At 38.7% G+C, this 138,590-nt stretch overlaps 13 protein-coding genes and 1 pseudogene across 18 annotated transcripts; 11 read left to right on the top strand and 3 right to left on the bottom strand.

Annotated features, from left to right (window-relative positions):
* Positions 1-11,396: 11,396 nt before the first annotated feature.
* LOC145895695 (laccase-like) lies at positions 11,397-19,756 on the bottom strand. Its single transcript, XM_082984485.1, has 14 exons — positions 19,648-19,756; positions 19,129-19,313; positions 18,171-18,272; positions 17,688-17,819; positions 16,884-17,083; positions 16,663-16,803; positions 16,149-16,353; positions 15,605-15,858; positions 15,374-15,470; positions 15,155-15,266; positions 14,786-14,937; positions 14,391-14,496; positions 13,871-14,000; positions 11,397-11,733 (listed from the first exon to the last, which is right to left on the bottom strand). The coding sequence occupies exons 1-14, from the start codon at positions 19,754-19,756 to the stop codon at positions 11,397-11,399; spliced, it is 2,262 nt and encodes a 753-aa protein (XP_082840611.1).
* An 8,068-nt stretch (positions 19,757-27,824) lies between these two features.
* Positions 27,825-38,310, top strand: LOC145894493 (gap junction beta-2 protein-like). 3 transcript variants are annotated; one of them, XM_082983103.1, is made up of 10 exons: positions 27,825-27,958; positions 28,236-28,326; positions 31,400-31,512; positions 31,768-31,902; positions 32,373-32,465; positions 33,538-33,645; positions 34,569-34,760; positions 35,394-35,515; positions 35,850-35,989; positions 37,912-38,310. In XM_082983103.1, the coding sequence occupies exons 1-10, from the start codon at positions 27,926-27,928 to the stop codon at positions 38,031-38,033; spliced, it is 1,149 nt and encodes a 382-aa protein (XP_082839229.1). In that variant the 5' UTR covers positions 27,825-27,925; the 3' UTR covers positions 38,034-38,310. The 3 variants fall into 3 exon arrangements, with proteins under 3 accessions (XP_082839229.1, XP_082839228.1, XP_082839230.1); XM_082983102.1 differs by lacking the exon at positions 27,825-27,958 and adding an exon at positions 28,063-28,152; XM_082983104.1 differs by lacking the exon at positions 27,825-27,958 and adding an exon at positions 28,063-28,152 and having other exon boundaries at positions 35,850-35,993.
* Positions 38,311-40,619: 2,309 nt separating this feature from the next.
* On the top strand, positions 40,620-41,162 carry LOC145894349 (large ribosomal subunit protein bL17m-like). The gene has a single exon (XM_082982906.1). It carries the CDS (start codon positions 40,660-40,662, stop codon positions 41,158-41,160), a length of 501 nt encoding a protein of 166 aa, XP_082839032.1. The 5' UTR covers positions 40,620-40,659; the 3' UTR covers positions 41,161-41,162.
* A 129-nt stretch (positions 41,163-41,291) lies between these two features.
* Positions 41,292-44,130, top strand: LOC145894347 (nonsense-mediated mRNA decay factor SMG8-like). Its single transcript, XM_082982903.1, has one exon. It carries the CDS (start codon positions 41,292-41,294, stop codon positions 44,112-44,114), a length of 2,823 nt encoding a protein of 940 aa, XP_082839029.1. The 3' UTR covers positions 44,115-44,130.
* Positions 44,131-44,526: 396 nt separating this feature from the next.
* Positions 44,527-47,717, top strand: LOC145894348 (nucleoporin Nup43-like). The gene is made up of 6 exons (XM_082982905.1): positions 44,527-44,750; positions 44,816-44,939; positions 45,004-45,101; positions 45,167-45,317; positions 45,542-45,829; positions 46,126-47,717. The coding sequence occupies exons 1-6, from the start codon at positions 44,637-44,639 to the stop codon at positions 46,377-46,379; spliced, it is 1,029 nt and encodes a 342-aa protein (XP_082839031.1). The 5' UTR covers positions 44,527-44,636; the 3' UTR covers positions 46,380-47,717.
* Positions 47,718-51,404: 3,687 nt separating this feature from the next.
* On the top strand, positions 51,405-57,513 carry LOC145894270 (uncharacterized). The gene is made up of 12 exons (XM_082982801.1): positions 51,405-51,533; positions 51,686-51,744; positions 52,471-52,600; positions 52,666-52,778; positions 52,933-53,003; positions 53,063-53,139; positions 53,388-53,444; positions 53,993-54,067; positions 54,278-55,482; positions 55,719-55,971; positions 56,051-56,256; positions 56,792-57,513. The coding sequence occupies exons 1-12, from the start codon at positions 51,505-51,507 to the stop codon at positions 57,100-57,102; spliced, it is 2,586 nt and encodes an 861-aa protein (XP_082838927.1). The 5' UTR covers positions 51,405-51,504; the 3' UTR covers positions 57,103-57,513.
* A 3,237-nt stretch (positions 57,514-60,750) lies between these two features.
* LOC145893968 (SR-related and CTD-associated factor 8-like) lies at positions 60,751-70,503 on the top strand. Of its 3 annotated transcripts, none has more exons than XM_082982389.1 (29): positions 60,751-60,901; positions 61,283-61,329; positions 61,398-61,526; positions 61,819-61,980; positions 62,045-62,191; positions 62,359-62,520; positions 62,595-62,639; positions 62,812-62,856; positions 63,036-63,113; positions 63,286-63,404; positions 63,679-63,831; positions 64,002-64,073; positions 64,187-64,371; positions 64,565-64,665; positions 64,809-64,907; positions 64,967-65,138; positions 65,329-65,526; positions 65,749-65,958; positions 66,024-66,114; positions 66,194-66,323; positions 66,578-66,735; positions 67,155-67,493; positions 67,906-68,042; positions 68,411-68,617; positions 68,711-68,733; positions 68,910-68,947; positions 69,218-69,312; positions 69,416-69,627; positions 69,927-70,503. In XM_082982389.1, exons 2-29 carry the CDS (start codon positions 61,300-61,302, stop codon positions 69,951-69,953), a joined length of 3,564 nt encoding a protein of 1,187 aa, XP_082838515.1. In that variant the 5' UTR covers positions 60,751-60,901; positions 61,283-61,299; the 3' UTR covers positions 69,954-70,503. The 3 variants fall into 3 exon arrangements, with proteins under 3 accessions (XP_082838515.1, XP_082838514.1, XP_082838513.1); XM_082982388.1 differs by having other exon boundaries at positions 69,416-69,693; XM_082982387.1 differs by lacking the exon at positions 69,927-70,503 and having other exon boundaries at positions 69,416-69,846.
* A 690-nt stretch (positions 70,504-71,193) lies between these two features.
* On the top strand, positions 71,194-74,077 carry LOC145895315 (insulin-like growth factor 2 mRNA-binding protein 1). The gene has a single exon (XM_082984103.1). It carries the CDS (start codon positions 71,284-71,286, stop codon positions 73,078-73,080), a length of 1,797 nt encoding a protein of 598 aa, XP_082840229.1. The 5' UTR covers positions 71,194-71,283; the 3' UTR covers positions 73,081-74,077.
* Positions 74,076-80,874, top strand: LOC145895312 (endoplasmic reticulum aminopeptidase 1-like). Its single transcript, XM_082984100.1, has 18 exons — positions 74,076-74,168; positions 74,552-74,714; positions 75,283-75,437; positions 75,622-75,715; positions 76,045-76,489; positions 76,860-77,057; positions 77,218-77,368; positions 77,507-77,686; positions 77,801-77,995; positions 78,052-78,209; positions 78,542-78,613; positions 78,694-78,900; positions 79,074-79,309; positions 79,673-79,825; positions 80,051-80,157; positions 80,225-80,397; positions 80,477-80,624; positions 80,680-80,874. The coding sequence occupies exons 2-18, from the start codon at positions 74,566-74,568 to the stop codon at positions 80,868-80,870; spliced, it is 3,012 nt and encodes a 1,003-aa protein (XP_082840226.1). The 5' UTR covers positions 74,076-74,168; positions 74,552-74,565; the 3' UTR covers positions 80,871-80,874.
* A 978-nt stretch (positions 80,875-81,852) lies between these two features.
* LOC145895314 (F-box/LRR-repeat protein 4-like) lies at positions 81,853-85,194 on the bottom strand. 2 transcript variants are annotated; one of them, XM_082984101.1, is made up of 9 exons: positions 84,874-85,194; positions 84,524-84,676; positions 83,995-84,239; positions 83,865-83,909; positions 82,782-83,515; positions 82,617-82,711; positions 82,412-82,546; positions 82,120-82,263; positions 81,853-82,040 (listed from the first exon to the last, which is right to left on the bottom strand). In XM_082984101.1, exons 1-9 carry the CDS (start codon positions 85,101-85,103, stop codon positions 81,860-81,862), a joined length of 1,962 nt encoding a protein of 653 aa, XP_082840227.1. In that variant the 5' UTR covers positions 85,104-85,194; the 3' UTR covers positions 81,853-81,859. The 2 variants fall into 2 exon arrangements, with proteins under 2 accessions (XP_082840227.1, XP_082840228.1); XM_082984102.1 differs by lacking the exon at positions 83,865-83,909.
* Positions 85,195-86,576: 1,382 nt separating this feature from the next.
* Positions 86,577-90,338, top strand: LOC145894063 (transmembrane protein 135-like). Its single transcript, XM_082982502.1, has 13 exons — positions 86,577-86,813; positions 86,905-87,044; positions 87,288-87,377; positions 87,619-87,652; positions 87,859-87,924; positions 88,430-88,476; positions 88,562-88,675; positions 88,796-88,865; positions 88,974-89,126; positions 89,200-89,343; positions 89,445-89,543; positions 89,749-89,816; positions 89,876-90,338. Exons 1-13 carry the CDS (start codon positions 86,643-86,645, stop codon positions 90,039-90,041), a joined length of 1,362 nt encoding a protein of 453 aa, XP_082838628.1. The 5' UTR covers positions 86,577-86,642; the 3' UTR covers positions 90,042-90,338.
* On the bottom strand, positions 90,117-95,596 carry LOC145894062 (uncharacterized). Its single transcript, XM_082982501.1, has 18 exons — positions 95,450-95,596; positions 95,293-95,332; positions 95,142-95,235; positions 94,901-95,058; positions 94,633-94,770; positions 94,524-94,574; positions 94,377-94,470; positions 93,335-93,474; positions 93,166-93,264; positions 92,736-92,888; positions 92,170-92,386; positions 91,985-92,113; positions 91,739-91,786; positions 91,339-91,578; positions 91,152-91,286; positions 91,020-91,082; positions 90,643-90,876; positions 90,117-90,577 (listed from the first exon to the last, which is right to left on the bottom strand). Exons 1-18 carry the CDS (start codon positions 95,476-95,478, stop codon positions 90,402-90,404), a joined length of 2,238 nt encoding a protein of 745 aa, XP_082838627.1. The 5' UTR covers positions 95,479-95,596; the 3' UTR covers positions 90,117-90,401.
* A 1,081-nt stretch (positions 95,597-96,677) lies between these two features.
* Positions 96,678-101,818, top strand: LOC145893845 (uncharacterized). Its single transcript, XM_082982210.1, has 19 exons — positions 96,678-96,817; positions 96,892-96,952; positions 97,255-97,348; positions 97,730-97,905; positions 97,996-98,139; positions 98,197-98,256; positions 98,315-98,408; positions 98,635-98,768; positions 98,822-98,923; positions 98,984-99,133; positions 99,303-99,519; positions 99,626-99,760; positions 99,838-99,879; positions 100,033-100,062; positions 100,210-100,446; positions 100,523-100,660; positions 100,730-100,789; positions 101,266-101,322; positions 101,388-101,818. The coding sequence occupies exons 1-19, from the start codon at positions 96,759-96,761 to the stop codon at positions 101,552-101,554; spliced, it is 2,157 nt and encodes a 718-aa protein (XP_082838336.1). The 5' UTR covers positions 96,678-96,758; the 3' UTR covers positions 101,555-101,818.
* A 35,448-nt stretch (positions 101,819-137,266) lies between these two features.
* Positions 137,267-138,030, top strand: LOC145895694 (uncharacterized; annotated as a pseudogene).
* The last annotated feature ends 560 nt before the right edge of the window (positions 138,031-138,590 follow it).

The raw sequence follows: 138,590 nt of genomic DNA, 5'->3' as shown, positions 1-138,590 counted from the left end.
AACCAATCTTTTGCAGTAGGAGGGCGCAAAACTATTGGAACCAAACATTCCCAATAGCGCCGAACAGCACTCCCTGATAATCTTGCCTACTGTAGTGTGACCTATATGTAGCTGAGATGCACCTGTTGCAAGGTATCATAAAGTCAAAGTCAGGCGACGCTGTGGTGAAATTGTTTTCTCCAAGGAGTGTCCAGTTTTCGTATTTTGGGCTCAATAGTCTCAGTACTGAATAGAATTTCTCTTTACTCATTCTAAAATATTGGTGACATTTGTCTGGGTCTGAAGTCTTTGCCGTCGGTTCTCCAACAAAAGCAGGTTTCTATGGATAGGCGCTGAGCCGGTGTACTGTGTTTGGATGTGCTAATGGTGAAGAAGGGACGTTTTGTCATTCTTACCGATATCGCTTGTCGGCCCGGTGTTGCGTCCAACGGGTAGAAAATTTGTTTATGTCTGACCGACATATTCTTCTTCACATGTGTGGCGCGTTGCTACGTATACACCAAAATTGGTGCAAATTAGATGTTATGTCAACTGACGATGCTTCTGGTAACTTACATAAGCGAAATCGATTTTTCAAAATAAAATCTGCTGACGTAAATCAGAGGCTTATTGCTTCTCTATATACACCAACTAAAGTAATTTGCTGACGCAACTAACCGAGGGCTAGATCCCTCTACAGCTATTAAGCAAGTCCATAACTGCAATATTTTATAGTCCTAAAACAAAAAAATCGACTATGTTATCCGTTAACCATCTAACGGTATCATCCACATCGGTGCTTCCCAACCCCACTTTGAATGCAAGTTTTATTGTGCGACCCACAATGAGATACGACCAAACGAATGAGACAAGAAACGATGTATACACATGCAATTTTTGTGATCTAATAGAAAACTAACATTTAGAAATGCTTCGCGAACCACTGGTTGGGAAGCACTGATCTATATAATACTTAGCCACACATCCTAACGGAATGCGTTCAAAACAGTCTTGATGAATAAAAACTAATGTCGTTTTGTTTTCTCTTCTTGTTGTACGTTGCTCTGTTTCTGTATTATTTACTTTCGAAGATTTCACCCTTTTCCAAAGGAGTCAGCAAAGTGCAGCTGTAGCCGCACAAATCAATGCCGAAAAGAGGGTTGCGTAAAATGCATAGCACCCTGTTGCATCCGGAAGAAACCCCTAATTCGCCCTCCAATTCGGACGCTGTAAAATGTGGCGTGGTTCAGTCCCATTAAGCTAATATTATGTTGCCAATTTTGCCAGTAAAGGTGCAACGGTCAGATTCCGATAATTGGGTGATTGTTAACGCGTTTCTTGATCCGGGTAGCACATCTACGTTTTGTGGCAAGAACCTTATGTGTGAACTCAAGGCAAACGGCCCAAAAGTTAAGATAAACGAAAATTCGTGTTAGGAGAAGTTTATGCTGGTGGAAAATTGCCGGTTTCTCAGTCGGATATTGCGCGTTCAGAGGACCTCGATAAGTGGCCTTCATCTTCATAATGTGCAGTTAGAAGATGTCTATGCTCCCGTTGAGTTGCTGATAGGCCTTGATAATCCAGAACTGTTACAGCCATTACGCGTTACTGAAAGCTGTAATGGTGGTCCTTATGCGTTTAAAACCAAACTTGGATGGACTGTTTGTGGCCCTAGGACTAACAACAGGAGTGAAACAGTCCCAAAAGCAATGTCTTATTTTATAAAACAAAACGATTTTAACATTTGTGAAATCTGCAAGGATGATGTAGAAACCGATGGAAGCAATAGAAAGGCTTTGTCGCCAGATCAGCAACTGTTTAAAAATGTGTCGATAATTCTATCAAGCAATTTGACACCGGACATTATAAGATCGCACTGCCTAAACGGGAAACACAGTTGACTATGCCAATAAATTTAAAGCAAGCTGAAAACCGTATCAAACAATTGAAATCTAAGTTCAAGAGAAACCCTAAGTTTTACGAGCATTATCGTTCTTTTATTGATCAAATGCTTATTGAAGATGATGCTCGCAAGGTTCCACGTGTATTGCTACAGCGCAATGATGGAAATGTGTGGTACCTGCCTCACCACGGTGTATATCACCCTAAAAAGCCAAACAAGTTAAGGGTTGTATTTGATTGTTCAGAGGAGTTTAACGGGTTTTCACTAAACAAATGCCTGTTGCAGGGGCCGGATTTAACCAGCTCGCTCTTTGGTGTACTGTGTAGATTTAGACAAGACAAAATTGCTGTAATGGGAGAAATAAGAAGTATGTTTCACCAAGTTCGCGTCCCCGAAGAAGACCGAGATTTATTGCGTTTTTTTGTGGTGGCAAGATGGTGATATAAAAAAGGAAATAGTGACTTATCAAATGAACGTTTATTTGTTTGGAACGGTCTGTTCTCCAAGTTGTGCCAATTTTGCGCTACGTCAAGCGGCAATTAATCATGGCGATACATTTTCACCAGAGACTGTAAACACAGTAATGAACAACTTTTACGTTGATGATTGCTTAAAATCATTAGATGATGAAAGAAAAACAGTAACAATGATTCACGAACTAACTTCTCTTCTAAAACGTGGCGGGTTTCATATCACGAAATGGACATCTAACAGTTGCGAAGTCTTGCAATCAATTCCGTCCGGTGATCATGCCATCGCAATAAAAGATCTTGATCTCAGTCGTAACTCCTTACCTTCTGAGAGAGCATTAGGTATTAACTGGAGAGTAGATGCTGATACCCTAGATTTTCAAATTCGCATACCAAATCGCCCTGTAACCCGAATGGGAATTTCGTCAATGGTTAGCTCGGTTTAGCGGCACCGGTGTTGCATACATCATAAGTGTTGTTGCAAAACATGTGCAGAAGTAACTTAACGTGGGATCAATCCGTTGAAAAGGTCTTCAGTGACACTTGGCAACGCTGGGCAAATGAATTGTCAGCATTAGAAAATTTGACGATACCTCGCTGTTTCAAATAAGAGTTGAAATTCATACCTTTTGTGACGCATCCTTTACTACGTTTCCATGGCCACTTTTCAGGCGCAGTACTCGGCCAGAAGGCCGAAAAACGGAAGTGACGAAATAAAACGAGGCGCTTTATTGCGCCTGAACTGGCGATCGGTCTAGAAGGGGTTGTCTGACCGAATTGAGGCGGAGTATACTCGGCCCGACGGATTTCGGTTTTGTTCACGTTGTAACTGTGTAGTCGTGGTGGCGATAAAAATTAGTTCTACGAATGGTAGTAACAATTTATCCTTGCAGGGAGACAAAAATGTGACTAGCCACCGCAAAAGTGCTATGAACCGGATTGTGGTAGACTCACTGTACAGCAGGTTGCTGATGAAATTAGAAAGGTCACAGCTTCACCATTTATGACTAATTATTTGCAATTTAATTCTTTTTGTAGCTACTGGCTTGAAAGTTCTGAATTCAAGTTGAATTTGAAGGAACTTCCCATTCTACAAGGTTCACCATATGCTTCCCTTGTTAGCACATACAATTTGATGACCTGTTATCACATACAAATGTGTTGTAAACAATGCATTAGGTTGTTAATGCAGTAAACATGTAAAGCTCATGCAGACATATGAAGATGGTCAGTCATTGAAACTTCACATGAGCTTGATCATGGTGCACAGTATTATGTGTGCATGGACCTAATCATTGAAAGAAGATGGATCTTGTGAATCCTTACCTATGAATGAATTTGTGTACCATGTTTTGTTTTAATTCAATAAATAAAATCACAAAGTTTTGTGTTTCAGAGGCAAACACAAAAGGAGGATAATGTGAGTATATATTGTCTTATACTAATCCAACGTTGTGTATCAGTTTTAATTTAATATGTTTTGTTCCTGTTTCAGAGGCAAATACAAAAGGAGGATAATGCGAGTATATATTGTCTTACACTAATCTAACATAGTAATCCGTTTCTTTTTGTTTGTAGAAAGAAGTTAAAATACATGTTGTAAGTATAAAATCTCAGTACATGTACACTGTAACTAAGCTTTGCATCCAATAACAATACTCTTCAAATATACTAAAATGTGTTAATGTTGTAGAAAATTAGCCAAGGATTTCTGCGAAATATGCAGAAGTATGTCAAATTGATTTAGCAAATAATTTCGCAGACTCATTTTGTAGGAGGATGATCAGACCGTTGTAAGTACAACAAATATCCTGCGACTAGATGCACACACTGTTGCTGAAGTAATTTCATATTTTCACAGAAAAATGGAGAAAAGTAATAAAAAAATTTAATGCACTTAAGTTGTGAGTGTTAGTCAGTCTATGTTTGCACAGGATTTCCAACCACGGCTGAGGGAGCCATCCTGCATGTGGTCGTTGGTGATTTTTGATAACCCAGAAGCCTCGCCAATAGCCATATCAAACTGGGTCTTTCATAAACTGTTTGTAGCAAGGTTCGGGCTCAGCAAGTTAAGGTTAACCACACTTTTGCAAGCGTTCAGACAACTTCTGAAGAGTCGTCACCTTTATCTTTGCATGATTTGCACACATCCTTGTTTGTTGTATTAGTAAGGCATTTGCCAGCAATCAAGTTTAAGAATTGCACTCTGTATCCTTCAACAGAACCAAATTGTTGTAAGCATTGTCCTGATGCTAGCCGTTTTGCATACATGCAGTCAGTCAGTTTATTTTGACTATAGGACACAAAAATCCTTTATCAACCGCCAGCACCACTGATTTCTAGGAAGCAGATATTACGCTAGTTTCAAAAAGAAAACAAACACAATAATTCCAAAATGAGGCACAGAAAAAAAGTACAAGAAATAATTGCAAAAAATAAAGAAAGCATCATAATTGCTGAATAAAGCACAGTAATTTAGAAAAAAACAAAGCACAAATAATTGCATTGGCGAATCGTTGTGAAAACTCACTTTGCGAAAAAGAAATCATCAGTTTAAATTACAGCCTGAAGCGAAATGCAAATCATAACTCCACAACTGGATCCATCTGGCTGCTGTTTTCTTTCTGGAGTCACCACGGAGGAAATTTTCCAACCAAACTTGACAGCTAATAGATAATTAACCATCTTTCGTGCGGTGGAAACATAATGGTCTGTTTCCTTGCAGGGCATAGAGCAGTGTTTTTCTTTCAATATCAACAACTAAAAGTACCCAATGACAACCAGAAGGGTTCCAAGGTATAAAAAACAGCCGTTTTTGCTGTACATTAAAACCCTTCCAAATGTTTGTAATTGACACTCTTCTTTGTAATGCTTGAGCTACAGTTTAACATGCATATATGGTGTGTTCAAACATGCAAGTTAATTGCCATAGGTAGCGGTTAATGATTTCATCATAAAGCCAACCAATATGAAATTGGCTGTCATGCTTTTGCAAAACACAAACTTCATCTGCAGGCAATTTGTCATCAAGTGATTTCAATTCCCAAAACGAGCTTGAATGAGGTCCAGTTTGCAGCTTTTTTATGGGATTATAAATTTTAATGAAGCCAGTTATGCCCGATTTCTGCTGGTTTCAGAACACTAAGGCTCCTTCATGATACGTGCATTGCAAAAAAAAGACTTACTTTTAAAACTTTTAGTTGTTTGTTTTTGCATTTTATCCTGTTTACACATCGGAAAGAGTGTGGTAACTTGGTGCAACGGTTGCATCATATTTGCATACTTTCCAACACGAAAGGCAAAAGGATTTGGTTTGAGCCGCTTACGCGGTAGGAGAAGACGGGGTAATAGAGATAAATTTTTTTTATTTCTGCGAAAAATTTGCTTTAGTAAAGGATTATAACATTTTTGGCCCCAAGTGTTTCAGTACCTTTTACACCTACTTCAAAAAGGTTGCTTCATGATCTCTGATACCCCACAGTATGGGGTAATAAAGATCACGAATTTTATTTTTAAAAATCACTGTTTTTATACATATTTCCAATTTGTATTTGAAAGCACAGTCACATAGGGCTTTCATAGAACGCACATTGGTTAGGATCTTGATAATAAACTAAATGAAACCATGCATCGCACGCTTCACAGCCCAACCAGGCATCATTTTCTACATTTACGCTGCTCGATGTTGGTGCATCCCAATGGCCACAAATGCAGCACAATACTTCAGCATCAACATCACTTTTATGTTCAGACATGACGTTACTTTTGTGCATTTTGCTTTCTGGTCATTTTCTCACCACAATGTGTGAGAAACACTATCACGTAGAATAACCTTGTTAACCGATCTGTAATGCCCCCAATTTATTATTTGACACACTTAACTTCAAATTGTCACCAAGGTATTTCAGTGCACATTAAGCTGAAGATTTTATAGCACAACAATGAAACAGTCTAGTTTTAATTAACTCACTATAAAATTTACATATTTTTTCAACATTCCAATGTTTACTGCAAAAGTTTTACACATTATCTTTTCTCTGACAAAAATTTAAGCCCCAACTTAAAGGCAATCATACACAAAGTTATATGTTATTTATTTTGTAAAATTAGTATTAATATAAATAATACAGCTCCTTTTATCAAGAGGGCAAACATAGTGAAGGTTTGCATCCAAAGATTTGCACAGACAGGGCCAAAGATAGTGTCTTTAACTTGTGATGGTCCATCATGTCATCTGGCAATGCTCACTGAATTAGGCTTGCCTAGATCCAACATCAATTACCCCATGATTTACTCACCCATGCAATTAAAAAACATGTGTTTTCTTGATGAAGCAAAAGTGCGATTTCCAAGGATTTTTCACCACCTATTTGATGTCCTAAACTCCCGCAATCCTTCAGCAAAAGGATGTAAGTCTATTCTGCGTGTAGGCAACAAAAATGCATGGGACCAGTTTCTCAATGAATGTTACAATTACATTAGTGGTTTACGAACAACTAATAGGTTACCATTGAGCAGATCAAACAGAAAGATAAGATTTTTCTTGTCTGCATAAAAAGCATCAAAGGTGTATTTACTGATTTTGTTGAAAAAAATGACGCACCTTTCAAGTACTTGCTAACGTCTAAATCCAGTCAGGCCCATTTGGAGTTGTTCTTCAGTGCGATACGCTCCGCAGGATGGTGCAACAACAATCCAACTGTACAACAGTTTACTGCAGCATACAAACGACTCCTATTAAGAAGGAGTGTTAGAGGTAACAATGGTAACTGCACAAAGCAGGACTCCACAGATATCTTACATTTCATGAGTAACACAGGTCTCGTTAAACAAAAAGAAGTGACAATTTCAGAAGCGGCTACTTGCAGAAAGTACGATTTAAAGGAGAGGCAGCCAGCTGCAATAAATCATTACTATAGCGGCATCCCAAAAGTATCAAACTTGTCAGAATTTAAAAAGGCTGCAATATCTTACATTGGTGGCTATGTTTAAAAGATGGTTAATAAAATTACAAAATGTCTAATCTGCAGCAAATCAGTTGGATCTACAAAACTACCAAGTAAAAGCAACTTCCCAGCAATCAAGGACAGAGGAGGACGGTTTAAACCCACTCTTTAGCGCTATTAAAGTGTGCCGTGAAACAGAAAAGCATTTTTAAATCCAAAGGTTGCTAATTTCAACCAATGGAAAACTATTACCATAGACACTGCTGTGTTGGATGGTTTAGTTTGTGCTGTAGTTTTTCAAGAATTGAACAATCATGTTTTTGACTGCTGAGTTTTTGATAAAAAAGGTATCAGAATGCTACAGCAAATACCATGTCATCCGAAGTAGCATCTGGTAAATTAAGTAAACTTATCTGTGTTAAGTTACCCATTATTATATCCGTATGTATGTCTGAAAATTGTATAAACTCAATATATAAAGAATATATTTGAACTCACTGAAGAGAACCAAAAACAGTAGTTTAGTCAAAGCTGTAAGATGCAAATTGTAGAACACATCATTTTCTCAGAAAAAAACAACTATTATTGTTGCTATTCTTTTGCAACATAACTAATCCACAACCAAGTAAAATTCAAAAATAAGGCGATTACGTATAATTTTTTTTTTGGCAGTGTGTATCTGTCAGGGCTTACAAACTTTAACTTATTTGTTTTAACTCCTGTTCTCTATACTTTGGCAGTAATCCGGTTGTTCAACAGGAATTGGATTAATCCAAAATGGTTTCCAAAGTTTATTTTCCTGTAAACTGATGTGATTTTAATTACTATTAATATGGTTTATTTTTCACACATATTATCATCATATTAAACAACCACATTAGGCCTGTTTACATGATCGGGAAATTCGTCGGGACTCCAGACAGAAAGTGGCGTAGTTTAAGTCGAGGTACCGGGACTTTTGAAAGTCCTGGCGCGAAACCAACACGAGACTTTAGAAAAATATTTTTTTGCAAAAAAAAAAATATATAATAGGCCGGACACCATACCTGTTGCTATGGACTTATTTACATTTTTAAACTTGTCTATTGGATTAAATTGAAATCACAAATCACTTTATTCCAAGTGGAGGTTGAGATAAGCATTGGAAAAAATTTCGAGAGTTTTATTGCTGTGTTTGTTGGTGATAACCATTTTGTGTCGCTGTGCCAAAAAAAGAGCTTTGGTGTTGCGCTATTTAGCAAGAAAAAAAATCAAGAAGCATATGGATAAAGCCAAGGTATATTTAATTTACTATTGGGGTAATTTTTAGGTAAAACGTGAATATTTATTAAAAGATCGAACGAATGGTGGAAAAAAATGTTAGTGATATTTACTGACGACAAGTGGATCGAACACTTTCGTGTCACTCGGAGCAACGTTCCGATATCTAGTATAGCTGCTCGGAGACGATTTGGAACCAGGTTCTTGTTTTATCATTAAGATCTTCTGGCATAACTAATACAGGTCCAAACAATTTTTTATCCTATGGCAGTGCGTCCAGCCCTTTCAGTAGAGAAACAGGTGGCTGTTGCACTCTTTAAATTGGCATCCAATGCGTAGTACCGCATTGTTGGGGAAATGTTTGCGATCCATAAAGCCTCTGTGCACAATTGTTTGTATAGGTACCTACAGCACTGTAAGATTCGTCCCAAGTGACCAATTTTTGCAACGCCATGTGCAAAAAGACAAACGGCTTCATTATTCTGCCCAACGAAGAAGAGGCAAAAACAATTGCTAGTAGATTTGAGGCCAGATACCACTTTCCTTGGGTGTTAGGAGCAATCGATGGGTGTCACATTCCCATAACTGCACCACAAAACGGTTACCGCAATCGGAAGGGTTGGCCGTCAATTGTTCTGCAAGCTGTGGTCGACCAGAATTTCATGTAATAACTTTAAATTAACTTCAGTCGGTACGTTGCGTTACGGATATATATTTAAGTTTCAGAAACATCAACGTGGGAATGCCAGGTTGTGCTCACGATGCTGCTGTTTTACGGGAGTCCGGAATTTACAAGCAGTCTGGTTCTTTGCCACAGGTACAATGTCCTTTTTGGTTATATGTATGTTAACCTATGTTTTTCATAAAGTGTTACAAGATGTACGACGGAGTGCCTATTCCGCTCGTTATTCTTGGAGACCCGGCATATCCTCTCATGGACTGGCTGTTAACACCTTACAGCAGATCTGCCCTTCCACCTGCTCAAGAATCATTTAATTGTTACTTGAGTAGTGCCCGCATTGTTGTAGAAAATCCATTTGGGAAACTTCAGGCACGGTGGAGAATATGCGCCAAAAAAATTGAAGTCGACCACTGATTGCCTTTGTGTTTGTTTTTTTAATTTGAGTGCATTACCACAGATTTGCCCCGAAGATCATAACTACGTGTTGCATCAAAGAAAGCAGTTTGCTGTAGGGAAGACACGACATAGTTGGTCCTACAACCACAAGAAATGCGTGGCTGCTAACTTCCTGCTCCGCAAAAGCTTTACATAAGTTATACAAGCGTGATGACCTGCACTTTGATCTCAAGGAAGGGCCTCAGGATAAATGCAGCTTAGCGCAGCAGGACAGATCGGACTTAGTTGTCCGAGGGAAAAGGCTAGATTTGAAAAAAATAAATTAATGACAAAAATTCGCAAATGTGGTGGTTCAATGTATTTTGAGGAGTAATAATCTTTTGACTCGAGCTTCAACAAAAAACAATATACAAGTAAATTAAATAAAAAGTATACATATTTAGATGTAAATACAACAAAGAAATATAGTGAAACAAGTTAAAAAATGATTTATGAAAATAATAAGCTAACAAACGACTTTCCTCAACATTGTTTCGGTAATTAACTACACCTTCTATTCTTGGCCGTCCATTGTGAAAATTTTGTTGCTAGCCAACGATGCCAAGGTGGAAACATTCATGCACAAGATTCTTGAAACCTTTCATGACAACTAAAGGTATGCTGGCTATACATGTTTTAGACTGGATAATGTCAGAATCATCACTTTCAAATGAAATTGTAGAAACAGAAAAGGAATACCAGCTACCACAGTGCCACATCAACAGCTGTACTGATGAGACCTGTCGAAACAGTGCGTGTATACACCCTGTCTGCGGCTCTGATTGATTATTATGGCTCTTTTGCGCATAGAAAAGGAATGTTTTGTTTAAAGCTGCTACGAAATCATTCATGTCACCAGGTAATTTGTCCTGTTATGTGAATTCATCGAGTTCATCAACCACAACATTTCTTTGGCCTGACATGGCTTTTTTTGTGGCTCTAGGTATGTTGGTGGTGAATGGAATTAAACTTTTAGTTTTACAATAAATAATATAAACAAACTTAGCACCAACTTCCAAAAGCTCAACAGGGAGCTCAATTTACACCAGTGGTTGCCAAAGTGGGCGCCAGCGCAATCAATCATTTGCAATCATACGGGGGGGCGCTTGGTGACATGGCAAATTTTCTCTTATAGCGGAAGTCTGTGTTTTCCAAACGTCACCCATCGCAACAAATAAATTCCTTGTGTCTTTTTTTGTCTGTTTTGTTAGGCGTTGGTAAATGACTAAGGTGCTTGGTGGGGCGGTACAGAAAAAAAATTTGAGAAACACTGATTTACACAAACACAACTTTTTGACGTTACTGGACGTGTCTCGCAAACGCTAACTAACTCAAAATAAGCGAAAATTTAATACATTTCCACGTTTCACACGCATTACCCGAGCAATAACACACGAAAAACTGTCCACAAGTCTCACACGACCGCAGAAACCAGTTGAAACACATCCGCCTCCAGTTTTAAAACAAGCGCGACCGGTGTCCAGGCCTGTGATAGAAGGCGCTATGTTTACCCACCAACAAAGAGCCTACACGCCAGAAAAATCATGATCCAGTAAAACTAATTACTTGGCGTTACTCTGCTTAAATTTAAAATGTGATCAAAATTACTTGTAGTTAGCCTCCCTTTTCTTATAATTTCTCATAAGATGCCAGACAGGACGCTAATTTCTAGTTTTTTAAGTAAACAGTGGACCTTATGTAGAGCGAAACTCTGACAGATATCATATTTTCAGCTGTGTGAACAGGCAGCTTCTTTGTTGGTTGTGGATTTGGAGAAAGCAACCATGCCCGTAAATTGCCCATACTACTTCAGCAGTTGACTGGAGCCACAGTTTGCTCTCAGAAGTTGAAGGCGTCGAGTGCATCTCTTCAACAAACTTTGCCATAGTTGGAGCTTTGGGTTTTTTCCACTTATTCCACATCAGTGTTGCTAAGGTTGTGAATTGCATATATATTGAGCATAGCAGCATGACTGCATATAAACTGTCGTCTTGGGCATTCACAATCTGTACACAATATTGCCTTATCAGAGGTGTTGCCCTGGAAAGTATAGCAGTCCTAAATTATGATTAGTTGGTTACTTGAGTAAAAAGTCCAGTATTATACGCTGTTATTTTTTCAAAGTAATACCGTATTTTACGGACCATAAGGCGCAATGTAAATCCTTTTTTTTCCTGATAAATTGATCGTGCGCCTTATAAGCCGGTGCGCCTAATGTATGGATCAAGTAGTTTTTATTGCCTACCGGTACACTCAAAACCAGTACCGATACTATTATTATATAAATAAACCACCTTCTTACACAATAAACTACGGTAAAAGCAACTAGCAACTGTGATATTCATACTATTGTGACTTGCTTACATTTATTACGTAACAAGTTTTTGTTTAATGAGCTTTATACGGTAACCCATACTCCTTAAAATACGTTGCGTTCTATAGCCCGGTGCGCCTTATGTATGAACAAAAAACTAATCAAAGCAATTTATTGACAGTGCGTCTTATGGTCCGTAAAATACGGTAATGTGACAAGATTGCTAGGCACCCTGAAGTAATAACTTTAGTAGTCTATTGTCAGAAAGTGCTGTAATTTATAAATAATAGTAAGAAAAATAGCAATCAAATTTTACTTTTTATGTGTATTTGCACTTTCAAACCACTTTGTCGATTCTTCTAACCTGCAATATATCAAAAACGCAATAAGTTCGTGCAGCGTTTATACAGTTCAACAGGCGGGAATTTCTGCAAAGGCGTTGCGGTTTCTACACACACAAGCGTAAAATTAGCGACCAAAACAAAGAAATTAAATACACAAATTCTTAAATTTGCTTTAAATTGTCCGTATTTAAATAGAACATAAACTAGTTTCATTCAGCAGTGCACAACTAACTAAGGCAAAACTCCGACAAAAATACTGACAGGCACCAGGGTTCTACAGGGACAACGCTTTGTGTGACGTCAAACTGCCAAATAATCACCCAATATATCTTTAAACGGCATTAAAAAGTAGTGATGTGACAGTTATCGTTTTATCAGAACAGATCAAAGTAATAATACTGTTACGCCGCACATGAGGACAGGGCTTGAAATCTGCCAGTATTCGTGACAGGAAGTTTATTTTTGTTCAGAGTCGAAATACGCGAGTCCTTCAAACGCGGTTTTCTGCAACGAAAACTGAAGCATAACACAATGTACAACGCCACGCAAACTAACAAAACAAAACTTACCGAACTGTGACGCAGGCAAGCCTTTAATGTGCTTAACATAAGCAAACAGTCCAATGGGCATTAATTTTCAATAATTTACTGCCTCCTAATAAACGATACATGCAGCACAGCTGGACACAAGAACTAAACTAAAACCATTCCATCAGACCAAGACAATAACACGCATTATTACGCAAATAAGGACTGTGCTCCCAGCACCCGTATCAGTAATGGCGGCGAAAATCTACAAATCTAAATTATACTGGATCTATACTTTGCTACCCTGGTAGGCTGTCGATCGATAACCGTATCAGGAGTTTCTGTGTACAGGCTGCAAATATCAATCAAAACAAACAGCTTTGTGTGTATTTGTCAGATACAAAACATCAACAAAGAGTTACGATTTTGTAGTCGTAATTACAAAAATGCATTCTGACTATAGTCTGGACTAGTTTAACGAATATTCAACGTTTATAACATCAAAAGTTAAGTAGGCTTTCAAAAATATTGTGCGGTTGTGGACACAACGCGGCATACGTAACTTCGTCCCGCGGCACTTTAGTTAATTTTGCATTATGAATTACCAGATTCACTTCGTATGTAGCCTTTTGCTTTTATTAGTGAAATGAATCAATGGCCGGAGGTTGTGCATACTTTGTTCCGTAATGTGGCATTTACAATTGAACATATACACTGAAAATGATAAGGTAGGCCTACATTTTAAGGACCCGCTTAAAATCTTTGCAGCACAAAAAAATAAGGTCATACTGATGATTGATCTAAACATCGCTATGTCACAAATATATGTTGATACCAAGAACGATTATAGGTCAATGTCCACTTTACGAAGTCCAAATCGCCCAAATAACGAGAAGACATAAAAGGACGAAACTAAAAGAAAAAGGACAAAATGTGCTAACAATAAAAAATATCTATGCAACATATTTGAATTTATACATCGCGTTGCCAACGTCCAACCATGTAATTACCTGTAATCCGGCCTTGTAGATGCAGAACTGCTGTTGCAACGCGATGGGGCGTTGAAAGGATAAGGATCGCATTTATGGCAAGCACCTGGGTAAGCACCATCAGCTGCCACAGCTGCCGTAAGGTCTTCTCCTGCATGAATTACTTTTTAAGTCAATCTTGCACAGTCTGTGTGTATTGATTTTTTGTTGTAGTTTGTGAGAAGTGTTTACATTGTACTAAAACTCTCCACGACGCACTTGTACTCAGCAACTGGTTTCTGCAATATCATCCCACCCAGCAACAAATAGGCAGGTTGTTTCTGTAGTGATTACTGTTGTACTCCAGATGAGATAATTCTAATGCATTTATGGGGGCCTACGTTATTTCATTATATTGTTTGTTTATGTCGTATCGTTAGTTACACGAAGCAAAATGATTCAATTTGACTTGTTGGTTTACAATAGTTTCGATGCCCTACTGTCGATGTCTAAATCCGTCCATAGTAAAACACTTATATTGACAAGAGTGTGAGTAAGTTACCTGAATTAACAACGTCCACAGTGATAGCCATGCCTTCATCAGCGTGTGCTAGCATATGACAATGGACCAAAACTATTCCAGTAAGTTCATTTGGCAAAAACCTAATCTGCAAAATGAATTTCAATGTTGAGCACATATAACTGGGCAATGAGGCCAATCTAGATAAAAATCCAGTAGACCTCAAGTAATTTTGCTGATGGTTTAACATTTCTTGGATAATAGGCTTCAAAAAAACATTTGCTTTCGAAATAGATATTGCCTCCCATATTTTAACATGAGAAGGCTGTATTTAAAAAAAAAAAATTTTCTTGTTTGAACAATACATAAAGGACAAGACACGAAGTTAACCGCATTTACCAAAGCAAGAATATAAATTTATATGCCCGGCTACTTACTGTTAAATTTGAAAGAGGTGGGACCCACACAGTATCCATAAAATCACCCGAAACTGGATAAGAGAGAGATCCATTTCCTCCTCGAAGCCAACGTTTGTAATGATCAGAGTAGATTAAAGGCCCAGAAAAAGGTGGAATCTCTGCAGACGCTTCTGAATGAGGTAAATAAACAAAATGTTAAACTTGTGTGTGTTTCAATTTTTCAGACAGCAAACTCGGCAGAAAGTCTTTTAATGCCGTCTTTAGTTTTACGTTTTCAAAGAAATACTGTATAGAAAGAAACACACAACATTTCATTGCTTTCAGGAGATTACGAACTTCTATACACTGCCTTGGTTTGAATGAAAGCTCATGAAATTTGAGGCTTACTGTTGTATCCTGGGTGTTGATAGAAACAAGTTTCGCTGTTTTGGTCATAAAGTTTCCAATCCAAGCCTTTGAAAACCCCTATTGGCCCGGTGTATGGTTGAAAATGAATGATCTGAAAATGCGTAATCTCGACGTGTGTTGGCACATACGTAAATGTTTGAATTTAAAGCAACGAGTAACGGTTAATTGGAAGGCAAAACTAAGGTGGAATGCAGTTACCTGAAAGTGATTAACGTGCATATGCATCGCATGACTGAGTATGGGCGAGGTGTTGATAAAATGCCATTCCTGTAGTTTATTTACCTCCATTTTGTATCTTTGAAAAAGTGTTTGAGTTTTAGTGAATTTGTACGTGATAAATTAGATTTATGATCTCTACATATTCCTATACACTGTAAGAAAGCATAACGACACAGACCTACTCCCTCTAAAATATAAATTCAAAACTACCTGAAGTTATGTTTGTACTGGAAAACTTCCCTATTCAAGGTGAAACGTGGACCGAGTTGAACAACAAAACGACCGTGAACATCTTCTTGGGGTACATCTCGAAAATCTTTTAGATAGGATGGCCTCTGTGGCAAAGTCGTGTTAATCTCTGTAGTTGTAACATCACCGTTGACAAGAATTGTGAATAAATCTCCTTTCCATCTGTCTTCATCACCGACTGATAGCCCATCTTCAACTGCCGGGTTTGATCTTACCTATGAAGTATTGATTGATCGGATCTACACTGATTCAATTAAAATTATTTAAGGTGCCAGATCATTTTTTAAAAATATATTAGACATTTGTATCATCTTCTTTGGTAGTTTAACGTCTTTACGTGTAGGACCTGACAACGTCCTTACAAACCATATATGTAACTACTTATGTTTTTCGCTATAAGCTGTCTTGCGTCGATTTTTTATTTTATATTTTAATTACGTTTTCTTGACTATATTATTTAAACATATCTAACCTTTGGAAAAATATTAAAGATGATTTAACTTACCGTGTAGTTTCCTGGTTGATTGCAAACCACCAGCCAATCTATCCTGGTGGCTGGCATAAAAAAGGATTTACCGAGTCTTGGTCTTCTCGCTTCGTTCAAGTATATTCCATCCAAGGCGATTTCATAAACTTCACACGCGTTTCCCCCACCGGAAGTGTCGACAATTTCAAGTTCTATAGTGGAAGCTCCTCCAGCGTTGACCATTCTGAACACCAAATGCTATTCTTATCATGTACTGTGTTACCTCGAGATATTATTTTATATTTAAGCAACCAAAATTTATGATTCATACCAAACCGTTATAAAAGTTCTTTCTAATTTAAAAAAAGAATATTTTGTGTGTGTTGTAAAAGTTCGACAAACAGGGATTCGTAGGTAGATTGTATTTTTTTGTTTAAAAAAATTTGATTATAATTTCAATACAGCAGACGTATTTGAAATAGAGTGAAATATGTACAAACTAGCTGATAGCATGTGGTACGTTAAGAAGAATATACTTTTCCCGACTTATCACCTGAAACGTTTAATTTGTCCCGTTTGTATTTCCAGTACTGGCTGAAGTTTCCCATTGGTTGTAAAGTAGTTTATACCGTTGCTTTTATTCCTCGCCCATTCTTCGAAGGTTCCGCCACTTGAAACTTGGTACTGCCGTAAACTTTAAGTAAACACGTATCTATTAAATTGGTAGTATAGATATGTTTTTTTTTGGTTGATCACATTTAACAATCAACTCACTTCTGTACTTGATCCCCGATCTTCTTCTGCTCCGGAATGAAACCAGAGAACCGCGTATCGTCCGACAGCAGAAGAATGGGTTGAAATAAAAGTTGGATGTCGTTTTCGCAGTTGAACGGGCAAGACACTGACCTCAGCAGTTCGCTCAACGACGATTCGTTATCTTCGACAATTATAATTCCAGCCAAACCGCTGAGGACCTGCAAAGTTTAAAATATGTATGTGGCTTGCAATACACATAATTCTAGTGTGACAGGCCTTGCACTATCCTATAGTTATATATTTAAGCAGTGTAAATCAACTCATCTCTACAGAGCAAATGTATTTATATTTGTAAAAGAGAAAGTGTGAACCGAAATTTCAATGATATAAACAAGTAAATGTTTTCTTCATTAACAGGAATTGTTCTTCTAGAACTTAAGTTTCGAAAGTGTTTATTGAAACCAACGTTTCATCCACCCTCCAGTGAGATTTTCTCAGGGTTATGACGCAACGATAATGCATGAAGTGCATGAACGCGCATCTTCACGTGACTAGGTGAGTAACGGAGCGTAACAATTACAACAAATTGTTGTTAACCGTTGGAAAGGAATGACTATGTTTTTGTCCTCTCATTGTTGTACTTTTCTGGGACATTTACTAAAGGAGATATTTAATAATACACAATTTCACTAAAAGTCATATGCCGAACGGGACTAAGCTTTCTTTTAATAAACTCGAATAACACTGGAGAATGTGACCATGAAAAGCTGTTTTTTGAAACTGTTTTCATGGAAGACAAACAACTATTTTCTATTTCCGAACCTGGAGCAGGGACGATCCGTGTACGTGAGGGTGATACCAAAATGTTCCAGGTGATTGTTCAGCATGTATGTGGTACGTGTAGGTGAACTGCTCTCCAGGGTAGACACGCACGAACGGGTCGTCACTGGGTGTCTGTTACGTAAGTTCGTGATGTAACGATTACACGTTTACATATGTAATGGAATCATAGCCTTTCCACATAAATGTTCGCCTTTTGTGGTTCGGTGAACGGTATAATGCCACGCAATCAGGCCTGCGGAACACGAATAAAGTGTACTTCATCTCATTGTATGTTTTCCACAAGTTTCTTGCGCGTATATATGATAAATAAATATATCAGTAGGCCTACATCTTACAATATATTTTTATTTTGCAACCCTATTTGTTTCAGCAAAAATAGTAACTTGAACAGTAACATAGGTATTTCACAAAGTTGGGGAAAACACATTTTAAAATTATTAACTATACACAACACAAACATACCTTGCTGCTAACATGCAAGCCGTGGACGTGCAAATTTGTTGTGTTCGGAAACCTTGGTACGTTCGGTTTGAACTCCGGGTTTGGGTAAGTCAACTTGTTGATCTGTAACATAATTTAACGAGTTCCAACGCCCATTCGATGACGTTCATTCACAAAATTACATTTGTTTGACGAGAAAAAAGGTAGCGAACCCCAGTATATAATTCCCAATACGCCATTCTGCCACTTCGACTCGTACACAACGTTTGGATTTGGTGCAGATTTGCGTGAGTTGTGTTTAATTTGGAAATGAAAACCAAAGCTAAAGTGGTGCTGTCAATCAAAATTATCATACAGATATTTCGACAAACCTATGTATTTTAGAATTACTAAATTCCATCAACGCCTTTAAGTTTCACGTTTCACGAGTTTCGAAAAGTATTTTTTTCGGCAAAAAGCAAAAAAACACGGTTTAGATACATACATAAGACTCGCAACTTGCATTTGCAAAACGACCCGTGTAATTTGTTTGCGTGCTGCTGGACTGTTAAAAAACTATTTAATCATTGTTTTAAATAAGGCGAAGCGATGTAACTATAGAGCAGTGATTCTCAAAAATTTTACACTCTTACGTCGACCACTTAGTAAAATATCTTCAATTCTGATTACATAAAATTTACCTGTAGCTCAAATGACGAACCAAGTTGTAAATGAGCAAATAGATGTGATGTAATGGGCAGGAAAGATTGGGCAGGAAAAAAAGAAATAGGCAGAAAAGGTTGTAAACCATCAAAATGCACGAAAAATAACTAACAGCGAGTATCAGAAAAATCACACCTTTGCGAAACCCTTGTGCTGGTTTGCGAACGCTATAGCGGGGAGCAGCTAAACTAGATTGGTCTTCAGAGGCGGTAATATCTGTGAATTGTCTGACCGCTTAACGGAAACGGCGGAGTCACACTCATAGACTTCTACTTACCAAGGTAACTTGGACTCTGTCTCCTCTTTTCACATTCCACGTTGGTGCGGCAACGGACCCGTTGTACATTCGTCTTCTTAACGTGAGCCACCCTGCAGTATAGTCACCGACATCCACCACCAGTGTTATATTGAGTACGCCGTCGGACGATCGTAATTGTCGCGGTTCGGTCATTGTTCCTCCACCTTCGGCTTTTACGATATATGTAAACTATGTAACGTGCAAGAGAAATTTGGGAAACACATCTGAGTAATGAAGATTTTAACATTTCGTACCCAACTAATTTTTCAACAAGAAACAAAAAACTGTAAAATGTGTAAGACACGACCGAAAGAATGTAAACAATATGAAGTGCCCTTAAAATATTGGAACAAAATTAAAGAACGAAATATATTCGTTTAAGGGAGTAACAAGTGCGAAAATATTTCACATAAATATCTCTTTACATCTCCTACTCTGGCAACATGCAAAATAATTGCCGACAAGTTGGTCGAGAATTAAAAAATTTCACGCACTTACCTTCCAAGCCACACGGATGAGTAAAATTGCAGGACTGCTGACCATTACCGTATGACGTCATGAACAAGCGGGCTGTCACAGCGAAAAACACGAGATAGTTTATAGCCATATCTAAGTTCAATTCCCTGAAGAAAATTTAGATCAGTTACGTTTGTGTGAAATGTGTACGACTCCCCATGTAGACATGGTTGTGCAATGCAAAACTGCAGTCATGCAGTTAAAAGCGTATTACACCAGACACATCGCGAAGGCATGGCCTTATTTTTAAATTCGTGAATGACAAACGTTAGTAAAATACGTGATTTCCTACTATCCACCTTGTCGTGGACGCAGCGAAGGAAAGCTTGTCTCGCTAGTTTGACAAATTAATTTGTATTTCAAAGAAAAATTGCGTGTTTGATATCCTTGCGTTTAGTGGAACCGGGGTCAATCATAAAATACAGAACAGTAACCAAAAGCATTTTCTGCTTTGCATTAGCCAAAAGAAAGCTAAAACGAACAACAGTTTTTGTGAACAAAAATTATTAAAATTCTATCAACTATCAATTACTACGATGACAGGAAACATCAATAAAAGTTCTGAATTGTATCCGAAGCACTTTTAAAATTGTTTGTGTAATAAACGTATTGGACTTTACTCTTTAGTTTGCAGTGAGCATTAATTTCATTCATTTACGTCTTACGTAACATGTCATGTAACGGGCTCCCACATAAAATCGCGAAAGTGTGCAGCTGGTTTCTGGCGAAGGCGCGTCGTAGGTGAGCGGAATCCGCCCGGTTTGTTAAAGGTGGAAATCCTGTGTCAACGTCGTTCCAGTTCCTTGGCTTTCGTTGGCGAGTACCCCGAAATCAATTCTCCGCATGCTTCCGAATCTGCAAAAGTGTCCAGACATTCTTTGATAAAAATAGATCGAATCGTCAGTGGAAATCGGAGCAAATGGAAATGTTTGAAGCGGGATTTGTGGTACTTTGTGAACTTCAGTGCTCACTCTTCCAAGATGTGGAATTCGTTATACGCCGAAAGCTTGTTTTTCTGTGATTGAGCAAGGGGCATCTTATCTCTGGTGACATAATGCTAGCACTTACAATTCGTCTGCAGAAGAAAGTTCTGAGCTGTCACCTTTGAAAGAGAATGTGTTTTGTGCCTTGTGCCTTGTGTCAAAAAAGAAACGGCGTTACTGAATGTTTTGCGTTCGAGCAAACCAGGTTGCGAACTGCCCTTCTAAGACCATCTGTGCTGTGTGTGACAAGTTGTACCATCACACGCTTCTACACAGAACGGAAAGGAAGGAACCTGAAGTGACGTAATGATGGTAGGCCTCTTGTTCATCAGCAGCTTTGACTCAACGTTTGACGGAGAGGTAAACGATGTTTTTGTATACTTCGTCCCCTGTGAGAGTGCGGTGTCAAAACCATAAGATGAGGACATATGCGTTCATTAATCCCCGGTCTAACTGCAACGTTTTATAGCAAGAAGCTAGCAGATGCTTTAAGCCAGTACTTTTCAACCTGTGAGACCATATGCACTAGAGCGGATATGAAACTATGTTGTGCGGATAGGCAACATGGTGCGGATGACAATCCGATAAATAGTCTTTCTTGTTTACGACTTTTTCATATCTAGTCACCTCACCTAAACACTCAAAAAATTGTCCAGCACAATAGTAGTATTACATTTACAGTGTAAGCCGCAATTCAGAATTTTATTTGCGCTTTTCACAATTATTTTGATACGCGTGAAAGCCGATATTTGTGTGTAAGCGGTGTTGTTTCATGCAACCAAATTGAACATAAACCTGGTGAACTGCAAGAACTCGTGTTGTTCAAGATAATAACAATAATCTCTGCAACGTTCCAATGCTCAAATACCATGTTTCGTGACCGGACAGGAGTATGCATATTGTGGCAAATACGAAAAGCTGTCTTGCTGTGTACTAGACCTAAAAAACTCAAAAGAGTCCCCTGGCACAAACAATTAAGACGAAGCTTAACGCAGTTGCACCCATTACAGATTCCATCATAATTGTTCCCAGTTATTTAAAGCAACAGATTGGATTTTGTCAATTCGGCAGCTTCAAGGAATAGGCTACCAGCAGTAAACAGAAACATATATGTTATATAATCATTTTTTTTACTTAGGAGTTCTGTTATGACACTTAGATCCATGCACATATCAAGTTCCTGTGAACCATGATAAAGCACCTGTGAAGTTTCAGTGATGACTTCAGGTGTCTGCATGAGCTTAAATTTTCTACTGGCCTGGCAACCTAATTCATAGCATAATACACAGAATATTTTCGAAATGTATAAATGTTAACAAGTGAAGCATGTGGTGGTTCTTTGCAAAAAAAGGATTCTAAACCCTTCCTTGAAATACAACTTGGTTTCTTTCAAGCCAGTAGCTATACATGGCAATCAATATCCGCAACTTCGGTAAGAAATTTGCAACAAACTAATTAGTAAAACATGTCAAAACTATGCCCTTTCTAACTTTATCAGCTGCCTGCTGCATTGTATGTCTACCACATTCAGTTTTATTGCATTTTTGCAAATGGCTAATAACATGTTTTGCCTCTCTGCAGAGCCATAATTTTTCATAAAATGTTGCTACGCAGACCAGTATTACATAACGCCATTCCCAGAGCCAATTTGCATCACCACCTGCACACTTCAGCATAACCAAAATCGTTGAAGCCTATAGTATATTATACACGGAATTGGCCATGTAAAGGTAGTAAAGAACAAGCATATCGACAATTTTGCGCGCATCGTCACAAAATTTTGTTGAGTTCGTCACCGGTTCTCGAAAGTTTGGAATCGTTATTCAGGTCATTTGTATAATGATTGGATATATTTATGTGACAAATCACCGTATAAAATTTTGCTGTAGCCAAACTGGTAGACCCAAATAACGTAAAGGCCAAACGTATTAACGCCTTTATGTCGCAGACCGCGCAATATCATAATCCGGGTCGTACTTTACCTCTGATGGATACCCAACTTATTAAACACAAGATGATGCCTTTTTTACCGAGCGGTTAAGAGTTGCAGGCCTATGTCATGCCTGGCTGCTCGGGTCAGGTGAGTGCGTCATGGTTGAATAAGTCTTTCCGGGCCTGGTTTGGGCTTTACGAAATCTTTTGGGTTCAAGCGTACCAAGTTTGACCCAATTACAACTCACTCTATAGAGCGGCTAGTATTGAAATTAACGTCGAAGAAAACTAATAGTAATTTATGCTCTAATTATTTTCGTAATAATAAATTTCCCGTTAAACACTGCTGCGTCACTGAAATTTCCTTTGTGATATTGCAGCAGACAGTACGGGGTTATAGCTATTATTGGTGGTAATGTTCATTACGCATCCAACATATTCTGTGTATTGTGGTGTTTGGCCTGACTGTTAGTATTAGTTACGTACGTTCCGGAGTAGTTAAAAAACAAAAACATTTAATGCGTTAGGCCGCATTGTGTGGATGAAACTTTCGTGGCATAAAAAGTGCGGACTGCCTGTAAAAAGGTTGAAAGGCACTGCTTTAAACAATGTTATGGGTTCCCAGCGTGATATGTCATCTTGCAGACGTTGTCATCCAGACAGTTGTGCCAAGGAGCTGTGGCGGAATTGGCAGTGTTTCTGCTTGATTCGGATTAGCGGACTGATACACGTAACGCCTTTCACAACTATAAGATTCCAACTAAACCAAATGCAACTTAAAACAAAAAAAGTTCTTTACAAACTGCCGCACCTTCCCGTAAGAAATTTTCCCCGATTGGATGCCTACACAGTCAGTTTGCTTGTTAGCATTTACGTGAAAAAAAAAAAAAATTCTTGCTATTGTTGCACTTCTTTTTGTTTCGTTTAAAGCAAAATAATTGTTGATTTTCTTTTCTATACGCTCTGTAAAACAGCAATAAAATGCAATATCACCACACCCAAGGGTCGGTTTCAAATAACCAATTTCGGTTTTTACAGGCCCCTCGTCCTTTTGCCGAGTGTTAATTGTTTCCGTATACCGACGAAAATAAACTGAATTAACTTGAATTGATGCTTCGCACAGGTAAGTTTTGGCGCAACAGGTACCAATACGACAATAGCCTGTTTTGCCAACGATGGATACGTTTTCAATCAAGAAACGCAAAAGTGCTCTCTATATAGGTAATCTTCGAAAAAATAATTTCGATTCAAAAGTTGGTTCTCGTATTCTAAAATGTCTCTGTTACCATTAATATCTTTGTGATTCGGCCTAAATGAATTTCTTACTGGTCAGAGGTTTGGAGCTCTCAGAAAGAGATGTTGCCATCAAATGAAAAACTTCGTGTAGATGTTTAACACAAAGTTATGCCGTCACAACAAAAATTACGTCACTGTGACGTCACAACTTGAAAAGAACATAGGTGCGAACAATTGTACACTAGACCCGAAAGTTGTTCGCATCTAATGTTTTGGCGAGGTTCCAATCACCTCTAAATTTGTTCAGAGATTTTTCCCAATGATATACGAAACGTCGGTTAAAACAAAACCCCGTTTAAGTTACCGCCAAAACCAACAGCTGACAGTAATGTTGGGAACCAAGCATATTTCGTACTAAATGCTTAGTCAGCATGTTTTGCCGAGTCATAAACGGGAGATGCGTGTTAAGTTTACCAAAGAACACGGCGAAATGGAAATTGGTTAGGACCGAAATTATTTCACGCATGAGTGAACACGACTTCAAGCGATTGTGTTCACACAAATTATGCATTAACCCATGACAAAAACAAAAAAATGAGTTGTAGTAACAAACATTTCAATCAGCAAGGTCTCCAATATTTGCAAAACAATATCTATACTTTATATTTGAAATTTTTGAACACCTATAAAATATATAGCAACGAAATGGGTTTGACCGTGGTCATGCTGAGTAAATCCCAACATGCGCTTAGTTCGTCATAGCCTGGACAGCGAGCATTTGCGGCCCTCCATACAAGGGCCAATTTAATAATTTTAGAAATTGGTGTAGATCAGGCTAAGAACATGTAGATCACATAACCATAGCGTTTTGTGAACACCTATAAAGTATATCGCAACGAAATGGGTTTGTGCAAAGTCTGGTTGTAAATGAACAGAATCTTTTCCAGTAAATGTATCATTTTTTCAATATACACTGTTAAAAAGTTGGGTAGTGAATAGTGGGTAGTTGATGAAACAACCCCCAAAAAAGTATGTCAAAAAATTTGGGTAAGCATGAGTTAACCTTTGTAGAGCGGCACAAATTGTGAGGTTGTGAACTCTGCTTCCAGCAACAATGAAATGCATGCAGTAAGGAAATGCTTGTTATTCATTTAAGTACATTTAACACGGAATATAAGAAAAATATACAATACTGCTCTAAATGGTATCCTCAAAGTTTTGAAAAGTTGAATTAAGACAACAAGCACCACAAATCCTCACGTTTCCATTCTTCGTTGATGAATTCAAGTCGTATCCAAGTGAATTCAAAATATGGTTCGGTTTGCATGGTATTCGTTAAACCACTTGTTTGACGATTGCACCGTTTGAAAAACTAGAAGATTCCATTTACCGTATTTTACGGACCATAAGGCGCAACTTAAATCCTTTTTTTTCCTCATAAATTGATCGTGCGCCTTATAAGCCGGTGCGCCTAATGTATGGATCAAGTAGTGCTTTATTGCCTACACTCAAAACCAGTACCGATACTATTATTAATAAACCACCGTCTTACACAATAAACTACGGTAAAAGCAACTAGCAACTGTGATATTCATACTATTGTGACTTGCTTACATTTATTACGTAACAAGTTTTTGTTTAATGAGCTTTATACGGTAACCCATACTCCTTAAAATACGTTGCGTTCTATAGCCCGGTGCGCCTTATGTATGAACAAAAAACTAATCAAAGCAATTTATTGACAGTGCGCCTTATAATCGGGTGCGCTTTATGGTCCGTAAAATACGGTATATTACAATATCCACCACCTAAAAATAACAAAGGTGTTTGTTGCGCAACACTACGTAAAAGTGGAAGCGGGAAAGTGCATTGGCGCCTTGAGCAGTGAATAGGCCTACTACATAACTTCAAATTTTTTGAAATGCAGGTTTGAAATTTAGCAAGGTTAGTTTGATATTTCACGTGAGTAACATGTAGAGTGTATACTTAATTCACTGCATGATTTTAAGGTAGGCAATAAAGTTAAATCTAATGTTTTTACTAAACTCTTCAGGATTTAGGTCAATATTTAACTATGCTGCCGAGTGATTTAACGCCTGTACTGAGATAATCTGACTCAAGGCGCTAAAACTTTTCTCGTGGTAAAGCAAGCTCATCGCTTTAATAATAGCTATTATCCCTTGAACATCCCGTTTTATGTAACATTGAAATTTAGGTTACATTGGATTATAAGAAAGTTGCAAATAAACTGTAGGCTATATATACTGCGTCTTTACTATTTTGTGTGGGTTAGACAATACGACTGATTGTTGTTTTTAATCTGAAAACAAGCTTTAGTTGTGGAAAACTGCAAATACTGATTGACAGCGAGAATTAACGCTTGATTGATTCGGGTTCACCTTCAACCAGTGAAGTGTTTAGTATTCATCCGCGCATGTGCTTGTCTTTAGGACGACATGTTTGTAGAATGAAATTGTTATGCTGTTAAAGAGATAACTCAATTTTACCCGTTTTTTTAGTTGAGTAAGACATATTAATATAAATTTGGAGCTTTGGTGGAATCACTAGCCTGGGTCCTGGGTCACCCCACAGTTTGTTCGTTTAGTTTTATTTGTGTTGTAAGCTTGTCATGTGCTTTGACTCGGTACATAATTTGCAAGTCTTGAATATTTGAAATGTAACTGATTACGGTAGATACAATCTGTGGTAGGAGGCATATTTTCGGTGTACATTGTTTGTATTACTGGTACTGTGACGTAACAATCCGCTTCAAGTGAATAATGTGGTTTACAGAAAAACCGCCACGCTCAAAATAATGGCTAGTTGGGTACGCGCGTTTTTGCCTAGTGGGACGAACGGCGCAGGACCAGGCTGCGCACAAGCGATCATAACACTGATACTTGTTTGCCAAAAATCGTGCTTATTGCCGAACATATTAAAAACACTGACTTTAAAGTTTTAAATATTGAAAACATACATCTTGATGTGAAGCTAATGCAACATCAAAGTGCAAATGGTAAAATATACAATAAATTTGCACTGAAATATGTTTATTTATACTGCTATTTTTGTTGCCAGACATACTAATTAATCGGAATTGCTCTTCTGGCACTTAGTTTCTAAAGTGTTCATTGGAAACCAACGTTTCGTTTGCCATCCGGCGAGACTTCTTCAGGGTTATGTCAACAGTGAAGCATCACGCACATAAAACACTAAAAACGCAAGAAAAACACAAGGAAAAGGGCATAGATAACACTGGCACCGCTTGCATCGTCACGTGAACCAGGTGTGTAGCGGGGCGTAACATTTACAACAAGTTGTTGTATACAGCTGGAAAATATACGCATTGCTCCTTATCGTTTATGCAATGGTTTTTCCTGCGTTTTTAGTGTTTTATGTGCGTGATGCTTCACTGTTGACATAACCCTGAAGAAGTCTCGCCGGATGGCAAACGAAACGTTGGTTTCCAATGAACACTTTAGAAACTAAGTGCCAGAAGAGCAATTCCGATTAATGTTTATTTATGTAATTTAAACATCATAAGAGGGTTTTAAACCAGCTCCAGTCACCCATCGCCACCTAATGACGAAAATTAATTTGTTTAATACCTAGTGTACATAAAGTATGGGGTCTATTGCATGACTTCCGGCTTTTAAACAACTTGAAATGCGTAAATTTGCTTTATTATTATTCCGCAACACATTTTGAGTCATTTATAACACATAGTTTTTGCAATGTATTGTTCATTCGTCATGGCATTTGTGCATGTGCTATCTTTCACAGCATCAATTCTTTTGGTGATCTACTTTGCAAAGTCTCGACATCATGTTAGGGTGTGGTGCGAAGAATGTGTATGTTTTTTTTTAAGTTTTCGCGCTTGTAGGCAGCAAAATTAAGAAAACGTTGTACTTTCCTTAGTTCAAGATGTAATTTCTGTTGGTAGTTTGTTTCCACAGCTACAGCAAACCTATTTACTATTTGCTCACCATTTACATGCATGTACGCTGTGATACGACAAAACCGTGTAACCAGACCCGTAGTTCATTGAACAAGTTTCCTCTGGTGGCTTTACTTGAAAGAACAAGAAGCGAAAAGACTTCGTCGCCAAAATGTGGTATTTAGTGGAGAAGATATCTGAACAGGTAACACGCGCCGTTCCGGTATTGTCTAAATCGCTAATTGGTTTGAAACTCGACACCAACACCATCAGGCTGGAAGTAACTTGTACGAACCTACAACGTGTTTCTGCCATGTGTGTAAGTTTCAAAGCAGCGTTTCAATCCCCTTGCTTTAAGTCATGTTTTTGGAAGATTTTTCTGACGTTGTCGCGGACCAGGTACACAATAGAAATAACCAACAATTTATGACTTATGATTGCACCGTTATGTTTGTGATTATTTGATTCTTGACTTTTCATAGGTGACCAAGTACAGCACTTTCCTGGGACAACTGTGGTACATTCTGGTCTTCATCTTTCGCCTCATTGTCGTGGTTACACTTGGTGGAGCAGGTTAGTCCATTTTTATTTCTACATTCACGCGACATCTGTTTAATAAATTGCGCTAATTGTGCCAGAAAGACAGATTATTAAAATATAAGAGGCCTGGCAGCAACAGCAACATAATATATTCTTAATTGTTCGCCAACAAAAATATATGACGCGATCCTGATATTTTCAATACGTGTTTTGATGTCACATACACAATTGCACAACTTTCCAACGTGGGTTGGTCAAATTAGTGAATTTTTAAGCGTTTTACAGCCAGATTGCTTGTGGTTGGCAGCTTATTGCGTCATTCGCGCTTACGTCACTTTTACCGCTTTTCGTCCGCGCGTGGTTTTAACCCAGCAAACAATTTGACGTAATTTCTACGTAGATTTCGGGTTGCGTTTTGGTCTAATCTACGTAGTGTCAGAATGTTTTTGTTTACGTAAATCTGTTGACTCGAAACTACGTCTTCAAAACGTTTTCAAAAATGGCAACCATGTACGTAGAAATGACGTTCTGTACAGTAACGTTCAAAAGCAACGTTTGCTACACATACGTTATAACATTTTAACATTGACGTGCAATTGTGGTCGCATTCGGGTTGTATGGAAACGTATCAAATCAACGTCTTTGTTACATTAACATTGACGTGCAATTGTGGTCGCATTCAGGTTATATCGAAACGTATCAATTCAACGTATTTTACAAGATACGCGCCTCTCAAAACTCAAAAAACAAATAAAGGGCCATCTGAAAACGAGAAAGAAAACGCCCTGAATAGTACAAGTTGGTTGTTTATCACAAACCGCTACACATTTTAGCCCATTGTCCGGTAATAATCCATCGACACACATACTTAATAATGCGTCCAGTTTCCCCCCTTCGCCTATCTATATAACCGCTTCAATGGATCACGAATGTAGGTCAGGCCCCGGGTCCACGCCCTTTTTGACTCGTGGACGACCAATCGGCCATTTGTTCCATGGTAACAATATAACGTCGCTATTCGGCCCCGTTCACCACTTAGGAACACATATTCCATTTCAAACTTCACTCGGTTTCCGGGCCTTGAGGCGTTGAATGGTTCAAACACTCGAGGGACAAGGCTTAAACCAGTTTCGACCGGTTTTAATTATACGTGTGTTAATGCAAGGCATGTGTACTTTCATGCTTCAACTAAAAGCGAAAACCTGAATTAATTTAAACATTGTAAAGACTATTTTTTTTCTGTTTTCGTGAACCTTAATGTGTTTTTTTTTTGCGTAACATTGTTTTTAACCACTCTGTGTAGTTTATCGTTGCTGGAACAAAAACTAATTAATTTACGGAAACCGCTTATTATAATCTGCAAAAGGTATCGCAATTTTTTCCTAAAAACTCCGTCGTCTGGGCAAAAATGCAATAAATTCGTCAACTGGCGCGTTAACTCTTTGGAAGAAAGCTCACTCCGCATTAAGTGTCAATACATGTTGCTGCATATGCAAACCATTGCAACATTAAACTGCGAACTTGCAAATAACTTCGGAGTATTTGTCACCTTACCGATCAGCATAGCACGCATCGAGCTTTCTGCTGATAGATTCCGAATGTGTCATCCTGGCCCTCCCGTTTGTACTTGATTCGAGCGGTTTGGTAACGCGACTGTCTGGAGGGCGAGACGACTTGCCTGGGACACTGAAGTTTTTTTTTCGTTAATTAAACCCGGCGAATATATTTTGTTTGAAACTAAAATATTTTAAAGGCATCGCTTTGTGGGATTTGGCGACATTTGCGCAGTGGATAGATACACAAGCGCTTATTTCTCGCGAAGCAGTGGCAAAGTAGCTAAGATCTGCTTCTGTGAGTTCACTTTCTCACTGGCGATATTTACACGTAATTTATTGACTGTCGTGTAGAAAGTTTGCGACGTCGTCACACATTTCTGCCAAGTGCGCCACAGACTCAATTGCCAAACACAAGCTTACGGAGATTGGTGACCATTTAGACCAGTGGTTCCCAACCTTTTGTGGTTGGTGACCCCCTATATTGATTTAAACTAACTTGCGACCCCCACCATTTTTTTTCCAACAGCAATATCAATCAAAGTGCATTTTACAGTATATCATTTATTGGCAATCACTTTGCTCCATAAGACGGCTGACTTGCAACTTCATAGCCACGTTTGAAATCCGTGGTTGAGTATTTGACAACGCTAAAATCTGAAAACTACCTCCCAAGTCAAATCTCTGACGTTTCAAACCGGCTTCATGACGTTTGAAGAATTCCTAATCTTTTTTTCACGTGTTGGGGGTGCATGGTGTGTAAATGGCGGTTTAATTTAGACGGCTTGATTCAACACTGCACCACGTTGCACAAGACACACGGAGGCTTTTCAGTGCAAGTGCAGATTATGCGGGTAAATCCAAACTTCAAATGTTCTTCAACATATTTACGCTTCTTCTCCATGACCAGAGTTAAAGAAAAACACTGCACCTTGATATCTCACTGCTACTTACAACTGAACGCCCTAAACTGCTTTTTGATACTTTCATTGTTGATGACAATAATTGCTGTGATGTTTCAATGACAATGCCTGTGCACAATGTTAGTGGCACATAGCCTACTGCTTATCGTCCCTGACAAGACAAAGCGATAGTAGGCCCAACTAGTTGTAGCCTACCGGTATGTGTTGTAACAAGTTATGAAAACATCACATATATGTCGCGACCCACAGATAGCCTTCCCGCGACCCCCTTAGGGGTCGCGACCCCCAGGTTGGGAACCACTGATTTAGACTCTTTAGAACGCTCTAAAATACAACTTTGTTGCGTGTGAGGACTACTACGTAGGTAACCAAACATTTACATTTTATAAAAGAACTTTATTAGGCATTATTATTAAATTGCATTTGCAACCAAATACCGCAGCTTTCGCTATGACTTACTGATGACCCAAACGTGTCACATACTTTTCGTCTCAATACGGCATCAGCGTCATGTAAACATTTTATTGTATTATTTTTCTGACAAACCTGCATAGATGTGTTGAAAAGTGCCTTTGGCGGCAGGTGTGGACGTAAGTGTCTCAGCGTAACCCTTGTGTTACTTGTGCGCAGTGTATGGGGATGAACAGTCGGCTTTTAAATGCAGTACAGACGTTGTGGGTTGCCAGAACATCTGCTACAACGAATTCGCGAAGATATCACACATGAGATTCTGGGCTTTCCAAGTAAGTTCCACTAACATCGCGAAACAATGCTGATAGGGAGTTGCGCTGGTTTAACTACGTGCCCGAACTCATCTCTCAGGAACCTGCAATGATGCATTTTTCGACACCACTGTTTTTCATATCAAGGGCAAAGCCTTGAAAAAGGTAAAGCAGCAAATATTAAAACTTCTCATTATTGCAATTTCAATATTTTGTCTTGGAATATTTGTATAAACTGTAATTTATGCAAAAAAAAAACAATAACAAATTATTTAGCTACTTGCGGTCGCGACGCCGACAGTCTTTTTCCATTTCTACTCTCTCCACATTTCTGGAGAGATTCAAAAGTTAAAAAAGTCCGAAGATCAGCTGAAGCAGTTGGAAAATGGTGATGGGGAGACCCTTCTCAGTGTAAGTCGCTCAAATGTTGAAAATATTATGTTGGAACCTCTTCTCGGCAACGGCAATCTTGTGCGTTTGAGTTGAGCTTTGCAGACAAATGCCCTCTCTGTTTGTTTTTGTGGGCATTTTACAAATGCTTGTACCTCGTCAGCGCTTCTCCTGTTCAAAATGTCAAGGCCAGACCGTTTTTGCGATATTTTGTCATTCGAATAACGTTTCATTGCACACTTTTTTCACCCATTTTTAGCCCTTCGTTGCTGCATGAAACCCTAAATTTGTTTTGTTGCGATTTGTATGTTAAGCAATGACTGTGCAATACCAAAGGAACATTTTTTAAATTTACTTAGCGCGCCATAACTTTGCAAACTTATGCGGCGCAAACCGTGGTATTGTTTTTATTCTGATCCACCAAATAATAGCTTGTTATTATTTTGAAATATTTTGCTGTCGGTAAAACTGCTTGTATGATTTCTATGCAGAACGAGAAGGACATCCGCAAGATGACGAAACGTAAGAAGAGAATCGGAAACATAAAAGTACGACGCGTGTATTCCGGCAATGAATTGAAAGAGGTACAACGATTTATTACTGGTGATGTTACTTATGCAAAAGACAACCTTTTTCCTTTGTGGATCTTCACACGAGATAGTGGGGTTATTGTCCAATATATAAAATTACTCAAGTGAAATTTTTTTGGTAAATCCGTCATTCCTATTCGGGGTCGCTCGGGTGCAAAATATCCCACGTCTCAGCAGGAAGCACTAGTTCACGATTGGTGGAATATCGCTTGCGTTACGAAAAATCCATCCGAAGTGTTTTGAGGTTCGTGGAGGATTGAATCGCAGTGATTTAATACACTCCCACATCTGGCTTTGTGATATTCATAATATTATGTTTGTTTATTGTAATGGTTGTATAAGTTGAGTGGTGCATTTAATAATGTAATATTAATCGCATCCACCCACTGGCATAAGTGTGTACTTCTGAAATCTCAGTTGTTTTAAACGCCGTTATATTTCCTAATGGTGGATAAAAATCCGCATCTTTTTGCAAAATTCGAATCGTTAATGAGTGTAAACCACAAGAACCCTTCAAACGAAACGCCAGTTTGTGATTTTACAAATCTGAATGTATTTAAGAAACAATATGCGATGTCCGTTTTGCGGTTGTTCATCGAATTATGATACTTCCCACCTCCTCGTAACACGAGCCACGATTTCAACACCACGTGTTTCCTTCGCATCCGTCCCTGTTCAACGCGACAACCCGTCCATGCAGTCGATATTTCCGTCCGACTTAAATGACGTGGTTGTATTGATCTAACGATTGTCACAGACGGCGTGGACGTTATTTGTTGTAAACACCCCTAGTAGGGCAATTCGCGCCACCTGAAAAGTGTTTCATAACATTATGGGTTTACCAAAGTTTGACGGTTTATTTGCCCATCCTTTGACATCCTTAAATGAATTGAAATCACCACATGCGAAATCGTACGGTTCATAGTGAGAATTCAATTATTCCATTTAAATTCTGGTACTTCTCCTTTACTACTTTTTCATTAAAATTACAAGATTTTTCGTGGAATTTCATGTTGTAACCTATATATTTTGATGCGGGCTTTTAAGTTTACGTTCTCCCCATCAGGTGCTTTACACAAATAAGATCCACTACGCCTATTACTTTAGCATCATCATTCGACTCGCTATGGAGGGACTCTTCATATACATCGGCTACAACATTTTCAAGCTCATGGTATGATACATTTTCTGATTCACAATTGAATGTTTTCAAATAAGGTACACTAGTAAGTTAAAAATCGTCATGTTTTTCAGTATGTGCTGCATTTTTCTCCAAAAATAACGTGATTTTATATTGTCTCCATAGCGACGTAATGACAAAATATCCAACAATCGTTGGAGATTGTTACATTTCACTTTTCATGTAAAAAATGGCGATAGGAATCCGTCTTCTAAATCAAATGAACCCCTTCTTTGTCAGTGAAAAGATTATTCTTCATTTAATTAGCTTTAGACAGATAAAAAGGGGGGGGGGGGATACTCTAAGCCTCCTATGTTGTTGTACCCATTAAGAACGACATCGCGTTCAAGGTCAACGACACAATTTGTCAAACAGTTTGTCAATTTTGCTCACGATACGTTTTAGCGATAAGGAAAAAATCGCCATCGCCTCATTCCCAATAACCTCCACAGTGTCCTCGTGGCATTTTTCGATCACTCTAGCATGTTATAACGGTGAGATTGGGCGATAGTCGATGTCCCTGATATGACCAATTGCGATTTAATTGATACCTTACCACATTTTCGCCAATTCGTGCCGACACACGTTCGCACGATCTCGATATTAGGTCGCAATTTGTAAAGGAAATTTGGCCTAAAATGTTTCATGTTTTTCTTGCTGAAGTTTGAAAAATCATTTTTAACTTTTATGATAAACATAATGCTATAAATTATGTGTGCCCTAAACACTTATTTGCTGAAAAGCAACACAACTAAATATTTTATATTATGATATGACCCTTTTGCTTTCAAAGGAACAAACCAGTTTCGGAAATTTTTCTGAAAATCAATCAAATTTTATTCCAAATACCATAAAGAACAACTCTCTTCCCCACATTAAAAATAAACGCATTAAACAATCCCACGATATTTCTACAGGTTCCCCTCGACCCGACTTGCAAAGCTTACCCGGACAGCCCGATGTGCGCCAGAAACCCCTTCTATTTTCTATGGATGAAAGTACCTGCTATGTACATGTGTACGGGACCTACTGGCTCTGACGTCTACCACGCTTGTATGATGCACGTACTCAAGGGTGGATACGTTCCCTGCTTTGTTTCACGTCCATTTGTAAGTAAAAATTCTCTCTCGTTCACCACTTTTTTCCCTACTTTTCATATAAACAATTAATAAAATCAGTGCAGCTATGGTATGACTTCTTACCAGCTAAATAGACGGCATAGTCACCATAAAAAGTTGTGTCTTGCCGGCTATTTAGATGACAAAATAGGTGTTTGTCGCACCAGCTGCACTGCTAAGACCTATTAGGTCTAAACAGTCCTGTCTGAATCTCACTATAATAACCATCACTGTCATTGCTCATACGCCTAATAAAATATTGTGCTTCTGTAAGGGATGGTATAATTCATATTCATAATAACTCTTCAGGAAAACTTTTACGTGGATTTTATTGAACCAACGTTGCTTCTGCCAACGTGCTTGGTGTAGGGCAGGGCAGATAAATTGTTTCTCTAACAAAATCTTACAATAAGTTGTGTCGATGTAACGTATGGGAGGAATTGAACCTAAAAAAGAGTTCGTATTTTACTTGTTTGATTGTTTGTTAGGCGACTTTTTTTCCGTATCGGTGAAAAAAACGTTAACTACAACATTGTCATGTCTTCACTTTATGAATCTATAGAACTTACAAAGTTGTTTCGAACTTACATAAATACAACCTTCACTTTGCATTATCTTACTCAGGAGAAAACCGTCTTCCTCTGTTACATGGGAGTCCTCAGCGGGATTTGTTTTCTTATTTCGGCGATGGAACTCGGCCTCGTGTCTGTCAGGAGATTCTGGAAAGTTCGAAAACCAAAACACAAGTAAGTGTCAAATTTACGCCACCCGTATTATAACCGAGAAATATCACAGACCCAATGTTGAAAAACTTGGAAGTTTTTTTTTTCATTTTATTTTCATCACTTGGCCACACTGTATGTAAGGCAATACTACAATGTAAGGCAATCTTTTTTAAAAAAAAAACAACCTAATTTTGTAAATTTAAAAGAATTGGCCGGAAGATAATTGCGAATCCAATTATCAGTCGATCGTATACGGCGAATTTCCTGATCCTTGTGGCTTCGATATTTCATCTTTATCTGTTATCCCACTCACGTTTTTCTTCTTCCACTAAAATTTCACCAGTTCTTGATTTAGGCATCGTTTCCGCGGTCACCCCCATCAACAGAGCAACGAATCTGTCTTCCACGGACCTACACCAAGTGCCTCCTCATCCAAATATTATAACGAAGCAAATTTGTGCCAGAGTTTGGCCGTTCCCATTCCTCTGGCGAGCAGTAAGTATGTATTCTGGTCTTGTATTTCCGTTGTTGTTGTTGCATGTAAAATATGAAATCCAAGGCTATAGAGTTGCTGACCAATACGCAGTGCTCTGCTGCTTGTGTCTTATTCATTTAATAGTACTGATGATGAACGCAGTTCGTGTTCGAAACGTCAACTTAACTTAAGATGGTTAACAGCATATTAGCTTTGGATTTCATATTCAATGTAATTAACTCCACGTATCTTGCACCAAAATGCGCATTGTAATACGCAACCAACAATTTCGTAGCTTTGGTTTACATATGGAAGGTCACACGTTCACAAGTGTATTCAGCTTAAAGTATGTGGTATTTTTTGACGTATACACGGAGTGAGTCGTTTTACGTTGTAAGCAGTTTAGTGAGATAAACTTCCAGTCTTTAATCCGTTTTTCAAAAAAAGGTCCTCCGTGACTTCCAATAACTGACTTTAAAACCTAAACACACAAACACGAAAAAGTGCTTAAATCCCTTGCCAGTCCCAACGTAAGTAGCCTTGCTGGTGTTCAACCTTGTAACCATTTTGCATTTTCTGGTTGCTTCGTTATCCAGTAAGCGATCGGCACAAAAATCACTTCTGTGATTCTGCGATGCCTCCAGTGAAACTTTCACCACATCTACATCTTAATGTCACTACGCGATGCACTGTAGAGTGGGTCGGTTTACTTTAATGCAATGTGCATTCAAACTGGGGATAATGGGGGGGGGGGGGGGAATGTTAATCCTTCTTAAAAGGGTTTGGGTCTCTTGTTCAAATTGACGTTTTCCAGAAAACGTTCTCCCAAGTTTTTGCAGGATAAGCCGATGTAACAATTTAAATGCCAAAATTCTGGTAAAATCGAATCTACTTTTATTTGTGTCAAAAATCGGCAAAATCGAATCTACTTTTATTTGTGTCAAAAGGTCAGTCAGTTCCTTTGATATTATAATACCCCTGGCAGCAACACCAACACGAAATTAAAAACGTTGTTTTGGGAATGTGTAAATTAACATTTTATTGGCGTAAAAATTTACTTCAAAGCCAAACCGAATTTTAGTTACAATTGGATATAGCAGCAAATTTCGATATATTATCGCGTTACCAATCGGTCGACGTTTGTTCGACTGGGAATCCATATATTGGAACAGTTTTTAATTTCCCTCCCGTATCGTACTCGCTTTTGTATCAACTGTTACGTTTTTCCAATTCGTTAACATCGTAAATGCGTTTAACGTCACAGATCTGTGATAAATTTTTCGACCCAAGTCTCGAGTAAAAACAATTAATATTAGAACGCGAGTAAAACATCCCACTAGAGTTGTTGGATAACATAAGTGCTGCCGTTTTAGTGGAGATTTTCGAAATTTCAGACCGATACAGAAACACAAAATCACCAACTAACCAATCTAATGCTGCATTCTGAGTATAAAGAGACTGGCCCATATTGTTGTTAACATTGTCATGTTTCCGCCTCTAGTGGTGTGTGGCCGATAGCAAAATGACGTCACCAACCGCGCGAGCCTTATCTGTGACGTCGGTCAGGTCAGCTCCTTATAATGATGGAACTACACCAACCGCGTCGTTCAAACTGATGATGGCATAAGTTTTTGGCGAAACGTTTTCTTTTAAACATGACAATTTTAATAACAATATGGGCCAGTCTCTTTATACTCAGAATTATGAGGAAATGCGTGATTTGTGTTCCCAATGCTGCATGACGTTAGAAAAATAAAATACTTTTCTTCATTTTTGGATTTATTAATTCTCCTATTTTATTAAGATTGTTTAATAAAGTTTAAAACAAGGAAATGTTTTACTTAAAAAAAACATGGGTGAGGTAACAATGCCCAACATGCGCATGTTTTTAGTTTTGATTTCCGCCAACGATTTTTCGACACCGTTGTTTTTTTCCTCGCAGGATTCCAAAACCCCCACCTAGCGGAAAAGCGAGTCCAGATAAATGACGAGGAACAACACAGCGATCGTGAGAACGAGAAAGAGAACATGTCCAGCACAGCTTCTTTCAAAAGCTACGTGTAAATATTCATCCGCGCACCACGAACACTGCCTGTGCTTCCACACTATTGTAACCAAATCGAAAATCATTTTTAGTGCCGAAAATTTGTGACCAATGGGCTATATCCATTTCTAACGTGCCATCATTGTGCGTACAGTTTTTGTGATAAATTTGGGCTGCTGAGTTTCGCTGTAGCGATTCCTTTTTTTTCTTCTGTTCATTCGCTTCGCCTAGCAGCAAATTTTGAAGTCATTCCTCAACATGTTTTTTGCCAACTGCTCCAATTACAAGTTTAATGCTCAGCATCTGGTTTTTGGTGGAAACACTTTCACGCGAACTGCTATGAAATTATCTTATAACGTGTCGCAGCACTTGTAACGAATGTACTTTTTTTAATTGTTTTTTCTTTTCAAAATGCTCAGCATCTGGTTTTTGGTGTGAACACTTTCACGTACTGCAAGCATCCTGTACTAAACCCCCACCTACCGCTGTAGAAGTGCCTCCATACATAGCATAGCAGTTTTAGTTATTTTGTATTTCGCCAACACGAATATATTTCAGCAAGCTCGGCGTTTGTGAAACGACATTATGACGACACACAAGTAATGCGAAAACGCAAGCAGACGCCAAAAAATTTCCAAAACCAACCGCTTGGTGGCGCAACACAGTGAAGCGAGGAAGGTTAAGCCCAGTGTGGCGTGGGAGAGGTAATGAATAATGTTTTGTGATACGGGGAATAGTCCAAAGGAATTGTGTTGCATTAAGTTTGTAAACTTAGCAAGGGGGTAGAGCGCGATATTGGACACAAAGTAACTTCAAAGACTTGTGTAGAACGATTTCCACACAAAAATCGCTGTTACACACGATAAAGCAATTGTTATTTACCACGCTCCATAGAAATATACAGGCCAAATATATCGAAAAACAAGCGATATTGGGGCTCTGTACATTTCAGCTACATACATGTTAGGTGCATTTACAATGCTTTACAGGGAATCATAATAAATAGGAAGAGAAGTATAAAATCCTCGCTAGAAGAACAGGAACAACATTCAAGTGCCAAATGTACACACGATTCGTCAGTCTTTGTTCTGCGTTGTTGTAAGCGCATCGTGTCTGTATATGACTTCACGAAACACTAGCGGCGACGGGAGTTGAATTTGAAGGAACAACATTGGGGACGCGTTGCGCGTTTAGGCAAAAACATCGACTACGACACGAGAAATTTTTTGATAAACATTCATTGAACCCCTCATTTCTTCTGGTGACACCCGCGCATATAAGTTCGAAAATGAATAATCGAATATGATTGTTCATAAATTGCTGCTTAATGCTGGTAAATCGCTGCGTTTAAACGGTTGCAACGAACGAAACAGCCGCGATGTTAGAATATTTGACCATGAAAGCACATCACCACCTACGATCACAAAAATACATTTTTCAGGTTTTACAATAACAAAAAACAGACTGAAATGTCTTTGCAACGCTTTTCGAAAGATTTGAGCATCTTACAGGCGTCATAAATCCGTTCGTTAAAGTCCATATTTTTCCAGTAATTTTTTGTCGTTGGAATAAATAAAAAAAGGAAAAGTCAATGGGTGCCGCAAAGAAAGAAACCACCGACGCACAAATTCCGGAAGAGAGCATTTCCAATCACGCGGAACATAGCGGTTACGTTACCTGGGCGCAATCTTGGCATAGGGCAGTTTGAACCATTGTTCGAATCTCGCGATGAGGGTTTTGACATTTCGTCACACGGCTGCAATCACACGTGAATGTGGACGGTGACTGAGCGGGAAATTGTTTTTGGCGCAAGACTGGCGTGGAACATTGATACGGGAAAAAAGTTTCGAAGTTTACACGTTTGAATTGGTTTTCGGCGGAGGTTTCGACTTATAACTTCAACACTATACAGAAATATTCTGCGAAAAGATCGGGCAAAGAGTGGTAACGGCAAAAAAACACAATTGCTGACCGGCAATGGTGTCGTTGCTTAGCTGGAATTGTTGTCTCGGGAGGAATGAAAAAATGTAAAATAAAATAAAATTGGCTCGTGTGTGCAACGCCGCAAATGCTCGCTGGGATTCACACAGCGTGACGGCAGTCAAACCCATTTCGTTGCAATAAACTTCATGGGTGTTGAAAAAAACGCTATGGTAATGTGATCTACATGTTCTAAGCTTAATCTACACTATTTTATAAAAAATTCTTTTGCTTGGAACATTATCAAATTGGGCCTTGTATGCAGCGACATAAATACGCGCATGCTGGGATTCACACAGCGTGACCGCAGTCAAACCCATTTCGCTGCGATATAGTTTATAGGTGTTTAAAAAACGCAATGGTAATGTGATCTACATGTTCTAAGCCTAATTTGTTTTTACAACTCATTTTTTGTTTTTGTCAAGAGTCAATGCATAATTTGAGTAAACACAATCGTTTGAAGTCGTGTTCACTGGTGCGTGAAATAATTTCGGCTACAATTAATTTGCATCCAGCCAGAAGATCAAATCTGGATATCTGTGTATTACCTATTACGTGCAATCTGTTTTTGCCTATATTCTTTCTACATCTTTTCTTTTTTAACCGGTTTCTGTTTGACTAGATTGTGAAACTCCTACTCTGATAAAAAATAGGCCATCCAGTAGAATGCCCAGGGGATTTGCTCATGGCAGAAGTTTCCGAAAGTTTGGTGGTACCTTTCAGCGCCTTTATTTGCTTAGAACTATCGTGAATAGTTTAATAAGACATGAAAGAATCGAAACAACATTTGCAAAGGCATATGAAACACAGAAATACATAAACAGACTAATTGAAATTACCAAAAGGGGCATGGACAATGCCTACACAAGCGACATGGTGGACTTTTGGACGAAAGATGAAAATACACGCAGCAAACTTCTAAATGATCTAGTTCCCCGGTACAAAGACCACCAAAGTGATTTTACCAGATTGGCGCTTCTTTCAAAACCATACTGTGCGCAACCATCTCAGAACCATATTAGGTATGCTGTGCTGGAACTGAAGGGAAATCCTCTGCCCCCACTTCCAATACAAGAAAAAAATCCTCACACTTTGCAAAATGTGCTTATCGCTGCTGCCAAAGAAGATACATCAAAACAAAGAAACATTAAGAAAGACATTGAATAAAATTGTTGGTAAAAATTCTAATTTTGTCCTTTGGAAGTTAAAATAAGTAAAATGACACCCTGTGAAATAAATTAGCACCATTTTCAGATATCATGAAACATCTTTAATCTTTATGTTTATTTGACTACTGAATGTATGTTTTTTTCAGGCTATTAAATCAATGTTTTGTTGATGTAATTAAAAAAATGGAACATCATTTTAAACTTCCCCACAGAAAAGATCTTGACGAGGACATTGCATCAAATGAAGTTTGCATTGTTGGTGTGTTTGGCAAAAGCACCTGGGGTCACACTTCAAAAGGATGCGTTATTAACACAATGACAAAATCTGCCTCATTTTTGCCGCACTATCCAGATTACTCACAAAAAAATGGTGGAAGTGATCACCATGGAAGTGATATAAACAGTATTATCCCAAACATTGAGTGCTGTTATGATAGAAAGAAAAACATACTATTTTTGCATTTAAACACAACTTTTGACACTGCTTGTCTTGCAAGGACTTGTGCTGTTATGGAAAGTCAGTTGGACAATTACAGTGATTTTCATGAATTTTGGAAAAATCAGGAAGTTGAAATTGCATGTGCGCTTTTATATTTGTTCTCTGTTTGTCATGTGCTGGTACTTGTGCACCCAGTGTCAATCTTCGACATCAGCTATGACAAACTGTTCCATCATATTTCCAATTTACGAAGCAAGATTCTGCCACATATTAAAGATGTCCTGAAAGGATGTTCTGTTGGCAGAGACTGGTGGGTTAATGGTCGTCCATGCCCACCCAGACTTCTGTTTGTGATGCAAAGATGCCACCTGTCTAATATACATACACATGAAAGTTCATCCACTGAGCATTCTACCAAGAAAAAGAAATCGCCACTAAAGAGGTTGCAACACACAATTGAGGATCAAATTTACAAAATATTACGAAATAGTAGGGTGCTGACTAATAGTGCTGTAAACTGCCTTTTTACTGTGCCACCAAATCAGGCTTTTGTTCACATAATGACTGAACAATTCAGTAAGGTTAGAACTGAAGAGGATCCTATTCGCAGCATGCTAAAGTTGCTAAGAAATTCTTGTGAAGTACACCGAGACCCTACCGCACGTTCAAGAGCCTATCGTCTGCTCACTAATCCTCCAACCCAGTGGAAAGATGAAGAAGAAGATGATGCTGATGATACAGACAACCCTTTGTGGAACTTCATATCTCAACACACCGAACTGATATTGGAAAAAAAGGGTTTTAAAGACAGTATTGGAAGAAACCCTCTTCCCACTCATTTTGAGGTCCCAAGCCTGAAACAGTGGTTCAAAGTGGCAAACAACTTGTATGATTTGTTTTTTATGAAAGTAAAAAAATTAGAAACTGACGATGAATCAAAGTCTGACATAAATGAAAAGATATTGGAAATGCGACATGAACTGCACAGTCAGATGGATCCTGAGTCTCGGTTCAGTGAGGCCCGCTGCAGCAAGCTTGTGTCTCTGGCAAGTGCTGCATATCAAAGCAATTTGCCTATGCACTACACAAGTAAAGTTCATAACAACCAGTTGTCACAAGCTTTATCTACATATGCTCTGCATGCCAGAGGGCCAGCAAGAGACAAATATGAGACTTGCGTTCAAGCTGAATGTGAAGCTTTTTGGAATGATGGCCGTCGACTCTGTGAAGTGCATTCTTTAACTGGAAGGCATTGTGTCCATAGATTTCATGACCTACCAACTGACTCAAAGTCCCAACCTGATGCCAATCCACCAAAAATGGCTCATTCTTCAAGGTCGAGAACAATGGCTGCAAGTAGTTGTGGTCGAATTCAAGGCCCCAGGGATGATCCTTTTACCCTTCAAGAGGCAAATTACGACTTTTACTTGCGGTTAGATGTGCAAGCGCTGCCAGTTTTACTCGACTGTGATGTGCACAAGTTTCCTGTTCATGAAAGAACTGATAAACAGTCGGTTGTTTCACCGGAGCTGCATTGCTTGATTGAGCAGTTGCACATAGATGCAAACATTAGCTCCAGTGAGAAGGATGAGAATTCCAGAATTCGCCAAAGAACTGTCAGTGGCGAGAGTGAAGGTCAGAATTCTACTCAGGAAAGTGGGGCAGAAGATCAAGTGGATGAGGCCAAACCACTGCCTAGTGATGATAGACAGAGAACCACATCAGCAAACTATGAGTTTAGCTTGAATTCTGAAACAATGCCTGAAGTGCAAAGTGTTGACTATAATGAAGAAGCTCCTCAACAACTCATGTACACAGAGGGCATGATACATTCTGGTTTAAGTGAGGGTATCTTGCCACTGTTTTCCTCTTGGAGTCTTGTAAGGTTAGGGCCGTTTTCAACGTATAACCCATCACATGGTTTGGACATGCCTGGTTTTTTGCCTGGCCATGCTGCTCTTATGCCTTGGGACATATCCTTACATGGTGAGGATGCTGGAGCAACTCATTGGCCTGTGCCTGGTGAGGCTCGCAAATTATCATTAAAGGAGACAAAGTTAATGCAACAGGAAATGACCAAAGCTTATGTCGGCTATGAATACGAAACCCCAAGGGGACAGAGATTTATTTGCATTGCTCCTGAGAAGATGGGAAAAGGAAATAACAATGTTAGGGATCTACTAGAAATTGATATGCCACTTTATATGACAAGTCCTGTGTCTGCAAGGTCTGGTAAACCACTGCTTGGTCAATTGATGAGGGTGTATATTGTAACACCCACAGAGAGCAATGTTCACATTACCATTAAGCCAAAGGTAATCCCGGGACCATCTCCCTCACCAACTTTCCACCCAAGTCAGTCGGAGATTGTTCTCCGACCCAACTCTTTCTGGGTGTTGCGATTTCCTTATTCTTATGTTAGTGATTCTGGGCCTCATTTGCAACCAAAGGATTTAAGCCAACTCAGTGCTTGGCGCGTTTTAAAAATGATTTCAGTTGATGTCGACCATTAGTATGTAATTGTAGAATCAAATTTATTGCAGTGCATGGATATGCTTTTTCGTTATTTCCAAATCAGTAAATGGCCAATTCTGAAAATCAGATTTTTTTTTAATTCAGGAAAGCAAACTCAATGCTGCACATGTTATAAAGTTAATTTTTGTTGCTGTTGAGCATTGCTTTGTAAATGTATTTATCAAGTTTCTTGAAAAACATTCAAATGTTTATTAATTATTTAAAAATACTTCTTGTTTTGAAAAGAATAGAATGTCTGAAACATTTGAAAATTTATGTCAATGCTTAGCATGTCTAAAAAATATTTTTTTAGGTTGTAGTTGTAATATCAAATTGTTTGTTGAACACCCATATCATTTTTTTATGGAAACCCTTTTTTATCTTGTTTTATGTCTGCTGTTTAACTTTTTTTTTAAGACAGTGTTTATCTCTTTGATTGTTTGTTGTTATATGGTAACAGGAGTAATATTTGTTTTGTACTTTAAAAATAGCCCTGTTCAGTGCATTGGGTGCTGTCTAAAATGGCTGAATGTTTGACATTTGTTTCTCAAAAATTAAGTAAAGTAAGGTGGCAACCAGTAACAACAAGTTTACAAAAACCAGACACATTTGCAAGTGGAAGCTATGAAGATAAAGTAAGCGATAGATATGTCTTATATATACTTGTTTTTTTTCCTAACACACAGAAATATATATACAGAAAAACAGTGTTTCAATTTGGAGTGTTGGGCACATGACCCATGTCAGCAACCAACAAGCAGATAATTACATTGAAGACATCGAAAACAGTCAACCAAAAAAGCTGTTGCAGTGCAACACTAAAGGTTATTCAACTATCATTTTGGATAAATCTGTTTTTCGTGTTAACATTGTTTTCTTTTTATAAAGGTAATGTAGCTGGCATGGAATACTTGGATCCAAAAAACATAGCAGTTGGTTTAAGCTCTGGATCTGTTGTTATTTTTTCATACAGTGTGGACATGCAGGTTTTTTATATGACTTTTTTGCAGAACTTTAATTTTTTTATGTTAATGTGATTTATATTTTTCAGAGCATTTCTGTCAAACAATCATGGAATGGACTTCATACAATTGCTGGGGTAACTGATGTTGCTACAAATAATCCTGATCTTGTATCAGTTGGTGAAGATGGAACAATAAATTTGATGAGAGTTGATTCGCCACAACCCCTGAGATGCTTTGGTAATTTCCAAAAAAATTTTGAGCAATTTTAAGTGTTATTATTATTGGTTTGTTTTCAATGTGTTTTGATAAAATGTTATGACAGAAATAGTGTACCCTTTTTTTACACAAAACATGTTGGCGATATGGCAAAGAATGAAAAATGCTTGCATTAATATACTTGGATATAAATCTAACCCATAAAAATAAGGGCATTTGATTGTCATAATATGATTATCATGTAGATGGAGTTGACAGCAGTCCCATCACATCAGTTCATATGGCAAACACCAATGAAGTTTGCACAACTAACATGGCAGGCCAGCTGCGCTTGTATGACGTTCGATCTCCAAGTGAATCCCCAGCAAGAATTATGGTTTCCAGTGAAACTCTTGTAGGTTTATGCTGTGCTGATCACCATCCCACGCAGGGTCACATTTTAGCAACTGGAGGTGCTGATGGTTGTGTGGTGCTTTTTGATGCACGGAAAGATTGTTCACCTGTGACAAAATTACAGATTCACGATCAAGACGGTGAGTAATTACTGATTCTTGCGATGGTTCAGTGCCAAATTTAGGAGTGTGTTAACCAAGAAACAACATTGTTTTGGGATATATGTCATTTCATAATTTTCTACTTTTCCTACATGTCATATTATGTTCTACCAATCTACGGACATTTCTAAAAAAAATTTTGACACTTTTTTCTGCATGTATGTTTTTTGTTTGTTATGCTGTGCAAGAACATGCATTTATGTTACTTCAAAAGTTCCCAGCTAATTTGTTGCTTTTCTATTTCACAGAAAAAAAATCATACTATTTATTTTTAGTGTGGGAGCTTCGGTTTCACAAGACGTCACCAGCACACCTCTTCACATGTTCCCAAGATGGCACAGTGCGAAGATTAGATGCTACTTTCAACACTAAAACCTTGGCAAGCGAATTTGCTGGTAACTCACCAATTGAAGTTTCTGAGCTGCTGCCCCAGTGTGGAACATCTGTCAATTCTGTTGACCCAGCTGGGGACCTTCTCTTATGTGCCACCGATGCAGAAGCAGTTTACATAATTGACAATGCAGTTTGACACAGAAATTGGTTTCACACTGTTGGATTGTCACGAACAGCCCAGAGGGAATCTGCCCAGAGTGTTGACATAGCCTAGCAGGTGGAGGGTCAGAATACCTGCATCTTGCTGAATGACTGTTTTCGAATCCTCTATTGTACTGCCTAGACCCCCAAAAATATTTGGTTATATTTTTGTTTATTATTTCAATAGAAGTATTCAACCATAATTACAAATGAGAACGTGTTGGGGGTTACGCATGGGTGATTTTTAAACTTGAAAGAATTCGGCTCTTTTGTTACTCCATTGTAGTGTAATCGGTCAATGCTCGAAAGGGAAAAGTTTGTGATAACCAACTAAGTAGATCCGGATTTAACTCAATTTCCACTAATCTGTGCATAGTTCATCATGCCATATTTGAGGTCAACAAAATCCTAAAAAGTGTTCTTAAATAAGAATTGCACTAAAATATTTAAATAATTTATGAAGTGTTGAACCAATTTTGTTTGTAACATTGAAAGCTTGAAAACATTTCCTCGGCATTTAATTAATATGAATTCCACATTTCGACATCTGACATATTAAGTGTGGTCTGTGATGGGCGGAACCAGGGGACGACTCCAGTGCTTTGTCTGACGCATGCGTGGTTATCTACTTATTTAGCGCCAATATTGTGTTTTGGATAATAACCCTCTCCCCCCCCACAATTGACTTTGACGGGGAGTTCTTCAATAAACTCGTGTACAGCAGTGGCAAAACCTGATTTAAAAAAATCAGTTAATAATTGGCCTACTACTCAGCTAACAAGATCGTTGTAAGTCACACATAAAGTATATGGCGCGCGTGCATATGGCTTGACGCTTAAAAGAGCGGCGGGCGACGGTCGGGTTGGAGTAAGTTATCGTTGAATTTCGCATAGTGTCCTCGACCGAATTGGTTGAAGTTTGATTTCATTCCTTAGTAGAATGGTATAAGATTGCTTGTGCGAAAGAAGCGCTTGCGACTCTGTTTTTGTACGAACATTTATCGACGAATTTATGCACAGTTTGCTGTGTTTTTAGACAAGTTTAACATATTTGGAACCATTGATTTTACGTGCTTTCATTTGGTCGTAAATTGAAAGTGGGATCATCGCGGTAAAAAGATTATTAAAGAAAAATCGATATTTTTTATGCTTTCGAAACATAAATTCATATTTCTGCACTTATCCCATCGAAAATATTTTAACATCGTTTGGAAGAGTAAAGCGCGTAGAGTGCACTGCTTTAAAATTTCAGTGGGCGAATATCTTTTTCGCAACTTTTCACATGATACGCATATGATACTCAGTTGAAACACACTGATTGGCGCTTATATAGTCGCTTTGCTTATTTATTCTGCGGTTGACCACTGTTGACACCTAATTGCGCAACTTGAAGCTGCTCTTTGGGGTTGATTGCGCAAGTTGAACTTGCTTACCGATTTGGTCGATTACGTCAGTTATTTGTATAGCCTGATTACCTAAGTGCCCTGAATTAGGTTGACTTTGTTTTCCGATTAACTGAAAGTATAGATATGCTATGTTTATTTTGAATTTCTTTATCATTTGCGAAAGAAATATCATACCTGTGTTTAATTTGACCTTATTTATTATTTGCCAAAGACTATGTTTAATTTAACTTTATTTACGTAGTTAGTTTGGTTGACTAATAAGTTACCGATATGTCTTGATTGCCCAAATTATATGGTTAATAACACAACTATAATGTCGCTCTGCCTCTACCGGCTAACACTTTCACCTGCCACCAGCATAGCAAGTTTTTCCTACTAAATTGTCCGACCAGGAATTGACCTAAACCGGAAATTAGTTCTTCTTTTTAGTTCTCCATGTCGTTTTGTTGGACATCACAACGGACATGCGTTGAACGCGTGATTATAATGACTTATAATGTTTTTAATTTCTGTCATAACATAGTTTGTACGTTTTGGACCATTTTTTGTATATGTGTTGTGCGGCGACACGCTGGTGCTGTGGTCAAAACATTTTTTCCGATCAACAAAACTTCGTTTAGCGAACACAGTGTAATATTAATATGAAAAATGTAATATTGGAATTGTTTATATTCGTGGCCGGTTATCCACGTACAAAAGGACAACACACACGTGTGCAAAAGTAATTACAAACGACCGCCCTGACTCTAAATTAATAACCTTGACTCTAAACTATTGTAACTTGTTGGTCCGTCTGACATGCCTCTCGGGCGCCTTTGACCAGTGCCACTATATAATGTATTGCATTTGCTGTGTTGTTGGTGGGGGACGTGAAGGTGAATCCACCCATTCTGTGGTGATTCCACACGATTCCATTACTTTTGGTTTCATTTGGATTGCTGCTGTACGTTTCAGCCATCTTGATAAAAGATTGTTTATTCTGAAATGGTGTCAGATCTATACGGAGTTTCCTGAATATAGAACGCGCATCTACAACTACAAGTAGGTGACCCCGACGTGATATTGGATTTTCTGCAAAGAACTGAAATCGTAAGTACTTTATTCTGTCTTATCTATTGAAGACAAATCTCACGAGTTCAACAACAAAAGCAATAACTATACCTCTTGCAACAACTATTACCTTGAAGACGAAGATAACTTTTGAGCCGATAAACTCTTTGCAAAATTATTTTGAAACGGTATGGTTATAAACAGCGTCTATTCTTGTCAATCTTCCTTAATACAGAGCTATTGTTTGGTTCTCTTTGTTTGGATCTTTTGAGGCACGTACCGGAATTCAACAAAACATTCCCTATTTCCACCTCATTCCCTTGATTGTGGCATTTCTGACTGACGACGACATTCAACTCATCTTTCTTGACGACTACGCAAATTTCAACTTGGAGGACATTTCATCGTTTTCTTGTTCAGGTTTCCAGAGGATTTTTGAAGGTTTTCACAACTTATGGAGAACAATGTTTTGGATTATACTGTTCCCTTAGTTTTTTCCGAATCTAGCCCTCTGGTTGGCATTGTTTACTAATCAGCGACACCAATCTCCTATTTAGTATTAAGAATTCAATGAAACTAGCAGAAGTTTCGAATTGAGTCAGCTGATTTATTAGTAAAAAATCGATTTCGCCTGAACTGGCATCCTCAGTTTCTGCAAATTCGAATTTGCAAATAAAACACAGAAAGCTATGCGGTAAATAAATCCAAGAGTAAAATAAATTAAAATAAAATATAATATTTTATAAAATGTATAATAAAACTACTAAAGTTAAAAAGCAAGAAACCCTGTACTGCTGCCTTCCCTATGCACTACACTACAATGGAAGGCGTTCAGACTTCAGAGGCGCAAAGATAAGCCGAATGACGTGACACGCAACGCAACGCTACACCACCTGCAGCACGAACGTACGCCGTAAACACAACACATGAGAACGTAGAAAGATCGATGATAAAAACCAATGAACAGAAATACGTTACAACCGTGGGACACATCAATAAACCGTCAACAAGATGTTATTCACCGAATTCTGGGAATGATCATTTTTTGGATGTTTATTGAGGCCTGCGTAAGGTTTAACCATTTGGCTTCGCAAACATCCAGCCTGTTGACCATCGGTTGTTCAACAAATGTCACTGCAAAACAGCTTTCAATGGGCTGGTGTTGACTTGACGAGGGGTGTGCGCTTAAGTAATGGTGGCGACGCAGGGCCGTCTTGTCGGTACTCCCCGTTTTGCATGTTGTCATATTCCACTCTGACCTATGTTGCGTCCATCGTTTTGAGAATTTATTTTTGGTCTGACCAACGTACTGCTCATGACAGATTTGGCACGTTGCAACGTAAATGCCACAACTTGCACAGGTTAGGTGTACGACCTATATCAGCATGTCTAAATTGTTCAGCCAAGGCACCTGTGGAGTTGGCAAAAGGATAAAAGCTAGTTAACGCAGTAATATTTCATGCAATGGCATGATTGGCAGGATCGCCCCACTGCGCAGAAGGTCCTTGCTTGGCGATCACAGCTATCGTATCGCGATCATTAGGTTTGTAATAGTCTAAGTTAGTTTTTGCAGTTATCGTTGAATTTCGCGTAGCCACCCTGGCTGAATTTGTTAAATTTTGATTTCATTCAATAGCACATCGGACCACCGTTTTTTCATGTTTGTAAAACATGAATTCATATTTCTTCACTTTTCCGATCGAATTTTTTAAATATTTCAATTTCGTTTGAAACGCAGAATCTAACAGATGCGTACGTACGCGAAGTAATCGAATTGCACAATTTAACACAAAAATGACGTAGCGCGTAGAACAGTCTGTCCCAAATTTTTGCCAGCGAATCTTGTTTTCGCAACTTATGTCATAATACGCATATCACATTCATAACCGAATACAAATTTTTTTTAATAATTTTGGTATCGTTACAAACTTCAGCCTGTGAACTTTTCAGTGTACAAAAATCATGTCGCTACCTCGTAAGGTGGCCAAGTAACGCGCGTTCAAACTTTTTTGAACTGGCGATTTCTTTTCGCAACTAAGCTTCCCTCTTTTTTTTGTGACGCACTATAGTGTAGGCACTACTGTTGGTTTAAGCTTTTTCCGCCTTTGTTTTCGGCGGGTGACATCTAGTTTGTCACTCAATGGTCAATGGCGGCTTTACAGTCACCACAAAGTGAAAGTCTTGCTGGCTATTAACCTGACAAGATTGTTGTACGTCAAACTTCAGCTGCACTCATCGCTCATGGGACCTATTAAGTCAGAGCAGTCTGTATAGTTAACTATGAAAATTTACGTTTACGTTAAGAAAAACGTCTAAGGAAGTAAATGGCAAATGGCAGGTCTGGCAGCTAAGACCATAGAGGGATGTTAGTTGACAAAAAAAACACGCTAAGTTAGCTTTAGTGTGCTCTTAACAGCTTCGTTGGCCACTAATAACATCCATTAATCTAGCTATCCCGTGAAGTCAGAAACATGACTTTTATCACGAGATCAGAAACATAAATTTCTGTATTTTTCACTTCAAGCTATTCCATGTGTTTCACTTTAAGCTATTTATGTGAATTTCAGATGCTAAGCATTTAGTAGAAAAAAAAATTGTTTTGTAAATATGCTGATGTATATATTGTCAATTTGCTGCTTGTGAAAAACATATTTAGTGATTAGAGATGAGTACCAGTGTAAATGTAAATTTCAGGTATGAAACCAGACATAAATAATTCGTTGATAAAGTTGTTAATTTTAAAACTAAATATATACTAATTTGGTTATTCATCGTTTTGTTCCAAATATATCAATTTTTGAAGTACTTTAATTTAATTTTTATTGAGAAATGTTATGTGTTTTCAGTTTGAGTGTGTGGAGTGATGGAATTAAGAGACCAGATGTTAAACAGCCCCCTATCAATGGTATGTATATTCCTTATTGGATACATTTGTAATTAGAGGATTTCAAAAATGTGCCAATGTATACACCAGATTGGAAAAAGTGTCGCACTTTTGCGAAAATTTACCGATAATCCGCGCAATATTAATGAGCTAATGCATTAACATACGAAAAAACGTTGCGATCGCCCCTGCAATTAACGATCGCCGTAACGACATCCTCCGCGCAAAAAACAAACTTTCTAATCTGGTGTATACACACTAAGCAAACTATCAGGAAAATACACTAGTGTGATAGGCTGTAAGTTTTCACCAATAAAACAAAAATTGAGTTTATAGAAACTATTTGCTTGTTTTAATCAGCCACCCACCTGCAACTTAAACACTGGGGTAAAGGATCTTTTTTGTAATATTTTTCGTATATGTGTAGTGTATGTTATTTCATTCCATTGTGGGATTTACATAAGTAAAATATATGCCCTGACACGTGGTTGGTTTTTATCTCATTCTCCTAGAATATCTCTAAATAGAACCCCTTTTTTAATTTATAAAGTAAGTAAGTAGTGTAGCTATTTGAAATATTTTTTTCTGGTATTATCTTGGTAAGATACTAATGAAAAACATGGTTTAATGCCTCATCAAGTATGGTCAAAATTGAGCAGCAGAAGATGAGTTATGTTCACCTTGCTTCATATTTATTTCCGAATAAGGGTTTTAACTTGAGTATTTATGAACATTTTATATCACTAGAAAATGCACGGAGGGAGGTATATCGCCTGGCCTCTTTTGAAGAATGCAAGGGCTTACAAAACTTGGCTGTGCGCCTGGCATTGAGTGGTTACTATTATATTGGCCCTGGTGACATGGTAATGTGTTTTAGGTATGTTAATTTAAATGAAATTTGTAAGGACAGACATATATAACTCCAAAATGTTGCTATTTTAGCTGTGGTACAATCGTTGAAAATTTTGACACTAAAGACAATCCCCGTGAACCGAAATGGCATCATCCAACCTGCAAGTTTATTTTGGGAAAGGATTCTGGAAATATTTCTCTGAGTATTGATTTGTTTTTCTGTGAAATACTTCTACATAATTTTGCATGAATTGCTTTGGATTCAGATAGTCAATAAATATTTGATAATTATACCTACTGCACCTACATTGAATGTTGTACACTTCGTACTTTCATTTATTTCAAATTCCTTTTTAGTGAAATTACCCTCTGCAAAGGAGCCAACACCAACAAGAAAAAGTTTGCCTAGTCTCAACCAACACGAACAAGTGACTGAACACTTTGTTGTGTAGTTTACACATTACTAATAATATCACTGTTTTTGCAGACAACAAACAAGCAAGGTATCATTACAAGCCACTTGAGTTCTTATTCTTCACCTATGTATCAAGAAACAGGCAGAGGGTATGTATAATAAAAATTTTGCTAACATGAAAATTGCCAATGTTAATATTTTGCAACAAAATATCTAGAGCAATCTTACTTGTAGATGTTTTGTTTGAATAACCATGGAATGCAAAAAAAATTTTGTTGCACTAAATATACATACATGAAATCATTTGATCCATAAATCATACTCCAATTATTTGACTGTTCCTTGGACATTAACATATTAAAATTCGTTTGCATATTTATATGCTTAATTTGTTTAGATCCACAAGCAGCCAGTTGGTCAGGTACAGTTCACATGAAGACATGACAGATACCAGGTATATGCAATGTTTATTTCCAAATATTTCCAATATATACTACATAACATGTGTACAGTTGTTAGTATATATATGGTTTCTATCCATTTTAAGATGTACCAGTAACTACAAACTTGATGGCAATGGTGGTCATACTTTCCTAATTACTGTATATTTTAAACATTAATGGTTTTATTACATTAGTTCCTGCTCTGGATTTTGTGAACAACGCACTTGTTGTTCGTCAGTTTTAGTACCTGTAATTTGTAAATTGGAAAACAACGGTTTCATGATCCAAAAGTTCAGTTTAAATGTCTATACATTGTGTTATTTCTATAAATTTGAAAACTTGATCATATGGACAGCTTATTTGTTGTTTATTTGGAATAATTTCACATATTTAAGCATCATTCGTTTCTGCAACTGTCAAGGGTGTAAAAAAGAGGCAAGCGATTAGGTTAGGTTAACACAAAATCTCGAAAAACAAAACTAAAAACATAGCAACACATTAAAATATAAAATTGTTGTTACTGACATAAAATTTTGCTTATAACGTGGTATTTTTGTAGAGATGGAAACATCCAAGGATATCTTAAATTTGATCTTCCTGGAGACAGGTTGACACCAACTCACATAAATATTCGGTACATTTTGTTGGTCTGTTTGTTGTAGTGGATTAGGTTCATATCATTATTGTCAATGTTCATTAGTGTGCAAATAATTGCTCTGCCATTAATCACCCAACATCATTAATTCTCACATGCAGTGTGGTGATAAGCCATGGCTATGATAAAAATACCTTTATTAGTCATTCACAGCCCACTTAAGTTACTAACCTGCACATTTACATACAGGAAACAATCTGCTGTGTCATCATGTGAAGACATACAGATACAAATTGGAATGTCAGCAAGCATTCCTGGTCCGAGTGGGTTGCCCAGAGGAGTAACACATGTGAAACAAGCTTTGCCAGTAGAACCCATCAGTTCACCTGGAGCCTTGCACTCTTTCTTTAAAACAGTAAGCTTTAGTGAGCAGTCATCTGGTCAAGCACGCTCTATGCCACATGTCTCTTCGAAAACTGATGAAAGTAGCATCAATAAATTGCAAATTTCAAGTTTAGTCAGCAAGTCAACTCTTACAGGTGTTGCCCCAGAAATATCCCCAGACCCCTCTCTTAAACAACCACCATACAACATGCAACTCACACCAACCTACCCTCCACCACATGCTGAGAGCTCTCCCAGTTCGCTTATGCTGTCTTTTCTTGGCCAGACAGAGGCAATAACAACAACGGTTACCAATCCTTCTGTTTATAGTGTTCCATCTTCACCAGCAAGAGGTTTTTATCCGATAAAGCCTCCAGTGCAAAGCAAACCACAATCTCATGGTCAACCAACTAAACTAAAGCAGTACGCACCAAGTGCCTTTAAAGCAAAAACATCAGTGTTAGCACCCTCTGCACTAAGACATGTAACACCACAGTACAAGCCAAACATGAATTTGCCGACGAGTAAAGAAACTGGTTTATTAGCACAAATTACAAAACCGAGCAAAATTGTAGAAGTTGGCAGCCAAACTAAACATTATTCCAATGTTGAAATTCCATCTTCAGCACCAGCCAGTCTTCAGCTTTTTGAGGGGCCAACAGAGTTGTTTCAGTCTGCAGCAACATCCACAACTGACACCCTTTCACTACCTATCACACAAAAAACACCAGTGCTACGAAAGATTTTTACAGGTCCGCATCAGCAGCCCGAATCAAGTTTGCCATCGCAAGATGAGCTTTTAGAAGAGTTTGACCCATGTAAATCCATTGAAATTTTGCCAGAGCACAGGACACATGAACCGCCTAAATACACACCCCAGCTTGATGTAGGAAATTATATTGTGGAACCTTTCAAAAGCTTGGTTGTTGAGCAATATCCATGTTTAAATCCTGTGCACAGTGAATATGAAACAGTAATCAAACGGATTGAAACATTTCCTCCTGGATTTCCGGTCTATGAAAGTAGAGGCACAATTACTGATGTTGCAGAAGCTGGATTTTATTCCATTGGTATGTTGAATTCATATTTGTATTCTTATAAAATAGAAGCATGTCTTGTGATAAGCTGCTACGAGTGTCTAAATCGAACAGCATGCTATTTATGTACACCAATAATGCTGGGTATTTTTGTGACAGGTTAATTAGTCTTAGTCTTTTCACTAACTAATCATGACTTAGTGTGACTCACAGCCTGTCACAAATTCTCAGTTCTCCAATGCGAACATTTGCTTTCTTAATTTGAACAGGAAGCTTTGATGAAGTATGTTGTTGGTACTGTGGAATGGAGGCAGTTAATTGGTGTAAAGAAGTTGATCCATGGGTTAAACATAGCCTTGATTCACCGTCGTGTGAATATTTGTTGAGAAATCGCGGAGATGATTTTGTGAAAACTGTGTTAAAAGATCCGAATTTGAAAAATGTAAATCAGATCAGAAGAAGGATTTCTACACAAATCACCTCCCCTGTGTCACAACCCACTTTATCTTCTGAAGAATTTGGGTAAGAAGTGCCAGAGTTTTAATTAATGATAGTTATGTAAAAAATCCTACATGTGCACACCAAGTATATTCTGTTTCAGAGCATTGTTAGCAGAACATCTTCAATCCGAGGTCACAATGCAGCTGGTCATGATGGGCTTTGAGAAAAAAACGCTGATTCAACTTACGAAGGAACGCATCAGAAATGCTGGAAGTGGGTTCGAAAACATTGAGGAAGCTTTGGATGGCTTGGAAAGATTTGACCAAGATCTTATTGATTGGGATTCAGATAATGATGGAGATTTATGTAATTTTTTATAAAATCAAACTGTTTTTCTATTGAAGAAAGGGTTATGACGAGGCTGAACTAACAATTACTATAGAAACTGAAATTAACGTTGAATGATTCAGACAAGTGTCTATTTTAGGAGTGCCTGATACATGTCATATCACCACAATGGCATTTGGTGAAACTGCACATCCCACTATAGTTCAATGAAAAATCCAAGTAGTTTCCCAGTGTTGGGTGATCTACACAATCACAATGACTAATCGTAGTACTTATTGAAAATATATTTTGACTTTGTCATAAAATTAATGTCTAGAATTGTTTCATTCTTTTTGATGCAATTTAAAAAATCTAAATCAGTGATTTTAATCATCACAAGTGACCTATGATACTAGGTAAGAATATGTTTAAATACAAATAAAGTGTAGCCAAGCTAACAAGATGCTTTAAACAAACTAAAATCTCGGATACATGGGGAAAAGGGTTGTAAAACGCAAGCTAAATAATTTTTTGCAGCAAAGTAGAACTTTTGCCAATTTGTTTTATTGTGTAGTGCCGGACCCACCTGCTCTTGAATATGAACCGGAGCCAGAACCACAAGACCCCCCACAAATAAATCCTTCATCTCTTCAAGAAGAACCACGGAGGTCACAACTAAGTGAAGTGGAGGAGCACGATATTCGGAGAGAATTGAAGAAACTGAAAGATGAAAAACGATGCAAAGTGTGCTTAGACCGTGATTCTTGCATGATATTTGTCCCTTGTGGGCATATATGTGCTTGTGCAGAGTGCACTAGCTCTCTGCGTAGATGTCCTATATGTAGGCGTTATATTGAAAGGTCTTACCGTACCTATTCTTCATAAAGGATAACGGTACAGATTATGGTGTAGAAAGTTAGAATCTTATTTTTTTTTTGCACTTTTGGAAATGTACTTATCAAAATGTATGGTAGTTTGTCTGCTTTATATTGTAACTTATATGCTTATTGATTTTTTGTGATTCTTCTGGTTTGGTGCAACTATTAAAACGGAAAATTATTTGCCCATTCAGATGACGTGATCAAAACTAAAGTTTCATAAACGATTTTATATTTCTGTGCTTTTTAAATTGTTTACTTGCCACTTTGATCATCAATTTTTTGTAAAAATAATTTAAATTTTGTGATTTCGAACGCAAGAGCGATCTTATTCAGAGCTTTGCATCGTACAGTATCTGTTTTGGAGTGCGCATGATGATTAAGAAAATCTTATCAAATAAGAATATTTTTGCTGGGTTGTAAGTTTTCTAATTTTGAGAAATAGGGGTGCCCACAATAATGTTGACATGTTAGGCGTTTAGACGCCTTCACAAATGTCAAGTTGTTATATATATTTTTTTTGAATTTGCCTGCTTTTATAAAAAAAAAAATAACATGAAAAATCTAACAGAGATCAAATAGGAAAATGAAAACGAACATGACAAATTACATTGACAGGTCCAGGCAGATAGCCTTGTCGCGTCTAGCATACTTTTTAATGACAAAAATTTCCTTTTCTCGTGCGTTTATTTACGCAGAACAATTGATCAATGACGTCACAATCGCTAACACAGTACAATGTAAGTTTACTACGTAATGACATCACCCCGTAAGAAAAAACATCGTTTTACGAAAACCAACACAACACCAAGAAAGGCCACACATCGAACCATGTACAAAAGTCGTCCAACTTCGTTAATGTTGTTGTAACGACCTGCTCAGAAAATCAGCACCAAATTTTCAGAACCCCTAATGTATACTGGACAACTCTGTAAACACAATACCCAACGCAACACACACGATCATTGTTAAATATCGCCGAGGTTACCACAGGCACTTGTTAGAATGGTGATCCGTTTGCAACACGATGTGAACAACATGCAAGCGCAATATCGGCTGCCTTGTCATCCTTTGCTTTAAAGTGCATATGACACGGCTATGGCAACTTTGTGTAAAGGTACATCTACAACAAACATATATCCAAAGTTTTTCAGTTCTGCGTCAACTAAACAATGTAGAAAACTGCACGAAAAGTAGCTGCGACAAAAAATCGTAAACCTTTTCGCTGTGGCGAAATTGACATCACACAATAATGCTCGCGTCGAAAAAATGCATTGTTTACATATAAGAAGGCGTCTGCTATTGCAGATATCGAATAGTTTCAAACAGAGGAGAATCGACAGATTATACGTTACCTCAAATGTGAGGACAAGGTTTTACATCACACAAAAATATGTCACTGTGACGTCACAAACCAAAGGCTTATTTTTCTCTGATTATCGAGCAACGACAGCATTACTCTGTACTAAGATAAGACGGGGATGGTGCGTTTCTTAACATTACATGGCGTCTTTTTTGGTGTCTTAACTTTAACCTCACCTTTCTGTTGATTTAAATTTAATGACTCCCACATTTTGAAACTGCGAAAAATACATAGGTGGTTGATTGTGAGCGGCCATCTGTTTGTAGTTCAAATTAACAAAAAAAATGTTTTAAAGTCTCACATGCACTTTAAGGTTCCCAATGCACGTTCCTGTGATGTGCATCACCCCAGTAAACTTCGTTGGGCTGCCCCTTTTCTTCGTTAAGTCCATTAACGGTCACGCAATGGCCGCGTAGTTAGGTATAAAATATCTGTAGTAACCTGTAAGACCAATAAATGAGCGAATTTCCTTCTTCGTTCCCGGTCGTTTTGCCTTTTTGATTTTCTCAACGTTTCGGTCGTTTAATCCAAGACTGTCGTCACACACACTCCACAATATAAGTCCCCACCACACATTTTGATAGCATAATGGTGACAATTTTTTGTTTTTAAGGGGGCGAAAAGTGCTCTTAGCTAGACAAGTTGTGATTCTCCCCCGTTTCCGTATGTTGCAGTATATCATCGAGGTAACAATCAATGTGGTCCAGACCCCAAAGCAACATCCGCATAAACCTCATTAAAGTTGCCCCTGAGTTTAACATATCGAACGGCATTTCATTGTTAGATATACCTCTGTTGGTAACAAACACCGTTTTGGGAACGCCTTCGGCCTGGATTTTCTGGAACGTCGCTGACCACAGTTTCGTTCTGTCGGACAAAAAAGTTGTTTCGCTGCGCTTCGTCAAGTTGTTTTCCATAATTGCGACGAGAGCGGTCGCACATCAATGCAAATCCTATCGATTGCTTTTTCTTCGTCAGCTTGGCATTCCGTACCCGAAACACGTCTCTGCATGTACAGCTTTAACAAATTTATGTGAAACTTCTTTGCCTTTCCATTGATGTCAAGTACGTGGACGTTGGTATCAAATTTTCAATAACAGAAAGTATACTTTTCCAATGTATTAAGAGTTTGTTATGGTCGGCTGTGGAAGCAACAGAAGAACTTAATCGCCTTCTTTAATTTTAATTGTAATTATTCGGCTTCGGCCGAATTACGCAAAAATATTTTTTTTACTGTATGCAGCGAAACTGTTTTACTGCATGCAACAATGATACGCAAAGTTTATTATAGGTTAGAATCATTGTTCAAACTATACGATTGTATTCGTTTTATTTGTTTGTCACCGAAATATTGAAAATCAACTTTAAACAGTTTGTACAGCAGTAGAGGTTATTCTTTAGGTGCAAATAAAAGGATGTGTGATAGGATGAGATCCAATCCAGCACATGTTTTGTTTAAATTTATTGCTGCGTTTAAAAGAGATGGATACCAAAATTAGTTTCGGATTATTCGGCCGAATTTATTCGGCAACTTTTGCCGAATATTCGGTTTCGGCCGAATAAAAAAATTGCTGTTTCGGAAACAAAGCAAGGGGGGGGGGGCAATATTATCGTCACATCGCCGTTTTAGAAACGGTATTTGAGAAGAAAAATCATCTGACAATGCTACTCATTCTTGCCAATCCCGATATGGCAAAAAAACCAATATTAACCATCAATGAAGTATGTGGTGAAGTATTTTCTGCCCCTTTGCGGCATGCGCCCCCCTTGCCCCTCCCTGCGGACGCCCATGGTTTCGGTGCACCACTACAAAATGTAACATTTTATTTATGTCAGGTTGTCATGTCATTAGGTAAGATCAAAATCTGCTAGCAGTCAAAAAAACAGCAATAAATGCTTATGTAAACAAGTAACGTAGCACCGAATATCGCTCATGAAACAATTTTGTAAATTGGAAAAATGACCTGTAAATGTTTCTATAAATGTTTGTTTTATTTCTTGCTACGCATAAAATTCGGACATGCGTAGGTTCAATAATTTGGCAAAATGGAAATTTATAGTATACAAGTGCAAGTAACATACTTTCACAGTAAGAACAGAACAGTTTGCAAAAAAATCAGTCCTGGCCGCAGTTAATAGTACAAGTCAAGTATTTAATTAAGAAAGTACCGAATGCGTAAGTGTCATTACATGTTCCTCACAAAGCGTTTAAAAACAAACTTGACCAAAATAGTAAGCATCCATGAAACGTTGTGATTTTGCACACAACGAGTTGAAGGGTGAGGAAGCTGAAGCGGTGTTTGTTGCCGTGGTCAAGCAGGGAGGTGGTTGATTTGCTCTGGGTTAATCGTATCGATATGCGACTTCTGCAAAAATAAAATGCCTTTTGGTTGATTTTCAAGGACTCAAGAATAATATTTTAGAAGAGGAGTCGTTTTAAGTGGTACGTAGTTAAACAACTGTCCCTTTTTGCAATGATACTATGATTTTGGGCGCGATGCACTGCAGTGCGTAATTTGTTGTTGCAGTTGTATTTGGCTCTTGACTTGCTAACGTTTACCTCTCAGATTTATTGCTCGTAGTTTCTAACGCAATGAAAACGTATTTTATAACATACTGCATTGTGGTGTGCGCAGCAGCTACGTCTACGTGTGGTGTACCTTGACTGACAGCATGAAGCGTCACTAAAGTTACTGCCGAACATCACCCTATGACTAAGTTTGTCTTGTGGCATGAACTGGTCCTGAAATTTAGAACTATGTTAAAACAATTACAGTGTGGTTGGAATTGTTTTGTAATGATTACACTGTCTTTGTTACTTTAGACACTTCAACAAAAGCCATGGAAGCTGTCAAATCTTTCAATGAAGAGGTGCAGCATATATTTGTTTGGTTGTTTATCTCATAACATCAATTGTCACTGTTTTTTCTGTTTTGCAGCTGTCGGGCATTTATGAAACCAAGCCGCCGATATCAAGGGCGAAAATGACAACATTGACAAAAAAAGCAATTAAAGGAATTAAATTTTATAAACACATCGTTCAAAGTGTTGAAAAGTTCATTCAAAAGGTATTGACACAACCATGCATAAAAATATGCTTTGGTAGTTAAGTAAATAATGCTTACCTTGTTATTAGAATACCAGATTGGAAAGTTTGTTTTTTGCGCAGAGGATTTTGTTTCGGCGATCGTTAATTTCGCGGACGTCCGCAACGTTTTTTCGTATGTTAATGCATTAGCTCATTAATATTGCGCGGATTATCGGCAAATTTTCGCAAAAGTGCGCGGAGGATATATCCTCCGTGCACGACATTTTTTCCAGTCTGGTTAGAATATAGTTTTATTTATCTGTTTGGTTAAGTGTCGGCCTGAATACAAAGTACCCGGACTTTATGTTGTGGACTCCGTGGTTCGTCAATCAAGGCACCAGTTTGGCCCAGAAAAGGATGTTTTTATGCCTAGATTGTGCAAAAACATCCTTACTACATTTCAACACATTTATAAATGTCCACCAGAAGATAAGGTATGTTTACAAACTATGTTTCTTTGTTCCTCAAGCAAGAAAATATAGAATGGTTTTATTTCAGCCAAGGGTTTTGCGAGTGCTTAACTTGTGGCAGAAAAACAATGTATTTCCGCCTGAAATTGTGCAACAACTTATGGTGATGGGAGGTGCACCGACTCCAGCAGCGTCAGCAGGAGAGTCAACAGGATCTGTTACAGCTAAATCCCAGGTATTAACATTTAACCATACATAATTGTTGTGAGCTATGGTTGTGGCTTGAGGGTGCTACAGATATGTGTAGAGACTTGTGCGAAATCTTGAAGATGTAATCATGTAGTTTGAATATGTATAGAATGCTTTTGACAGTAAATCATAATGTAGTTTACAATTCTTTAGAAACCTGGTGGTGCAGCTGATGCCAACAACCTAACTAACATATTGGCCAATTTGCTGACAAATCCAGATGCAGGTAAAATTCAGAGCTTGGCTGGTTTGCTTTCATCTTCCCAGCAAAACCAACTGCAGGATCTCTTGCATCAAGTCAAGGGCAATGAACAGGTTTGTCTAAATATTTATAAATTAATTGGATTTGTCGATCAGTAGTTAAGTTTTTTTTCGTTGATTTATTACAGTTGGAGGTTAAAGAAGAAGTGATTGAAGAATATTTGGACCCAGATGTAGGTTTCACGTTCTTATCTAGTGATTTGTCACATTAAAAATAAAAAGAAATTGAATACTTGTAGCATTCATACGCATGTATGATGAATACTAAAAGCAAAGCATACTAATTTGAATGGATGAAAAACTGAAAAACTTTTCAACACTTAAGTTCACTGTTTTTTTACTCAGGTGGAAATAAAGGAAGAAATTATTGAAGAATACATCGACCCTGATGTAAATTAATCAATATTTTTGTTGTGATAATCAAACAATGTTTATTCTGGCACATGGTGATGAAAATATGACAATGACATCTTGTATGAATATTTGTATTAGCTTCTGATTTTGCTTAGTACACCACACAATTACATCTACTTCAATTGCGGAGTGGTAAAAAGTGTTTTTATGCGCAGGTCAACAGTCTTATTCCCGGCAAAATGAAACAGGAATTTCGTGCTCACGCACAACATTTGCCATTCTTGCAGTCTCAGGTAATTGCACATAAACCGGTTACTTATTTAATTCTACATCTAACATCCTGTGATGAAGCTCAGATAGGGACAAATGAACATGTGATTATTTATCGTTTCTGAGGTTGTTGCAAAGCTACTACTATCAATTCTTGATGTTTTTTGTGTAAAACCTAAACTTTATTGTTTGTAGAACATGGGAATGAATGACCAGAAGCCATCGTTTAATCGCGCTGTTTTGGATTTCGACTACAGTGATGATGAGCAAACACCGCCCACTAATATGGCACAAAAACTACCTAAGCCAGGAATGTATGTGAAGTAACCACATCAACAGTCACTTTGTGTATGGCAATGAAATATACAAACACAAATTCACAATTGCCAACAATGTTAAACATTTCTGAATATTCATATTCAAAACAATCCAAAACTTTGGGGAACCATTTGGATTTGTCTACTTTAATATGCTGGCTAAACAGGCAGTAAAAAACCTGCATAGATTACATACATGGATGTAACTTAAACATAATTCTGTTTAAATTCATGGTTTCTTTTGTATTTTAAACATGCACATTGCTTTAAGTGACCCAGCTTTACTGGCGAAACTGCCAACAGCAGATCAGATCCAACAATTGACGGTTGGTAATGGTGTGATGCCACAGAGGATGGATCCAGAACTTGAGAGAAGAAGGAGACTTGAAGAGGAGCAGGATAATTTCAACAAACAAATACAAGAGTAGGAGAAGTTTAAATACTGATAAATTACCTAATTTAACAAAAAATGCCACTATTTCTTTCAGTGTTGTTGATTTTAATTAGGGACTATAGATTTGTTTATTATTCACACAACTTACAGCATTTGGCTGATTTGTCTGTTTATAATATTTTATGGATGTTGTTTTCTAGAATGTCTTCAACCATGGGAGATCAAAGTGAAAATTCACGAAGTGGAAATAAGCGTAGACGAAGCAGATCCAGGTATTACAAACTAGCTTGTGTGATCAAGTAATGATCACAGTTTTGTTTAATTTAATTAAACTAAATTAAATTTCACTGAATTCACACCATAAAATATGTGGTGGTGTTTCCAGATCCCGTGAAAGAAGACACAGACACCGGAGGTCACATTCTCGTGATCGTGGACATCGTTCACGGAGATCAAGGTCACGATCACATGATCGTAGCAGGCGTCAACAAAGATCACGCTCACAATCCCGTGAGCGTCGCAGGGAAAATGACAAGGGGTTCCCTCCACCAAAATTTGGCTGCATTAGTGGTAAGAAACTAGTTGTACTGGTATGCATTACTTTAGTAGTTGCAATAAGCTATTTGCACATGGTGATGAAAGCTTTTATATGACAATATGGATGAATCTTTGTATTAGCTGCTGAATGTGCATAATTCATACTTTACGAAATGTTTAAGGCCGGGTCTGGTTTCAATGATCTTGACCTGTAATTTTTTTTCAGTGTGCACAACCACTTTATGGATTGGAAACATTTCATCCAAGGTGATGCAGCATGAATTGCAGACCATGGTGGAAGAGCATGGAAAAGTGGAATCAATAAACGTAAGATTGGTTTTAAGGCATAAAAGTTTTGAATTAAATCCTTTAATTTACGTTTCATTTCTAGTAATTATTTGTTGTAAATGTATCAAAGTTTTTAATATAGTGTTAGACTGTTCGTTAAATATTTCCAAATTAATATTCAGATGATTCCGCCAAGAGGTTGTGCGTACATATGTATGAAGGAACGAGCAGAAGCCTCGAAAGCACTGTACAAAATACGTCATGTTCGTTTGGCGGGCAAGGTAGAGTGCTTCTTTTGTCAACCAATCCATTATACAAACATTGTGATTGATTTTTTTAGTCCCTCAAATGTGACTGGGCCCCAAGCAAGGAAATGCCGGAGGAACAAAAGGCGACTTGGGTGAAAGAACATGGTGTAAATTATGTTCCCATATCCCCAGATCCAAACCAACTTCGACAGTTGACAACATGGGGTTTTGTTGACCCTGACACTGTTCCTATCAACAAAAAAGGTACGAATTCTAGGTGCTTAAAGATGATTAAATGCAAAAATTGCAGGGATTCATGATGAAAATCAGATAGGGACATATGATTGATCTTGATTATTTATTCTATTTTCTGAAATCACTTCACAAGCTGTGGTTGTTTTTCAATACATATATATATAAACAAACTCAGTCCTAAAAAAGACATTTGTCACAGATGAATTGGTGGCAATTACCAGCACCAATCCTGCGGTTCTACAAATAGAACAACATGCTGCCCAGCAGATGACAACACTGATCAGGGGACCTCCACCACAGCTTGGGTTCGGGATGGTGTCTGGCATGACTATGGCACGTCCTCACATGCCCATGCTTGTTCGACCTGGATTTCCTGTTGCTGGTGTTTCACCATTTGGTGAGTAGATCTACTGAGGTACAAAGCAACTGTTTTAACGTTAAATCCCACTTTCCTTTAAAAAAATTAAATAATTTTTAAATAAAGTAATAATTTATGCCAAACTATGAAGATCCTATTTTGTGTTTGATTTTAATTGCATTTTTTTGGTTGAATTTTTATAAGTCATATACATATTGAAATATGCTGCACATCCTTATTTGTGACATAACATGTTTGTAGTGCCTCGAAGCATGGCAATTTCACAACCCACAAGCATGCAAGATCCACGACCAGAGTTCAAAGAACCAGGTGAAACCACTCCTACGAGAGATGAACATGCAGAAGAACGACCCCCAACCATGCAGCCACCTTTTCAACCCACATTTGGAGCTGTGTCTGTTGCGCAACGCTTCCCAGGGCAAATGCCTGTACATATTCGTATGATGCCAGGTATGTAAAGAGTGATCTTCATGAAAGCAGACTGGTATGCATTAAAAATACTGTCTACATTTTAGGCATGATGCAGCCTAGAATGGGGGTGATGCCGATTAGGATGGGAGTCCCAATGCAGTTGCGGCCTGGCTTCCACCCTGCTATGGGTGCTAGGTAAAAAAATGGTTTGGTACATTATATATCTTCTGTATTTTGTACTTGTTTGGACATGAAAACATCACTTGCTTTTTAGAATGCCGTTATCAGGTGGGCCTGGAATGTTACCAGGTGGGCATGGAATGTTATCAGGTGGGCCTGGAAAGTTATCAGGTGGACCTGGAATGGTTCCAAATGCGGTTCCTCAATTATCCCAAGTTCCTCGGGTAAAAAATTTAGTTTAGGAAGAACTAAAAAGCTGTGAACAATTTTTGTCGTATTGTACTAAGGTGTCCAAATCGATTGCCATTTTGTACATGCATGTACTCATTTGCAATTAATTAAACATACACACCAGGGAAGTTATTGAGTTAAAAGCTCATTTTGGAAACTCTCATCCATTTTTGTCCGACATCCTGATTTTTTCTATAACAATTTCCGTATGAACATATTCTAAAAACATACATGAATATTTTCACAGTTACCACAGCACACCCCAGTTTCTGGGATTCCTGGAGCCATGCACTTAAGAATGGCACCACCATCTGCAGAAATCTCACAACCACCTCCATCCATTGGACTTCCACCTTCACTCTTGTCTGCCCAGCCAGACATTGAAACCAACCCAGCCCTGGAAAGGTTAGTAATAAAATAAAACAGTGGTTTTAGTGAAAATATACTGCAACTGTGATGAAACTGTCTTGCACGAACACACAATGTGTGCTATTGTGATCGATAGGACTGAGTTGCAATATTTAAGGTTGTGTGTTTTTTGGTTTGCTTGAGCTACAGTCGTTTTGCAAGACTCCCTTTTGCGTAAAAAACATCATTACATCTTTAAACAAAGTCTAAACTTGTGCATTTTATAGTTTGTGCGGTTCTTTTGTAGTAGTAAAGAAAGTTCACATAGAATGTATTTGGCCTGAGCACTCCCAAGAAAAGCCTATTTTTACTAAGTTTGCCTTGTGCTCTGTGTTGCTTATGAAGAAATGCTCGACATAAAACAATGCTATTAAAAAGACAAGCACAAAAATGAGCTGTACAACTTTTTGAAACAGGCCTGGGGATCTTCCGAACCCTCGCGAGCGATCAAGGAGTCGAGAACGCGATGACAGAAACATCCGTAGACCTGAATTTCCGCATCCGCGCGACGTCCAACCCAAAGATTTTGACCGACCCCCGATGAACTTTGAACGCCAGCGAAGTTTCGAAAATGAAGGCAACTTTGAGCGGGGCCGTCCTCCAATGAACAGGGATCGTGACCGTGATAGGGACAGAGATCGGGATAGGGACAGAGACAGGGGAAGAGATCGTGGTTTTGGGAGGTTTCAGAGGGATCGGGATATGGGTCGCGGACCGCCGAGAGGATTTGACCGCGGACCACGTGATCGTGGAAGGTATGTTTTTATCAATTCAATATTGTTTATGCGCTTTGATTGGTTACTTGTCTGTATATACAGTCATGGATTTTAGAAATCTTGTGGTTAACATCTACCGCACTCTGGAATCATTTATAAAGGCAAAAATGTTGGGTGGTAGATTGCGCTCCGTTATTACTTTTAAGAATGGCGTAATAACAACGTTTTTTTATACTGTTTCAAAGATAGTTAATGCTCATTTTGTTTCGATGTTATTAAAAGATAAAAACAAACCCTTCCCCACCTTTCCGGTTCACAGTATGTTCAGTTGCAGTGCGAATTTGGTCTACCCGGCACTTTGGGTACAATACGAATCAAAGCAACAAAACAAACCTGCTTAATTTGTGATTGTTACAACATAATCTTTTAACTAAAATCGATACATTCTCAGAGATTTCGACCGGGATCGGCGAATGCCTCCCCGAGATTTTGATCGTCGGGATCGAGGAGACCGTGGCCCTCCTCCGTGGGCACAGAGAGGTCGAGATGACAGAGGAAGACGGGGAGGTTTTGATCGGGGATTTTCAGGTTCGTATGAAGAGCATTAGCAAATATTTTCATTAAACTTTCCGGCGTATTATTAATTTTATTCAAACCCATCAGACAAAAATCGTTCAACTTCAAGTCCGTATTCATGCCAGTTGGTGAAAGCATTTTCAAAGATTAAAACAAAAATGCTTCATGACAGTTTAAATGTCGTCAGCACCCTGTTGGAAAACAAGCATGATTTTAATTTAGGTTTCCGAACACAAATAAGAATAAAACAATTTTGGAACTGTATGTATATTTTTGCCGTCTGCCTTGATAAGCAGTAAAACGGCATTTTATTGAATAAATAAAATATTTGTGTATTCAATACACAATAAAGAGTTCCAAGTCCATGTTGATGTTTGTAGGCCGGGGCCGGGGTGGTCGAGGGCAATGGGAGAGAGAGGAACGTCGTCGTTCTCCTGACTTCGAACCTGAAGATGAGGAATACAGTCGGAAGCGACAGGAGACTTTGCGGAAGAGAAGAGAAGAAGAAAACAACTACATTCCAGAGAAACTTGACCTTCCATCTTTTGGCCTGCCTGGTGGTTTCGGGCCACCAGTGACATTAAACGGTATAAATTTATACCAGTTTTGTGCTGATTGATAAAACTGAAGCCTGTTTGTTTGCATTTTATTCACGAATATTTTGCATATTGTTTTTTCAGATGCTGCAGACCGTAGTCCAAAGGTGAGTGGGATGTTTAAAATTGTAAAACATGCTCTAGTTTCTTTAAAAATGAAAGCCAAAGCTAAAATGCTGTTGATTATGCTCTAGTTTCGTTAACTAATAATAAAATACTAATATACAGTATTACTACAAACTGCACACACTGGTCAATTTATTTAAAAGGTTTTTCTTTTTAGCGTGAACCGTCCAATGAAGAACCAGCAGCAAACAACGAGTAAGCGACGTATTTTAAAATCTTTCCTTTTTTTTCAAAAACTTTTCACCAATGATGGCATACAAGTAGACCACGACAAAACTCGCTCTGTGTGTTGTTGTGGGGAACATGTGATGCAAAATTAAAAGTTAGGTTTCTGTGTGCAGGGCTTTTTATCGAAGTTTTGCCAGCCCAAACCTACAACAATGATTTCTTAAATAATCAACCCCATCGCCCCATCATTGCATTACTACGTGCCATAAAACACAAAACAACCTTTTTCTTTGCTAGATCTCCAATCAAGACTGAAATGACCGAGGATGGACCACAAATCAAAGACGAACTGAATCAGTTCAACGACGAATGTTCGACACGACAGCCAGAAGGTTAGTTTTGCGAACAACTAAAACCTAACGTTCCCTCAGTGTAGTAACCAGTGTACCCCTAAAACCAACATAACACGAAACACGGCTTCTTTCTCTATTTCAGTTGAGTTCAAATCCGAAGTGAAGCAAGAGTTCTATGCTCCAGCAACACCGCCGCGAAGAATCGACGCACTTAGTCCAAAACGGGAAAACACAACAATTATTAAGAACAGTCCTGGAACGCCGACGGTTGACGAGAACGCGAAATTCGTACAACCGAAGGAAGAGACGTTTTACGAACCCCAGGCCGAAATAAAGACCGAACCTTCTGAAACTGTAAGCGACAGCAGAAATATTGCTGAGATAACGGAACCTCAAGACGACAGCTAATTTGTTTGCCAGGTTTTTATTCTTCAGTTTGGCGAACCGTCTCGTCCTTACTGCCAAGTGCTTTATTTTTTGGCCAAGCCAACTGTCTTTTTTATGAAAAAACAATAAATTTAAAGAAAGTTTACCATTACTCGGGTGTTGTATTCATTACAAAATGGATATAGCAAGTTGTTTCTCAGCCTTGCTTTGCAACAAAATTCTGCTCGATTATCGTTATGGCTAATTTTACAACATTTATTTAATAGAGTGTGCTCGGCAAAGGGCTCGAGTGAAGACGGAGCCAGGAAATTCACCGACAAGTCCAAACAAATTGTTTGGCAATTAACTGTGTGCTCGGCAAATGGCACGAGTGAAGAAAAAAAACTTTGTTTTCGGAAGACCAACAAATTGTTGGCAAAGATCGGCAACGCAAGTCCGGACAAATCGTCTGGCATCGTAATGCATGCGTGGATTTTTGTACATATTGTAAATAATTCTTTGGCATCGTTATGGTCGTTCGGTTATAAGAAGCATTATTCTGCAGTGCGGTGATAAGGCTATTGTGTTAAAAATTGATAATTGGTGAGTAAAGCTGACCCAGTGCTGAAACCAACTTGAATACATGTGCATATGTTTGTCTTGGATGCTGATTGTTTACGTTACGAAATTCTTTGGAAACCCGATTCTGCTCGTGTAAGGCGTCACCGGGATTGTATGCAACAAATTTGCTGTTCGTACATCGTTATGCGCTCGACCTTTGTGCTTGAAGGTAATCATGTCATGCACGATGTAGAATGTAGTAGATTTTTGTATCTACAAAAACAAATAAAAATCACCAGTCGGTCACTCCACGGAATATTTAACCTGGCTTTATTCTTTATCAAAGACACTTCAGTAAAAAATATAGCTAGATGTACCAAGCACACTTGCAGATTTTGTGTAAGAAGGGTTGAAAATGTTTAGCAAGCGGACATAACGTTTGCAATCGGGCAACCGACTTCAATCCAGAAGAATCCCATATCACGGTTGTAAAAATGTGCATTTGTCCAAAATTATATTGTGCCTGTGAACAGACTGGTCCGAAAATGAAAAGATTTGACAAACAAAACTAGCGAAAAAACTATCTACTGGCAAGATGCACAAATTAAATTTCATTTTCCAGTCACCTTTTTTGCAAATCAAATATGTGTTTTCGTTTGAAACATATTTTTTACAGATAAATGCAAACAAAACGCATTCAATACGGAGAAAAAAATTAGGCACTAAATCCTCAGAAACGCAAAACTTCCAAATATTCTGGGCTGGAGCAGTTTTGCTCTACTCATAAATACGTAATTACCACAACAAAAATAAGGGGAAACCAAATTTAAGGGAAAGTAAAGTATATAAACATTCCTATACTTCACAGGCTATGACATTTGGGGTTTGTTGCAGAATAAACTACCCCAGAAAAAATAAACGTGTAATTATTACGTCAATATTCTGCACGCGGTAGAATGGGGGTCAAAGGTGAGCATTTCGGAAGTCAACCACGTTGAGCTCAGTTCAGCAAAACTGGAAACAGCAAAGGAAGGCATTCGCGTTTCGTCATTTTAATCGTCAACTCAATCATATCGGGTCAACATGAACAAGATTTATATTGGAAACTTGCCGCAAGATATGGAACAAGAGTCACTGTGCAACGCATTTATGGAGCACTGCAACGTAGAACTTACCAGTGTGGTCGTGAATCAAAAAGGTTTTGCATTCGCCGATTGCAAAGATCCGGTAGCCGCAGACAGGGCCATAGAGCATATGAACGGATTTGCCTTTAATGGCAAGGAAATGAGCGTGGAACATTCGGTTCCTCGAGGCTCCAGAAGTAGGAAAGTCCAAGTTCGCCATATTCCGTCACATCTTAACTGGGAAGAGTTGGATAAGCTTCTTGCAGAATATGGCACTGTGGATAACTGTGAGCAGGTGTCTACCGAGTCTGATACAGCCACTGTAAAGGTTACCTACAGTACGCGCGCGGAGGCCCAAGCAGCAATCCGTGACCTCAATGGAAAGTCTGTTGAGGGAAGCATCCTAAAGGTAACCCTTCTGCCAGACTCATATGATGCCATTCGCCAAAACCGAAACAATCGCTTCGTTAATGGTGGAAATTATAACAATGGGCCATTTAACAACAATCAAAATTACACCAACAGGCCAAAAAATGTCCCGGAATTGCCAACTCGGATGTTAGTCCCAAGCCAGCTTGTTGGAGCTATTATTGGAAAAGGTGGTGAATCTATTCGTGCCATTACACAAAAAACTTTTGCAAGAATTGATGTTCATCGCAAAGACAACCCTGGTGCTACAGAGAAAGCAATTACTATCAATGGAAATGCAGAAGCTTGTGGAAAAGCTGTTGCTGCTATTTTGGAAATTGTGCGCGAAGAAGATCGTAAAGCAAGGATGGATGCTGGTACATGGAATGATGATGAGATCCCACTTAAAATTCTTGCTCACAACTCTCTGATTGGACGTCTGATCGGAAAAGAAGGTCGTAACCTCAAAGCAATTCAGGAAAAGGTTGATGCAAAGATTGCAATCTCCAATAGTATGGCAGATATGCAGCAGTACAATGTTGAACGCACCATTGCCATATATGGTGACAATGAAAAATGTGCTGCTGCTGAAGTGCTGTTGATGGAAAAATTGCGATCCTGTTATGAGAGCGATATGATGGCTGCATACCAACAACCACAGCACTATCCTGGACTCAACATGAACCAACTCAACATGTTTCCCGGATTGCATGGAGGTTACCCAGCTCGTGATCCATTCTATGGTATGCCAAACAACTATATGAATGGGCCTGGTTACAGAGGATCTCAAAACTTCAATGGAGAAGGAAGAGGCCAAGAGAGTGAAACTTGCACTCTGTATATTCCATCAGAATCTGTTGGTGCCATGATTGGAACAAAGGGCAGTCACATTCGCAACATATCTCGTATTGCCAATGCATCAATCAAAATTGTTCCACCAGAAGATGGAGATGATGAAAAGCAAAGAAGAGTTACAATAATTGGAAATCCCGAAGGTCAATGGAAATCACAGTTCTGCATTTTTGACAAGCTAAAGCAGGAAGGCTTTTTCAATGAACAAGATGAAAAGCTTACTTCTGAGATGACCATTCCTGCTGTGATCGTTGGTAGGGTCATTGGAAAAGGTGGCAACAATGTACGCGAGTTGCAGCGACTTACCAGTTCTGAAGTGGTCATTCCCCGTCAAAGTGAAACTGAAGGTTTGGAGGAGGTGCCTGTCAAGATCGTTGGCCACTTCTTCGCTATTCAGTCAGCTCAACGAAAAATTAGGGAGCTATTGGTAAAAGCGAGAGAAGCTGAAAGGGTTGGAAAGATGCGCCCCCCTGTTCCACCACCAGTCACCAACTAGAATGGACTTTTCACACTAGCAACTGCTTGTACAAAACAACCACGGACAACTTCACCTGTATCTTAGTTACTAACTGTTTCACATGTCATTGATTTAGTCACACAATTTTGACCTGATCTTGTTGGGCTGCTCACTTGCCGGCTTCATGTTAGTGCTTTGGTGTACTTCGTCAAAATATCCACTCAAAAGAACTGCATGCATAGATGTTACTTGTAATTATTGTCTATTACCAGTAAACGCGATGAAACAATTACAACTTTGGTTGGACCATTGTATGGAATGAAGTGTGGTCAGTAAATCACCATTATAAATGCTGCTATATTTCACTTTGTGGGTTTGTAAAGTTCCTTTGCCAAAATTACATGTTTAAACAAGCAGTGACAAGACTGCTGATGGGGTAAAACACAAGTCATCTTGTGTTTCTACCTCTTTCCTATAAGTTTTTACTTCTTTTAATATTCCTTTTTTGGGGGGTTGTAACATTGCAGTTGTAGTTTTTTTTTTCTCATTTTTTACTTTTTATGTTTTGAAGCTAGTGGTTTAATGCTGCCAGTGGATACTTTTGTGTGTGGTCGTCTTTTGCCAAAGTTACATCATGGCATAATTTTTGTTTCCGTACATCGACTCAGTTCAAATATGTTTCGACTGAACTTTAAACCCACAAGTTGTGATATTGGCACAGTGTGAATATCACCATGCACAGTGGTATTGGAAGAGGACGTTAATGAAAGCAGACACTTTCTTGACCAGCGTAAAAGGTGTCCCATGTGCCACCAATGGAGAAGTTCTTGGTGTTCGTTTGCGTGCTTTGTAACTTTGTTCTGTGTGTTCCAACAAAAACGGCGTTCATTAAAATGTTTCTTTCTGCTTTGTTGACATATTGCTGCTAACTTTGCAAAGAAGACACTTTGTAACATTTGGTGTTAGATAACAAAAAAGTGGAATCAGTTTTTCAGTATGAACTCTAATGGGAGTGTTGTGTTGTATGTATTCATAGGCGTAGTGTACTAGGTTACAAATTCTGTAAAATGGACATCGTGAAGAAAAATGTCAACTTCCAAACCTGCAATTGAGGACAACATAAATAGGTGATTTAGGGTAACCGACAGAAAAACTAATTAATTTTAAGTGCTGCACCAACTGTGTTAATGATGTTCCTTTATTGATTAATGATGCTATTGATCAACAGCAATGTTCTTGTTTTGTAAATCACAACTAATAATGATTAAGTATAGACATGCAACAATGCTTTTTTAACCAGAGTTTGGAATTTAGCACTTACGGCAGAAATTGCTCATTGGTTTGTGAAAATGTGACTAATTGTGGCATTTAAATATGGTGTATAGTTTTACTACAACCAAACTATGCAAAATCAATGCAACATTTGAATAATGGAAATAGTAATGTCTGGGTTTTTTACGCTTGGTTATGGTTTCTTAGGGGAAAGTTGAATGCTTGCATATTTGTTTAGGTAGTCTTTGAGCAATGTCATCAAGTGCAATAATGCACTGGACAGCCTCTAGTGATGAGGATGACAATGCCAGTGGTGCTGTACTAATGTCATCACTTCATGATGATATAAATGATGATGATACAAGCCAACTCCTGAATTACAGAGTTGAGAACAGATCTGGGTTGGCAAGCTGTTTTCTTCATACATTTCTTGATAAAAATCATCGTATCTTTAAAGGATTTAATAGCAGTTAAACCTGTGCTTCATAAAAGAGAACATACATTATTTAAAGTCTACTGCATCCATAGTTTGTTAAGTTGTAATAATTTGGGTGTTGTGAAGTCACTGTCATTTGCCACATGGTCTAGCACATGGGCAACTCCCTAGGTAAACACTGCTAGTATAAAAGATTACCGAAGTGTGTTTGTGTGAGTGTGACTGAAGACGCTTGGACCATATAAGATCACATTAGTATTGTCATGTTACTAGAGGATTTGCAATCCAAATTTGTAACGGGAAATTACATTTATTTCCTGTGGGAAAATACTGTAAGGAATTTAAAACTGTGAGCAGCTGTTACTTCTTTAATTTTACTCAAATAACTTGTGTGTGAAAATGGAACTCAGGAACCGGTATGCAAGGTAATATTTAACTATGCACAAACTTATATTATTATGCTTTGTGTTTTTGCCTTACTGTGGTCAAAAAGGTATGCAAGGTAATGATCGAATATTCATTATATCACACAGCTCATCTCATAGGAATCGTTCTGTCTTATCATCATCTGCACTGGAAAGAGTCAAGGAGGAAAGAAAGTACAAATATTCCCTTGTGTCGATATTGGTTATTGGTGTGTGTTTGCTGCTGATGGTAAACATTGGGCTTGGCTACAGAAAATGTGAAGGTAAATGCATTTTGGAGATTGCAATACAACAGTGAATATACTTCTTAAGTTGTTTGCTTTTTATAAAATAGGATGTCATGACAGTACAATCCTGTCTTTACTGTTTTTTAATTTTAAAGTAGAAATATTGTTAAATTTGTTTAAGTTCTTAATTGGTTGTCTTATTTAAATTGTATTTTATAAGCTGGTGAACTGGTTTTAACTTCGCAAAAACCACCAACAGAAGTTATTTGCCGAGACAACAAAACCCATCAAGTTTTTCCTTGGCAACATTACAGGTAAAATATTAAATTTTACAGCTTAAATAGCAGTCCTGTTAAGGTAAAACAGGATTTTAGGTCAGTTTCATATCACTCTTCTAGTCAGATTTTTTGAGCCAAATTAAATTTTCCAATAAAAAATCAATAGTGCTTGGGTCTTGCGTAGGCTTGGAATAAACAGTTTGCTCAAGCAATAAAGATCTTTTATATAACCTGTTACTGTTATATTGCAATGTATGATTTTTCAACAACAAATTTGTGATGACTTAACTTTGTTAAAACATGGTTTGTATTTGTAACATATGCATTTGGTGACTTTCTTTGTGAATTAATTATTTATGTTTCAGATTGCCGAAATTGATGGAACCTCAAGACTACAAAATATTTCTACATCCAGATTTTAAAACTGAACAGTGTAATGGTCATGTTAGCATTATGATCACAACCCTGGAAGACACCAATCACCTTATTATCCATTCTGGGCAAAATATACAAATTGAAAGCAGTTTCTTACTGTTTAACAATAACCCTGAAGAAAAACTCACACCTTTAAAAACCTTATACTGTTCCAACTATGAAATGTTGGCTTTAAAGTTTTCCAAAATGCTAAAGAAGGGCTCTCAGCATCTTTTGTATATTAAATTCAGCTACACACTAAATTTTTCCCTGGATGGATTTTATCTTAGTCACTACAAAAAGGCTAATGGCGATGAAATGGTTATTGCTTCTACGCAGTTCGAATCTGTATTTGCAAGAAAGGCTTTCCCTTGCTTTGATGAACCATCATTTAAGGTACTTGTTTTGTGTGGCAATATCAAATCCGTCTATATTTATAGGTATGTAGATATTTTTTTCTAAAAAGTACAGGCTTTGTCACTTTACTATAGCTGCAATGCATAGTATTGAACATTGTTGGGCTCAAACCCATCTGATGCACAAGATACGTCACAGACTAAAACATGAATTATTTAAAAGATTGGCAATGCTTTGAAAAAGGCATGACTTTGAAAATTACTGTTCTTGTCATTTTCAAGCACCTGTTATATATATATATTGCTTCAGTGTAATATATGTTACAGTATGTTATGCTGTTACCAAGTAGTAAATGCCACTGTTTGTCTGTAGTTCTAAACGCCACAAAACTTTGGTGTTGTTTATTCAGGCCAATGTTTCATTGAAGATGGTGAGGGAGGAGGGCTACCATACTTTATTCAACATGCCAATAAAGTCAAGCATGCCTTATGGCACAAACTTGCATCTGGATGAATTTTCCCCCAGTCCCAAAATGAGCACCTATCTCATAGCATTTATAGTATCAGACTTCCAAAGTATATCGAATACAACTTCCACTGGCATTCAGGTATCACCAACATTATAAATTATAGATGAATGCAGTTTCTATGTGATTTTCAAGGTGCCTGTGTATTTAAATGGGTGTTTTTGGTCAAATCTATGTTTACCAGATTAATAGTGAGAATTGAACCTTTTTTCTGATAGTTATATAATATTAATTTGTATAGGTTTCAGTATATGCATCTTCTGACAAAATCAGTCAGACACACTTTGCGTTAAAGACAGCCATAAGTGTGCTAGAATACTACGAACAGCAGTTTCAAATTCCATTTCCACTGGCAAAGATGGACCTGGTTGCAATACCAGACTTCGATGCAGGTTATACAGCTTTATCGTATTTTTGGTGCTTTGCAATTTCCTTAAGTGACTAGTAAAATGTTTTGTTGGTACATATTATGCTCTTTTTTGTGACATACCTTCCATGTCATAGTGCCAAAAACTTTCGTATTTTTTTAGGTGCCATGGAGAACTGGGGTCTTATCACTTATAGAGAGACGTCTATTCTTTATGATCCAACAACATCATCTATATTTGATCAGGAATGGATAGGTATTACCATTGCACATGAGCTGGCACATCAGTGGTTTGGCAACTTGGTAACTATGGAGTGGTGGAATGATCTGTGGTTAAATGAAGGTAAGCGAAAATGTTCAAAATATATATTCTTTACATGGTCGAAATTTTTTCCATGGTATTTGTTTTGTAAGCTTGTGATTCACTATCGTGGAATAATTGTTGCTGATTATGTAGGTTTTGCCAGTTACATGGAGTTCAAAGGTGTAGATCATGTTTTTCCACAGTGGAACATTTGGAACAATTTTCCTTCAGATAATGACTATGTTGCAATGAGCACAGATGTCTCGCTTTACACTCATCCAATCTCTGTTACAGTGGATAGCACTGCAGAGATTATGGAAATTTTTGATTCCATTTCATATGAAAAGGGTAAAACTGACTTTACCCTTAGACTTTTCAAGTAACAATTTTACTTTTACTTTTAGGAGCCTCAATAATAGGCATGGTGAGCAATTTCTTTGGAGATTCATTTTCACAGGGTGTGAGGGCCTATTTGCACCAACATGCATATGGCACCGCCTATAATCAGGATCTGATTAAAGCTATTGCCAATGCAGCACAAAGCAAAAATGTTAATGTTCAGGTACACAATACATTTCCTTGTGTTTGAGCTGTGGTTCCCAACCCTAATTCTGTAGCTATTATTTATGGGTTTTATTTTTCATGCTAATCATGCTATCAGTTAGAGAGAGCCACCTTCAAACCATCTAAAAAAATAATTATTGAGCATATGGAAACAAGAGCAAACTAATAAAACACACAGTTTATCAAAAGTTTTTAGCATGTTTTCTATTTTTTTTAACTTTTGGCAAACATTCTCACGTTTCACTAGTGCTTCATGTACCTCTGATTGCAACCACTTTTAAAAGAGATCAAGTTTTAATTGTGCATTTGTTGAGTCAAAATGCTGTTTAGGACATGATGAATACCTGGACAACACAACCTGGGTTTCCTGTGATACAAGTTACATCTGGAAAGAATGGAATGGTACATACTATAACACTAAATTTTTGTGTTTTGTTTGTAAACTATTGGTTGTTGTAAATTGTAAAAATTAAATTCTGCAGGTGACAATCTCTCAAAAGCGCTTTCTTTATTCTGATGGAAGCCCTGAAAAAGAAAGCCAGAGTGTTTGGAAAATCCCTTTTTCCTATGTCACTGACAAAAACCCAACTAGTGTTCAAAATAATGTCCTTCAAAGCAAGTCAAGCAGCTTTCAAGTGAAATTTGATACATGGGTCAAGTTCAACCACAATGCAGTTGGATACTTTTTGGTAAACTTAAACAAATATCTTTTTGACCTTAAAATACATGGCAATAAAGTATCTGAATAATGGATGTTGCCTTAAAAGTTTATTTGGTTCCAAAAGAAGAAAAACATGCTAGTTTAGAAAAGGGAAGTATTGTTCTTTTTTCTTTTAATGCAATATATTTTTGATTGCCGCAGGTAACCTATGACAATAAGTTGTGGAAAGCATTGTTACAGCAGCTGCTAAAAGACCACACTGTTTTTTCACCCAATGATAGAGTTGGTCTCCTTGCTGATTCATTTGCAGCAGCCCATTCTGGTCAGCTGTCGTATGCAGATCAGTTTAAACTTGTGCAGTTTATCAGAAAAGAAACAAAATATGTTGTAGTTTTGAAGGGGATCCATAGCCTTGAATATATCAAGGAAACTTTGAAGTAAGATTGAATACATGACATAAAAACTAGTGTACTTTAAATAATGGCTATGGTAGGCAATGGAATTTCATGACAGTCAAATTTAAATTGAGTTAATTTAAAAAAATGTAGATTTTTATCAACTGTTGATAAACTGCATCAAATGGAAACCATTTGAAAAAATAAAGAGTATTGACAACTTTTCAGGAGTTATATTTAAATTTGTTCTTCATTTGTAATTTTTCCCGGAAAGTATACACTGGTTTTGGAGAATGTTAACAAGGTGTTGCTCATTTAAGTGTAGTTTGATGGTTAACAATGCCAAAAGTTTTGCCCAGTTTTGTGACTACAACACAACTAATATTGATTAAAATGTTTTAACAGGTTTAACTTGGACGAAACAGCTTATATACATATGCAATCATTTATTGTATACTTACTGCAGCCCATATATGACAAGGTTGCATGGAAGGACATAAACAGCCTTGATAGGCAACAACAAAAACTGCAGTCACTTGTAGTTGGTACCATGTGTAGGTATGACAATGTTCCACCAATTTTCAATCCTTACACTCTTTCTGTAAATTCATGGTGTAAATTAGCAAAAAAAGGTCTGTATTAAAAACTCATTTTAGTCAATATATGTGTTATATCAATGTAAGGCCAACTTGCTATTTATTACACCTGCTGTATGGTTACCTTTTTGTTATGTCAGGTAATTGTGCAACTCCTCGGTTGTATATGATAATCATTATTTTGCAGAAACTCGTTCCAACCGTGCATCAAAAAGGCACTTGAATTGTTTGAAGTTTGGAAATCTGATGAAACCAAGGTCTCACCAAATGACTTGGCTACTATTTTTAGTGCTGGTACACATGCAGTTAATATCTTGCAAAACCATTTTATTATTAATACCTTCAAAAATTTTTTTTAAAGCTGTCATGCATGGGCCAACCTCCAATTGGGATTACCTGTGGGAGTATTATGTCAATTCAACAAATGCTGGCTTGCAAAGAAAAATAATAAATAGCCTTACTTTATCCAACCAAATTCACAACTTATTGAACATTCAGAGCGAACTTCTTTCAGCAAAACACATAAGAAACCAGGTTTTTTTAATATACTTTTCTGTTCTTAATTTTGTGATTTCTTTGGCAAAGCATGATAAAACATGAAAAATTGTTTTAGGACGTAGCAGGTGTTATCAGAGGTCTTGCTTACAACTTGGTTGGTTCGTCAATTACTTGGAAGTTTGTGAGGCAAAACTGGATGGAACTGACCAAAGCTGCTCCTGTTTCAGGATTTAGCATGAGAATAATTGTACGAAGTTGCATCAGTAAGTACTTAAATTTTTGTAATGAACCATTTGATAGAACTGTATTTCCTTGCAGGAAGTTTAATTGATGACAATGAGATTGAGGCAGCAACAAATTTTTTCAAGTCTCAAAATATGGGTGATACAAAATTTGTCAAGCAAGATTTGAAGGATGCTAAAGTTACAGTCAACTGGGTGAAAAGATATTTGCAACCTGTTACGAGCTGGTTGGAATTAAATCAGCATTTATGGAGTGAAAAGTTGTGATTGATAATGAAGAAATAGTACTTGTTTTTCCAGCTTGGTATATAGTGATTGCACATGATTACACTGCAATTGTTTTTTGTTGTTATTGTTTGAACTGAGCATTTTGTTGTAATCATGAAACATCTTGTACACAAAAAAGTGAAAAAAACCAATCATCTCTAGTTTCCTTCTACTTGTTAATCAGTATGCAAATTTATTTTTTGGGTTTTTGTCATATCAAGTGACATATTGTTGTTATAGCTATGTCATTGTGAAATGTGAAATTTGATTTTTGTTAACCCTGTTAAATAGTGCCCTTTTTGTTATATGCACAATAACTTTGTTTTTCTTGTTGAGGTAACTGAGAAATTATATGTGTATAGTTCCATGATATTTTGTGTAAGAAGTGCCCTTTATGTTTTTTTGCACAGTTTTTTTTGTGCGCTTCAGTAAGCACAGCAACTATTTGTAAAAAATTGTCTTTTACAAAGTATTCAAATAGTTTTGTCCGCATTATTTAGCTTTTGTTTAGTTGTTTGGTCTTCCTAAAATTAAATTTGTTGATATTATTTTGGTTAACTTGCAGTAGAGTGCAATACCTACATTAAACTTTCGATTTAATTTTGATGTTTTTTATGTACCCCTAGTATTAAATTAAATAACACTTTCACCATAAATTTGCATTTTATTTGTGTGGAAACATGCACAGCCTCGGTCTGTATTTAATGTTGCAAAACTATATGTATCTCATTTTGCTAACTGTTTTTTTTTTCATTCAAAATTATTAGATCAGAATAATTTTAAATACACCAGGTTATTGCAGGACATAAAACAGGTTTGGAAAACTGCAACAAAGAGAAAGAAAAAAATAATTTTGTTGAAAAAACATAAATACTGTAACATTCTAAGACAATGATAAAAGCAAAAATGTATCAGCAATAAACTCTCAAGTTAAAATATAAAATGCTCTTGGAAACTATTTGTTTGCACAGTGAAAGTTTTTCATTTACTCATTCCTGGAAACTTCTTTTTATTGCCAGGTTTGGGTAAGTTTGTCTTAGTGCTGACACAACTTCTGCAGTGAAAGAGTAACAAAATGAAACATCAAGAAAATGAAGATCCGGACAGTTGTGGATTAGGTTTTCAATTGCTTGACGACTCACCAGTCGTGTACCAAGAATGTCCAGTTGCCTGTTAGATAAACATCAAGTGAAATACAAACTCGAAAAAACTTCGATTTTATTTTCATTTGTGTAAAGGTTTTACTTACTGCAACTTTCTGCAGTGTTTGGCCAGAAGGTTTATTTCATTGTCAGAAACAGTTCGGTTGGCAGTGACAAACAACTTCCGAAGATTTGGGGAGCTTCTGGCAAGATTAGCAAAACACCCAGAATTACTTTGAAGAGTTCCACACCTGTGCACAAACATAAGTAAATTCTCCAAAATAACACAGCATTTCAACCACATTCTTCACCAGCAATGAGTTGCACACATACTATGGTCAACTTTTTGTTGAAAAATAGTGTAAGCAATTGTAAAACGTCCAATGTAAAAATAAATACCATCCCAAATCGAGTTCCTCCAGTTGTTTGCAGTTGAAAACAAGATCGTTGAGTCCAATGCTGGTTAGGCTCTTGGCACGCCAGACATCCAAAGATTTTATCTGCTTACAGTGTTTAGCTATTTCCTGTAAAATCCTAACAAAATAACAATTCTTTTAATCACAATGCCACTTTCATACAATATCTGTTATACTGTTAAATATACCTGTTGTAATCAGTTATCATTGTGCAACTTCCAATGTTCAGATGCCTCAACTCTGGATTAGACTGAATTGTGCAAATTATGCCCGCATCATCCACCTTCAAAATATCCATATAATCTTATCTTAAACAAGTCACTCCCAAAAATTGGAGTTGGAATAAAAACTACCTTAGTTCTGTACAGATTTAAAGTGTGTAAATTGTGTAGTTTATGGAGCATTCTCAAGGCTGAAGAGGTCAACTTATCACATGACTCTAGGTTAAGGTACTGGAGTGATGTTGCCACCTCTGTCAATGATATCAGTACTTGGTCAGTGACACAAAATGAAGAGCCAAGATCAAGAAAAGTGAGGTTGCTAAAATTGCAGGAATGGAAGAAATCATCAAGATGATTAGGTGTGATAATATCACCACCCCCGAGCCATTTCATGTTAAGTGTTTTTAGAACTGGTGGACTCATGTCAGGCTCTCCGACACCACATCGGGCTTCAATGCTTTGGAGTGCATCTTCATTGATCATATGCCAGTATGGCTGTAAATCAAGATGGACTAACTGGTTTGGATCATAACTGTGCATTCGAAAAAGATGACAGACAGAAGCTGCTCGACAGAAGTCAGGAAACGGCAGGTAGCTGAATATGCGACTGATGATTTCAGGAGGTAGTACGCTGAAATAGCCATTTGGATACAAATATACATTGGTTGGGCATTCTGATTCAGCTTCATCAACCTGTTCTTGTATAACAGGACCATCCACACTTGTTGATTTATAGTCAACTTTTGACTCAAGATAAGCAAGATCTTCAATACTTGATGATGTAGATGGTGTCTGCATAATGGAAAGAGAACTAAACTCCTGTATTGGTGGGTCAACTGGTGATGAGGCCGAAAAAGATAAGGTTCCTGCAAAAAAAAAAGTATAAACAGCTGAACAGCAAAGGTATGCAAGCAAAACAACAAAACAGAAGTCAAAAATCTTTGGAAGTCAAATTTTGATTTGTTTGTTGATCAGTTTGTAGCACACTATGTGAATGACACAAAGCATTTGTATTGTGATTACCAGTAATCAAATCACCAATTGCAGAGGTACCAAAAGAAATATTAAGTATTTTGTTATCTTGGATTCTGGCAAATCAATCACCAAATTTAGCAAATTTATCACCACTTTTTTTTAAGATAAGATAAAAAAGCATGCAAGGATAAAAATACACTGTGGTTATCAAGAACCACTGCATAGTGGTGATTTAATTACTTTGAGACATCGTCTTTTGATGAAATTCTGAAGAAGTTGAGAGGCCTGCAAGTGAGATATAATATGCAAAGGAGAGTTTAGAAGCATTATGAATTTTAACAAAAGTATGATACATAACACAGTTACACACCTGTCAGTTCAACAGCATCTAGTTCTGTGTAATATTCAAGTTGTGTGTGAGAGAATTCTAATCGAATTATGCGACTTCGTTTGTTAATTTCCTTCAGTATAGGGGCAAACATCCGTGCTTCTTGTGGTAAGTTGTTGGTGGCATTGGAGTTCTCCCATAATATTTCCCAACTTGAATAACCATATGGAGGTAGGGGGATTGCCTTTCCCTGTATATCTGGGTCAGTGCCATTGTTGCTTTCATTTCTAAATTTTAATTGAGTAATGACTGTTTGTAGAAATATAAGGTCTTGTATATGAAGGCAATACTTCCAATGGGTATTGTAGGCTACACAGTTGTATTACGATACAAACTTATCTTACTAATCACCAGGTCATGCGTCACTGTACTACATAATATCACGTAAAGAGGCTACGCAGTTTTATGACTATACATCATGTCAAGAGGCAACAGTATGTGGAAAATACTTCATCATTACACTCCAATACTATGCACAATTTCATCACTCATCACCAATAAAAACACGTACCCAGGTGTTTTCTGCTTCGGAAATTCTTGACACAAAGCCAAGATTCTTACTACAGCACCAGGGTTAAATGTCTCATAGATTGCAATAGACCATGGAAAAACAGGTTGATCAAATACAACATCAATGTAGTCTTGACTATAAAAGTTCAAAGATCTGCAAAAAGTGGTAAAACTTTCAAGACACAGTGCATACTGATGAAAATAAATAATTGTTTTTAAAAATATTGTCTATACAACAAAAAAATATCAGTCATTTTTAAATCTTTTGTTTACATTTTATAAAACTTCATCATTTAGATGGCACTCACTATCCATTAAAGAATACAACTATATGTTGAAACATATAAATACCGTGGTCTTGTATCTTTATTTGAAGGTTGTGTGTGGTCCCACCATTTTCCATATGTGCGCATTACTGCAGCTTGTGTAAAGTCTCCATACTTCGGAAATATTTTTGGTTCTCCTATGATGTTGCTGACAGAATAGGAGTAACTTCGGTGACTTTCGCCGCCATATTGTGAGCTGAAGTCGATTATTCCAACCGCATATTGCTTGATGTACTTCGGCTGATTTTGCTTCATGATTATGGTAGCAAATGTACAAATAATATACAAACACAAAGCTATTTACACAAGACAAGTGGCGTTTTCTTACATTAGTTCATGCTAAGGCAAACCTAAAGCAAAAACCATAAATAACAGGGTGGCCGACATACTTCCATCTCTCACTATTGCTAACATCACGCATATTCTTGTAAACCCCTACAACTTACGGGCAAACACTTACGTCAAAACGTATGCAAGCCCTGCAGGGATTAACGGGTCGTTCGTTGCTGACGTCGCACCAGCAATAGGTTGTTATTGTTGTGATGTGGTGTGACGTCACGATCAGCTGATACTCTCGTTAAAAGATAACTAGCTTAGGTTGTGATTCATTTTTCTGATTCATATAGTTCATAAAAAAAATTAAATCTTATCACAAAAATGGGTAATGGAACACGTCAAAATTAAATAAAAGTAAAAAAATGTAAAAAGTACAGCCAGCGGTAAATCTACAAAAAAACTATTTTATTTATCTCTCCTATTTTATTGTGTTTTTATAAAACATCGTTACATTTGTTTTCTTTGCAAAAATATATATTTTTGTGACAATTTTACGTTGCTGCTACAAATATAATCTTAATATACACATACCTTTAACTGCGTTTTTTTTGTTGCAGCACAAGTGGGGCTTGCCCTACCGTAGATAAAACGCTACGATATTCGTGGAAAAACTTCCTGGCCTTGCAGTGATGACTGGATGGGCAACGAAAAAACGTGTGTTGAGCCATAGTTTGGTCAAAAAATGCACACCACAAGTAGGTAGCAGGAAAAATACCAACTTCACAAGATTACGCTGGTTGTTTCTCGTATGTTGGTTTAAATTTTTGCATTAAAAAGAAATTAAGTTTAATTCAACAAGCAAGGGTTGCTTTGTCACGTGTAGTTACTTAACTTTAATTGCTTGACCAAATTGTGTCATGTTGTGTTAAAAATAGTTTTCAAAATGCAACAATAGGAGACTTGTACAACAAAATTTTTTCCACGCAACAAAATTTTAAACGTACAGGTCATACAAAGACATACAATTCAAAGATTGTTTTACATGCTCTATAAACAAATTTAATAACATTTAAAATTTTAACTTTAAGCTTTTTTTACTGAACTAAATGCATGTATTGTCAAACATTGTTGAAACATGAATATGTTCAATATTAAGGAGGGCATTGGTTGCTGAGTAAATAATAATCAAAATTTTTTGGTCCAAACGTAAACCAGAATCAAAAGTTTGTAATTTTCACAAATGATGTGTTTTTTGCCATCAAAGTTTTCCACTGTACAAAATTTTTGTAAATGTTTGTTGGTGAAAGCCAATGCTTTTTTGTACTTGCTTATTTTTGCAAGATACTGTATTAGAGAACATGTATCCTGCTACACTCAAATAGTTTTCTGCTGCTTTGGAATTATTTGCCTGAGTTAGAATGCAGAGTTGTTGACCCTGTTCTGTTTGCCAAGTCTTGTTTGTATTTCAACTAGCTGCCGGTAGCGCTCCAAAATTGCAGTGTAGGTACTGAAAACAACATGACTGTGCTAAGTAAAGAACTGTTTCCCCAAATCTCGTTTTATGACAGCATATCTTACTCCTGCTATGAAGTGGCACATCCATGGACACCAAACTGTACTTTGGCTTTTCTTCATACTATTCGTGATTCTTTCAAGTTTTCCTTAAAAGTGTACCTCATTTTTTACATGGTGGGTTGTTACTGTAAAGGCTGTATATCATTATTGATGTCTGCATACAGTTCTTAGTGTTCATGGCATTTGGGCATTATTTTTATTTCAGGTGACAAAATGTGGAAAACTACGGAAAAAGGAAAACAGAAGCAGGAAAGAGTTAATTAAATTCCTCCGTGAAGTCTTTCAATCTGCAGTGTTTCTTAGTGCAAATGGCAGTTTGTTTATTGGCTCTTTTTGTGTTTTGAGGTATGGTAACACTTGTTGTTTCAATAAAGTAGTACATTACCCTATACTTTGAAATTAAAAAATTTGAATTTGTTACACTTTGTCTGCTTTTTGTTGTTCAGTGTGTAATTACTGTAATCTCTCATTTGATTGCTTTGTTGTATTTCTGTTTGAGAATACCAAGTCATGATAGTCTGCAATGATTATGATGATGTGGTACCAAAGCAAAATAATATCCACAACAAATTAATTTTACTTTGACAGAAGTGTGTTTGGGAAGTTTTATGGATGGCATGGACTTCTTGCAGGGGCCTTTGCTGGATACATGTCAATTTTGTTGGAAAGAAAGTCAAGGTTAGTTCTAACTGATTGTAAATCGAGTTTAAAACTTGTGAGATGTTCAATAACTAACTCACAATGAAACACTAGTTGGCTATGGGTTGATACAATTATATGCTGGTGGCAAATGTCTATCCTTGGCTCATGGTCATTAATAGTTTTGTCATGCAAAATCTTTATGCAGATAAACTTTTATATTTTTGTTTTGTGTAGTCAAACAAATATGCACTTTTTGAAATTTAAGCTTTATTTTTAGGAGGGCTGCTCTTGCACTGTACTTGTCAAACTTGGTAAGTATTATGGGAAGGTAAATCACAAAGAATTTTAATTCCATAAATTTATGTATGTACGATTGTCATATAAAAGACAACAACTAATGATGCCACTTTACCAGCCAAAATTTATATTTCTGTTTTTTTTAAATAAAAATACCATGCTGAAGCAGATCATTGTTTTTGGATTTCTTGTTAACAGTTGCAGAAATTTATGGTTTCAGGCAACAGAAACTTTATTTCGAATGGGAGTTTCACGGGGAATAATAAATCCAATATCCAATGGTGAGGTAAGAATACATACGCTTGTTGTGTAAACCCCTGAAACTGCATATGCTAAGAGAAATTTTCACTGTACCATTTTGCCAGCTGGCCTGCATTTTACACTGAAATTGATTGTAGTGCAACAATCAAAACGTCTGTATCATGAAATTTTTTAACTATTGCATTGGCTATTTTGTTTGTATCTAAGAGAAAAGATTAATGGGGTTTCTGTGATAATTTTATCAATTTACAATAATTTATAAAAAAGTTTTAAAATGTGATTTTGTTTGGTTGACGAACATTCAGGCCCAGAATTCTGATAATTGTTTGTGGAAACTAACTATCAGTAATTGACTAAATTGAAAGTGACTATACCATAAGTTGGAGAATCACTGCTTTAGCTAAAGACTTTTTGATTCTGTTGTGTGATATGTTTTTGACAAACTGAATTGCAATCAAACATTAAACAAATATTTGTGTTTCCAGAAGTTTTATTTACCATCCATTAAAACTTTTTACTTTTAAATGCAGGTCCTTATATTTTGTTTGGCTAGTGCCGGTTTCATGAGTCTTTACAGGTAAAGTCGCTTTGTACATACTACATACCAATACTCAAATCTTTTTTGCTAATTAGTGCTTTTGTAATGTGTTTTGCATGACCAGGACTCCCATGGCTTTATCAGAAAGTTTTCACACACCTTTTGCATTTCTTGTTGGGAAGAGTGAAGCAAGTACACAGCAAATACCTTTGCATGAACCAAGGCGATTGTGGCGCAGGTGAAAATTTTAAAAGTTTCCAACAAAAGGAGTTTTTTATCTTGAATTTAAATGTTTTTTTTTGAGGAAATATAACTTTACATTATTTTGAATGTTGTTTGTGGTTTCAACATTTTGTAGATTGAAGGAACTCACACCAAAACATCCAACTTGCAAACATGCAGAGGGGTGTTTTTATTATGTTTTTCAGGTAATTCTAATAGTTTACAATTCTAACACAATTATTATTATGTTTTTAAAATGATATACAGATGAACTTATGTTGACCATTTATTGAAGTTTAGCCTTTTTTGTGCAGGGAGCATGCAATCAATTTGCTGTTGGTTATTTGATTGAACTGCTTTTAAACTGCTTGAAATTGTTTGGAAGATCTTCAAAGGCCAAATTTTCAAATCTTTTCAAAAGTTTTTCGCTTGCGTGTTTTCTTGGAGGATATTCTTTTTTATTCAGGGTTGGCAGAAATAAAATTCATTACGATGTAAACCTACCACAACCTTAACAAATTATATTGCAAATATTAATAGGCCTGCAACTGTATCTTGAGGTGGATTTTTAACAAAGACAATCGTGCAGTGTTTGGTGGTGTTTCTGGGGCGATTGCTGGTCTTGCATCATGGTTTCACAAAAGCACTTCAATATCTCTGTTTGCCTTGTTTAAACTTCTGGAGGTTTGCAAAAAGGATATTGGATTACTCATTAGAACCACTTTTATAGCCAGAAATTTCCCATTATATTCTGTAACTATGAATAACAACAGTTTCATTTACAGGAGCTTATGTTTAAAGCGGTTGCTCTGGGTTATCTGCCATACATTCCAAATATGGATACATACTTATATGCAGCATCACTATCTCTGATATTACATGTGGTAAGTCAGTTCGTTTCAAAAAATTTCTGATAGTATCAAGGATGTTTAAAACTGCCAGACTATAAGTTTTAATCTGAAAGTTTTATAGGGCATTGTCCAAGATATAGTAAATAAGATGAGATTCTATGTTTACTCATAGTCTTTATGTATATGAGTTGATTGAAGTAAAAGGTGTTCGACCCTAACACAACTTCTGCTCTTTAAGGCTTGTATTGAACCACACAACATGAGGCCTGGATATTGGATGTTCATAAGTAATGTCAGTGGTGGAAAGTAAGAATTAATTCCATTTTACATTTAACCAAAAAACTATTTTTTTTTATTTTTTGTAGGTTTCCAGGAATGTTTAGAATTATGCTTGACCAGTTTGGTACAACTGCCTCAAAACTTTACCCCAATTTTATTCCACCACTCGATCCAAAATATGTCACTTCACCTGATGTAGCAAAAGTTCTAATTGCAAGTGGAAAGTATACAAAAGACCAATTTAGGCTCTGATTGGTAATTGCTGTAAACTATGGACCAGTTACAGATCAAATAATGCCTTTACAGTTTTGAATGTTATTCCTGCTGTCCAGAATGAAAAATTTTATTTAACACCAGGAATGCCTCGTTAATTTGCAATTTCGCATTGAAACACTTATTTATTCAATTGAGCTTTGAAAGCATATTATGTCCCTTGAATTTTTTGTGATCTATGCAATTTAGGGGTCCGAAATAAACAAATGTTTACATGATCTACACAGTGTTTTGATGCTCAACAAATAGAACCAAATAAACACCAAAACAACACATTTCTTAACTTCTCGCTGCACACTTGTAGTCTCATTTTATTTGCGCTTGAGACAAAAGTTATGATCATGAAGAGAATGTCTGTTCATTGGTACCAGCAGCGCCTTGAACAAGCTTTACCAAGTCCTCTTGAATTTTGCGCTTTTTTGTTCCATTTACTTTTCTCATTTCAGATATTAAAATGTTAACAAATGTGTCTTCGGCAAGTGGAGCAGCACTTTCCTCGGCATTTTTTGGCTTACCTAATTCATCGAAAATAGAGTGTTGAAAAGTCCTTTCATAAGTAAAGAAACCACCACACTCTTACGTTTTCTCTTCCTTGGTCTTGAAGTTCGAAAGCTAGTACCTGTGGTACCAACTGCACAGTTATATTGTTTGGTGTCAGGTTTACTGGTTAGAACTGCGGTCTGCTGTTTGGTAGCTTGAACCACCTCATAATTGGTAATCATGTGGTCAGTTGGTGAAATGAAATTAGCATTTATTGATGATGAAAAATCATATTGGTCATTCTCATCTGCACTTAGTTCCACAGTTTCAAAATCTGCACAAGTTTTTGCAATGTTGCAAAATGTGAAAAGCAAATAGACCTATGATTAACACAAAAAAACTAGCACAAAAATCTGCATGGAGTTTAAGCATTCATTTATACAATTCATAACCAACCAAACTTTATTGACAAAACACCTTGAATTGCTAATTCTGTTGTTGTTGGTATCTCCTTCCGCCGAGGTTTTTCTGAACACATTCCTTCAAAAAGCATCAAAATATTTTTGATCACAAACAGAAAAAGCATGGTCTAGCCTTTACTATAATTACCCATTGTGGCGGCAATGTGCTGTTTAAAATTTGAACTGGATCCTATTATTCTTTTGCAACTTGGGCAATGAAAATGACCATGTGCGTGTTTGTCAACCTTTTCTCTACATCTTCTTTTACAGGGTAGACAGCAATCTAAATGTTGTAAAATTGGCGAAAAAGACCACACATAGAAGGTAGCACTTACAATTCTTTTGACTGTATATGAAACAAACAGACTGATTAAGGTGGGCAGAATACAGATGTGATTCCAATGGATCAGATTCAGAGCTTTGAAAGGAACACAAAGGACAGTCACTTTCGGGTGAAAATTGCTGGATGTATTCCTCGAATGTTTGGTCAACAAAGTATGTCAGCCCCTGATTCACTGCCCACTGTGGTTGCTCTTCATTCCACAACATGTCGAGATCATTTGATAAAACATTTTCTACAAAGTAAACTTTGAGCTTTGCTGTATACGTTGTTTGAACTGCATCCCTGGTCATTTAAGAAATCAAAACAGAATACCTTTACTCAATTCACATGAATAACCATAACTACTTGTAACATTGGTAATTGCAATCATGTACATGAGCATAAAGCCTTACCGTTGTTGGTGTCTGGCATTGGTTTATCCTTATTATTGACACAATCACCTGCAATCACAACAATTTGTTTTTATGCAATGAACTTGATTCTCTTGATTTGGCATTCTTTTAAGACTGATTTTTGTATTTTCTTATGCAATGTAATGTATTTATTCTAACAAGAGTTTGAGATATTTCTGAGTAAAAAATCTGACACATTAATTGTCTCAGTAAATTTGACTAATTATTTTCCTATTGCTATAATACCTTTGTACGCATTAACATGACTGCTAATAGTGATGCGATTTGTTGACATTTCATGACAAAATGGACAGTGGTAATGATTCCTTTTCCTTCTTTCACCCAGACATTGCCCAAAACATGGAAGTAAAGACACTGAAAGACACAAAATCAATGCCTGTGGTAAAAAAATTACACTGGGTTATAGTTACCTTCCTGCAAAGCAAGACTAAAAAAGTAGCATTGTGAAAAATGTACAGCCAGGTGCTGGTTCATCGCTGGAAAGTTGTCTATTTTTGCACAGCATATTTTGCAAGTGAAATAATATTGGTCATTAGTATAAGGTTTCGCTTTCATGAAGTCTTCAAAGGTGTTTCCGATAAAACAGTTAAACACTCCCTCTATCCTGTTGAGATCTTCGTTTTCAAACTAAAACATATTGGAAAAAATACCCCAGTCAGTCAAATACACAAAAACATATTGTTTAGCAAAACATGGGTTTATGTAATAGTAGTACAACCCAGAAAAAGGCACTTGAAATTACTAGATCTGCAATTCGTTTAGTATAATGAAAACGACTTTGTTGGTGATGTATCAACAGAATAGAAAATGTTTAATTTTGTGCATAGCAGTTACATTAGAAGCATAAAAGCTTAAGGTAGCAAAATAAAACAACTATGCATCAACCACAATGACAATTTTCACAATATTACAAGAAGTTTTTACAAACCAGGCCTCTGAGTCCTTGTGCATTATAAACAAATTCTATAAAGCATACCTTTTTAACAACATGACCGGAATGGGCACTGATTTTTGGATAGTAAACAATGCATGCATATTCTTTTTCTAAACTTTCATCTCCTGTAGCAATAGCATGACGAATACCCATTCGTACTTTCTTGATTTGAGTTTTATTTTGAGAGTTCAACACCTGAACAGCAAAAATACAGAAGACGCCATAATGATTCCATGCATTAATTAATTTCCCTAAAAGTACAAGCAAATCTAGGAGTTTGCAGTTAGATCTAGCATGACTGAAGTATACATTGCAAATTTTCAAGTCATGATTTTTAAGTTTCCAAAAGTATATACTTTTCTTTAGCTATATATTTGTAAATTGAAATAACATACATTTGTAAGTTTACAATAATGTGCCATGTACTTCTAGAAAGGAAGCATTAATTTGGAAAATTCGATTTTGAACTTGCCTTAAATTGTGGAAACTTTATGACTTCTTTGATTGAAACTTTAGCTTTGCAATTTTTTTTCTTCGTTGGTTTTGTCCTTCTCGTTTTTGGTGGTGCCACCTAAACAGATTCAATAATGAAAATATATTTTTCCAACACTGCCAAAGAAAGACATTTAAAAGAAACCTACTCCAAATTTTTTGACTAATCGCTTGTCATTAAACACTTTATTACGGTCTCGTCCAAAATGACACTCATAATAGTTGGTTCTTAACAAAATGTATGGAGTCAATGTTGAATGATCCCATCTGATCAAACTCTTTGATGTGTCTGGTAAAGAGAACAGATACAAAAATTATCTTTCTGGGCATTGCAAAGATCTTAAAATTACCAAGCTGAAATATTCTATGTCACTACCATAAAGGCAACCACTGAGTTGTGCAATATGTTCAACGCAGTTCATGTTATAGCATAAATCATTTCCTCTGCTCTGGGCTACCTACTTTGCTTGTTTGGTCGTTTAAGATGTAAGAATATATGGGCATCCACCTTTAGTGACCAGATTTTGAATCACTGGTTGAGGTGTAAAAAAATTAGTGCACTTTTCCAGCATAGGCCCTAGCGATTACATTGTGAACCACTGGTTAAGAGCTTGTAGAATGAGTATTCACTTGTTTAGCTTGTGCCTTCATGATTAAGTTGTAGATCACTGGTCAAGGCAGATAAGAAAAAAAATGTGGGCGCTCTTATAGCGCTTGCCTGTGTGCTTGAGTTGTGAATTACTGGTCAAGGCAGACAAGATGACAACAAGAGAATATCAATACACCGTGTGCTGTAGTAAGTCTTAGAGATACTATGTATCTGAAAGGTCCTGTTACATCTGCACCAATGTTTCAACACTTGCGGATTCATTCCATGTCAAAACAAAAGACCACACAAAAGGGGTAATACAGGAATCAGAGGAGGCACGCTTTATAAGTTGCGTGAACGGCTTCAGAATAAAAAGGAACAAACACCAGACTACAACGCAGGCAGCCCAGGATTTGCTTAAACACACATGCATTGAACATAAAGTACAACTCAGTAGTTGCCTTTATAATGATGACATAGAATATTTCAGCTTGGTAATTATAAGATTTTCGCATATCAACATAGGCAACTAAATTGTGAAGTAGTGCAAAGGCAAAACAAAAACATTGTTGTTTAAGTGGGTGGTGGTTTTTTAAACATACCAAATGAAGTCTTAGCAAATCGTATGTACTTGGTTGATGTTTCTTTTTCATATTGTCTCACAGTATTTCGTGCTTCTTCATACGTTGAATAAAACTATAAACAAAGCATTCAAAGAAACAAACAACAGTCAACTACCTAGCTTGTACCTTTGGATATTTTGTTTCTTGTGAAAGTTCATCATCATCATCTTGCGAACTCTGCAAAAATTAAAAAATTATGACTATCTTATTTTACATATTAATATAAAAAACAAACCACTGCTTTGGAACTTTGGTTTACTTCTTTTGAAATTTTTATGCTGTATGCCAGCTCCATACTAAGGTTTTGGCTCTCCTGTGCAACTAACTGTTTTATGCACTTGTTTACATCCTTACGTCTGTATTGTTTTGTCATCTTAAAAAAAAACAGTTCATTAAATTTTTGCAATATTTTTCGTAGATACTGTCTTATAAGCTTAAGCAGAATAACATACACAAGCTTTGTATTTCACAAACTACATCTGGTATTAGAAGCATCATCTTACCTGGTAAGTTGGAAAGTTGACCAACTTATTCATAGAAATAACATATCTAATTTTTTTGTCCTCATAACTTTGCCAAGGGGTCTCTTGTTGCTCATTTCCAGCAATCAAATAAGGAACGTTTGTTTCGTTATTCCAAAATATGCGACTTTTGTAACAGTCTGCAATGATAATTTACAAAGCAATTAAAAAGTGCTTGTTTTGGGCTTTCAAAACACAAAATAAGTATAAATTGATCACATACCAAAATTTTTTTGAACTGGTGGATTGAAGTTCACACAAAATGCAGTTTGAAATTGCTCAACACATTCTTTTGCTTCTTCCACAGTTTTAAACCACTAAAAAGGACCATAGGAATTAAAAGAAAATGTATTGGGGATGTATCATATACATACCTTTTCAATTGTGTTTGATGATTTAAAGTCAAACTCACGACTAAAAACATAAAAGAAAATTTGTAACATTTAGGTAGGATGTGTTATGTATATTAAACATCACAACTTGAATTGCACAAGCAAAAAATGAAGAAACGCTTAAAAGTGTTATTCTTACCAATATGTGTGGTCACCATAGAGCTCCATCAACTTACGTTAACCCTTTCAGAGCGGAAAATACTGTAAATTAGAACCAAACGTTTTTCTAAATGCTGTCTCAGGGAAACCTCTTCATTCCCTCATCGATTCATGCAGCGGCCGCTACCCTTGTACGTCTTGGACTGTATGCAACCATGCATGTCGTTGCCGCGTATTTATTACTACAGTGGTATCATCATAGTATCATCATAGTGTACTCTTACATCATAGTATATTCTTTGCATTATGGTGGGATGCCTAACTATATGTTGGTCTTCTGCGGTTTTGGTTATTTTTGTTCATGTTTATTGCACATGCTGCATTACCTGAAATGTAGCATGTATTTCGTGTTGCGTCACAATCGAGATTTTTTTTGATCAACGAAATGTTAATTGGAATCAATAATTCTGAAATGCAGTTCTAACTACATTGTATTGAACCATATTTTTCTGAATATGTACTGTAATTGAACTCTCAGTTATCTATGGTTGCACCATACTTTTAGTATTCTATGCATAAATGCTTTGGCCTTGGTTTATTGTGTTGACTGCTTACAAATAGTTACGCTTTACTGCGTTTGCCGGTGTTGCTTGGTTGGTCAAGGCAGAAAACAGTTACTAATGTCTTTGGCAATGGCAATAGTTTTTGTCAACTAACATCCCTCTGGTTGTTTTAACACAGTTGGTAAACAAAACAATAGCCTATACCAGAATTAAAACTCCGTCACAGTCGTCGTTGTAAAGACCACTCATATTTGACGAAAAATTGTCACAGTTAATAAGCTTTATTAAGACAGCAACAGCATGTGTATTTGCATTCATGAATCATACAAACAAACCAAAATTAATTAAAAAAATTGAATTATAACAGGCTACCCTCACAGGAATTTAACTGCTTTCTCTCGCTGGTTAGGAATAAAAACTTTCACCTAAATTTGAATATGTTAGTAAAGACAGCACCCTGTGCCAGTGCTAGGTTTATTTACTTCTGGTCCTAATTTAAACTGTTTCATAAAATATGGCTTAGACCGGGGAAAGGTTTTTAATTCACACAGTTTCTTTGCCTATGAGGTGAAACAAATGCATGTTAAGAAAATAGCTTGCATGTAAGTTTTAATTTATTATAGTTAGACAACATATAGGGATGCAAAGCTTGCAGTTACTACATTTGTATGTTTTTGTTTTATAAAATTGGTACAAAACAGAACACCATAAGCTCACAAAATAACTAAGACATATCAGTGACAAAGATATGTGCAAGTGACAATTTTCTGCAAGAAATAACTCACGATGCATATGACAGTTTTAGAAGTAGATACAACCACCCAGTCTGATGAGCATACCTATTGGTAAGTCCCAGATTTCACATGCTATTAATTCAAATTTTGTGTACTCAAACTTGGTTGTTATGTTGTTTTTCTAGTGCTAAAGATACAAGTCCTTCCCTTGACTTTGATTTCACAGCAACAAACTGTGCAGAAAAGGTGTGTAAGGAATTAGATATTTTTTTTGCTTAACCTACAGTTTTGTCGCTTAATTGTGTTTGTTTGCAACATTGACATTTAAAATTAGTGCCAAATAATACATATGTTTTGCAATTTTAATTTGTGTTTTTTGAACTTTCGCAAATTTTTGTTACAAATGTTCTTCAAAAAGTGTGAGTTTTGTCTATTGCATATTATTGACTGATAAATTATCTCTCTGTCCAAAATGCAAAATGATGTTTTTTGTGCTTTTAAGTTGTTTGGATTCTGGGAAATATAGAAACTTTAATTATATTTTCCAGTGGTTCACATCTGTTGAAGAAGCCAGAAAATCAATTGAACGCTTTAAATGTACCCTTTCTCTGACATTTCAGACACCAACAGTTAAATTATTAGGTAAATGCGTAAAAATTTAACTTTTTTTTGCATCTTTTATCACAATCATTACACACTAGTAACTGAAGACTTTTTTATGAAGTTTTATGATAAAATATATGGTAATGCAGAGCTTTCTTGTTTGACAAAAAAAGAACATCCAATGTTTAATGTATATTCCAACTTGGCCTAAAGTTGTCTATTCGGGCTGTTATGAATAATTTTATACAATATCCATGCACAAAAGTATGTCTTATGCCAGATGCAGGTTTTGCCGCTTTGAACAAATTCGTACGTGAACACCTTTTTAAAGTAATAAAGCCAATATTTTGATTAGTTTTAGGTGAACTGGTTTATAAACATGCATATTTTTGTTCTAGTTTGCATACTTTTTTTCAACAGATGATTTGACCAAAAAAGTTCAAACAGAAGCATCAACCAGGATCCCTCATTTAGTTATTAAATGCGAGAAACTGAAATCGGCTTGGACAATAGAAGATTCATCCAGTTGTGAAATAATCAAGCTAGCACAGTTTACAGTATCCTTACAGGAGATTTTGAGGTTTCCTTCATTAAAGGTATTTCATGTGTTTTTTGTAACTAGGCTGACTTTAGGCAATGAATTTTGTTTTACTACATGTTATGGTATACCAAAACCTCTTTTCCAGAGCTCCACACACTATGGTCATGACAAGGCGAGTATTTTGATCAAGAAAGAAATCGCAAACCCAAGTGGTAAATTGTCTGCAGACAAAGCATTTTGTGTAAAAATTCGCAAAGAGGAATTTTCACCCCAGAAAGTGACCCAAGAGGTTGTATTGAGTTTACTGTTATTCAAACTAATTTTAAAATGTAAAATTTAAACGCAGAATCAATCCACAGTGACAAGTGAAGCACAGTGCAGTGTGAGAAAAAAAACTAACGGGCAGGTAAGAAATGTCAAAATTTGCGCTGTCCACTTAATTTGTAAAAGTAAAATATTTTAAGGCTTTTTCCTCGTTGTCAGAAGGGTTAAAAGCAGTGGAACAGTTTGAAGTTAATACAGCAACCAAATTTATTCATCGCAAAAAAGACACATTCAGTATGAACAGTTTTGTTACAATAAAATTTAAACTTGTTGAATATATGTGTTGATTGTTGTATTGTGCTGTTTATTGATGTAACTGTTTTATTTTAATTGCAAAAATATCTGGCATTAATGCAGATGGCTGTGATGCCTAATTAATTTGCTGAAATCAAGATCTTGTTCTTTGTTGCGCTTCAACTTATTCAAGTGCAAAGCTTAAGCTCCATGCTTTGCATTTCAGAGAATCCAAACAGACGAATATGGTGGGAAAAATGGAAACAAATTCCGTACACCATACTTTCAAGTACAGTGTTAGAATGTCAGCATGCCAAAGACCGCAATAAATCAACCAATGAGCAGCGTGCAAAAAAGGGGGTAATGATTATTTTATTATTTTGGTGAATTCTGTTTATAGTGAATGTTTGTAGGGAAACGTAAGAAGGCGGAGAATGCGCATTGCTGAAACAAAGAAAAAAGATTGCAAAGCATGCATTAATCTATCAGAAATAGAAACATTTCCACAATTTGAGGTGAGCTAGTTTGAAAACAACTATTGTTTTTTTGATGGCAATGATTTTGTTTTATGTTAGGTAATAAGGAACAGTAAAACAATGACATGCAAAGTGAGCGAAGTGATTCGAAGTCTTCTAGCTGCAAATGACGATAAACTTGTAAAGAAGGTTGTTTGTCTTGTTGAATTTCCCACTAAGGAGGACCACTCAGGGCATGCCATATTAAGGGTATGACTTTCTTTCAACTTTCATAAGGCAATTTTAAAAGGCCTACATTCTAGCATTTTGTGGTTAAATTACTCCCAAGCCTACAAGGACTGAAAGTGCGACATAGAAAAGTGATATGATTTAAATTTGGTTTGTACAAAATATGGCACCTGTCATTTCTGTGTTTCAGTACGAAAATGAAGATATAAATAAAGTCAAGGGATTTTTTACTGGTTTTATCGGAAGCACATTCGAAGACTTCCTTGCTTCTTCACCCTACGAAAAAAGTGGAAATAACTTTTCATGCAAAGTTTGCTTTACTTTGACACAAGACATTGAGTCAATGAATGAACACTTGTCTGTTCATTACAAGAAATGCAACTTTGTACAACTTGGTGTGCAGAAAGGTATAAGCAGAAAATGTGAATGAATAAAATACATATTTTATGTTTAATAGATCCATTGCTATCACTTTGTAAGTGCTGCATAATCACCACCAGTGATCTGTTTCAGTTGCAATTATTCCTTGTACTCAAAAATGTGACGAACATGTTAAATTATATAAAAGCCACCATTACCACTGTCCATTCTGCAATTTTGTATTTGGAAACAGATATATCATGAAACAACATGTCAAAAAATATGCTGGTATGTAGTTTTTACTTTTTTACAGCCTTCCCATATTACAGTGTATTTGCAAAAATAAAAATGTTGTTTTTTTCTAGCCATGGGTGAATGTGTAAACCAAACTCCAGAGATCCATCAAGGTTTGTAGTGTCTTTACTAAATAGCACTTCTTAATTTCTTTGTGTGACTTAAACATTGTGGAGGAAGTAACATAAATCGAGTATTTTTATTCCCAATTATCTAAACAAAATCACTTGTTAACATTTTGCTAAACATCTACTTTATTTATTTAGATCAAAGTCGTGCAATAAAAAAGTATAAAGGTAAGAGTAGCTTGGTTTTGTTTGAAATGAAGACAAAAAGACTGAGTTTTTCGTTGATGTACGGAGTTTACCAAAATTGGAGAAGGTTGCTTGTGGTTTCAACAAGTTTTCTGGCAATGTGATGTTATGATAATCCATGTTTTTTAGCCTCCAAAAAAAAGACAAAAAACCAGTCAGTGGACGAAGAGCAGTTGTGTTGGAAAATAGATGCAAAACTTACTTATTTTGTTGACAAAACTTTTGAGGAATATATCCAGATGTTTTCTCCGGATAGCGACTGCCCACTGTGTTCATTTGAAAGTTCATCCCCACTTGCATTAGAACAACATCTTTACATTATTCACCTAAACCATTCTGTTTGTTTCATTTTCGATCAAAGCAACTGTAAGAAAATTGTTCATTTTTTGTGTTGTCACTTGGTTCATTTGGTAAATTACATTTAAATCTTTTTTTGGCATAGATTGCTGTTTACCTTGCAAAAGAAACTGTCTCGGTGGTGATGATACAACGCCTGAAGGTGGACATTATCATTGTCCTTGTTGTGAGGAAGTTATACAGAGAAGTTCGGCCTTTGAGGAACACATCAACACCACTATGGGTTTGTTATTACCTGAATATTACTTGTGTTTATTTTTTGGTTGCTTACACATCAAACCTTGGTTTTCAGGTTCGTGTTCAAAGGCTCCATTAGAAAATAAAACCACCGACTCGAGTTTAGGCGTCCGAGGTGAGCATTTACTTTATTGTGATTTATAAATAGAAATAGTGTAAAATATCGCGTGTGCGCGTATTTTATGCTAATACATTTGGATCATGAGGTTTACTGACATGGCTGACAAACATTAGCAACCATTTTGGATCAATCATATTTTACCTAACGTGATCTGAAAAACAAGCTCCCGGCGAGGTTTAAACTCGCAACCCCGGGCTCCACCGACTAACCAGCGGGAGCTCAGCGTTGGGTCTAAGATATTGTGGTCAAGATACACTGGTGCGCAAGTGCACAACTTGCCAGGCGACCGCATTTGTTTTTCACCTAATACTCACGATCATTTAAAAAAAAAAACTGTAATAGCACTCTTGCTATAAAGGAAATAAATCAGATGCCAAGTTTTTGTTCCCCATAAGACAGTTGCAAGTTTCCTAAACTACGATTAGTAATTTTTTAATAAACATATACACTTTTTTACATTTTATTTGCAGACGATGATAAAAATGAAAGCAGTATTGTGTATGACGATGTAGTCAACGGGGATAATGGTGAGGTTATTGGTCATGTCACTTTTGTAAAGTAAATTAAATTTGTGCACCAACATATATTCCAGACTCAAATGAAGAGGAAATTTCACAGACATGTATGGACGTCGACCCATTTTCGGACGAAACATTTTTCAAAACTCTATTTTTGGAGATGCAAAATTTCACTGGCTCAAAAAAACGCAAAATTCAAGCAGAACTTTTGCAGGTTGTTCAAAGTGCAAACAATCTGTGAAAATATACGGTGATCATGTATGACGTGATCAGTTGAACGAACACTATGATCAATTGGAATTTGACAATTGTTTCGACATTTTTTTTTCGCGTGTTGTTTTGAACGTTTTTTCCACGTTGACGATGTTGAATATTCCCTTTAAAACCACGTGTTGTTTAGTAGTTACAAATTTTATTGGATACCGTTTGTTGCATAGGACGTGACCCAGGAGGGGCTTAAAGTGCATATGACACGGCCATGACAACTTTGCGCTAAAATAAAGGTACATCTACAACAAACATATATCCAAAGTTTTAAGGTTGTACGTCAACTAAAAAATGTAGAAAACTGCACGAAAAGTAACGGCGACCAAAAATCGTAAACCTTTTGCGCCGAGGAGAAAAGGATATCACACAAGGCGCTTGCGTCGAAAAATGCATTGTTTAGATAGGAAAAGGTGCCTTTTTTGCAGATATCGAATAGTTTCAAACATAGGAGAATCCACATATTACGTTACCTTAAAGGTCAGGACAGGGTTTTGCATCACACAAAAATATGTCATAGTGACGTCACAAATCAAAGGCTTATTTGTCCCTAATTAATGGAAGACCATAGGGTATAGCAGAAACGACATAACTCTGTACTTCGATAAGACGGGAATGGTGCGTTTCTTTGCTAAGTGACATCACATGACGCCATTTTGGATGTGATGTCATAATTTTTACCTCCCCTTTGTGTTGACTTTAATTTGATGATTCCAACATCTATATAGCGAAAAATACAATAGTGGTTGATTGTGGCAAATTAAATAAATCATTTATGACGCGAACTCGTAGGCAACGCTACTGTCGGGCAAAAAGTGGTATTATGACAGAATAACAGTGTTGCATAATCAGCTAATTTGGTCGGCCAAAATTAAATTAACCTACTTCTATCTTTTGCTGTGAGTGGACAAAACAACAATGCTAAATCAACGGTTTGTCTCTGTCGTGTTTTACAAAAGTTCATGTATCACGTTAGCGATCATAAATGCTGTAATAACAAGAACACCCTGTCCCAGTAACTGTTTTATTACTACACAACTAAATAAGACATAATAGGTCGAACAGCGGCCATCTGTCTTCAGCTTTAATTAACATCAAAATCCGTTTATTGCACTTGTTCACCTTTTGTCCCCTGTTTAATGCAATATTATGCTTAAACCAGTTTTACAATGTTTTCCATTCCGACGCATAAGGCTTGCTGCCAGCGCTCGCTCACGACTAAAGCGCCTTCTATGACGTCACGCAATAATATCTCGCTTTCGCACGATTTCGTTCGCAGCGGCAAAAGTGCGACTTTGATCAGTTGTATATCAGAAACCAGTCGTCGTATCAAGCTACTTTTTTCGCCAAAAATCTTATGAACATCTCTTAGTTTGATTGTTAACATGTTTTATTTTTACGTGTCATATGCACTTTAAGGGTTACCCCTCAATGTCAAACCTTGAAAAAGCGGAACGAAACCAGCGAACTAGTCAGAATTGTTCAATAAAACGTTCGTTGTCAAAACTTTGTCAATAACGCGAAATCGAATATCAATTGGGTAGAGATCGCAAGCAAGGGTTACGACAAACCAGTGAGGTGGAAACAGGTTTGCTTTTGTGTCAGCAAGATATAATTGCGCAATAAACTGCCCGACTTTACACCGATATTTAATTCGTACTTACTTCATGTAGACTTACTTCACTTACCAGGCATAACGTTTTTGCGCATATAAAACATATCAAACTACGAGAGCTGCAGACAGGGTGTATACACGCACTGTTTCGACCTGTAAGGTCTCATCAGTGCAGACAGGGTGCAGCTCTCATTGATTATTATGGCTCTTTTGCGCATATAATATGATTTGGGTGAAAGCCGAGCCGATAGCGCTATTGGGTCCCAAACAGTTGTTTTGGCCATAGTGCGCTCCACGTGGTTCGTCTGTGTTGATTGGTACCCAACATATCGACGATTGACCGAAAGGTACCACAAAGTGGAAATTTGTGTGCCTGCTAGTCTACCAGCTAGCACAGTGCCACATCAACAGCTGCACTGATGAGACCTTACAGGTCGAAACAGTGCGTGTATACACCCTGTCTGCAGCTCTCATTGATTATTATGGCTCTTTTGCGCATATAATATCAAACTACGGTATTGGTGGTGACATGCCTCAGCAAGCCTACCATGAAAGTTAATGATTAAAAATAATAGACCTAGCCCAACAATAAGGGTAAGCGTTGCACTTGAATTCCAGCGACTCCAACATAGAAATCGTTGCGTCAGTAGTTTTGGGTGAAGGGTTTGATAAACGTATTTATAAAGGTTTCAACTTTTTCAGATTCCGTGGGAAATAGATATTTAACTAATGTAAGAAGGGGTTGATAGAAGGAAGGTAATGATGTGTAAGGCAGGTTATCACGTATTCTCAAAATATAAAGTTATATTCATCAAGAGAAAGGGCGGGGGTTGTGGATGTGTCCAGTATGTATGTAAGTTAGTAGTTTTTGATAGAATAGAGACAAAATAGGCGAACAAGGCAAGATAGAAGCAACTCTCTACTTTGGATTAGGTGATTATTGGAATTGTATCGTCTGGGTTTTCTGGAACACAACCAGCACCACAAATTCAAGGTGGGAAGGTGGATAAATTGTTTCATAACGTTGCATACGATAACTCTATTGCGGGTACCGTACAGCCTACTGGAACCTCTTACGCCGCCGTTGCCGCCACCAATGTCGAATCCGCGGAAGATGGCCTTTCGCGTTGCGTCCTTGCCGGTGGCGGCAAACAAAGCCAGGCTTCGATTGGTTAAAGCGTGGATAAGAAGGCGGCGCGAAAGTATATGAAGCCGTCCGAACGGCCGGTGGGCATCATTCGTTTACTTAAGAAGTACTGACGAGACCGTGTCTCGAAGAAGGAAAAGAGAAGACTTGGCAGCAAACGAATATACAGTGCACGAAGATAATTCTTGAAGATTTCTTCAGTAAAGGGCACCTGAAGAGACTTCGGAAGACCTCTTGTCGATTGGCGGCCCTTGTTAGGGCTACAGCATTTTTCCATGACCGAGGCTCAAACTATTCAACCCCGTAGCTATGCAGCAGCAGCATCGACGTCGTCGGCTCCACCTCTGGCAGTACAACAAACGGGAGGAGGAGCCGGCGGCGGCCCCCCTTTTGGTGTCGACCGGACGGGTAAGGTTGACGCACGATTCAATCCTGGTCTCAAGCGAAACGAAATCTACAAGGTACTGGACGATATGAAGTTCTCCATGGATTGGCTCAAAGGCTTCATTCAATACCCTCAAGGGAAGGTAACTTTCTTTACGAACAACGCAACCTGCGCTAAACACTTTGCAGTTGAACTGAACAATACGGGGAGAGCCGTATATACGGAGCCATATTCTGAAGACTTGGAAAGACTCGTCGTATCGTACGTGCCACCTTGGATGACGCAACAAACACTGATGACGTATCTGAGGAAGTTCGCCCCCGTCACAAAAAACTGGCACATCTTGGACAACCGCCGCAAGGAGCAGGGAAAACGAGCCTTTATGGTGAAGACCTCAACAATAAAGACCCATCCAATTGGCCGCGAGGTATGGCTTGAAGGCGTAAAACTGTCTTTCTATTACCCCAGCCAAGCACCGCACTGCAACTATTGCCGAGAAATGGGTCACTTTTTACTAAAGATTACCTTTTCCGAGGTATACTCTGTTCTACGAGTCGTTTCTGTTTATTAATATTCTGGTTGGCGAAGGACAGTGATCAAAGGACTTTACCATATTATTTGGAACTCCTTTCGAGACGAGAATTGCTAACCGTTATATGAAAGTGCAGAGGAGGCTTGAGGTCACTTGTTTAGTTAGCCCGGCCCTTTTTAGGGCTACTATATTGCTTTGTAGTAGCGGTGAGCGGCAAGTGGCCAGCGTGTGTTTTGTTTATTTGACACACAATTTTGTTGCGAGATGGATTTTGCCAGAGCTGTAGCCGGGCCAAGTGTGGCGGCTCTTTCTGTGCCAGGAACTGATCCGTTCGATACAGACGAGAATCTTGAAGTGGACGCCCGCTTTAATCCGGGCCTGAAACGTCCAGAAATACACCTACTATTGCGCCAATTGAATGTTCGCTGGCGAAATACCCTAGAAGGTATTTTTCAATTCCCTAATGGCAGAGTCAAATTTTTTTGCCCGACTATGGAGAAAGCCCGAAGTTTAGCCATGACGTTAAGAGCAAGTGGCAAACCGGTTTACGCAACCGCGCACTGCGAGGACGAGGAACGGGTTTTTTTAACGAGGGTCCCCCCGCGCGCCACGATGCAATCTCTACTTGCATATTTTTCGAAATACGCCCCGACACTTCGCGGATGGAAGCTTTTTGATGACTTCGGTCTATATGGAGGCAGACGAGTTATTGTCATGAAGGCCTCAGTGTTAAGGGAGAATCCGATTCCCGAGCGTCTACGCCTCGGTAGAACATTTGTTGAAATTAAATATAACGGTCAGCCCAGAAAATGTGAATTTTGCGCTGAAATGGGCCACACGAAAGGCGATTGCCCCAGCTTCGCGAAGCACGTAGAAGACCGTAAACGGGCCGCAGCTGCAAAAGGTGGCAACACCGACGATAACGCGCAGAACGTACAAGCCGACGCGGCCCCCCCCCACGGAAAGCAAAGATAAGAAGGCGCCAGAGGCGAAAGCGCACGACGCCACAACGTCAAGTCTGGCGGGTGATGTTGCCCCAGACCCCATCGAAAAAGTATCAGCTGAAGTCGTGCCACCTGTGCACCTGCATGTGCCAGACACGGCAATTGATAACATTAAGTCAGGTGTTAATTGTAAGGTGACAGCTGATATCGCTGACGCCCCTCCGTCAACTGTGGTGACTGACGTCACACCTGGTCAATACAAAGAAGTGACCGCTGAAGTCGGTGACTCGACTGTGACGGATGACGTCACCAAAAGCGGCAAGAAGCCATCAGAGGCGCAACCCTCTAGCGCTACAACGGTGCAAGGCCAACTGAAGACACCAGAGGCGGTGCTTCACAGCTTGCCGAAGCCAGTGTTGGCTAACACCGCCCCAACCCAAACCAACAGCGTGCAACCACCTCCATCAGCAACATCCACCCCCAAGTCAAACCCCAACGAAGGATTCACGGAAGCTCGCTCCCGCAAACGGAAGAAGAGCCCAACCACCCCAAAGTCGAAGAAGACACCCTGCTGCAGTACAGCATACACAACAGGCGAGAGTATTAAATGCCTTTGTAACAACTTGCACCTTAAGTGCAGATGTGGTAATTGGGCCTCAGAAGAGGCTTACCTCAGCCCTTCACGCTGTTTAAACATCAAATGTCAGCGACTTTTAATAGCGTGTACTTGTGGATCATGCTACAACCTTGCGCCGGGAGAGAAATTAGTGTGTAACTGTAAAGCAGTGATACCAGATGATTTTAATGCATCGTGTTTTTAAACAACCACAACCCCATTAATTTTGTCCCGTTTTTGTTTACTTTCTGTTGCACCCACTTTATTTTTTTTTTGTTTTCTTGTGTTAATTTTATAATGGCGTCGTATTTAAAGATATGTACCCTTAATGTTAACGGCCTTGGCCAAGCCCCCAAGAGAAAAGCCCTGTTCCGGTACCTTTCCTCTTTAAACTTTGACATTTTTTGCCTTCAAGAAACTCATTCTACCCCCCAAACCGAATCCCTGTGGAAGTCCGAATGGACTTCTGGCCCCATCCTCTTAAACTCGACACCTCTAAAAGGCCCAGCCTGCGGGGGTGTCGCAGTTCTTCTAAACTCCTACAATCTTCGAATTTTTAACTCCGTTTCTGACTCTGACGGTCGCATCATTGCGGCCGACATTTCAACCCTGACCCACACCTTTCACTTAGTTAATATATACGCACCCTCTGGCACAAATCACTACATACTCAATAATAAATTCTTCGATTCTCTCTACCCCTACATTTCTTCTACCCATCCCATTGACTTTAACTGTGTAACTGACCCTACCTTGGACAAACAACCCCCAGTACCCAATCGACAGCCCAGCTACAACCTTATAAAATTATTAACAACTTTTAACCTACAGGATTCATTTCGGCTGCTTCACCCAAACCTCCGCCAATTTTCCCGTCGTGCCCTTAATACACAGTCCAGAATTGAGAATTTATCTTTCCTCTTCGTTAATTCCCAACAAACATTTATTCATCCCATGCCCTTTTTCGGATCATGATTCAGTTTCGGTTTCCGTCAACCTTATCTCTGCCCCACCCAGGGGACGAGGTACCTGGAAGAACAACACTAAAACCCTTAACAACCCTCTTTTTCGCCTCGAGTTTCACCGCTATTACCCTCTTTGGCAAACTCTCGCTCCTTTCCACTCTAACCCCATGGACTTTTGGATAACTCTTAAATTTAAATTTAAATTATTGATAAAATCCCACTCCAAACGCCTGGCTCAAGAATCCCGCGACCAAACCTACACCTTACAGCAACAACTCGACACCGCCCGTCAAATTCTCAACGACAATCCCTCTCCCGATAACTTCCGTATTTTCCAATCTATCAAAAAAAACCTAAACTCTCTTTACCTTTCTTAATCCCGTTCTTTAATTCTAAAATCTCTTTCCTCCGACACCCACTTTAAGAATATAACTGATAAACTCCTTTACTCCCAATTGCTCCCCTCACGCCTTCACAGTCCTATACTAGAACTTCAAGACACTCATGGTCTCCCTCTTTCTACACCCAAGGAACTTCTTTCCCACACCCGGCAATTCTTTGAAACTCTTTATTCCGATCAACACCTTCCATTACCCGACCCTTCTAATTTATTTGTTAAAACCCCTTTAAAAGTAATACCAGATCAATTCCTTACAACCTTATCGAATCCCATCACACTGCACGAAGTAAGAAAAACACTTTCCCTTTTTCCTTCAGGCAAAACCCCCGGCCCCGACGGTCTCAGCAGCGAGTTTTACTCGCTGTACTGGGACCTCATCGGGGCCGACCTCACCCAAGCTCTCAACTACGCATATTTCAATTCCTACACCCCAACAGAATTTAACCTTGGCCATCTTACCCTAATTTTCAAGAAAAATGACCCCACTCTCCTTAATAATTATAGACCCATTTCTCTGTTAAATACTGATCTTAAAATTCTCCACAAACTTTTGAACCTAAGACTCAAACCCTTTATTCCCAAAATTCTTTCTTCAAACCAATTCACTACCCCCGGCTCATCCACATCCGACGCAACTTCACTCTTACGCGATCTTCACCACCACGCATCCTCCATCAATTCGGACACTTTCTTCATTTCCCTAGATTTTCAAAAAGCCTTCGATTCTGTTTCATTCTCCTGGCTACTTCTTCAGTTAAATCTTAAACGCTTTCCCACTTGCTTTACTAATTACCTTTCTGCCCTTCACTCTAGCGCCAACTCCCGGGCCTTCGTAAACGGCTTTGCCACAACGGACTTTCCGATCAGGAGAGGTATCAGACAAGGTGACCCCCTTAGTCTGAACCTCTTCCTGATTGCCCTAGATCCGCTTCTCGTTGCCCTTCAAAACAACCCTGCTATCACTTCAACCCCGGTGCCATGCCGCAACACACCCAAGGCAATCGCTTACGCCGATGACGTCACCCTAGTGGTGGCTCATCGGCACTCCCTCACCAAAGCCCTCGGTCTCATTGACAAATTTGCTAAATTTTCTGGTTTAAAACTCAACCCCACCAAAACCGAAGCGATTGCCATCCTTCGACCTCCCCTTGACGACCCAACCTTGTGTAATATAAAGTGGAACCCTAAATCGATAAGCCCGTTAAATACCCCAATAGGCGCACCATCAGACATCACCGCGACATGGCACAAAGCAATCACCTCTTTACAATCCCGCGCCAGATCTATGAGCAACCCTTTTCTTACTTTTGACTCTAAATGCATCCTCTCAAAAACTATACTTTTACCCCAAATTTCATACCTTGCTAAAACTTACCCCTTACCACCCCAGCAACGAGAACGGATCGACGGCATTGTGGTAAAGTTTGTCGTCGGCCCAAATAATCCAACCTTGTCAATTAACATCCTGGCAGCCCGTCGTAACCATGGTGGTTACGGCGCGGCAAACATTCCCCTCTACGCTGACCTATCACTTCTCTATTCTATCAAACAATATTACAATCACCGCCTTTTGGATTCCCCAACTACTCCGCAACTTTCCTTCATAGAATATAATCTTGGACTCCCCCTCAGCAAACTTTTCAACCTTCGTACTAGGAATTACCTACCACACGCAACAACACCTTCTCCCCACTATCTATATATTCTAAACCTCCTCAAATCTTTAAACCTTACCGAAACTGAACTCATGACCCATAAACTAAAGCCCCTCTATCACCGTATCGTGGACGAATCCACCACACCCCATCATTTCAACGACTGGTCCCAAATCCACCACCCTATCTTCCCCAACTACCTTAAAACTTTTAATTATCGCCTTACCCTTAAAATTCTTCCGCTAAAATGCCAACGAACCTATCTTGCCCTGGATCAAGAACCCCACTGCTACCTTTGTAATTCCTCATTAGAAACTTTCTCTCACCTTTTTCACAACTGTCGCTCCATTCAACCTCTTCTCACCCAAATTAAAAATATTTTCCGAACTTTAACTAACTCAAACTCTTCTCTATTTGATACACCTTTACACATCGTCTTTCCACAACTTCATAACACAACACCATACACAAAAACATTAGCAGCATTCCTTAACACCTCACTTACACACACTATTTGGAAAACACGGAACAGAATTAAACACGACATACGACCCATCAACGACATTTCCCGGCATTTGGTATCATCCTTCAAAACCTCTGTACACTTTAAGCTAGCTATCCAACGGAACACGGGCAACCCTTTTCTCGAGGAAGTCTTGGCTGATGTTGTTAACGCCATACCCAACCAATGAATCGCAAAAACCGTGCTCTACCGCCCTCTCCCGGATGACACCCCAAAATTACACCTCCCTGTTCTTTTGTATTGTATATTGTAAATTGTAACTACATGAAAACTACTCTCCCGGCAAAATGGACAAAATCTCGCCTCAGCGCCCACTTGCGGACCTTATTGTAAGAGCCATTTGACCACCTTGTGTCAGTACCCGTCAACTTTTTTGTGTACCCGTATTTCTTTACTACGTACATGCACTCGTTGTGTTGTTGTTTATTTTTTGTTAACGTTCGTTAACGATATTTCTTTATTACACACCTGTACTTGTTGTTTCTATCGCCTGTTAATGTTAATGCTCGACATTGCTTTATCACGTACCTGAAACTTTTTTGTTACTGTTGTATTTTTTCGATATCGTCCGATATTCGTGGGGACTATTGGTGCCTCGAATAAAATAATCGCCGCCGTTGCCGCCACCAATGTCGAATCCGCGGAAGATGGCCTTTCGCGTTGCGTCCTTGCCGGTGGCGGCAAACAAAGCCAGGCGTCGATTGGTTAAAGCGTGGATAAGAAGGCGGCGCGAAAGTATATGAAGCCGTCCGAACGGCCGGTGGGCATCATTCGTTTACTTAAGAAGTACTGACGAGACCGTCTCGAAGAAGGAAAAGAGAAGACTTGGCAGCAAACGAATATACAGTGCACGAAGATAATTCTTGAAGATTTCTTCAGTAAAGGGCACCTGAAGAGACTTCGGAAGACCTCTTGTCGATTGGCGGCCCTTGTTAGGGCTACAGCATTTTTCCATGACCGAGGCTCAAACTATTCAACCCCGTAGCTATGCAGCAGCAGCATCGACGTCGTCGGCTCCACCTCTGGCAGTACAACAAACGGGAGGAGGAGCCGGCGGCGGCCCCCCTTTTGGTGTCGACCGGACGGGTAAGGTTGACGCACGATTCAATCCTGGTCTCAAGCGAAACGAAATCTACAAGGTACTGGACAATATGAAGTTCTCCATGGATTGGCTCAAAGGCTTCATTCAATACCCTCAAGGGAAGGTAACTTTCTTTACGAACAACGCAACCTGCGCTAAACACTTTGCAGTTGAACTGAACAATACGGGGAGAGCCGTATATACGGAGCCATATTCTGAAGACTTGGAAAGACTCGTCGTATCGTACGTGCCACCTTGGATGACGCAACAAACACTGATGACGTATCTGAGGAAGTTCGCCCCCGTCACAAAAAACTGGCACATCTTGGACAACCGCCGCAAGGAGCAGGGAAAACGAGCCTTTATGGTGAAGACCTCAACAATAAAGACCCATCCAATTGGCCGCGAGGTATGGCTTGAAGGCGTAAAACTGTCTTTCTATTACCCCAGCCAAGCACCGCACTGCAACTATTGCCGAGAAATGGGTCACGAGAAGGAGAAGTGCCCGCAACTCCGCCGCAAGAATCAACAGCACCAGCACCAGCAACGGCAACAACAACTGCAGCAACAACAACCAATGCTCGAAGACACACAGCATCCCGAAGAGACACAACAGGAGCAGCAACAACCCCACCACGAAGAGAAAGAAGAGGAAGAAGTTCCGGTTTCCGACATTGACGCCGACAACACCACCACCACCAACACAACAGAAGGAGTCCCCTCTGACTCCTTGTCAACTGCGAACAGCACCGGGCTGGGTCTACCCGAACCGCACACCAGCACACCGCAACCACGCAAGCGGAACAGAAGATCAAGGAACTCCTATACAAGGAGCTACCGCACACGAATCCCAAGCGAGGTCAGTGACTTTACGTGCGAATGCGAGAAACTGTACTTAAAGTGTGAATGCGGTATTTGGAGCCCTGCTGTGGACTATGGGACCAAAGTAAGATGTCCCGGTTGTACCGTATTATGCGTACAATGTACATGTAAAGAATTTTATTGGGTAAAAGAAAAAAAAATAACATGGGGTCCGCATACCAACCGACTTTAAAAAAACTACGAACCGACTTCGTACTTTGTATATATTTGTTCTTGTATTTTTTGTTAAAATAACCAAAAGTAATGACGTCACACCTAAAATTTGTACTTTGAATGTAAATGGCATGGACCTGGCCACCAAAAGGCAGGCCTTGTTCCGCCATCTTTCCTCTTTAGCTTTTGACATCTATCTCCTACAGGAGACTCACTCTTCACCCCAAACCGAATCCCTCTGGAAGTCCATCTTCCGGCCCTGCCCTCTTAAACTCGGCACCCTACGAAGGCTACGCCAAAGGGGGTGTCGCAGTTCTTCTCAATTCCCCGAACCTCCAAATTCTTACACCAAAGATCAAGAACGTGTGGTCATATCCCATGTCCATCCGTTTAAGACGCAACAGACCCTCATCAACTTTCTGTCAAGGTACTCCCCCGAGGCGAAGAACTGGCATATGCTTGACAAAAGAAGGAAGGAGGCAGGGAAGCGAGCCTTCCATATGAAAACGTCGCTATTAAAAGAAAACCCAATCCCGAGAGAAGTATGGCAAGGTGATAACAAAATATCTATATACTACCCCACACAGAAACCGCATTGCAACTACTGCCACGAGCCCTGTCATGAAAGAGAGGAATGCCCACAACTGCTCCGAAAACAGCAACCTTGGCGGCAGCAGCAGCTGCATCAACGACAACCCCACCAGGTGCAGCAGCAACAACAGTTTCACCAACCACAACCTGAGGTACCAGCAGAAGAGCAGCAGCAGCAACAGCTGCAACAACAACATCTGCAGCAACCCGACGAGCAGCAGGAGGAGGAAGGAGACACCGACACTGACACCGATACCGACACTACCACAACCGCATCAACAACGTTTTCAGGAGTTTCCATGGACTCGTTATCGCCAATGTGCAGCACCGTGCTACCTCTAACCGAACCACAAACTAGCACGCCACAACCTTTGAAAGGGCGCCTCCGTAGGAGGAACTCATACACAAACAACGAGGTTAGTGACTTCCATAAAATACACATAAAATGTGAATACTGGAGCCACGAGCGTAACTACGGGGCCAAGATGAGATGCCCGGACTGCAATGCCCTATGTATCAAATGTTCATGTAACAGGCTATTTAGAATAAAAAACAACCCCTAAGTACTGAGCGACTGTGGGGTCCGCCTACCGATAGATTTTAACCAAACCACTATATAATGATTCTATAATGATCGCCATTCCAGTGACTCCAACCGAATTTTTTGATCTCTTGTCTTATGTGTGCTTAATGTATTTTTATACGCTCATTTCGAAATCGTTTTTACGCTCCTCTCCAAATCATTAAATTATACTGTGCAATTCTCCTTTTTTCGCGCTAGCTTCTTGTGTTATCCCAAATTTACATGCGCTACCCTATTTTACGCTAGCTTCCTCTGTTCTGTAATAAAAAAAATCTAAAAAAAGTCATCTGAAAATCAAAGAACGAAACAAAATTGTGCTACCGAAGACTGGGCGCAAATACCGGCGATATTGTTACCTGGCCGGAACCCATCCAGCTACGGAAAGCGAAACTTCGAAGTGTTCCAGTTTTCCAGCGAAAGATATTAAAAGGATATCTTTGAGATACCTTGTTAAAAAGAAAAGAGAATATTTCTTTGAAGTCGCTAGCCCCTAATGCGCTGGGAACGGCGATCCCTTTGCGATCGACCAGAGCGGTGAGGTCGAGTGCCGGTTCAACCCCGGACTCCAAAGAAACCAAATATACGAGCTTCTAAAGGACATGAGGTTTAACCTTGGCCTTATGAAAGGCATCATCCAACTGCCCAACGGCAAGGTACGCTTCCACACCTCGTCGGAGCAAGCAGCAAAGAAGCTTGCCAAAGATCTGTCCGAAACCGGCAAGCCAATCTACGCCACAGCGTGGTCTGAAGACGTGGAGAGAGTCGTATTGTCGTACGTACCACCTTTGATGACTCAAAGGTCACTGATCAACTACCTAAGCACGTATGCTCCAGTTGCCAGGAATTGGCCTGCCTTCGACGACCAGAGGATAAGTGGAGGCAAGAGGGTGTTTTAGATGAAGGGCTCTGCCCTTCAGGAAAACCACATACCGCGAGACATCCGACTTGGTGTCTATAAAATATCAGTGCATTACAACAACCAACCACCGCACTGCAATTATTGCCATGCGTATGATCATGTAAAAGAAGAGTATCCGATACTCAAAAGGAAAGCCAACAACAGGAGGATACAAGAAGGTCATCCAAACCACCAACAAGGACCACAATCCCATCAAGAGCAGAAGAAGCCGCTCAAACAAAAATCCCCATCTCATCACAACTAGCAGGAGGAGCGGCAACAACCCCAGAAAATCCAACAACATCACGAGCAACAAGAAGAGAAGCATCCACAACAACACCCCGAAGAAACGGGAGATGGAGGGAGAAGATACCACCAGATGCTGCAGGATTCGCTATCCCAGCGAGGTCAGTGACTATGAGTGTAATGGCAATAAGCGACACATACGATGTGAATGTGGCAATTGGTCGGTTGAGGCCAACTACATAACTAGGTCGAGATGCACGGGCTGCGAGGCCCTGTTGTTGATGTGCATGTGCGACAAAATCTATCGACTTAAAGCTAACGAAAAATTGACATGTAGCTGTGGGGTCTATTGATTGATTTCATTTGATTGGCTCCTCCTTCAACTCCGTCTCAAAAATTTCCCCCCCGTTTTCACTAATTACCTTTCTACTCTTCATTCTACAGCCACCTCTCAAGCCCTCCTCGACGGGTTTCCCGATCAGGAGAGGTGTCAGGCAAGGTGACCCCCTTCCTGATTGCCGTCGATCCGTTGCTCGCTGCTATACAAAACCACCCCTCAATTAGGTCCATTCCCGCGCCTTGCCGCAACACACCCAAAGCAATCGTCTAGGGTGACCGGCCGCGACTCTCTCATTTTTTCCCTTAACCTGGTAAAACAATTTTCGGTAATTTCTGGACTAACCATAAACCCCATTAAAACCCAGGCGATTGCCATCATCAAACCCCCTTGCAACAGTACCCAATACAACATAACTTGGAATCGACAGGCCATAAGCCCTTTAAATATACCAATAGGACATCCCAACTCAGTTACCGCGGCATGGCGCAAAGCCATATCTTCTCTACGCTCTTACACCTCCACTATAAGCAACCCCTTTCTCACCTACAATTCGAAAAGCATCCTTACGAAAACTCTACTCCTACCCCAAATCTCTTATTTAGCTAAAACTTACCCTCTTCCTCGCCGGCAGCGAGAAACGGTCGATGGCATTGTGACAAGCTTTGTTGCAGGCCACCAGAACCCCACCCTCCCCGTTAAAACCCTGGCGGCGTCTTTCGACCACGGTGGTTACGGCGTCGCCAACATACCACTCTATGCTGACTTATTTTATCTCTTTCCTATCAAAGATTATTATAAACACAGGACACTAGACACACCCACAACCCCAGCCCTTTTATTTACAGAGTACAATATTGGATTTTAACTTTCTACAATTTTTAATTTTAGAATATGTAATAATTTACCCCATTCAACAACACCTTCTCCGTTCTATCAACACCTTCTTTTATTAGTTAAAAATCTAAACCTCACGGAATCGGAATTACTTTCTCCTAAGTTGAAACCATCATATTAACGTTTATCAAACCCTCCACCCGAAACTACTTATTTTACTGACTAGTCTTTAGTTCATTTCAGTTCCTTACCTAATTATTCAAAAACCTACTGACTTTGCAAGTATTACCCCTGAAATATCATTATTTACCTTTTCTTTTAGACAATGACTCCTTATGTACCCTTTGTTCCCTAAGAGCACTATAGTGATATATCATATCACCTTCAAGCCAACATTATTTTGATCAACCCAATCATTTGTTGTTCCCTAAGTTAACTAACAATACCCAAGCAGATCAAGCCCTCATTGTTGTTTTAAATACCTCCCTTTCCCATACAATATGAAAAACCCGCAATAAAGTAAAGAAAAACCTCATCCCCTCAACAGACCTCCCGCATAAATTGACACGTACCTATTCCCAGTCGCTTTACTTAAAACTTCGTTTAATACGGAACAGGCCAGATCCTATCCTCGAGGCAGCCTTGTCCAAGGCCGTAGATTTCTTAAAACAAAAATAAAGACCCCACAGAATTTTATCGCTATAAGCCTGCCTATTACAATTATTATGTACTGTAAATTCTTCCCTTTTATATGCGTTTCCTTCCAGTAAACAAACTAACTATGCGTAATTCTCCCCCTTTTATATGCGCTCTCTTCTAGGTTCCGCAGTAGCAGAAAGAAGATTCCGAGGCAAACGAAGGATTATTTCGTGAAGAAAATTCTGCAAGGTTTTTCAGCAAAAGGCTACTTGAAAAGGCTTGAGAAGACCTCAGCGCAAGTACGTACATTGGCAGCCCTTTTTACGGCCAGAGAATACAGCCATGGCTGAACCACAACCAGCACAACCACGCAGCTACGCCGCAGTGGCATCGACGTCGTCGGCACCACCTGCGGCAGTACAACAAACGGTAGGCGGTGCCGGCGGCGGTCCCCCCTATACCGTTGATCGATCAGGCAAAGTTGAAACCATATTTAACCCTGGACTCAAAAGAAGTGAGATCTATAAGCTTCTGGACGCCATGAAGTTTCCTATGGATTGGCTCAAAGGCTTCATTCAGTATCCACAAGGCAAGGTAACATTCTATACAAATAACGCTACTTGTGCCAAGGAATTTGCAGCCTCACTGAACAACACTGAGAAAGCGGTATATGCACATCGAAAGGGTTGTAGTCTCGTGCCACCATGGATGACGCGACACAGACTCATAACATTTCTGAAGAATTTCGCACCGGTGACGAAAAATTGGCAGATTCTAGACAATTGACGAAAAGAGCCTTCTATTATCCAACCCAGGCTGCCCACTGCAACTATTGCCACGAGGCAGGGCATGAAAAAGAAACATGTTCACAGCTCCTAAGCAGCAGCAGCAACACTCCCATTCTGAAGAACACCAACAACCCGAAGAGCAACGGAAACAACAACACAACCAGCCAGAAAACCTGCAACCTGAAGAGCAACATCCCCAACATCAAGAGGAGCAACATCCCCAACCCAAGAGGATCGATGAAGAAGACGATGCAAGTACCGACTTCGACACCTCCTCCACCACAACTACCACCACCTCATCAACTGGAGTTCCCTCCGACTCCCTCTCACCAGCAACCAACATCGGGATCCTTCCACTCGACATTAAGCACCCCGCAACCGAGAAAGAGGAGGAGGAGAAGCAACAATTATACCAAGTGCTACAGAACAAGAATCACAAGTGAGGTCAGTGACTTTACGTGCGTCTGCGAGAAACTGCACACAAAGTGTGAATGCGGTTTTGGAGCCCTGCTTTCAACTATGGGACCAAACTAAGATGCCCGGGTTGTTACGCATTATGCGTTCAATGTTTATGTAAAGAATTTTACCGCGTAAAACCCAAAGAAAAAATAACATGTAACTGTGGGGTCCGAATTCCAACTGATTTTAATCAAACCAAGTTTCTTAATTTAATCACCCGGAATAATTTACCTCCCGCCACAACACCTTCTCCTTTCTATAAACATCGTTTAGACCTTACTTATAAGTTTGACCCCACTGAATCTGAGTTACTTTCTCCTAAGTTAAAACCCCTTTATTTACGTTTAACAAACCCCGTTTCAGTTGACAGATTGGTCCTTAGTTCATCATCCTTCTTTACCCAATTATTTGAAGACTTTTGATTTCCACATTGCTTATAATTTGTTACCCGTTAAATCGACATATATCCCTTTTCTGTTAGACACCGACTGTTTTTGTACATTTTGTTCTATTAAATATGAAACTAAGAAACATTTATTTGTTGAATGCGGCCGGGAGGCGAACGATGCGCAAGCCAAAATACTTGCAAAGCAGATCACAGACTCCTCGTGGACCAATGACGAGGAGAGAGTGGTCCTTAGCTATGTGCCACCGAAAATCAAGCAGCAGCCAATACAGGCACTGCTAAGCCGCTATGCGCCAGTGTCGAGGGGGGGAGCTCAAGCTCGGGGAACATTTGGTCTCGGCTTTCCACACATCACAGCCACCTCACTGTGATCACTGCATGGCGAACGGCCACAACAAGGCCGAATGCCACATCCTCCTGCCCGCAAAAAAATAGGAAAAAATAAACCAAACACAAACAAATAGAGACCGATCAGACCAAAGAGCAGAGCGCTCATGATGCTAACTCCACCGAGGAAAAAGGGGACACTTCTTCCTCTGACGAAGAATCTTCCTCCGCCTCCACGACAACTGATGTGGAAGTCTCAAGCGAATTAACATCCCCATCTAAACCTACAGGCAAGCTGTCACCAAGTTTCATATAATTAAAGCACGCGCACAACTCCAAGCGCAAGACTCGGCACCAGGTCACCTTCCACCGGACCTCCGACGCGCCGATCAGCCACCAACAACCTCTACCCCGTTTAAGCTGGTGGTAGGAAGGAAACAAAAAAAAGCCCCTCATCCAAGAAACAACATTCGAAGTGCTGTCGCAGTATGTTTCCTTCCGACGGGACGATCCACATTTGCAAATGCAAGATCGACCACCTTCGATGCCCGTGCGGACAGGCACACGATGTCCCAACACAACCTGTAAACGAGTACACATGCGGTGCGCTTGCGGTCGTTATCATGCGATCGCAGAAGCAGAAACATGCTACTGCAGCATTAGGATACCGCAGGACTTCAATGCCACTATGTGACGCGTTTTTTAACGTACTTATCGCAACCCCTTGGACTAAATTTCCCTCTTCGCCTCTGATCCATGTTGTGTTGTTAATTCGTGGCCACAATATTGTGATGCTCGAATAAAAAAAAAAGAGATGAAATTTACGACATACTTGACAACTTAAAGTTCTCCATCGACCTCTTGAAGGGATTTATTCAATACCCCGGTGGCAAGGTGACATTTTATACTTACAATTTGCAGAAGAACTAGTTGCCACCGGGAAACCGGTCTATGCTGAGCCATTCACGGAGGACATTGAAAGGGCCGTCATCTCCTATGTTCCTCCGTGAATAAGCCACAAAATCTTCTCCACCATCTGAAGAAGCATGCTCCAGTAACAATGCACTAGAACATGCTTTCTGTATTCTATCCCAGCCAAGAGGCCCACTGCAACTATTGCAAAGAGCATGGGCATGAGAAGGAAGAATCCACAACAGCAGCAGAAAAAACCCCAACTCACATCCGAGGAACAGCCGCAGCAGACGCAACCAACAACACCAACCAAAGGAGCAACTAGAGATCGGGTTGATGAAGTAAAGCTTTCTGTATTCTATCCCAGCCAAGAGGCCCACTGCAACTATTGCAAGGAGCGTGGACATGAGAAGGAAGAATGTCCACAGCTGCAACAACGACAGCACTACTTGCAAAGCAGACGCAACCAACAACACCAACCAACGGAGCAACTGTTACGTTCACGTGTTCAACATGGACATTGGACATTTACGCATATCATGAACATTGATCACAATAGCCAAATTACGTCATTAAAGTTCGGGACCTCTCAAATTCGGATTGTACTGCGGTAAAATAGGAATGCGCATTCGTCGGTGACCTCATTTCCCAATTTACGGTAGAACTATGCTTTTGCAAACATCTCACGCTATTCTCAGGCGAAGTTCATTGCTATTCGCACGCTATTTTCGTTGTTCTGTTTGATTGATAAGTGGTTGGCCACTTCTTGACCACTTCATTAAAATGACCGCTTTTCATGTCCGCACGAGATCTCACGCGATTGTTTGCAGAAGGTTCGCTTCTATCACGCGATTGTTTGCTGAAGGTTCGCTTCTCACGTAATTGAGATGGGCTGCTGTCCATCAAGATAAGAATAGCTTTTGTCATGGTAACTTCGAACTGACATTTTTCTTATGGTGACTTTTATCGTAGTGTATATATATGTGTACGCTTCCTGGACTAACCTAGACACAGTCTTGAACTCGTCTCATGCTCAAACTTAGTTTCGGTATCTGTCTAATTCAACTATGCTTTGTTTGTAATCAGTTTATCTCGTGATCTCGTAACTTGTAATTTCGATTCGATATACTTCTCAATATAATCATGTATCCTTAATCTAATAAATGGTAAAGTAACTTTGTATCAGGTTTGCAATTGAAATCAGATCAGAAAACACAGAAGTTAGAACTCACATGTGGCCTTATGTCAAATGAATTAGTCAAATAGGATTTCGTTATCAAGGGTTAATTAATCTTGTTAATATCAAACGTTAAGTTAACAACATTTGGCATATAGGTTGCAACAGCAACTAGAGATCGAACAAAATGTCGAAGAGGACAGGGATAAGATGGAAGAGGAGGAAGAAGAAGAAAAGCTAACACCACCACCAACAACACAAACGTCAACATCATCAACGGGAGGTGTCCCTTCAGACTCGCTCTCAGCCAGCAACACCGTTCCGGATGAACAAACACCACCAATCACCACAACTAGTACGCCGAAAGCTCCGAAACGGAAGGAACGTCGAGTAAACAACTATACCAAATGCTGTAGAGAGCGATTCCCCAGTGAGGTCAGTCTACATTAATGTTTATTTAAAAAAATACACATTAGGTGCGTATTTGACCGCTGGGGGCTCGAAAGCAATTACGGAGCCAAAACAAGGTGCCCGGGCTGTCAAGTGTTACGAATCAAATGTCTATGTAACAAAATTTATCATATTAAAAATAACGAGCACTTAATTTGTAACTGTGGGGTCCGACTTCCGAACGATTTTAATCAAACTTCAATCTAAACCTTTCAATAACTGCACACGCCTAATAGAAACTTTATTAACAATGGACTTAGTTTATGTTTGAACCCTTTTCTAAACTAACCATTCATCATGACGTCATATTTAAAAATTTGTACTTTGAACGTGAATGGCACGGGCCTGGCCACCAAAAAGCAGGCCTTGTTCCGCCATCTTTCCTCTTTAGCTTTTAATATCTACCTCCTACAGGAGACTCACTGCTCCCCCCAAACCGAATCCCTCTGGAAGTCCGAATGGACTTCCGGCCCTGCCCTCTTAAACTCGGCACCCTACGAAGGCTGCGCCATAGAGAGTGTCGCAGTTCTTCTCAATTATCCGAACCTCCAAATTCTAAAATCTATTTCTAACTCTGCCGGCCTATTATAGCGGTCGACATTTCAACCCGCACCCACACCCTCCATATTGTCAGTTCACCATCCTTCTTTACCCAATTATTTCAAGACTTTTAATTTCCGCATTACTTATTATTTTATTTGCTTGCCTATCTTGTGTAAAGGTAGCTTCGAGTGCTTTGTTGCATTTTGTTTGCAGAAACTGATGATGCTTTCGTAGGCGAAATCGACTGACGGTAATCAGAAACACTTAGTTAAGTCCACATATATCCCCCTTCGTTTAGACAACGACTGTTTTTGTACTTTTTGTTCTACTAAATATAAAACTAACCAACATTTATTTTTTGAATGCACCCATATTTAACCACCTAGTTCCTTAGTTATTTTTTTGTCGCACTTCCCTGGGCAAATAATGTGAATGAAACTGTAGCAATGGATTTACATGAAATTGAGCCTAGTTTGTGGTATTTCCACATGATTGATTTGTTCTCACGGTTTAGTTGTGCTGTGATTATAAGGAACAAGTCTGCTTCAGTCATTGCAAAAAACTTTTTGAAATATTGGGTGAGCATTTTTGGTGCCCCAAAGAATGTACTGAGTGACAATGGCAGAGAATTTAATAACCATTCAGAGACATGTGCTGAAGGTTTGCAATTGAAGTAAAAACCACTCCTGCCTACTCTTCATGGAGTAATGGTGTTTGTGAAAGACACAACATGATTATCACAGATATCTTGTGGGACACATGTCTTGCCTGGGCGCTTTCAGCTAAAAACTCACTTGTTGACAACAATGGATTTAGTCCCAGTCACATTGTTTTTGGAAGCAATCCAAGACTACCTTCTATTTTTACTGATGACCTTCCAGCTTTAGAAGAAGGCTATGGTACTGTTGGGTCGCATCTGTCAGTCTTGCATGCAGAAAGGAAATAATTTATGGCAGTTCAAACCTCAGAAAAGGTAAGGAGGGCTTTGCGAAAACAAACACGCCAAACTTACAACATTGGAGATCATGTCCTTTATAAACGAGACGATCAGGCAGAATGGAAAGGACCTGGCAAAGTTTTAGGGCAAGATGGAGCAGTTATTTTTATTCGGCATGGTGGGCAATTTGTTAAAGTTCATGTTTATTGAGTGCAGCCTGTGCACAACAAAGTGATAATACAGGAGTCTGGTGAACACCTCACACCACAAGATCCCGAGTCGCAAACGTCAACACAAGAACCAACAGTTAACATAAACAGACCCTTGGGTAATACAGGAATGTAAGTTTTTCTAATTTGGATGGTGTCGATTGTACTGCAAAAGTGTTAAGTAGAGCTGGAAAGGCAATCGGAAAATACATTTAACATTAAATTCATTACTCCTGGTAAAGTAAATGATTTGTCGGCGATGCCAGAAACAGTTGAAGTCATAAGCGTAGAGTTTTGAAAATTGCCGGAGGTGCGGCCCTTGATGATTTTCAGCAGGCTGCTTTACTTGTTAGTCATAATATTAGAATAACGTTTACGTGTCCGCCGCTTAAAGCGTCGCAACAGCACCGGTTTAAAATGCTTGCAAAAGCAAGACATGTTTATTTTGAAGTAAATTTTTGCATAACTGACAATTAACCGCTGTAATAATACAACAGAAACAGTACAACAGTGAAAGACAGAAACAACAAAACTAGCGGAAAACAGCAACAAAACAAAAGCAGCTGGATTAAGACGAGACGATTATTTGCAAAACGTGTTTTTTCTAACAGATGTTTTGGCAACAAACTCGGTTATCAGTTTCTCCCTGTCCAAGCAATCAACTTCTTGTTTATGTGCGTTCATGACGCACACGTGGTTAAGCCTTTGCTGCGTCATAGTGGATCTTAAATATGTCTTGACCCGTCTGAGTGTGCTGAAGGAACGTTCAGCTTCACATGACGTGCACGGCAAAGTCAAGTACAATCTAATCAAAATTGCAATGTTTGGCAGCATTATCTGAAAGGGTTTCACTTTCCTTAAAAAGATTGCACACTTTTTCTGGAGTCGCCTCTTCAATGCCTTTGCTTTGAAAAAATGCTTTCAAATTGCCGACTTCCTGAAAATACTGTCGAGCATCAATGTCTGTGAATTTGTTTGAAGTTTGTTGTTCTGTCAAATCTGTTGTGCCAACAACCATACTTTCCATAATGGCTACATAAGAAAGGTTTTCTTTTGAAAATCTCTCCCCTAAGTCTGTGGTTGCAGCAGCGAAAACTAGGGTGTAAACTTGCAAAAAATAGGTGTTTACATCAGTTTTGTCGATGCGACTGTCATACATTGAAGTAAGTTTTAGCAACTGTTTAAAATTTGATTCCTCGTCTGTGTGGCCTCTTCATGGTAAACCTTGTCTGGCCAAAAACAACACAGCATCAAAAATTGCTTTTAAACCCCTTCTATTTTCTTCTTTCGATTTTATTGAACGACGACAAAGAGACTCGATCATTTCCTCACTTCCATCTTCCCGTAATTTAGCACTAACGCATTCGTTATGGTGGCTACTGACATTGTGTTTCTGAATGGCATACAATCCTTTTCGCCACTTTTTGCCCTGACCTTTAAGAACATGTTTGACCGCTGGCCGTACTCGATCGTTAGAAAGAGCCCACAGACATACCTCACACCTCATCACATCTCTTTCTTTGTCGTATTGGACCCATGAAAAATCTTTGGCCCACTTATCCTGAAACTTTCGGCCACTTGTCGATTCTTTTAATGAACAACACGGCTGCTCTGACCTTGTCTGTTCAACAGGAATTGCTTTGACTTCATCTATGTTTGTTTTTTTCTTCAAAAAACACTCCATGCTAGTTTGTGCACAACTTCTCTTCATTGCTCTTAAGCAGAAATCGCACATTTATCTCGAGTACTACCTGTTTTCCAAGGCCACGATTGTAGTACCCGTCGAGACAAACGGATTAATCGCCTTTTATGTCGCAACAATGGAATTGTTGCATTAATCAGCAACTAAACAATTTGTTTTATCAATAACATGGCCAGAGCCTAGAAATGCGCTTGTACTTTTGTTCGTCAATATACCATTTTAACGTGCGATGGAGGTAATCGGCGGGGGTACGCGGCACCCCCGTATTCTACGCCAGTGGATGAAGTTTATAATTGTGATGTTTCTTTTCAAACAGCAAAAGAAGAACTGGAAAGCTGGAAAAGAAATGGTGTTTATGAAGTTGTACCCAAGAAAAATCAAAAGTGCATCTCTGTGCGGTGGGTTTGCACATTAAAAGAAAATGGAGTGAGGCCAAAAGCCAGGTTAGTTGCAAGAGGATTTGAGGAAACCAATACGGATTCACTTGACAGGGAATCACCAACTTGTTGTAAAGACAGCTTACGGGTTCTTCTGAGTGTGGCAAGACAGCAGAAATGGGAAATTAACTCAATTGACATAAAAACTGCGTTTCTACAAGGACAGGGATATTTTTATCAAACCTTCAAAAGAAGCAAATTGTTCTGTTAAGTTATTTGGAAGCTAGTAAAATGTGTTTACGGCTTAGTGGATGCTCTAAATCCTGGTACCGAAGAGTCAAACAATTTATGCTTAATCATGGTGCTAAAATGAGTGTGCTGGACCATGCAATATTTTATTGGTATAATGGTCAGGTCCTTCATGGATTTGTTTGCGTTAACTTTAAGTGGATGATTTTCTTTGGGCTGGTTCAGTTGATTTCCAACTAACCATCATCAAAGAAATTAGAAAGACGTTTTGCATGGGGAAAAAAAAACAGCAATTTAAATACATTGGATTAGAATTGAAACAGGATCAGGAAAGCATTTTGCTAAGTGAATCTGCCCATGTCAAAAACTTGCTGGAAATTCTAATCTCATCTCAACGAAAAAACAAGTTGCTGATGAACTCTCAAGGGATATTTTACGGTCAAAAATTGGACAACTTCTTTGGCTTGCAACTCAAACTAGACCAGATTTAAGTTTCGATGTTTTTGTCGCAGCAACGTTGTGTTTACTGATTCAGCATTAGCAAATCTTTCTGATGGAGGAAGTCAAGGAGCTCATTATAGACATACAAACAGTATTGTCACCCCTGGATTTCGTTCAAATTAAAAATTATTGTCAAAGAAACCACATACATTATACTATGCATTAAGGTAGTTTCAAATGACCTGTATTTTCACCGTCAGAATCATGCCAAACTTAAGATTCTCGTTGATTGTTACGTAGCGCAGCAGTTGTGACATACTGGTAAGAATCGGCATTGTTGCGTAATAGATTTGTTTGTTACTTAATAATTACTAATTCTGCAATAGACCGAGTGAAACGATAATGTGCCGCTTTCGGTAAAGGTCAACAGGGGTTGTGTGTAAAAATGTGCGCTTCGGTGCAGTCACTTCACATCACTACACTCGGTGAAGTTACTTCATTCGAAGTTCCTGGTGAAGCCTGCGAGCCCTTCTTGTAATAACGTAGTGTAATTCAATTTATACTATTTTATGCTGCGTTCTTTAAGAGTCATACCTGAATTTACTATGTGCCCTTTATAATAGGATGAAAATGAATAATTTTTTTTCCTGACCTTCACGCTTACAAGCAAACATTGACATTATCTGCACGATGTGTGCTGTGTGATGAAATTTTTACAGACATAGAATGTGATGGAATCATACAGCATTTCAACAAGGCATATATCACTTAGTATGCGTAGGGCTGGAAGGTATGTTAACTGATGCTGAGGTTGAACATATTATTAAACATTATGTTATGAATAATTTAACATTACTGTCATTTGCTTTTTGAAATCCTGTGTTCATAGATTTCATGTCATTTTTGCAAGAGATGGACACACATGAAATGTGCTCCAAAAACAGGTTGCATACAATTTAAATAAACTTGGTTTGCATGTGATGTTGTTACGTTAGCTTTTTGAAAAATTATATTAAGTAAGCGACATGGGTTCGAGTAGTACGCAATCAAACCAGAGCACAGTTAAGTGACGTCAATTGGTGAGGTGCATGTATCATAGGGGAAAGCACTTTTCAGTGAAGTCACTGAAAAAAATGCAGTCACTGCACCAAGTAAAGTGCGTGCACCGAAAACATGGCTCAAGTGAAGTAACTTCACCCAGAGAAGTCCGTCTCGTAAAGGTGGTCCGTAATTAAAGTGTTCTAAACTTGGTGCTACAAAAACATGATTCGGTGCAAAACAATTCGCGTCTTTGATGTTGCGTATTTCTAACACCTGGAAAAGTCACCATTAGAGGATAATTAAAATTGTATTTTATCACTTTTAATTGTTTAATCACATTCGTTCATTAACGCACGTCACTCTTTAATTCGCCTTGTCTCGATTTTCGTGCATTATTAATTTGATAAGCCCGCTCTCGCACGTGAGAGAAATTCATCTTGATCACCTTCTAGTGATCGGAATTTTCCGCTGACCAAAGCCTTATGATTTTTTTTATAATCTACGTTTGTTTTATGACATTTTTACCCGGTCAACACGCCTGAAAGTTTGTTGATATAATTGACCGCTTGGGCTGTAAAGCCAGACAGTTTCTGAACCGTACGATTGAACATTTGTACTGTCTCATCGCCACCATTGGAATTACTCGAACTGCATCATTGAAATTGCATCTTTTATTGCGAGTACTCGAATGCCTTACTAATTTTAATACAACCCAGTAATTTCTAATTGCACAGTGTTGGAGTCATAGTTAGGTTTTGTGTTATCTCTGAGTAAACATAACATAAATCCTACATCATTTAGTTTTTCTCGTTGGACAAAATGGAAAGTGTAATTTGCTAGGTTGGCAATCTAAACGAATAAGAAGAGTAGTAAAGAGCACCTCAGTTGGTGTTAGTATATGTTTGTGATATAATTGAGTTATCTACTTGTTAGCATGGTTATGGTTTATGTTAATGCTTTATGTTTTGATTCTATTTGAATAAGGTCTAATATAATGTTATAAACTGTGCACATGTGTGCATTTGTTGGATCTATTGACTTTTTAAAAATAATTAAAATAAGTTTTCAGAAATGGCTCAGGTTACAGCGAAAAGTTATGCCGCAATCGCATCATCGTCTTCGGCACCACCACCGTCATCTTCGGCAGCATAACAAACGGGAGGAGACGGCAACTACGGTGCCCCATATAGAGTCGACCGAAGAGGGGAGGTAGAAGCAAGCTTCAACCTTGGTCTCAAGCGAGATGAAATTTACGAAATACTGGACAACTTGAAGTTCTCCATCGAAAATTGTTTTGCAGTTCTCTCAATGAAAGGATATATTCAATACCCTGGTGGCAAGGTGACTTTTTATATACATAATGAGAAGCAAGCAAAGCAATTTTCAAATGAGCTTGTCGCCACAGGGAAACCGGTGTATGCTGAGCCATTCACGGAGGACATAGAACGGACCGTCATCACCTACGTTCCTCCGTGGTTGAGCCAGCAAACCCTCATGTACCTCCTAACGAAGCATGCTCCAGTAACCAAACACTGGAATATGCTGGACAAGCGTCGGAAAGATGCAGAAAAAAGGGCCTTCATGATGAGGACGTCAATCTTCAAAGAGCGACCAATCCGAAAAGAGGTATGGGTTGATGACGTTAAGTTATCCGTTTTCTATCTAAGCCGAGAGTCCCACTGCAACTACTGCAAGGAGCGTGGGCACGAGAAAGAATAATGTCCACGACAACGACAGCAGCAGCAACCACTACCACAGCAGCAGCAACAACCCCAACCAACATCTGAAGACCAGCCACAGCAGACGCAACCCACAATGGAGCACCTAGAGATCCAACAAAATGTCGAAGAGGATAGGATGGAAGAAGAAGAACGAGACCGACACCACCAACAACAAAATGTCAACATCATCAATAGAAGGAGTACCTTGCAACACCGTTCCGGATGAACAAACACCACCAATCACCTCAACTAGTACGCTGAAAGCTAAACAACTATACCAAATGCTGTGGAGAGCGATTCCCCAGTGAGGTCAGTCTGTATCAATGTTTATGTAAAAAAATACACATTCGGTGCGTATGTGACCGCTGGGGGCTCGAAAGCAATTACGGAGCCAAAACAAGGTGCCCGGGCTGTCAAGTGTTACGAATCAAATGTCTATGCAACAATATTAATCATATCAAAAATAAACGAGCACTTAATTTGTAACTGTGAACGATTTTAACCAAACTACAATCTAAACCTTTCAATAACTGCACACGCCTGATAGAAACTTTATGAACAATGGACTTAGTAGAATGTTTTGTTGTATTTTGTTTAATTGTGTTTGTACCCTTTTCTAAATTAACCATTTATCATGAAGTCATATTTAAAAATTTGTACTTTGAACGTGAATGGCATGGGCGTGGCCACCAAAAGGCAGGCCTTGTTCCGCCATCTTTCCTCTTTAGCTTTTAATATCTACCTCCTACAGGAGACTCACTCCTGCCCCCAAACCGAATCCCTCTGGAAGTCCGAAAGGACTTTCGGCCCTGCCCTCTTAAACTCGGCACCCTAAGAAGGCTGCGCCATAGGGGGTGTCGCAGTTCTTCTGAAATCTCCGAACCTCAAAATTCTAAAATCTATTTCTGACTCTGCCGGCCGTATTTCCGCGGTCGACATCTCAACCCGCACCCACACCCTCTATATTGTCAATATTTACGCCCTCACTGGAAACCCGGTTGTTAACAATTTATTTTTTAACTCACTGTATTCGTATGTTACATCACCGCACCCTATAATTTTGGCTGGAGATTTTAATTGCATTGAAAACCCTTTATTAGATAAATTTCCCCCTATCAAAACCTCTCCTCCCAGCACAAATCTAGCACAATAAACTAACCTTTTTAAGTTACAAGACTCTTTCCGAATACTGCAACTCCGATTTAGTTCAATTTTCCCGTCGTTCTTTTAAGTTTCAATCCCGTTTAGACCGCATTTATGTTACTCCTAATTTAAAACCTAAAAATCATTCTTTTATTACATGCCCCTATTCCGATCATGATTTTGTTATTCTTACTCTTAATTTGGTCTCTCTCCACCAAGGGGCAGAGACCCATGAAAAAATAACCTTGAAACTTTTTACGACCCCTTTTTCGTTTATGATTTAAATCGTCATTATGTTATTTGGTCATCACTGGCTCCAATGTTCAACAACCCTCTTGATTTTTGGTTATCCCTTAAAGTTAAAATCAAATCCGCATTGAAGAAGTGTCAGCTGATGTCGTGCCACCTGTGCACCTGCATGTGCCAGATGCGACTGATGGTCAATGCAAAAGAGCGACTGCTGTGCTCCGCCGACTGTGACGACTGACGTCACCCAAAGCGGCGCGAAGCCATCCAAGGCGCAACAACGGTACTCGTGCAAGACCAGTCCAACTACCTCAATGTCGAAGAAGACACCCTGCTGCAGTACAGCGTACATAACAGGCGAGAGTTTAAAATGCCTTTGTGACAGCTTGCACTTTAATTACAGATGTGGTAACTGGGCCTCACAAGAGGCTTACCTCAGCCCTTCACGCTGTCTTGACATTAAATGTCAGCGACTCTTGATAGCATGTACCTGCGGATCATGTTATAACCTTGCGCCGGGAGAGAAATTAGTGTGCAGTTGTAAAGCAGTAATACCATTTTAATCAACCATCCCCCACCATTTTCTTTTTCGTTTCCCCTTTGTTTTTTGTTGTCTTGTTTTAATTTTACACAATGGCGTCGTACTTAAAGATATGCAACCTTAACTTTAATGGCCTTGGCCAAGCCCCCTACAGAAAACCCCTGTTCCGGTACCTTTCCTCTTTAAACTTTGACATTTTTTGCTTGCAAGAAACTTATTCTACCCCTCAAACCGAATCCCTGTGGAAGTCCGAATGGACTTCTGGCCCATCCTCTTAAACTCGACACCTCTAAAAGGTTCAGACTGCGGGGGTGTCACAGTTCTTCTATACTCCTACAATTTCCGAATTCTTAACTCCGTTACTGAATCTCCGACATTTCAACCCCGACCCACACCTTTCACTTAGTTATACGCACCCTCTGGCACAAATCACTACATTCTTAATAATAAATTATTCGATTCTCTCTACCCTTACATTTCTTCTATCCACCCCATTGTATTTACGGGTGACTTTAATTGTGTAACTGACCCTACCTTTGACAAACACCCCCCTGTACCCAATGGACAGCCCAGCTACAACCTTATAAAAATATTAACAACATTTAATCTACAGGATTCCTTTCGGCTTCTTCACCCAACCCTCCGCCAATTTTCCCGGCGTGCCCTAAATACACAGTCCAAGTTTTCATTAATCCCCAACAAACATTTATTCACCCCATGCGCTTTTTCGAAACATGACTTAGTTTCGGTTTCCGTAACGATCCTCGCCTCGATTTTCACCGCTTTTACCCTCTATGCCAAACTCTCGCTCCTTTCCACTCTAACCCCATGGACTTTTGGCTAACTCTTAAATTTAAATCATTGATAAAATCCCACTCGAAACGCCTGGCTCAAGAATCCCGCGACCAAACAGCAACAACTCGACACCGCCCGCCAAACACTCAACGACAACCCCTCAACCGAAAACTTCCGTACTTCCCAAGCTATCAAAAAAAAACTAAATTATCTTTACCTTTCTAAATCCCTTTCCTCCGACGCCCACTTTAAGAATATAACTGATCAACTTCTTTACTCCCAATTGCTACCCTCACGCCTTCACAGTCCTATACTCCAGCTTCGAGACACTCATGGTCTCCTTCTTTCTACCCCCAAGGAACTTCTTTATTCTGATCAACACCTTCCAGTACCCGACCCTTTTAACTTATTATTATGTTTCATATACTAACCTAAATTACATCTCCCGGCAATATAGCCAAAACCTCGCGGATCTTATTGTAAGAACCATGTGATCACTCTGTGTCAGTGCTCGTTAACCTTGCCTTTTGCGTACTTGTTGTGTTGTTGTGTATCTCTTCTTAATGTCCGATATACCTTTCCTGTATACTTGTTGTGTTACTGTTTATTTCTCGATATCGTCCGATATTCGTGGGGACTCTTGGTGCCTCGAATAAAATAATCGTCGGCGGTCTACGCTAATGCGTTGACCAATGACGAGGAGAGAGTGGTGCTCAGCTATGTACCACCCAAGATTAAACAACAACCAAACCAGGCACTACTGAGACGCTATGCACCAGTGTCCCATTGTTGGCGACTCCACGACCAATATAAAATTAGCAACGACAAGAGGGCCTTTATCATGAAACGACCAGCCCTTAAAAATAACCCGATCCCAAAGGAGCTTGAGCTCGGGGAACACCTCGTCTCGGCATTCCACATGTCGCAACTACCTAACTTCGACCACTGCAAGGCAGACGGCCATAAAGATACCAACATAGAGCCAATGGACCAAGCGCCTAACGCCACAGAAGACCTGCCCGAGTCCGACAAAGTCGACGATAAAGAAAAACCCCCAACAAGACAAGAATCCGAAGCCTTCACTACAACAGATGACCCCTCACCCGACTTTTCGACATCTGACTATACCTCTACTACATCAGAGACCACACCATGTTCAATACCCCAACCAATTTTCGTAGAGCACCCATCCGAAATCGCCACGATGAAGAAACAAGAAATCCCATCAACTTCAACCACACACAAGCCATTTAAAGCCAAAAAACGTAAGAGCAATTCCCCAGACGCACAAAATAACAAGTGCTGCCGCAAAACCTTTCCTATAGACAAAACAATGGGATTGTGGCCGGAGGCTCACCCAATATGACTACAATGGTACTCGATGCACGGCACCCAACTGTAATAAACTTCATATCCGATGGAAATGTGGGATCTACCACAATATCACCAGTTTACGCTAACGCCCACTGCGACGATGAAATTCGGGTGTTTTTGTCAAAGGTGCATTAAAATGGCAGCACTGCTAAACTTCTTGTCGAAGTTCGCCCCGGTAAAAAAGGGGTGGAAGGCGTGTATGGCGGTAAATACCTCATAATCATGAAGAGCTCTTGGCCCAAAATCACATCCCCGAGCACCTGGGTAAATAAAAAACTATCGAAGTTACATATGAAGGCCAGCTAAAGAAATGCGATTTTTGCCATGAAATGGTCCATGTCAAACGAGAGTGGCCAAGTTTTACAAAACATGCGCAAGAGCAAAAACCGGCTGCAGCTGCAGCGAAAGACGCAAGTGCTGGAGCACCAAGCAGAAAATAAGAGCGAGTAGGCAATGGCGCACGCAGGTGCGCTCGTCGCAACGCCACACGTGAAGGCGCCAGAGGCGGCTGATAAGGCCGTCCCGACGCAAATTGCGAATCATCTTTTTTGTTCGCGCCCCATTGTCATTGTGGGGAAATGTTATTTCATTTTTAAGCGCTAAAATACGACAAAATCCAACAGATGCAGAAAAACTATTTGGAATTTATTTTGATATATCAAGTAAACTTTTAATTGTGCGATGTTATGTGCAAGATATGTTATTTACATGAGCAAGTACGCGGAAACGAACCCGACCTTTACTAAATTTGTTAATTTTTTGAACAAAGTACATAACTGTGAATTTTTCTTAGCAAATACTGTGTACTTGCTAAATGGTCGTGTACTGTCTGAAATGTCCAACGTAATTTGTCATGTTTGTTTTACCTTTTCGCTTTGCTCCCCTTTATGTGTGAGTCGTGTCTTGTACTGTGGTAGCGTGTTTGTGTTAAATAAAATGAAAATGCGAAGGCTCCAGAGACGGCCGATTAAGCTGTTTATACAACTCCAGTTGTGACAGCTTACGCCACACCTGTGAACAAGAAAGGAGTGGCAGCTGTTGCCACTGAAGGTGCGCCGCCAACCGTGACAGCTGACGTCACTGAAAGCGGCGCGAAGTCTGCAGAGGCGCTTACACCCTCTAGCGCCGCAGCGCCCAATGTTGGATTAAACAAGAAGACATTAGAGTCGGTACACTACAATATGCGGCAGCCCGAGTCGGCTGACACCGCTACAACGTCAACCATCACCAACAGCATCAAATGTGAATGACGATATTGCTCACAATGGCCGCGCGAGTAATTTGCCACTAGAACCTGTTCATCGTCATTTTCACGTTCCAATTTTGGTGTTCCACCTCTGCGCTATGGCAACAATTTATAGCTGGGGAGAATGTTGTGAAATTAAGACTTGTGTTAATAGGCATGAGCCAATGGCGGTACGCAAGTTGCCCTGAACCTTGCGCGCTCTACGCTTGCGTGAGTGATTGACTGTGTGCTGTCGCGCACTTGTTCTGTTGGTGTGGTTTTTCTGTTACTTTTGAAGTCCTTTCTTGTATGGGTCTTTAAAGTCATGGGGTCACCGGTGATGCCAGGGACTCCAAAGGGTTGAGCTGTCTCGGGGTGACAGACTGCAAATTCAGACTATGAACTAAATAAATCATGAATATTACTGATTTAAACATGCAGAGAAAAGTTTTTGCCAGTGAGTTTACGCCTTTAAAGGCTTTCTGCAAATCGGTCCTTGATTATAATGTGAGTTTACTTTGCCAGATATATAATAGATGATTTAACTAGAAAGCCTGCTTCAACCAATATTTTTTAAACTTCTGATAAAAGTAAAAGTATAAATTTTCATGCAATGCTTCACAACAACACCAATAAAGTGAAAATTGTATTAATTGTCTCTGTCCTTCTTCACAGGATCATTTTCAGAAGCTGTCTAATCCCATGTACAATTGAGTGTCAGAAAAGGCTTGATTGAATCTTTCATATCAGCCAATGTTGAATAATTTGAAACAAATATGCAGAAGATATGATAGTTACATAACATAAACTTGTGTCATGAGGTACCTGTCATATTTGTTTTATTTTGACAAACCGAAAAGGTTCACATTAGCCTGCTTTTGTATTTTATGGTTGATTGTTGAAAACAGTTAACAGAAGTGTATGGCAGTGCCAAACCAAATAATAGTTTAAGTTACTAAGAATGGTTCTTATTGTGATGGGAAATGTACATGCTACATCAAGAGGGACAGGAGTCTCATATTTACGGATACATCATTCTTCTTTCAAGCAAGTGTCAGCAACCCTGCAATGCATTTGTTTCCTTCCGGTTTTCAAAATATAACTTACGTCCTCAAAATAAATATTGCTTTTTTTGTATCTTGATGCTTGCACAATTCATTAAACATTTGCGTAATACTGATCAAAATTGTACTAAAACTTTAGTAAGCTCCTACTTCTATCCCCTGCAGCATACACATGTAGTTGTAGTTGATTACTTTTTGTTGTAAACAGCAAACCCTCATAAACAAATTACCTAAACTTCTTCGCGCTACTTGTCGCAATTGGGTTTAAGCTGACTTGATCGCTTTAAGTTGTCCCGTAAACCACTGTCGAAGGCTGAGACGGCATAAGACGCTTGCCTTTTTCTCTTAGGAAAGTCAGCTTCGAAGCTGTCTTGAGGTAAACGGGGTTCGTGACGAAAAAAAACAAAACACTTAATTGCAGAACCCATGGATGACGACTTTGTCGAACCACCCTCATTCACAGAGGAATCGCATTAAAAAATGAAAACATCACAGATTGTAAGCAAACAGAGCAAGGTTGATCAGCAATTGTTCCAAAATGGTCCCCATTCTCTCTGTATGGTGGACCTAAAAGCAGTTGAACCTTTATTGCCAGACTGTGAGAAGGTCTTCTTAATCCAAAGACTACTAAGATTTCACTCCTGTAGTTACTTGTGGATATTAACCACTGCAAACAGCCATACACTGCATGTATGTTCGATGGTTGTCCTAACATTATTGCAAAACTGTTCTATTAAAAGACTATGGAGTGGTGTCTCCCTTGACAAGAAACAAATGATTTTTTTTGTCTGGATAACTAAAAGACATTGGATTCTTCTTTCAGTCAACTTTGAAAATCCCGGTCTTCGCCATTTAGAGCAATGGTTCTCAACCTTTTAAGTTTGTGGACCGTTAAACTTCCAAAACAAGTTTTGCGGACCGGTGGACTTTCAAAATCAACCCAAACTGTAATTACGACAAAAATATGCAATTCAGAAGTATGAAAAATTACATTTAATGAGAAGTTTGCTGCTCTCTGTTTGATATCATTTGCAAAAGGATTAACAAACCAAAAAATTCCCTTTCGAGGATCTGCAGTTTTTGGAAAATATTTGTCACAACTGATGCCTAGCTCTTGTTGACTTCCAACAGCAAAGAATTTGCCACGAAGTCTTGCAAACATATCGACATAGTCTTTCTGCACATTGCTACTCTTAAAACTCTAGTACATTTTTGAAAGCATCACTTTTGTTACGTTATGTTAATGTGCGTGCGACTTAATATGTCCGCAACTCATCGAATAAGAATTCTTTTAGTTGAAAATTTATTTCACGTAAAAGTTGCTAGGCTTCTTCTCTCAACTCAAGTGAGCCATCGAGAACTCATTCTCTCGAGAGCCACCTTACTTCTGAATGAAGTAACAGATATTTATGTCGCGAACCTAGAGCCTGAAGTGCAATCCTCGGCCACGTATAACATTTATGATCTTCACTGCGCCGTTCAATTTAGGAGACGGTTTTTTGGCAGATAAAAACGCAGTGTGTGATCAGCAAATCTTTGTTTGCCACTTCTCTAATTTTCACAGTTACACCCGAATGACATCCAGTCACAAACACAGACACATTTCCCCCAATCTAAACCTTGCTCTTGCACATAGTTATTGAGAGACCGAAATCCGTCCAGGTAGTTGGAGACAACAATAAAATTCTTCAATGATACTTCATTCATTCTCATACCGAACAAAGCAATTAAGAAAAGCACAATTGCTCAAGTCTGTAGATTCGCGAAGTTGTATAGCGAAATATTTTGATTCCTTTGCTTGTTCAACATCAACTGCCATATCCATTATTTTTCTTTTAACCGTGTCATTTGAAAGTGGAATGGCTTGAAGTTTTTTAGCTGCTCCCGGACTCAAAACCTATGTAGCAGCTGCAATCATGCAAGGTTTCACTAAATCTTCTGCTATTGTATTATAAGAAGATGTAAGAAGGGCTTTATCAGTCGTTGTCATCTTTAGCATTTCAGTTCGTTCAGTAATCTTTTGAAATACGCAAGAGGCTTTCCAACGAGGTTGCTATGCCGCCCAGGCGATTCTAACATTTTAATAAATATTTTTTGTTAATAATTCTAACCATATTTCGTGATAGTGAATAATTTAATTAATAACATCACGTGACTCTACTGGTCTCGCCTTCGACGATCGCACGCACGGAAACGCAGGATGCCACTCGACCATCGAGACTACATGTGAACAGCAAGTTTACTCGGTCGTTAAAAGAGAAGAAAGTCTGCGGGTGTGGATCTATCAGTAATAGTGTTTAAACCCAGCAAGAGGATATGTAAAATCATTTAATTACAATGATTTTGCACAGGAACAATCGGGTGAAACTCTGCACCAACCAATGCTTTGATTTCTGAACAACTGAAATGGGTGCAAAATATTTGGAGTTAATAACTTTGAAGATGAAAGCCAAAGCTAAAATGCTGTTATACATTAGTAATAGTAAACGTTTCGAACACTAACTGCGTTCATCATCAGTACTACAATGAGTGCATGCAAGAAAAGCGTCAGGGTAATAAAGGACTAAGCAGGCAGAAGGGAAACAGCAGCAGCACCAAATGGTCTAGTTTCGTGCCTTTCATCTATAAACGAAACCTAGTCAATTGCCTTTTACATAGAGCGTACAAAATCTGCTCCACTTACCAAGGATTGCATGCTGAGTACTGTAATATCTCTCGCATGCTCATTAACAATGGCTTTCCATCCCATTTCATCTCCACTTGCATTAGGCGTTACCTCAATTGTCGGTATGCTACCGTGAACGTGAGCCCACCGACCCCCCCTCCTCAAGCACCAACCAAGTACTTGGTATTTCGACTGCCCTTCCTTGGCCCTGTAAACTATTACATACGTCAGGAATTACGACAATTCATTAACACACGCAGCTTTCTTCCCATCAAACTGCGCATGATCCACGATACCATTTCCCTCTCCAAACTCTTCAACTTTAAAGACAAGCAACAGCTTCTCCATCGCTGTAATGTTGTGTACCAACTCACCTGCTCCTGTGGGGCCACTTACATTGGTGAGACCACACGCAACAGGAGCATCATCCTTCTACGAAAGCTGAAAGCGAGGTCAGTAACCACCTGTGGGAAAATTCGGATCATCAGGTTAAATTCAATTTGCCCAAAGTTTTACACACCTGTAATATAAAATCTAAATTACTAATTCTGGAAACACTGTACATCCAACACCACAAACCAGTTCTGAACGTGGATGATAGCTCAAAACCGCTTTACCTATTCAACATCTAGGTCCGTACAGCGGCCTGACACATCGATGACGTCGCTGCTGTGCTCCCATGTTGTTGTCACGCGACATGCCTCTGGCTTGTTGCGCGTTGGTGCTGCTGCTGTTTCCCTTCTGCCTGCTTAGTCCTGTATTATCCTGACGCTTTTCTTGCATGCACTCATTGTAGTACTGTAATGAACGCAGTTAGTGTTCGAAACGTTTACTATTTCTAATGTATAACAGCATTTTAGCTTTGGCTTTCATCTTAAAAGATCAAATGCAATGCCAAATAACATGCATAAAGCTTTTGTAGCCATTACTCACGTACTGGCAGATTATTAAGTTGAGATGCAGGAAAGTGCGAGATTGTATAGCTTTGTATAAATTGTAAATATGCAAGTATCAAACTGCTTTCAGTTCTTTTTTACATGTTCGACTGTAATTTACATGAAACACAAGTATTGGTACTGTTCTTTTCATTTCACTGTTCACTTTCTTTAGTATATTACTGCCAGTGTTCTGTTCTATTCATTTGCAGGGTTCTTTCATATCCTTTAAATACCTCTTCAATCTTCATTTTTCT

Source organism: Ascidia mentula, chromosome 3 (genome assembly GCF_947561715.1).
Source record: "Ascidia mentula chromosome 3, kaAscMent1.1, whole genome shotgun sequence".
Lineage (NCBI taxonomy): Eukaryota > Metazoa > Chordata > Ascidiacea > Phlebobranchia > Ascidiidae > Ascidia > Ascidia mentula.
This window is presented reverse-complemented; position numbering and strand designations above follow the sequence as displayed.

Bases quoted from the DNA above. Each gene is read 5' to 3' on its own strand.
- LOC145895695 (XM_082984485.1), bottom strand. From the start codon at position 19,756: ATGGCTATAAACTATCTCGTGTTTTTCGCTGTGACAGCCCGCTTGTTC. The intron at 19,314-19,647 runs GTAAGTGCGTGA...TAAAAGCCGAAG, and splicing joins TCATCCGTGTGGCTTGGAAG to GTGGAGGAACAATGACCGAA. The intron at 17,820-18,170 runs GTATGTTTGTGT...CTTACGTAACAG, and splicing joins GCTTGCATGTTAGCAGCAAG to ACACCCAGTGACGACCCGTT.
- LOC145894493 (XM_082983102.1), top strand. From the start codon at position 28,114: ATGTTTTTGGAAGATTTTTCTGACGTTGTCGCGGACCAG. The intron at 28,153-28,235 runs GTACACAATAGA...GACTTTTCATAG, and splicing joins CTGACGTTGTCGCGGACCAG to GTGACCAAGTACAGCACTTT. The intron at 34,761-35,393 runs GTAAGTAAAAAT...TATCTTACTCAG, and splicing joins GCTTTGTTTCACGTCCATTT to GAGAAAACCGTCTTCCTCTG.
- LOC145894349 (XM_082982906.1), top strand. From the start codon at position 40,660: ATGCCCAGGGGATTTGCTCATGGCAGAAGTTTCCGAAAGTTTGGTGGT.
- LOC145894347 (XM_082982903.1), top strand. From the start codon at position 41,292: ATGTATGTTTTTTTCAGGCTATTAAATCAATGTTTTGTTGATGTAATT.
- LOC145894348 (XM_082982905.1), top strand. From the start codon at position 44,637: ATGGCTGAATGTTTGACATTTGTTTCTCAAAAATTAAGTAAAGTAAGG. The intron at 44,940-45,003 runs GTTATTCAACTA...CTTTTTATAAAG, and splicing joins GTTGCAGTGCAACACTAAAG to GTAATGTAGCTGGCATGGAA. The intron at 45,102-45,166 runs GTTTTTTATATG...TATATTTTTCAG, and splicing joins CATACAGTGTGGACATGCAG to AGCATTTCTGTCAAACAATC.
- LOC145894270 (XM_082982801.1), top strand. From the start codon at position 51,505: ATGAGTACCAGTGTAAATGTAAATTTCAG. The intron at 53,004-53,062 runs GTGACTGAACAC...CTGTTTTTGCAG, and splicing joins GTCTCAACCAACACGAACAA to ACAACAAACAAGCAAGGTAT. The intron at 55,483-55,718 runs GTATGTTGAATT...TAATTTGAACAG, and splicing joins AGCTGGATTTTATTCCATTG to GAAGCTTTGATGAAGTATGT.
- LOC145893968 (XM_082982388.1), top strand. From the start codon at position 61,300: ATGGAAGCTGTCAAATCTTTCAATGAAGAG. The intron at 62,521-62,594 runs GTTTGTCTAAAT...GATTTATTACAG, and splicing joins AAGTCAAGGGCAATGAACAG to TTGGAGGTTAAAGAAGAAGT. The intron at 63,405-63,678 runs GTATGTGAAGTA...CATTGCTTTAAG, and splicing joins AAACTACCTAAGCCAGGAAT to TGACCCAGCTTTACTGGCGA.
- LOC145895315 (XM_082984103.1), top strand. From the start codon at position 71,284: ATGAACAAGATTTATATTGGAAACTTGCCGCAAGATATGGAACAAGAG.
- LOC145895312 (XM_082984100.1), top strand. From the start codon at position 74,566: ATGTCATCAAGTGCAATAATGCACTGGACAGCCTCTAGTGATGAGGAT. The intron at 76,490-76,859 runs GTACTTGTTTTG...TTGTTTATTCAG, and splicing joins TTGATGAACCATCATTTAAG to GCCAATGTTTCATTGAAGAT. The intron at 77,687-77,800 runs GTAAGCGAAAAT...CTGATTATGTAG, and splicing joins TGATCTGTGGTTAAATGAAG to GTTTTGCCAGTTACATGGAG.
- LOC145895314 (XM_082984101.1), bottom strand. From the start codon at position 85,103: ATGAAGCAAAATCAGCCGAAGTACATCAAGCAATATGCGGTTGGAATA. The intron at 82,547-82,616 runs GTATATTTAACA...TTATTTTGTTAG, and splicing joins ATGATAACTGATTACAACAG to GATTTTACAGGAAATAGCTA. The intron at 82,264-82,411 runs GTATTTATTTTT...GTTTGTGCACAG, and splicing joins GAGGAACTCGATTTGGGATG to GTGTGGAACTCTTCAAAGTA.
- LOC145894063 (XM_082982502.1), top strand. From the start codon at position 86,643: ATGACTGTGCTAAGTAAAGAACTGTTTCCCCAAATCTCGTTTTATGAC. The intron at 87,653-87,858 runs GTAAGTATTATG...TTATGGTTTCAG, and splicing joins CACTGTACTTGTCAAACTTG to GCAACAGAAACTTTATTTCG. The intron at 87,925-88,429 runs GTAAGAATACAT...TTTTAAATGCAG, and splicing joins ATCCAATATCCAATGGTGAG to GTCCTTATATTTTGTTTGGC.
- LOC145894062 (XM_082982501.1), bottom strand. From the start codon at position 95,478: ATGGAGCTCTATGGTGACCACACATATTG. The intron at 94,471-94,523 runs GTACAAGCTAGG...CTTTGTTTATAG, and splicing joins AAGAAACAAAATATCCAAAG to TTTTATTCAACGTATGAAGA. The intron at 91,083-91,151 runs GTAATTATAGTA...TGCTTTTTGAAG, and splicing joins GCACATTGCCGCCACAATGG to GAATGTGTTCAGAAAAACCT.
- LOC145893845 (XM_082982210.1), top strand. From the start codon at position 96,759: ATGCATATGACAGTTTTAGAAGTAGATACAACCACCCAGTCTGATGAG. The intron at 98,257-98,314 runs GTAAGAAATGTC...AAATATTTTAAG, and splicing joins GAAAAAAAACTAACGGGCAG to GCTTTTTCCTCGTTGTCAGA. The intron at 100,447-100,522 runs GTAAGAAAATTG...TTTTTGGCATAG, and splicing joins CATTTTCGATCAAAGCAACT to ATTGCTGTTTACCTTGCAAA.